Below are 144179 nucleotides of genomic sequence, written 5' to 3' on the forward strand. Positions count from 1 at the left end.
TGTTTCCCAAATGTTTCTTGACTTCCTAATATCCAGAAGGCATAGTTAGTCTCCATCACACCTGTGTGAGCTCTTTAGCCGAATTTGATTTCTCATTTTGCCCATATTGACCACTTGATCCTCCCTACTCTCAAATCTTGTGAAAACTAAAATGGCCTTTGTCTCCTGGAATATCTTGTTCCTACTCTCTTTTCACAGCCCAATTTATGTTCCAAAATTTAAGACAAAATTAAGCCCCTAACTACTTCAAACCACAATGAACCCATCTTACTTTCTAGCGTTTTGCAGAACTGATTTCCTGTAGAACCGATTGTCTGACACTTTGTATATCACATTCAATATTACCAGTTAACATTCTTTATGCTGGCTTTCCCTAAGCTTGTTGAAGTTTTAAGAGGCTTTGTCTTATACTTGCTTTTGTTTGCTCTTTTTTATCATTATTCATTAGGTTTATCGGTACATTTTAGGTATAAAATATGATGACATTCATCATTGGAAATTTGTAGTTTTACATGATTCTTGGTTCTTATTTTTTCCCCTTTCACCTGCCCTCCTTTCAACCCCTCCACCCCTCCCTATTTACAAAGACTTTGTTTGCATTTTTTTCTTTTCTCATATTTATTCCTTTCCCTTCTTACCTTTCCCCTAGCCCTTCCTCTTCTGCTTCCCCTTTGCCCCTTTTCTTCCTATTTCACATTATCTATTATACCTTTAGTCCTTATTTACACTTTCAGTTTCTCACACCAGAGAAACTATTTGCTGTTTACATATGTGTGTCCTATTTATTTCACTTAAGAGTATCACCTCAATGTGTATCCATTTAGCTATGAATGTCTCTAGATTCTCATTCTTTATGGCTGAGTAGTACTTGGCTCTTTCATAGTACAGAACACTTCTTTTAGTAAGCATGGAGAAAAGCAAAGAAATTTTTAAAAAATCACTTTCTTTTCCACTATGTTCTTTTAAAATTTTTAGCGCTTTCTTCTGTAATGGTCAAAGATATCATGACTTCCCCAGAATTTTGTATTTAGCATTGAGATTTATAGAAGTGAAATAAAGCTGAATGTTTATTCTAGGCACACAATTCTGCTTCTGCTTTTTTGGTAATTTGAAAAATAAAATCATATTATAGGACTAACTATCATGTGTAAGCAAGTAGGGGTCCATGCCATTAGCAACTACAACTGAGAAAATAAGGAGAGAGAAAAAGAGGGAAAAGAGGAGGGAGGGGGGAGAAAGAGAAAGGGGGGGGACACAAGAGAAAAACATAATCCCAACCCAAAATTCTCCACATTTTGTGTTTGTTTGATATTTCTTAAATAGATATACCAAGTTCTCACTACATTTCTAAACAGAATGGGCCTTTGCCTGCACTCCACTTCTTGGAGTGTGTATTTTGAAACTGTCTGCTCCATTAGAGAGAGATATGAATGTATATGAAAAGGAAAGGAGCAGTGCGAGAAGAGTGTGCAGTGGTAGACACGTGCAGAAGAGAGGAGTCGGCATAAACAACCATGACAAGGAGGAGCTCAGTCTCCACTGTTTGTCGCACAACACGGAGAGGCGCCCTTCTTTTCCACTCTTTTGGAGTGCACAGCCATTTGAGAACACCCAAGATCAAATCATGCCTATCAAAGCCCCACACTGCATCATTGCTTTACTGATGGCCAGGAGCCAGCACTGTCATCACTTAGTTTTGTGCTGCTTAGGGCAGAAAATCTGATTGTTCAGCAACATGTAATCAGCTTTAAAAAATCTGGAAGATGTTACCCCAAGATGAGATGATATCCAGGCCTTGAAACTCTGAGCAGACAAAGAAAATTAAGGGTTTTCTTTAAGATAAAAAGCTTTATCTATGGCAAGAAATTTGAGACATTGGAGCAAGATTCAAGTCAATAAATTTAATAGTGTTTCAAGAGACTGGAATAAACAGCCCAAAAAGCCAGAAAAGTCCATAGAGCAGTGAGAGAAGCCTGGATCCAGACTTTTAGAACCATAATCTCTGACTTCAGTGTCCAGATATCACTTATGACATGTTCCTTAGAGAAGGCACACTCCTGTGACAAGTAGAATTACATTTGTGAAGCACCAAAATAAAAGTCTTAGGAGTTTCACTGACTCACAGTTTATGTCCAATATGACCTGTGGCCTCGGGCATGTCATCTCTCTTCATTATCCATTTTATATTTAAATGGGAAAGTAGGGATAGTAATATTAGTTCTACTAATATTGGGTGCAAATCTTTTTTCTTCCCTTTCTTTTTCTATTCTCGCTCCCATTACATCTGGTATGCTAATGCAATAGAAGAGAGATTTACAATGGTTGGAATATAAAAAGCTGTAGGAAATATCTTAACAAGATGTTAACCCCCAAAGTGTAAACATTTGCTGTCCTTAAAAAAAAATACACCTCATTTCCTTTCAGTCTGTACCTTTGATATCTTCTTTTTTGACTCACAGGGGCTGGCATATGACTTCTGACTCTAATAATTATCAAAGGCATCAGAATGGGAAAGTGTCATGGTGATCATGGGGAGTTACAATATCTTGCAAAGGTGATGTTGATCCCCAAATCAAAGTCATTCCCAAAGGCTGTCCGGAAGCAATGGCTTTCAGTGAGTCTTGGAAGGTGAGTAAAATGTAGCTAATGTTTATTAAGCACTACTATTCATCAAATACCATGTTAATTACTTTTTCTTTCTTTCTTTTTTTTTTTTTGGCAGTATGTAGAAAGTGGTTTTATTATAGGGATGGCAGTGTTGGTTCAACATTGCAAGATCCACCCCCAAAAGTCATCATTTTAACAGAGGAAAGGAAAAAGCCATATGATCATGTCACTAGTTGGAGAAAAAGTATTGGACTAAATTCCACAGCTGTTCATGGTAAAAGCTATCAGGAGACTAGAAGTAGAACAGAACCTTCTTAACAGATTAAAGACATGTACTCCATACTTCCAGCAAAAATGTCTTATATGAATGGAGAAGATACAATGCTTTCTCCATAAGGTGGGGAACAAGGACAGATATGCCTACTCTTCATCTGTCTATTAAACTTTGAAACATAGCCCCAAACCAAAATAGTCTGGCGATAAAATGACACAATTAGGATAGGATTGGCAAGGTAGAAGTAAAATCTTTATATGTAGATGAAATGATCATCTACAGAGAAAATACTAAGAAATCTCTAGGAGCCCTTAGCACTTGTATTTGAATTTAGCAGGATTAGAAAACACAGGGTATATATAAAAATTCAGGTCTATGTATACTTGCTATAAATGAAGAATTGGATATTGAAATTTAAAAGTTAAGTAGGAGTACAAAGGACCTAGGAAGGTAAAAAGAAAAAAAAAAACAGTGTTGGAATGTTGTCATCCACAAGCCCGCTCCCAGACCTAGGTTCAGGAGCCCGGACCAGGAGGGTAAGGCGCAGAGTTACCAGCCAACTCTGGGGAGGTTTCTGGAATGCTTCCGGTATAGCTTGTTGAGTTATTGGATTAAACACTTGAAGAGGAAGCTTAAGTAGGCTTTAGAGAATTTTATGTTTAGGATAATGATTATCTGTTTGTCCTGTAAAACCTGCCATCGTTATAGCAAACATCTCTTTGCACTCAAGAAGATGAGGAATAATTTCTAATTCTAAAGGTAATATCAGCACCTCAGGTTCTCTTCCCAGCACCTGTAAGGTCCTCTTTCTCAATTTGATTATCATATTACTAAGTATTTCAATAAAATTTGTTATTTTTTTGTGATAATGAGGAAGACCAATGAATCCATTCAATAGGTCCATGATTCTGCCATAAACACACCATAGGTGATCTTGGTTTATGGCATAAGACTAATCCTGTTATAGCCTGAGTGGGATCCAATCAAGAAAGAACCACACCATAGAGCTGTTTATTAATCAAATCTAATGCCTGCTTGGTGGGCAAATTTAAACATCTTTTTGAAGATGGGGACCAATCTCCCTTGAGTAATTGGAAGAGAGGCTCAAATAAACTGGTGGGAATTTTAAGCCATGGGCAGATCCAATTAATTTGTCCTAAGATTTGCTGTAGCTCAGCAAGGGAAAGACAGTCAGGTATAGTTATCTGTGGAGTTTTAGGGGAGGTTTGGGTCAAATCAATGATGACACCCAGGAAGGACATTGGACACCTCCTTTGGATCTTATCAGGCTGTATATTAAACCCAGCCTGTTTAAGGGCCAACATCACTCAACCCAGTAAGGCCTCTAAATCTGATGAAGCCCTACTGGCAATAAGGATGTCCTCCATGTAACTAAGGATCCGTCTTTTTGAATGTGGGCCAGTGTCTGAGCAACTGTAAGCTGGCAGATAGTTGGACTGTTTTTCATCCCTTGTGGTAAAACGCACCATTGATATTGCTGCGCAGGCCTACAGTTATTGACCATTGTCACGGTGAAAGCAAAACGCTTGTGATCCATGGGGTGAAGAGGAATTGAAAAGAAACAGTCTTTAATGTCAATAGAGCATAAGTACATATCAACAGGAATCACTGACAGAAGAGGGAGCCCTGCTTGAGGGGCACCCATGTCAGACATGGTGGCATTTATGGCTCTCAGGTCATGTAGTAGGTGATATTGGCCTGGGGTCTTTTTTGGAATTACAAATATAGGAGTATTCCATGGGCTAGTGGACAGTTCAATGTGTCCAAGTTGTAGCTGTTGTTGTATGAGGTCTTGTAGCGCTGTTAATTTATGTTGGGATAATGGCCACTGCTCTACCCATACTGGTTCCTCATTATGCCACTGTAAGGGTATGGGTAGTTGGAACGACAGAGCAGTGGCCTCTAGGATTGAGGGGAACAGCGCTCATCTAACAATTCATCATAAAAGGCTTTATCATCTTTGGTAATTACAGCATCCATAGCCTCAAGGAGGTCTCTATCCAACAGATTATTAGAAAGATCAGACAATATGATGGGGCAGAATTTGCCTTTATGTCCATCAGGGTGTGACCATGGAATAGGCTGTGCCATGGTGAGTGAGGGTTGAGAGACTCCTACCCCTATTACAGGGGGCCCTGGCACTAAGTCCCAATCCAGGGGGATTTCCTCTTGATGCAAGATTGATCAATCTGGTATCAGTAAGCATGTGGAACCTTTTCCCAGGGCAGAACAGGGTCAATCTAGGCTTGAACATATCAATGGGGGTGGTCCACATGATTTTACAGGGTGAGCTTGAGTCAGCCAATTGATTGGAAACAGGAACTGGGGATCTCCCTTTTAGTGGGGCTGGGAATTGCCCCCTTTGAAGTTTAAAGGCTGGGTGAGGTCGGCAGGCCCTTCCATAGGAGGAAGAGGTGTTCCATCTCTATGGTATTTAGAACAGCAATCTAATTTTCCAATGATAGCCCTTTTGGCATCTTGGACAAGGCATCACTGGGTGCACTTGGCCTCCTGTGGGTTCTCTAGCATTTAGGGGGCATTGTCTTTTTACATGACCTGGTTGATTACAGCCCCAGCAGTTTGGGCCACTATTTTGTTTAGATTATTGAAAGGGAGTGGCTGCCACAAAGGTGCTAGTAATGGCAGCCACTAGTGTTGATTGGCATGGTCTGGGGTTCCTATGTCTTTAGTTTGTAAAATCCAATCATCTAATGTTTTGTCCTTTATCGGAGTTATGAGAGTTTTTATAGCGTTATGGCAGCCTTCATATATTAATTCACGATCTAAGGCCCTCTGGGCATCAGGATGAGTGACCTTAAATTGGACCACCTGAATAACTCTCTGACAGAAGTCAGGGAATGTCTCATTGGGCTTTTGTATGAGCTTTCCAATAGCGGTGGTCCCCTGAGTCACTGGCATATACCTCCATGCAGTCAATGCACAATTACACACTTGATCATAATATACCCGTTTGATGGGCCTGTTGTAACACATCAGAGAACCTGCCTGTTCCCTGCAGCATGGTGGAAGAGATAGGCAACCCAGCTACATTGTTGTGCTGGTCCTGTTGATCACATTGTTCTTTATACATAGCCTTAAACATCAAAAAATCCCAGAGGGGCAAGCAGGCACATGCCATATTGTACCAATCTTTGGGGCAGTTGATATTATAAGCAAAATTAACTAGGAGATGTAATGCATATGGGCTCTGTGGACCATGTTCTTGTACAGCTTGTCTGAATTCCTTCCACACCTTCAGTGAATGGGGCACCCCAGGTGGGGCATTTGGTCCTCCCCCCATTATTACCAGGTAAGCCTTCAGTGAAGATTGGTGAAGTTTGTTTTTCCAGAGGGTTTTCTTAAAGAATGATTTATTGTTAGGAAACTCTTCCTCCCCCGATTCCTCCTCACCAGAGGAGGAATCAGAGGTATCTGCATTTGATCAATAAGATGGTAGCGCGCATACTGGAGGGCACCATGTTAGACAAGAAGTTCTGATGCTGAGGTGTAGGCAGAGATGCATCAACAAGGGGAAGTTCCACCTTAGTGGGAGGGATAGAAGCCCTGAGGGAAGAAGAAGGTGGAAGTGGAGATTTACATTCGCCATTTGTATCCCGAGGCGACTGGCCACCATCCTGAGAACAACAAAAGGGTCCCTTTATCTGTTTGGACTGAGCGGTAAACACCTCTGATGCCTTGATGGCATGTGGATCCAAGCATTGAACAATCTCTGACGTGATCAGCAAAAAGTCTAACAGGAGGGATACTTCTCCTAGTCTCTCTGCGCACTGGGAGTTATGAATAGTGCACTCCCAGATGTTAGGATCCACTACATCAGCACCCTCCATCCATGGGGATGATTTAAGAACAGTCTCCCAGAAGACCTGAAGGCGTTCTTTGGAGACCTTCATTCCCCTAGTCTTTAGCAGAGCCTTCACAAGTGCAGCCTGAACTGGCTTGTCCTGACTTAAGAGATTACCCATGATAGGGATCCTTACTCAGACTTCAATATTTACCCAGTATGCATGGGCCCCACGCTGGGCGCCAGCTGTTGTCCTCCACAAGCCCACTTGCAGACCTAGGTTCCAGAGCCCGGACCAGGAGGGTAAGGCACAGAGTCACCAGCCAACTCCAGGGAGGTTTCTGGAACACTTCCACTTTATTGAGGAACTACACAAGCTTATAGAGTGAAGTAAAAGGTCAATTACATAGGCGGGGTTATAACAGCTTTAGCCATGGTATAATTTAATTGGATGGAAAGGGATATAATTATACACAATGGAGAACATAGTTAAATTTATTTTAAACTGTATGGGATGATGGTCTGGGCAAGGCAAAGGAGTCACGACCCAAAGAGTGAGGAGGTACGGTCAACTTGATCTAGTTTCTACACACTGGAGTGAGCTTGCTCAACTCTGCTTTTTGTCTCTGAGCATGCTCAAGAGAATGGAGTGAGGCTTACTTGACCCAGCCAGACCTGAACTTCTCCTTCATTGGAAGACATTTAGTACCTAACTTTAAGTATTCTTCTAAAGTTACACTAATCAAGTCAGTGTTGGTGTAAGGAAAGACATATAGATCATTGGAATAAAACAGAGAACCTAGAAATAGAACCACACATATATGGTCCACTGAGTTTTGAAAGATTATTTAACATTAGCATTTTATAGAATATAAACTTAATTCAAGAGCCAAGGAAAAGATAGTGTTTTCAGCAAATGGCACTAGAACACCTGATATCCATATATAAAATTTAACCTCAACCCTTTTTTTTCATACATAAAAATAACTTGAAAGTATCTATCAATCTAAATATGAAAGCCTAAAAGTATAAAACTTTAAGAAGAAATTATAAGGGAAAATATTTATGAATTCAGGGTAGGTAAGAACTACCTAGGATACAAAAAACACGATGTATAAAAGAAAACAATTGATAAATGAGATTCCATCAAAATTTAGAACTTTAAATGACATCATTAAAATGAAAAGTAGTCCTTAAACTGACCATATTTACAATGCATATAACCTATGAACAGAATATATAAAGAACTCCTACAGCTCATTACTAGACAACCCAATTAGAAAGTAGACACAAGAAGATCATAAATAGCCAGTACAGTACAAGGAAAGGTGTGCAACACTAGTATTAGAAAAATACTAATCAGTACAATAAGAAGATTGAATTATACACTCATTAGGGAGATGAAGTTAAAAGTTTTAAAAGCCTTGTCATGACTTTTTGTTTTTGTTGGATTCTCCCCCTTTGTGTTTAATTTGTCACATCCAGTGGATTCATTCTGCTGGGTTTCCTGGGGTTGTGATCCTCATTGTCTTTTCCTAGGGTATTGTCTAAAATTTTTTGGAGTGCTGGTTTGGTATTCATGAAGTTCCTAAGGTTACCTTTATCATGAAAGTATCTTATTTCTCCATCAATTTTGAAAGATAGTTTTGCAGGGTACATCAATCTGTGTTGGAGGCTGTTTTCCTTTAGGGCTTGCAATACATCACTCCAAGCTCTTCTTGCCTTGAGGGTTTGCATTGAGAAGTCTGCAGTGATTCTGATGGCTTTCCTTTCTATGTGACTTGTTTTTTTTCTCTCACTGCTTGTAGAATTTTGTTCTTCTGTTGAGTTTCTGGAATCCTAACAACTATATGCCTATGTGTAAATTTTATTTTTTTTGATCAAGGCTAGTTGGAGTCCTATATGCCTCACTTATATGTATATCAAGTTCTTTTCCCCTACTTGGGGAGTTTTCTGCCATCACTTCTGTGAATAGTTTTTTTATGTCATCTGCACTCTCTCTTGTTTCTTCATTGACTCCAATCAGTCTTGTGTTATTCTTCTCTCCATCATCTACCAGCTGCTGGATTGCTTTCTCATGGTCACTTACAATTTTAAAGCAATTTTTCTTTTCCTGGTCATTAATTGCTATCTTATCTTCTATATCTGAAATTCTGTCCTCACGTGCACTCATTCTGCTGCATAGACTTTCAAAGGAGTTTTTAATCTCCTGGAAATCTATTTGCGTCTGTTTTATGGATTCCATTTGTTTCCTATGTTGGGATTTCACCATGTTCCTCAGATACTCTATTTTTTTATCTGTGTCCTCTCTAGATTTATTAATCATGTCTTGTGCTATGAGGACAATCTTTGCTGCTATCTGAGAAATTATTTGTGATTTCATTTTTTCCAGATCCTCTTTTGTTGCCAGTTTAGGGAGTCCAGGTAGTTTAGTATCAGATTGTTCCATCTTTTTTCCCCTTGAGGTTGCTGTAGGTGATCTGGAAGTCTGTTTTTGAGGCTTGTTTATGTGTCTTCTCATTTCCATGGTGGGGGGTGGTGTGCTGCTGGCACCTGCACAGCTCACCTCCTCTGCCCTAGGAGTGAGTGGTGGAATGGTGGCAAGGAGCCTCCTCCTGGGCACTGGGATTACCTCACCTCCTCTGCCCTAGGAGCGAGTGGTGGAATGGAAGTGGGGAGCCTCTTCCTGGGCTGAAGTGAAGTGTTTCAAGCCTCAATCTGTTAAAGCCTTTTATTACAGATTGTCTTAATTACTTTTCTCGTTGCTGAGACAAAATACCTGATGCCCAAAATTAAAGGGAGAAAGATTTATTTTAGCTCACAGTTTATAGAAGTTTCAGTCCATCATTAGTTGGTTATAAGGCAGGGTGGCATAGCAGAGGCAGAGACCTTTTTCTTTTTATGTTACCATTCATAATCTTTTGAAGGAGGTATTCTGATTATTTTCCTTTTTCAGATGATGAACCTGGAGCCAAAGAGAAATTAAAGTATTTGTCAGTGCTTCAAGTATAATAAATTGTGAATCTGAATCTACAAGATCTAAACTCAGAAATCACACTTTTCCAGTTGCTCCACTAGATAAATGTGGAATTCCCCAGGCAAAGAAGGCAGCTGATTGAAATAGAATAAGCCACACAACCACACAACCATAAAAGGATTTGTGTTCAGTGACCTCAGATTTGTGGAAAGAACACAGGAGAAATTATTTAAAAGTTGACTACGACCATGTCCAGAAATAATATGATTTGCTGATTTACAAATGGTTGAAGAAACTTTCAGTATCAGCTGATAAAAATCTCCCTTATAAGAAAAATAACAAATATCCTCTTATCCAGTGATTTCTCTTTCATCTGGGCCATGAGGCATCCGTTGTTTTAAGAAAGGATTAACCAGAAGCAGAAAATGCCTGGAACCTTTTACAAATATCTTAGAAATGTAAAAAAAAAAAAAAAAAAAAAAAAAGCACAAAAACCTCTTCAATTATTGTGTCTCTAAGCACTAAATTACTTGTGGCATAAAATGTTGACCTCAAAGAAAAGACTTGGATTTGTTCCTCATTAGTAAGAGAAAGCCTCTTCAGATAATGCAAAATAATACTACATGTTGAAAGGAAGGGCTGGGAGAAAATCAGAGAAGGGAAAAACATCTAATAGGGTAGAATTTCTCAAAAAAAATGGGAAGATGCCTCAAACTCCAGAAAAAGTCTAGAGAGCAACCAAGATCTGAAATTGTAAGCCAAAGTGTATGGAAATGGCTTCTCAAAACATCTAGATAGATGTTTCCTGAAGAGTCAAAGTCAAAGAAGGTAAAGGCTGTGAGGAGCCAGAGCTGAGCAGGGTGTCTGCTCAGACCAGGGAGAACATGAGATTGCAGTAAGGAAGAAGCAGACAGCAGCAGCACTTCATGACTTCAGGAGCAGAGCTTACATGGTGTGATGTAGGCCTTCACAGCTGGCAGTGTGAGCAGCTGGTGTCAACATGGCTCGACAGATTGATTTCTCTTGTTGCAAATGACCCCAATACACCTTCTGCCCATTTGGTTTCAACACTAGTAACTCTTTTCTTAAACATTGAGTGTAGGCATGAGATACTTTATGAGAATTTAACTTTAACACATGGTGAAGGAATGCTAAAAAGGGAAAATAAGTTCACATACAGAAAAATTAAACTCTTTGTATATTTAAATGTGAGACTTGGCAGTCCATGCCAAGTATACGCTTAGGCATTTGGTTTGATTTTGATTTCTGAAATGTATAAGTGAGTTGGCATGTACTCTGAGATCAACTTTAGGAAAACAATCTACTGGAGGAGGAAGGTGAAGCTAAAGTAGGAAAGAAGCAATCATTAAGACTGGCGTAGGAACACTACTAACTCATAAGAGCACGCATCTTCTGTGAATTGACAACATAGTAGTTTTACACATGTGTATTTACAGATTTTTTTCAATCTTCCAACTGTGTTTGTCTTCTTGTCACTATTTCTGTGTATGATGACCAAAGCACTCTTTTGTTTTCCATTTGCGAACTCCCCATTGAGTGTATGAATTTGGTAGACAATTATTCCAGCCCTTGTTTGGACTGGTCCTAACTGCTCTAAAATCTTGGAATGATTCATATGTCAAGATACTCATTCTTCAACCAACCCTTTTCCATTCATAAACAAGAATTATTTGTTTTTTAAGAACTCCTTAACTCTTTTCAGTCACTATGTACTGTAACCCTTGTTGCTATGATTGACTTTTACAACATATTTCTCTAAGGTTTGCCATTGCGTTTACTTTATTTAAGTTTATTTACCAAACTTGGAAATCTTAACCAGGTAGTTTGATTTGATTCTAAATTTCAAAAAACAGTGTGGTTTGCCAGTGTTGACTATCCAACTTAATTTTAATTGCTATTTCAAATAGCTATAACTTTGTGTAACTCTAAATTTTCTTAACCATATCTTTATGTATGTGAACATACGCTACCATACCATAGTATGATAACATTTTAAGATGACCTTAAAGACTTTGATGTAATCTTTAACTCCTCAGATAAAATTCCATTCTTATTATATCCATACATATTAGCAGGCTTTTGAATAATTATATATTTTCTTTTTCTCTGGTATATATCTTATTTTTGTGTTGCTATACAAGGTCTCTAAGACATATAACTTAACAAGACTCAAATTTCTCATGTCAAAAATGTCAGTTTATATTAATATTTAAAATTTTATTAATTATTTACTGAATACTTATGAGGCACTTGCTATGTTTCAGATTCCAAGTACTTCACAAATGCAGAAGGTTTTTAATATATAATGATTGGATTTATGATTTTTCAACTTTACAATAGTGCAAAAATGATATGAATTCAATAGAAACCATACTTTTGATTTTGAAGTGTTTTCCTTTTCTGGACTGGTGATATGTCCTGCAGTATTTTTGCAGGATGCTGACAGCAACAGGGAGCCAGTCTCCACACAGCCACATAAGCATGACATTAAACAGCCCAGAGTGTGTTGTGGTGATAAGCTCTATTTGGTAGGTGAGGTATATTAAATGTATTTTCAACTTATGATGTCTTTATTACAATGTAACTCTATGTAGCTTCTGGAGAATCTATATTACTTCAGTTCATCCTTACAAGAACTCACTCTAGGTACTTTTAATATCCCCATTTTACAGATAAAGAAAAGATAAAGGTACAACACATTGTGAGGCAAGATTCAAGCTAGCATCACCTTCCTAGTTAAAAATTTGTAGACTACCTACATGTAGAAGTTAGACATAGTTTTACTCTTTTATTAATTCTTATTTTTTAAATTATTAGTACATATTTGTTGTATAAAATGATTCATCTCATCATGGGGAGTTGGTACATATGCATAACACATCTTAATTTTTTTGTTTCTTCTTCCAGTCCCCTTCCTCCTCCTTCCCTCCATCTTCAAATAAAGCACTATCAATTTGAGTAAATTTCTAAAACTGTAGATACTGAAAATTTAGGACAGGGCCTCAAATACTGATGATCAATACTAACCTGCTTCAACTGAGTGGTAATTGATGCCCTGTCTACAAAGGACTGATAACACATTAGCAGACACTGAACCTGATTGTGCATGGGATTATTACAACCACACATTGAGAAGACTGTAATAGTCTTGCCAATCCTCAGTGTAACTAGTCCACAGGATATTTATTATTCCTGTTAGCCAAGAGGTGTCAAAGGGGTCTGGGCCAGGGCAAAACTGAAAAATATGAGTTTGTCTCTGAGAAGTTCTCTATCTTTCAGAATCCCTCTTCAGCACGGACCCTCCTGGATGACACAGAGGAGCACAGAGTTTTACTAAGTTTATTCTACTCTGAGTAAAACGTGTTTTATAGTACCCACTTACATTTACACACCTGCCCTCTTTCCAATCCAGGTTTTATGACTTCCTAGGTGAACATTTGCTAATTGAAACCTGAAACTGGCATAATAAAAAGTGGAAAGTGACAAGCAAGATAGGACAATCTTAAGGAGCTTCACATCTCATAGAGTGACCTGATCTGTATATGTTATACATTTTCCTGCACATGCTATAGCAATACAGAAATTTGAATAGTAATTATAATGGCTGGCACTTTCTGTTCTAGCAAATTTACACTCTTAGTTTTAATAGCAATCCTTGGAGATGGATGATGTCAATACCTCATTTTTAAGGTAAGAAAATTGAGGCTGAGAGGTTAAGTAACTTTCTCAAATTCTTGGTAATGCACAGTGACTGAAAGGGGATTTTATCTTAAAATTCTGGTCTATTTTTACTAGTATTTCATAATAAACATTCACAAAGTTTACTGACTTAAAACAACTGCTTGTTGTACTCATGGATTGATGGGCCAGGAATTCAGGAAGGGTTTGACATGGTGGTCTATCTTTGTTCCACATGGTGTCAGGAGATCAGCAGGGGCTGGAATTCTTTTCCAAAAGGGCTTCTTCCCCTTCATATCTGCTGCCTCCAACCTATGTTCCTCCTAACTCATCTCCACATTGCATCTCCCAATCCATAATCGGATTCTCAGAGCACAGAGAATTTTCAATAGTTTTATTTCTTCCATGAAAGCTAGCCTTTATGAGAAAGTATTCTCAGATAGCAGGGGCAAAACCCGACAGTTCTTTAAAAGCAGATACACTGGATTTCTGCTGGGTCTATTGTAATTTCACCCTTTTCATTCCTAATTGCAGGGATTTGGGCCTTTTCTTTCCTTTTTTTGATAAGGTTGGCTAAGGGTTTGTCAATTTCGTTTATTCTTTCAAAGAACCAACTCTTGGCTTCATTGATTTTTTTTTTGTATCATTCTCTTAGTCTCCATTGCATTGATTTCTGCTCTGATCTTTATAATTTGCTCTCTTGTATGAGCTTTGGGTTTGTCCTGCTCTTCTTTTTCTAGAAGCTTGAGGTTCAGCATCAGGTTGTTTATCTGGGCTCGCTCTGTTTTCCTAATGTGAGTATTCACTGCTATGAATTTCCCTTGTAAGAGTGCTTTCATTTTGTCCCATAGATTCTGATATATTGTATTGACACTGTCATTTAATTGTAAAACTGTCTGATTTCTTCTTTAATTTGCTCTGTGACCCATTAGTTATTCAGAAGTGTGTTGTTCAATTTCCATGTGTTTGTGAAATTCTTGAGGTTTCTGATGCTATTGGTCTCCAATTTTATCACACTATGATCTGATAATGTACTGGGGATAAATTCAATTCCTTTGCACTTACTTAAACATATTCTATGAGCAAGTATGTGTTCGATTTCGGAGTATGACTCTTGCAGCTGAAAAGTGTGTGTATTATGATTTTGTAGGGTGGAACACCCTGTAAACATTTGTTAAGTCTATTTGTTCAAGAGTTTGGTTGAGTTCTAGTATTTCCTTGTTTGTTTTTTGTCTAGATGATCTGTCTATTTGTGACAGTGGGGTATTGTAGTCCCCTACTACTATTGTATTATTGCTTATTTAATTTTTCATGTCCATTATTATTTGTTTTATATAGTTGGGTGCACTAATATTTGGTGCATATATATTTATGATTGTCATCTCTTCCTTTTGGATTGTTCCCTTTATAAAGATGTGGTGACCTTCTTTGCCTCTCTTAATTAGTGTTGCTTTGAAATCCATTTTATCTCCAAATAGGATAGCTACTCCTGCTTTTTTTTAGGTTCCTGTTGCATGAAGTATTGTTTTCCACCCTTTAACTTTCGTTCTATGAGGCTTTTTTTAATTAAGTGTGTTGCTTGTATGGAGCATATTGTTGGATCTTGCTTCTTGACCCATTCTCCAGTCTATCTCTTTTGATTGATGAATTGAGACCATTAACACTAATGGTTATAATTGATAAGTATTGACTTATCCTTGTCATTACCTTTTCCTATTGTTGGATTCTTTGCCTTTGGATTTAATTTCTTATCTTGCCTGATGGCTTCATTCTACTGGGCTTCATGAGGTTGAGATCCTCATTATCGTTTCCTAGGATATTGTTTAAAATTGTTTGGAGTGCTAGTTTCGCATTCATGAAGTTTCTCAGGTGTTCTTTGTCATGAAAGCTAAATGGATGCACATTGAGGCCATACTCTTAAGTGAAATAAATAGGAAACATATGTGTAAATACTGAATAGTTTTCCCTGGTGTGAGAAACTGAAGGTGTAAATAAGGGCCAAAATGTATAATAGATAATGTGAAATAGGAAGAAAAGGTCTAAAGGGGAAGGGGAAGTGGGAGGGGTAGGGGAAAGGAAAGAAAGGAGAGGATAAATATGAGAAAAGGAAAAAATGGAAACAAATCTTTGCCAATAGGGAGGGCTGGAGGGGTTAAAGGAAAGGCAGGGGAATGAGGAAAAAATAAGAACCAAGATATATCATGTAAAGGTACAAATTCCCACAAACGAATGTCATCATATTGTATACCTAAAATATGCTGATAAAATTATTGAATTTTTTAAAAAGCTGATCCGGGACACATATAGCACCATTTCTGTCTATTCTATGATCAAAGCATTCAAAATCTAGCTCAAATTAACAAAGAGGGAACAAAGAACATTTTTTTGCAGCCGTAACTAGTAACCAAGGATTTCCAGTCAGGTGGTGGCTGGAATTGGTGTCTTTTCTAGTCTCTTCTGAGCTGGACATCCCAGTCTCCATCATATGACTGGAAATTGAGGTTTCCACTGGTTTAGAGCTCAGATGAGCTATTAACTTGGATGCTACCCTGCACAAATTTCACCATGTAAATTCTCACAGCATGATGGCTAGGTTCTCAGAGAAAGGATCTGAAGAGCTATCATTACAGGAAATCCAGTCAGATGTTGTAAAGCTCTGCTTCTATCTATTGGTTAAAAAGTTCATTAAAAAGCTGTGCTAAAAATGATGTAATAATGGTCTAGACAGTGAGTTTTGAACTTGAATCCAAAAGCACAAGCAACAAAAGGAAAAATATTTTTAAAGGGATCTCGTCAAGACAAAAATGTTTTTACACAGCAGGGGAAGCAATTAACAGTGCTTAGAGATCTACACATTAGGAGAAATACTTGCAAGTTACACATTCAATAAGGAGCTAAAACCTCTACCAAGAAAACAAAAATCTGTTTAAACAGTGGGCATGGGACCTGAATAGACATTTCTTGGTAGAAGACATGCAGGTCAACAGACATATGAACATGTGTTCAATATCACTTATTATCAGAGAAATTCAAAATCAAAACCACAATGAGAAAAGAACAGAAAATGATATCTTACATGATGGACATAAATGGAGACACTTTTACACTGTTGGTAGGCAGGTAATTTACTGCAATCATTATGGAAAATGATATAGAAGTTTTATTAAAAAAAACTAAAAGTACAACATATAGTCCAGAAATCCATATATTAGCAAAAGATATAAAATCAGTTTGATAAAGATTTATCTGCACTCCCATGCTTATTGCATCATACTTTTAAGTAGCCAAGTTATGGAATCAATGTAAGTTTCTATCAGCAGATGAAAGAATGAAGAAAATGTGGTATATATGCAATTCAGCCTTAAGGAAAAAAGAGAATTCTATCATTTACAACAACATAGACAGAACTAGTGATTATATTATTGAAATAAGTCAGACACAGGAAGGCAAGTGGTACATGTTTGCACTTACAGCTGGAAACTAAAACAATAGAATTCATGGAAGCAGGAAAAAAATCATAGTTACAGAGCATAGATGTGGAGAAAGTGAGGAAATGAGAGTCAAAGACTACAAAATCTAAGTTATACAGGAAGAATTTTTAGTTCTATTGTAAAGTGATGAATAATAATATGATAATAATAATAATAGTGGTGAATAAAAGTAGAAAAAGTATACAGTTCAAAATTGCTAAGAGTAAATTTCAAATGTTCCCCCACCAAAAAATTAATATTTGAAGTGATAGGTATGTTAAAGCCTATAGTTTAAATTAATTACCTCACTTTGTATTCATAAATTATAACATCATATTTACCCAATACATTTATAAAATTATAAATTGTCAATATACAATTTTTATAAAATTAACAGACTCATGGAGAGACAGGTTAGAATTAAGCCCTTGGTGTTAGTATCTCCAAATTTCCATCATAGTTACAAAGTCTTTTCATTTTATGTGATTAGACATGTGTTATATTTTGTTTTTGCCTTAAATTCACCCCAACAATATTGCTTTTCTTTCATGTAAGGAAAGGTATGGTTTGTTGTATTCTAGTATAAGTGCAGCCTCAAATTGAGAAGTCCTTAGCAGAGATAATTTTAACCACGTGAAATATTTAAAAAGCAACCAGCTTTGACATACAAAAATCACAATTTCATATGATTCAACAGTATATTTCAGGTATCCATCAGGATTAAGATGAGCAGTAAAAATATTGTGTATTAATATTCACCAGTTTAATAAAAACATCATTTTTCTCTTAACTTTGAAAGGATATTTCATGCTATGTCAAGATCACCAAACCAACATTTCTACCTTCTTATTTTTTATAATCCTTACTCTACATTCTTGAACCTCCTCCCATCATCAATTCTCTGAGTTCATGTGGCAAATGCTTAAATTTGACAAAGATTTGTAAAGATCTGTTCCCAAACTATATTCCTGAGGGAAAGAATAAGATCGATCCACTTTGTCAATAGCCATGAGCGTGTTCTCCCCCATACCAAATATTTTATTTTTCTTTAAATCTTTCCCAGGGTTGCTCCATACATGAAAGATTCCTCTTAAAGTTTAGTTTTCGCTGGAGTAGATGGTAGATCCCCTGTGAAGCAACCCACAAACTTTGAAATGAGGAAAGTAGCCAAAACTCAGAGCTCAGAGCTGACTACTTGTTGAGTTGGTATACTTTAGGAAGGGATTATTATGTGTCAATAACTCTCTCATACTATGGATTATATCATATAAAGCATTCAACAAATATAAATAGGTAACAGCAATGTGATTATGGTTATGATTCATTCTCCTTTGCCTTTCATTGCTTAAACAGTAGTCACTGAAATAAATAAATTTTCTATCTTTTATAGCTCAGAAATTTTTAATACTTACTCATATATCATTCAGGACTCTGGACACTGAATACTGAAGAACAAGCCTCATTTCTCCTACACAAGATTTTAAATCTAACTAGGGAGTTTGGGATGTTTACTTGCTATTTAAAACAGAACATTCTGGTAATACCACTTTGGACTCCAGAAACTAGAAAAGATAAAAATCTAAGTGGGAATTGTCTCTACCAGTGATGTCCTACAGAGCATTACTACAAGTTGTAAACTCATGATATCTAAGTAGAAGAGAAGGGCTCTGACTAGGCGTTCTATCTTTAAGGAAGTCTGGGTTGTACTTGGTGTTTGGGCTGAGATACAAAACAATTTCTCTATTTTCCCAAATAGTTCACCCCTCCCTAATTATAGCTCTCAGATGAATGTTTAGTTACCACCAAAAAGCAGGCAAAGCAGGAAGGAAATAATCAGGCATTTTCACTTAGAACATTGAATTTTAATACCGTTTTTCCTCTTGCTAACAGACCTTTCAATTTTACTTCTTACATGCTTTAAGTATGATCAATTTTACCTTTCAAGATATTATTCATCATCCATAAAATTACACAAAAATTGTCATAAACATGCTGGCTGAAAAGGAACAATCATATTTTTAAGAAAAAATAACCTTCATGTTTATAGAAATACTAAAGCTCATGCAGTGCTTCTTTTAAAGATCTTGCTCTAAACAAACTGAATTATTCATGCATAGAATTGTACAGCATTAGAACACCTGTTTTCAATCATGCATAATGTAAAATCACTCATTACCTCACAAGAGCCTCTACATCTCCAGCAATCAAATGGCATTGAAACAGCAAAACAGGTGCCTGGCAGGTGGATCCAAGCAGATGTTTTGAGCTTGCATGCCTTTTCTTGTACAGGTGTGATGATCTTGTTTTCAAATGCATAATTGCTATTTAAATAGGTAATATTTAATTCTTATGTACTTTAATATTTATTTTTGCTTCTTCAATTCCTCTCCCTCTGCCATTCCCTGGGTTTGAGGTGGATTTGAAAGCTTTCAGGATCTGTAAGGTAGAGTAATGCCAGTTGAAGGTGCAGTTCCACTGTCTTAGTCATAGAAAAGGAATCCTTTACTTTAAAACTACACAGTTTCTGGGTGAGCATGTAAGTGTTCACCAGAACGGCTAACTACTGAACAAGAAAGTGTTCAAGAAAGTGTTCCCTTGTTAGGTATCATCCAAAAGTCATATTAACTGTTTCTACTGCGCATACTGAGAATTGTAAATTCATTTGATGCAAATCTGTGAGTGCAAATCAGATAGAGAACATCTTTCTTCAGCTGCCAATACATACTTTATTGAACTTCTACAGAGATAGCTCTGTGTGTATCCTCCTTCTGAAGCATCAAAATGCATTTGCTTAAGCATGTTTTAGTAAAACATCCTTAAGTCTCAGCTGGAAATAGGATTTTCACTTCATACTAGATTTATCCAATATAAATTCAATGAAGCGGAATAAAAAAATGCAGCTTTCAACAGGGGGTGTTATAGGCACCTTATTTCTCTGTCTGTTTATATAGTTCGTCCTTTTTCTTTTTAATAATCAACAAATTTAATATCAGCAGAAGGTGTAGTATGTAAAACTGCAAAGACAGGAAACTATTTCTGAGAACAGGTGCAGTATCAATTTTTATGGCATTCCAATCCTATCCTATTCCACAAATCCTTGTGATTCTTTTAGTCCTGGGTAAACAGTGAAATAGGCTGCCAGAGTTGGACAAGAAGTCCATTCTGCTGACATAGTTGAGTATTTGAATATCCCTATATTGAAAAATAAAGTTATCTCCATGCCGGGAAAGTGAGCACTGCATCATGCTAGTAACAAAGATTTTTACGTGCTACATTATACAACTTGTAGAAAATTTTCAACTATAAACAATGTTTTCAGACATCTAAATATGATATTAATCTCATTCAAGTACCTAGATGTTTCTAAGGATCCAGATATGTGACATCATTTCTGGGGAACTCAGACCTGGTCTTTTCCTTGTCCGAGATAGTTTGGGACTGTGCAGACATGGGAATTACTTAAGTTCCAAATGTAACAGTCTTGCAAATGAAAATATTCTATAATGAGTAAACAAATAACTATAGTGCAGCTATTTCACTAAAAGAAATGGTTAGGGCAAGCAGCTAGGCACGCGGGCTGAGGGGTCCCTGGCCATCTGGAGCCCCACTCCGTCTGGCTCACTACACCCACCTGTGACCAGCAAGATGGTGAGGACCCCTTGGCACACCAACTGGTAAGCAACTTAGCCGCCCAGGAGCCTGCCACCCCCACCACCACCCCGCCGCCTCTGGCCTCCTGGTTGTGCCACTACCTGGTTCCACACTACAGAGGCACAGGGGGGCATAAAGGCCATTGTTTTGAGCTGCAGAAGTGAACAACAGAGAGAGGCCCCCTCTCAGGCTGCTTGATGAAAACTGAAGCCCGCTGGAAAAGTGAAGTGAATCTCTGGAATAAAGGGACACCAGACCACAGTACTTGGTAAGTTGAAGGGATGATCACCTGGACTATCTTCAGGGGAAGGGCAGCTGGAACCTGTAGTAGAGCCTCACAGAGTTCCATGCTGCAGGAGAACAGGGAGCTCAACTTCGGACTTGCAGCCAGAAATCTTCCTGAATCTCACAGGTCTGCTACTGGGTTGCTAAGACTCATTGACTTATATCTGCACACTGCTGTCCAAATTGTCTGTTGCGACAGCAGAGGCATACCCTAAAGGTGGCCCTTCATTTTTATTTTTTACTTGTTATTTTCAAAATATGTTTTTTGCTCTTATATTTAATTTTTATTTTTTATTTTTTCTACTCCTTTCAAATTTTATTCCTTCTTTTTTTCTTTCTCTTTTCTTTCTGTCTCTCTCACTCTCCCATTCTCTTGCTGTCCCACATTGTTCTTTGTCTCCCTTTTTGTTCCTGCTCTGGCCCTAATTTGGATTTTCTTCTTTATTTTTCTCTTATTCTCTTTTTCCTTCTTTCACCTGTGTCCTCTGGCCTCACTGTTAACCTTCCCTTATCCTTTTACCTATCTATCCCTCCCTCCCCAACTCCTAACTCCCCACCCCAAAGGGCAAAGTTGCTATATGGAAGAGTTTATTCACTATAAACATATGTTGGGTTGGTCCTCGATTTTGATTTAATTCACACAGTTAAAGGTGATAGATTAATAACTACCACAAATTGTCATTTTCTAAGAGGTACTTGATGCTGTGGTGTTGCTGATTGTATCACTTGGGTTAAGGAGTTGTGATTGATCTAATGAGTTGTCCTTCCTGGTGTAATGAAAATGAGATTGCCTCAAAGTCATTTAACCTAAGGACCAGCTATACCTGGAAGACACCTCTGAGAAGCAATCATTCCATAAGGGTTCTAAATACAAGCAACAAAGATACTTACAATAAGCAACTTCAAAGTATCAACCAAGGATTAAAACAAGGACAATACCAAAAACAAAAATGAACATTTAAGCAAGGCACAAATTCAGACTTCCACCCCACAAAAGGCAAATTCTGGGAGAAATTAGGTGGAAAAGTCTGATAATCAACCACCTGGATACCATGAACTGATAGCACAAGTAGTAAAAAAAGAGATGATTGAGGTTCTAGAAAAATTCAAAGCAGAAATAATCTCTGAGATAACTACAAAGATGGTGAGCAGAGTGAAAGACATGATTAGAGGCTCTAGAATAGAAACAGATAAAAAAAAAATAGATGACCTCAGAAACATGCTGGAAGCCATGACCATCCAACATAAGAAAGAAATGGAAAACCATGATCACCTAGCATAAGAAAGAAATGGCACCATGACACAGATTTAAACAGACATCCTGGAGATTAAAAACTCCATTGAAAATATGCACAGCAGAGTAAGGGAGTGTGAAGGTAGAATATCAGATATAGAAGACAGGATTTCAGTTAATGACCATGAAAACAGAGATTTCTTAAAAGTGGTAAGGGACCACAAGAAATCAATTTAGCATCTGCTAGATGACACAAAGAAGAATGACATAAAAACTGTTCACAGAAGTAACAGTTGAAAATTTCCCATATAGAGCTAGAGAATTGGACATACAAATAAGTGAGGCATATAGAACTCCAACTACCCATGATCAAAAATAAATCTACACCCAGACATATAATACTGAAGATACCAGAAACCCAACAGAAGAACAAAATCCTACAAGCAGTTAGAGAAAAGAAACAAATCACCTACAAAGGAAAACCCATCAGAATCACAGCAGACTTCTCCACACAAACTCTCAAGGCAAGGAGAGCCTGGAGTGAAGTATCACAAGCCCTAAAAGAAAATAACTTCTAACCTAGACTGTTGTATCTGGCAAAATTATCTTTCAAAATTCATGGGGAAATTAGATACTTCCACAACAAAGAACACCTGAGAAATTTCATGAACACCAAATCAACATGCCAAACAATTCTAAAAAATATCCTAGAAAAAGACAATGAAGGTCACAATTCTATGAGGCCCAACAGAGGGAAGCCATTAGGCAAGGTAAGAAACTAAAGGGAAATGGGGAAAAAAAAGAAATAAAAGAGCCAACAAAAGTAAAACATCATGACAAGGATGAGTCAATATCTATCAATTATAGCCATCAATGTTAATGGCTTCAATTCACCAATCAAAAGAAATAGAATAGTTTCTCTGGTGTGAGAAACTGAAAGTGTAAATGGGGGCTAAAATGTATGATAGGTAATGTGAAATAGGATTTAAAGGGGCAAAGTAGAAAGAGGTGGGAGGGGTAGGGGAAAGGAAAGAAGGGAATGCAATTAATATGAGAAAATGGAAACATAGGAACAAAATCTTTGTAAACAGGGAGGAATGGAGGGGTTGAAGGGAGGGCTGGGCAAGGGTGAAAAATAAGAACCAGAGAGACTATGTAAAGGTGCAAATTTCCAATGATGAATGTCATTATATTGTATACCTAAAATGTAACAATGATTAGAAAGAATAATCAATAATGCAAAATAGGAAGAAAAGGTCCAAAGGGGTAGGGGTAGTGGGAGGGGCAGGGGAAAGGAAAGAAGGGAAAGGAAAAATGATGAGAAATGGAAAAAATGGAAATAAAGTCTTTGTAAATAGGGAAGGGTGGAGGGGGTGAAGGGAGGGCTAGAAATGGTGAAAAAATAAGAACCAAGATGCATCATATAAAGGTACATGTTCCCAATGAGAAATGTAATTGTGTTATATACCTAAAATGTACCAATAAAAGAATTAAAAAAAAAATAGACTGGCACAATGGATTAAGAAGCAAAATCCAACAATATGCTGTATACAAGAAACACACCCAACTCAAAAAGAAATTCGTAGACTGAAAGTAAAAGAATGGAAAACAGTTCTCCACATGACTGGAAACCAGAAAAAACCAGGGGTAGCAATCTTATTTGCAGACAAAGTAGATTTCAAACCAAAACTAATTAAGAGAGACAAAGATGGTCACTACATTCTTGTGAAGAGAACAATCCAAGAGGAAGAGATGACAATCATAAATATATATGCACCAAATATGAATACCCCCATCTATACAAAACAAATATTAATGGACATGAAAAACCAAATAAGCACTAATACAATTTTAGCGGGTGACCTCAATACCCCTCTAACACAAATAGATAATCTAGATAAAAAGCTAACAATGAAACTCTAGAACTGAACCAAGCTATTGAACAAATGGACTTAATAGATGTTTACAGAGTGTTCCACCCCACAAAATCAGAATACACATTCTTTTTGGCTGCACACAGGTTATTCTCCAAAATAGATCACATGCTACCTCATAGGACATGTCTAAGTAAAAGTAAAAGATTTGAAATTACCTCCTGTACATTATAAAACCATAGTGCAATAAAATTGAAGATCAATAACATAAACTGCAAAACTTCTACAAACACATGAAAATTGAATAACACCCTTATGAACAACCAATGGGTCACAGAGGAAATTAAAGAAGAAATTAGACAGTTTCTACAAGTAAATGATAATGCCAGTACAACATACAGGAATATATGGGAGACAATGAAAGCAGTTATATGAGGGAAATTCATAGCAGTGGATGCCCATATTAGGAAAACAGAGAGAACTCAAATAAATAACCTAATGCAGAAACTCAAGCTCCTAGAAAAAGAAGAGCATGACAAACCCAAAGCTTGTACAAGAGAGGAAATTGTAAAGGTCAGAGCAGAAATCAATGCAATGGAGACTAAGAGAATGATATAAAAAAATTAATGAATCAAAGAGTTGCTTTTTCAAAAGAATAAATAAAATTGATAAACCTTTAGCCAACCTTATCAAAAAAAGGAAAAAAAGGGGCTCAAATCCATGCAATTAAGAACAAAAGAAGAAACCACAACAGACCCAGCAGAAATCCAGAGGATCACCAATACATACCTCGAGAACTTGTATTCTAATAAAATGGACCACACAGAAGAAATGGACAGATTCCCAGCTACATACAAATTGTCAATGTTAAATGAAGAAGATATAGAAATTATAAACACCCCAATTAAAATGAGTGAAATTGAAAATGTAATAAAAAATTTACCAACAAAGAAAAGCTCAGGTCCTGATGAATTTTACAAGACATTTAAAGAAGAACTATTGTCATTACTCTTTAAACTCATCTAGGAAATTGAAAGGGAAACAATACATCCGAATTCATTCCTGGAAGCAAGTGTTACTTTGATTCCAAAACCAGGGAAGGACCCAAGCCAAAAAGAGAATTATGGTCCAATCTCCCTAATGAACGTAGATGCAAAAATCCTCAACAAGATACTAGCAAACAGAATACAGAAGGTCATGAAGAAGATCATACACCCTGACGGAGTTGGATTTATCCCAGGGATGCAAGGATGGTTCAACATACGTAAATCGATAAATGCAATACACCATATTAACAGAGTCAAGGACAAAAACCATATGATCATCTCAATAGATACAGAAAAGGCATTTGACAAAATCCAGCACCCATTCATGATAAAAACTCTACAGAAAATTGGAATCAAAAGTCTTTATCTCAACCTTATTAAGGCTATCTATGAAAAACCAACAGCCAGAATCATACTAAATGGCCAAAAACTGAAAACTTTCATGCTAAAATCAGGAACAAGACAAGGGCACCCACTATCACCACTCCTGTTCAATATAGTTCTGGAAACATTAGCCACAGCAATTAGAAAAGAGGAAGAAATAAAAGGAATAAATATAGGAAAGGAAGAAGTCAAATTGTCATTATTTGCTGATGACATGATACTTTACATAGAAGACCCAAAAAATTCTGCCAAAAGGCTACTAGACTTAATTAACTGATTCAGTATAGTAGCTGGATACAAGGTCAATACCTAAAAAACAATAGCCTTCTTGTACACAAATAACAGACTCACTGAGAGAGAAATTAGTGAAACAATTTGCTTTACAATAGCATCCCAAAATATGAAATATCTAGGACTCAATCTAACAAAGGAAGCAAAAGACCTCTACACTGAAAACTACAGCACTCTAAAAAGAGATATCAAAGAAGATACAAGAAAATGGAAAAACATCCCTTGCTCCTAGGTAGGAAGAACCAATATAGTGAAAATGGCCATACTTCTGAAACTACTAGATTTAATGCAATGCTGATTGAAATTCCAACAATATACTTCACAGAACTAGAGAAAACAATCCAAAAATTCATTTGGAACCAGAAGAGACCTAGAATAGCAAAAGCTTTTCTAAGCAACAGAGACATGGCTGGGGGTACTACAATCCCTAACTATACTACAAAGCTACTGTGATAAAATCAGCATGATATTGCCAAAGAAACAGACCTGAGTATCAGTGCAATAGATTAGAAGATGCAGGAACAACTCCAGACATACTCAGCCACCTCATCTTTGACAAAGGAGCCAACTACCATCATTGGAGGAAAGATAGCCTATTTAATAAATGGTGTTGGAAAAACTGGATTTCAGCCTGCCAAAGATTAAAAATAGACCCATACCTATCACCATGCACTAAACTAAGATTGAAGTGGATTAACGATCTAAATATTAGAACAGAAACACTAAGATTGCTGGAAGATAAGTTAGGTAGAACTCTTGAAGACTTTGGCATAGGAAAAAACTTTATGAACAAAACCTCAGTAGCACGGGAACTAGCACAAAGAGTCGACAAGTGGGATCTCTTCTTATTAAAAAGATTCTGCACTGCAAGAGAAACCACCAACACAACTAAGAGGCAACCTATGATCTGGGAAAATAATTTTACCATCTGTATCTCAGACAAAGATCTACTATCTAGACTATATAAAGGACTGAAAAAAATCAGACCCCTCAAATTCAAAGACCCAATTCAAAAATGGGCATCTGAAATGAACAGACATTTCTCAAACAAAGAAGTAAAAGCAGCAAATAAACACATGAAAAAACATTCAACATCACTAGTCATTCAAGAGATGCAAATGAAAACAACACTGAGATTTCATCTCACCCCCGAAAGAATGGCTGCTATCAAGAGTTCAACCAATAACAAATGCTCGCAGGAGTGTGTGGAACTCTTTTTCATTTGTGGTGGGATTGCAGACTGATGCAACCACTGTGGAAATCAGTATGGAGATACCTCAAACAACTAGGGCTAGAGTCCCATTTGACCCAGCTATTCCTCTGCTGGGTGTCTTCGCAAAAGAATTAAAAAATCATACCACAGTGATATATGCGCACCCATGTTTATGGTGGCACAGCTTATAATAGCTAAACCTTAGAAACAGTCCCAGAGCCCATCAACTGGAAACTGGATAAAGAAGATGTAGTTTTTTTTTTTATAAAATTGAGTACTACTCAGCCATAAAGAATAAGAAACTAGAGATATTTCTAGCTAAGTGGATGCATATTGAGTCGATACTCTTAAGTGAAATAAATAGGACACACATGTGTAAATACCAAATAGTTTCTCTAGTGTGAGAAACTGAAAATGTAAACAAGGGTTAAAACGAATAATTGATAATTTGAAATGGGAAGAAAAGGTCCATAGGGGTAAGGGAAGTTAGAGGGTTATGGGAAATTAAAGACGGGAAAGGAAATATTATGAGAAAAGTAATGAATGGAAACAGAGTCTATGTAAATAGGGAAGGGGCGGGGGAAGGATGCACAGGTAATTGGAAAAAAATAAGAACCAAGATACATCATGTACAGGTACAAGCACCCAATGATAAATGTAAATGTATTGTAAACCTAAAATGTACCAAGAAAAGAATTTAAGCAAAAGAATAAAAATAGAAAAAGGAAAAAAGAAATGGTTAGGTTACAGTTCTCTAGAAGAACAGAGTTGGATATAGATTTTTAGTTTAAAAAATATTACAGTAAAAGATACATTACCATTAATCTTCACAAAATACTGCCCTTCTTTTGAACAGACTTATCCCATCATTCTTGCCACTCTCTGAAGCAGTTCTGGAAATGCTCTTTCCTTTTTTTAGTTAACAGTGTTGTGGCAGCCTCCAAGTCCTGAATTGATTCAAAATGTTTACTTTCTTGATCATTTTGAATTTGTGGAAGAGACATAACTTGCATAGTGCCAGATCCAGATCCAGTGAATGAGGTGGATGAGGAAACAAGATAAAGTTTTTACAAGTCTGCCTTTCCATTGGCTGCCACTCAGTAGCAACATTCTTTCTATTTTTGATCACACTCTTAAAAACACTAACAAAATAGGACTTCAGGATTAGCTTCAGAAAGGGGAAAGAATTATGGGCTAAGTGTGTTCAAAATGAGAGAGAGTATTTTGAGGGTGATTAGAGTGTATATGTGTCTTCTGTAATATTTTTTAAAATTTAAACGTTCACCATATTTAGTCATAGATACACACACACACACACACACATATATATAGAGAGAGAGAGAGAGAGAGAGAGAGAAGAGGAGAGAAACTCAGAAAGAGATTAAGTAGACTTGCAGAATCAGAGGCAGGAGAGTTCACAATGGCTGTTTGTTTGATAGAAAGCTACAGAATTCAGTAGCTGCTCAGTCCCAAGAGCTGGAAGCCACAGAACAAGAGATATCAAGGATACAGCCTCAATCAATGTCAAAGGCCTGAAAGCTCCCTGAGAAAGTTTGGGTATGATTTTCCACTGAAAGGCTAAAGAAACTGCAGTCTGATGTCCACAGGTGATGGCAGCCTAAGACACACCTTCTGAAGTAGAATGGAGCTTTTGAACACAGGTCAACTCTCTCTGCACTTTTATTCAGCCTACTTATGATGCCACTCACAGGTAGATTGGGTCTTGCCCACCTAATTTGTTGCCACACAAGCTAATCATTTTTGGAAACACCCCACAGACACTCCCAAATGTGTGCTTTGCTAATCTGCTAGAAATTTCTAAATCCTGTCAAATTGGCATATCATGATTAATTAAACACACTAATGTGTTCAAATTATTTAAGTTAATGTCATGGATTTTTAATGTCAGAAAGTTAATCTGCAGGTTATGTATTTTCACAATTTACCGAGCATTTGCCATATCAGTGGTTTTCACTTTCTCTTGAGGTTCACCTCTATCACAAATATGATGAGAAAGAAATGTCAGTCGCAGTATATATTAATAAACTTTGTTTTGTGTTTGTTATGTTTATTCAACTTTGTTATGGATTATATTTAAAATATCCCTCAAAATTTTCATGTGTTTAGACGTGGTAATTTTGCCAAGTAATTTGATAATAGGATCCTATACTCATCAGTGGTTCAGTGAATTGATGAGTTCACAGCTAAATGCACAATTAAGAGGAAGGGCCAAATTGGAAAAGATAGGCTACTGGGGATATGCCTTTGGAAAGCATATCTTTTTTCTAGCTTTTCTTACATTCTTTATTTTGTGACTCCAAATGTATGAGCAGCGCCCTCTGCTATGCTTATCTGCCATGTGTTTTCTGTTGTGGAGCTAGCCAATTATGGACTGAACTCTCTTAGACCAAGAACCAAAATGAAACTCCTACTTTAAATTGTGGATGTCAAGCATTTGGTCCCAGCAACATGAAGTCTGATCAATACAGACCAATACAAATACTTTTTGATATTTCATTGCTATAAATTATTTTAACTATTAATCATGAATTAACACCTGACTCCATTTAATCATCATCATCATCATCATCACCATACTACAATAACCATTTATGGAACACCTATCATGGGCCAAATGTGGTATTAAATAGTTCATGCACATTTTAAAAATATTACACTATAACTGAACATAATGCATATGAACATAATACATGCACTATTGTTATCTTTACCAATTTTATTACTTGAATGTATAAAAACAAATCAGACCTATTAAAGGCCAAGTATATGAAATCCATCATTAAATTTTAAGTTCAAATTTTATCCCAGGATAGTTCACATTGGCTTTTCAAAGTATCAGATAATCAGGAGCTGAGAAATGGAATATGCATTTGATGAAAAAACCCATAATATCATACGTAGTCAATGATAGAGTAAATATTAAATAGTTGTGAAGATGTTTTTATATGCAAATGTTATGATAAATACAGAGCTACTGTGTATATGTGTGTATGTAAATTCTTACCTGTCTACATTTGTCACATCCTTATGACAAATAGTCTTCCATTTTTCAAAGTACATAGTATTTTATTAGCTCAATACAAGAAAGTAAGGATGCATTTTTTTCTGAAACAACTTATTTTTTTAATATAAATACAAATAACATTCTATATCACTCATACTTAGAAAGTAGAGATAACTAAATGTTGAAATTAATTATAAATTTAAAATCTACACAATGATAATATAAGAGACAAAGACATTTTTAACTTGTCTAATATCAAAATTTACATAGGAGAAATTAGAATATGTAAAAGTACAATAGATAAAATGTGTCAAGAAAGGTCCTTGGAATAGGAAACTTTAGTGAAATGGAAACTTACGGCAGTACTAAAAACATCACAAATTAATAACTACATTGTGAATTTTAACAATGGCTCCTTACTATGAATTTTTGGCACCTTCAGAATATTACTCAATTTTTATAATTTCTAAATTTGTCTTGAATTTTTTAACTCTATATTAATTTCATCATTCTGTCATCTACATTATTCCATATAAATGTTAGGACCAGCTAACACGATAAGGAAACAAAGACGTTAATTTTTGGAAATTGATAAATAAAACACCAATAAATTGATTGATTTCCAAATAAATTAGTGCCCTGGAGTGTATCAGGAGACAGGATTATGATTAGCAGCTCTCACGGAATACTTAGACCTCAAGGATTAGAAGATAATTTCCATTCTCTACTGATCCCTTTTTTAAACAAACATTAAAAAATAACTTGCTGTGTTTTCTTTCCTTTTAGCATGTTTTAAGAAGTATCATATACATTCTCCTCCTACTGAGGTAAATAATGACAGGAAGAAGTAGCTAAATTTTACTAAGAGGTGTATATTGGTGTAATTGATGTCAACCACATTTTACAAGGAAACCAAAGGCAATGTTAGCTTGGATGATGAGACATATTTCTTTATCTAGAAAACACTAAACACTTAGGGAAAAGAAATAAATGGCATAGGCATACTCAAAGAAAAAAATTTAAATCTCTTCAAATCAATCACACATTCCAAACTCAAAAGAAAACAGCATAGTACATAAAAAGAGTTTATCCTGAGGTCCATCCACTAAAAAAGAAATTGTTACCAAACAAGCTTTTGGGAGCAGCCAAAGTTATCTTAATTTTTAATGCTTTAAAGATATAGAAATTATACATATTAATGGGATACAATGTGATGTTTTGACATGTATACATTGGATAGCATTCAAATCAGATTAAATTTGTCTATCTCCTCAAACCTTTATCATTTCTTTATAGCAAAAACATTCAGAATCATTTCTTCTAGCCTTTGAAATATACAGGACATAGCTGTTTCTGTAGTCTTCCTAATGTGTGGGGCAGCACATCATAACTTCTTGCTCTTAGTATCCAATGATCAACTTTCCTCATTTTCTTTCCCACCTCTACTCTCTCCAGATGCTGGATACCACCACTTTATTCTGAAATTTTATGAGATCAACTTCTATATTCTCTGCAAATGAGTGCTACTTATTATTCCGTCCCTGGCTTAATTTAAAAAAAAATCTCTGCTAACAAGCAATACGTCCTTACAAACTCCCTGGAAAAGGCATGAAATACTTAAAAGTAAGATTATTATGTATAAGTAAAGAAGATATTAAGACGTAGTATTTTATACTTTAGCAGCTCTGGGAGGAAGTAGCATTGGGGGTAGCTACTGGATAATAAAGGTGACGTTCTTAGTACTTACATAGTTACCCTTCCTTAAGCATCAGAGCTTCTCTTTACCATGGAATCATTTTAATTCATGGCAATTGCTACATAGGGTTGGTTTCTAACTCCTTCCCCTTATAAATCAATGTAGTTCCCCTGAGCTTTTCAAAGTCGAGATCCAACTCTTCCTTTAAGTTTTTAGGATGTGTTTCCACAGTGTGCCTTGTATTATTCTCTTACCTCCTTGTCTTGCACTCCCTGTTGCCTATCCCATGATTCAGTTTCCCCAAATCAGTTCCAGCTCTAGGTGCTTTATCTTCCTTGGCATAGGATGGTTATTTATGAAATTGTGTTGCTAGGAGTATGAATGCAGTGCTGCAGTTCTTAATTTTATCTTTCCGAGATAGGGTCATGGTCTTTTCTATATTAACTGTACAAAAATATCTTGAACCACTGAATGGGATCAACATTTTATGGCCATTTTCAACTACTTGTTATCATAAAAATTATTTTTAGTACCTATTCTCTTAAAACCTGTTTTTAGAATTCTTAAGTTCCAGGGGAATCAATTTTCCAAATCTGGGGCCATGTTTATTTTCTTCAGAGCTAAAGGACTGGCAGAAATCTTAAATGGAAATAAACCCCAGATCATACATTTTCAACATTAACTGGAAACTCAGTGATCTAGGACAACATATTGTGTCAACTCAAATTCTGAATAATGCCTGAAATGAAACACACACTAACTGTAGTACTGTAGCATTCAAGTTTCTAGCTCATTCTCGGAGATTCCCATTCCTGTCCAGTGCACTAAATGTCTCACTCTGCTTCCTCTGCCCCCTTTTCTCTCAGACATGGATACAAGATGCCAGTTAATTGTTTGTAGGTAATTTGAACACTCATAATGGAACTTTTAATAGCAATAAGATTGAATTATTATCAACCCATAAATAAGTGGTAAATATTTTACAGGATAAATGCAACATGACATATCCTTTGTTATTCACATTAGAAGAGATCCTGTCTGAAACATTTTACTTATTCCCACATACAGAGCTAACTTTCAAATGAAAAGAATAAACTAAAATTTACTAAGGTGGTAAAAATAATGTTTAATGAAGTGATTTAAGTGATATTTGCAGATTTTAAATTCTGAATTATCGGTATAAATACAAAATCTTATTCTACTACATATGAGTAGAAATACGTTAAGGTAAAATTTTCATTTAGTAATTTATTATGCCTATATTGTTTTGGTTTTTAAATTTTAGAAAATAATTACATGAGTAGAATTGTTTTCTGTCCTATGACTCCTCAAAGTGTTTATTCAAGTTACTTTATGAAACATATTTCTATACAGTTATCACTCATTTTTAATATAGGTGCATGTGAATATTTATATTGAACCACACATGGCTATATTTAACAGATTTTAGACAATTGAATTAAATTTATACAAAAATAGAGATTTTTATTTAAATTTATTTTACATTGCACTACATTTTTTTTAAATCAATTAAGCCAACATTAGGTTAAAATCTTAGTCTCTGGTGTCAATAAAGGAAAGGTGTTATTCTGCAAAACATTTTTATTACCCAGTGTGCTTTTAAAAGTTTCATTTATTATCAGTCATATATTATTTAGCCAGTATTCATCAATTTTTTTTTATTCCAGGTATCTATAATACTGTCAAAATTCTATAAGTACATAATTAGTTTTCAATAGCCTCATAAGAAAATATTTTGTTATTTAAGCATTTCAAAAAACTCTATCCCCCCATAAATACATTAATTATATATAGCCCCAAACTAATTATTCATTATTAGGCATATTCACATATTTAAAAATTCTAATTTTCCCACTGTTTGTATTGAATACCAACAGATTTCGTCTTGGAAAAGTGAGGGTGGTGCTTAATAATACCATAATCAGTTTACTCAGTAACTGTATATTTTGTGTATAATGAACTCGAGAAAATGTTATTTCAAAACAACAGCTCTAGTCAGGTGCCAGAATTTAAATATTTATATATCTTTTTTACTTATATCAATATATTAATACATTCAACAGTGAACAAATATTTATTGAGTGCAATTGTGTTCAAGGGAAATAGATTGGATTTGGAATATATCACTTGTTGTGGTTTAAATCCAAAATGTCCCCTCAAAACTTATGTTCCAAGATGGAACATAAGTTTTGGATGGAACATAAGTTTGTTTTTTGTTGTTTTGGGGTTTTTTTTTTTATAGTACCAGGGATCGAACTCCAGTTCTTGTGCTTACACAGCAGGCGGCGAAACTGCTGAGCTAAATCCCCAGCCCAGTGGAACATAAGTTTTGAATGGAACGTAAGTTTTGGATTTTAGATTTTTTTGGATAAGTTTTGGACTTTGGATTTTTGGAACTTAAGTTTTAGATTTTTTTGGATGGAACATAAGTTTTGAAGGGAACATAACTTTTGGAAGTTCATTGGATCTTGAGGAACACCAACTTCTTCTGCGGATGAATTCATTGAGATCATAACTTGATGGCATTATTGGAGGGTCATGGAAACAGAAGGTAGGAAGTAATTGAAGGGATTGTATCACAGGAAGATGGCGTTGGGCACTTATCTCTCCCTAGGTCCTTCCTCTATGACAATTTCCCTTTTTTCCCACTTCTGAGCTGCCATGTGGTGAGCAGCTTTCCTTCTTCTGCCAGGTTTCTGTCTTACTACAGGCCTAAAAGTAATGGAGCCTACCAATCGTGACTGAAACCAGGAGCCAAAGTAAGCCTTTCCTCCTTTATGTTGTTTTGCCCCAGGTATTTGGTCACAGCAGTGAAAAGATGACTAACATATCACTGAACTAAGCAGACAAAAATCTTTACCATTGTGCTGTTTATATTCTAGCAGATTTGAAACAGATATCTGAATGCCTTGGGCAAATGCAATTCTCCTTTTCTTATCTGTAGTTCTCCAGAATTACTATATCGAATGTGCTGATATAGTATCCCGAGGTAAAGGCAGCTTGTTTCTGTTCCAATTTGCAGAGGTTGTGTTCTGGTCCTTCGTGTCCTTCAATGTTTTAGCCCAATATAGCCTATTTCCCCAGAGGTATAAAATGAGTGATGCTTTTGGGGTCACTCAGCTGCACTATGGTGTTGGAAACAAGCAGGCAATATTCCATTTACCCTGTAAAGCTTTCACAAGACTTAAAAGACCAGCTTTTCATGAATTCTAGGCCTCTATTACCTTTTGTTACCAGTCCATGAGTAATAGTTCCTCTCCTCAACATGTGTGCATGTTCTATCTCACAGGATTCATGCCAGTTTTAGAAGTTTCAGCTCAAGATGTATTGGGCTGAAGTAGTAAACAGTACAGAGTGAATCTGCTTCACAGCTACAAAAGATAAAATGCATTGGTCAGCTTTCCCACTGGGACCAAACACCTGACATACACAACTTATTTAAGAAGGAAATGGTTTATTTGGCTCATGGTTTCAGAGGTTGGGTTCATGGTCTGTTGACATCAAGGTAGGAACATCAAGGCTGATGAGTGTGGTGGAATAAAACTATTCATTTTATGGTGTCTTGGAAGCAGAGCACAGATGAAAAGAGACAGAAAGGGGCCAGGGATCAAATATTGTCCCCAGGCCTGCACCCCCATGACCCACCAAGACATACCCAGAAGTGTTCTTTACTAATCGATGAATAACTTCAAGACAATCAAGTTGACAACCACCATTAACTATACCATAGAAAATTTTAAAATAAACAATAATTAAACAAATTATGTGATCTGTTAGGTTATGCGAGCTTTGAAAACAAAAGGAAGAAAAGAAGGAGTTAAATGGGAATGAGACTACAAAATGTAAGTTGTATTTTATGGAATTAAATAGGATGCTCCTTATATGTGACCTTATTCAACAGGTGACATTTGAAAAAGGTCAAAATAATTAGCAAAGAAGAAATCTGGGAAGAGGGTCCTCTGGGGAGAAAACCAACTTTTGCAAATGCCCGAAGGAGGAGCAGGAATGCCAGGGCAGCCACAGCAGAGTGAGGACATAGAAGTAAGAGAGACCAAATATTTTGGGTCAAAATTCAGCACACTTTTCTGTAAAGAACACAATATTAAGTACTTAAGGCTTTGTAACCCACAAATTCCCTGCTAGAACTACTCAATTTTGCCTGGAGAGTGTAAAAGTAGCCATAGCTAATGTATAAATATATGTGAACAGCTATATCCCATTAGCTTTATTTATGGACCCTGAAAGTTAAACTCTACATAATTTTCACAAGCCTACATTTATAAATTACTTTTTATAATTTAAAAATGTAATGACCTCTTAGCTCATAAACTATTAAGAAGTAGTAGAGGGCTAATTTAGCATGCAGGACATAGTTTGTTGACTTTTGATGTAAGATTTGTTTGGCCATTGGAAGGTACTTGTTCATAGAGAAACTGTGATTCTGTATGAATTTTTCAGCAGAAAAAATGCGCAATAGTTCTTATCAAAGATTACTTGGGCTCTATGTTGAGAGAAGACTTTGGGGGGCAAGAATTGAAGTAGAATGAATGGCTAACAGGCCAATAGAAAATTCCAGGCAAAAAGTGATGGAGGCTGAGACCAGACTTGCAAAAGTGGAGGGGGAGAAAAGCAGTCAGATTCTGAACCTGTTTTGAAGTGTATACTGTCGACCTTCTTGATCAATCGTAGAAGGAATGTGAAGTAACAAAAGCAGGCCTCAAGGCTGGATTCTGAGCAACTGAGAGAGAAAATATAAAGACATTTGAATCAGATTAATCTTGATTCAAACCCTATCTCACAGCTAAGATGACATTCATTAAATTACTTAACTTTTCTGTGGCTTTTTTTCTTTTAAGTAGGGATGATGATATTTGATGCACAGAAAAAGTCAAGGTTGTAGACCATTTCCATGGCTGCACTGGGCTAGATGTTATGTGTGGCTCTGTGTGCTTTATACACTTGTACTTGAACCTCTCCCTATCAGTCTTCAACATCTGTGCTTGTAACCATTATGATCTTTTACCTTCACTGAAAAAAATTATAATTCATTGTCCTAAAAACCAGATGACCAACCACTAATAACTTATTTAACTATCAGAGCTTATCTTTAAGTCTGTTGGGTCAAGAAATTTAAATTTTAGACAGGAAGGGTGAAAACAATAATTAAGCAGATCATTATATTAGAAAAGAAACTATATATGGAGTAAAAAGAATGTACCAAGGGTGCATGGACAAGAATTTTAGGGAAGGGAAATTTTAAGACAAATAAAGGTTCACATTGGATTTTGATTATCCATGAAGACAACTTCTTCTACACAGGAAAATAGAAAAATATAAATGTAATCAATCATTTCATCAATATTTTACAGTACCAAGAACCATTGATTGAAGGAAAAATACATACAGGCAAATAAGCTAGGGAAGGTGTCTGCTGTCATGTAGAAATCACTGTGGTTGTAATTGACCTAGATTATTTTCAGTGACATTAAGAGAACTTCAATACTCCAGGGAAAAACCTTCAAAATCACAGAATCATAACCCAATCTCTAAGGAGAAAGAGTGTAATTTATTTAACTTGCAATAGGAATTTGCAAGGAAACACTAAATAGTAGGTGATTTCAATTATTGTTATTTACTTCTCACAGTAAAATGACTATCCATAATAGGATCTTACTATTTCCCAAACGACCAGAGCCACAAACATGCACATACATTGAGGAAGGTAAGTAAGCAGAAGAGAAGAGGAAAGAAACTAACAAGCCTGATTATGATGAAGAAATTTTCTCTTACAGGGCAGGTACTACTCAAACTAAATTTGTTTAATAATAGAAAATGTAGCACCAATGTAAAAGAACATATATCAAAAAGTGGTAATGATATGAAAGATACAGAATTTATTTGCACAAGGAATATTACACATTTTTATTTATTCATAATCAGGATATATTGATCTCTGCACAAGTATTGACAGGGAAGATGTAAATATGTTGATGGAGAGAATAACACAGCAGAGGCAAGTCTGTTTTGATGATATACATAGTTCCATCTACGTTCTTTATTTTTTCTTCATCCCTCAAATCCAGAGCCAGGTGCATCTCTCTTGCCGTCACCCTGTGCACCTAGCAATGCTTGCTGGGTAGTGACAGTATCTTTTTGATGAGCAGGCCAGGGCCGGTCCCAGGCAGCTCCCCTTTCAGCATGACAGCTGCATATCCCAGGTGGTCTGACATTTGAGATGGAGGCTGTGGATAAGATTGAAGGTGTTTTAGGGGAGAAGTAGGCTGTGAATAACACCAAGACTCCATCCAGATGGAATCACTCATGAGACAACCTGAGATACTCTATTACGGTCCATATGTCTTCTAGGCCTCCAAAGGCCAGATCCCATTGATTTATAGAAACCCACTATTTATGCTTTTGGCTCATCTCACAGCTGACCACAGTAAAGGATTTATCAGAGATGCTGCTGTTTCTGGCGGTTATTGGAATTTTATAAGTTCTTTAAATAAAACAGCCTCCATAAATATCCTAGTAAACATCAGATAATAAAGTAAATATTTGGGGGCAAGATTCAGTTTATTTCCACTTAATATATATCACCTTTTTACAAGTTTCCTTCTGAGTGCAGCCTCATGGTAAAACCTTTTACAGAAAATACCTATTTTAGGTAAATAAATACATATGTGCCTCCAAAGGAATTCAAATTACCAGACATAACTATGCTAACAGTATTCCTTAAAAATAATTTTTCCCTTGCAGATAAACCTCAGAAGAATTATTTCATTGTTTTACCAGCACAAACACTTGTTATTAGAGTATCTTATTTATAGATGGTTCTTGGAAGCACTATAGTAATATAGCAAAATATCAGTTATTCCATCACACTGGTGAATTTAATGAACCTGAAGGTGTGTGTTATTTTAGCACTTGCTGTAGCTCCTGTGAAAACCCAGTGGTGCTAAAATCTGTAAACCTGTCATTGCTTAAGTAATAACTTTGTTAAAAGCATCTTCATTTAACTTACTTTAGCTTCTGCAGGATGCAGGTTTTATTTTATCAGTGCAGAGAGTAGGTGTTTCAAATCTAAATCACTTATGGTAAATACAATTAATTGTAGTTCATTATTTTATTCTTAGTGTTATTGCTATTATTTTAACTTAATTTAAATTAAATATTGTCTGAAATCTAGTAGCCATATTTAATTTTTTACAAGCTCTTAATTTCTGTGAATTTCTGTGGTTACAGGAGTAAATTTTACTCTGTGGCAACAAAAAAATATTTATTTTAATCTTTATGCCAAATCTAACAGACTCTTTGCCCCACCCCTGCTATACACAATGTGGAAGAAAAAACAGTGCATTTTTGTTAATCTGCTTGAAATTTATTGGAGTTTATTCTTGTCTTTTAAAAATATTGAGAAAATTGGATATTGATGGTAGGTGTTCAGAATTATCAACTGATTTCTACAAGAGCACATCTGCAATTATTGAAATACCAACAGTAAAAACAAAACTTTTTCCCTCTCTTTCCCTCCTATTTCAAACTATTCTTTAAAAAGAAGAGAGATGGAGGGAGGGAGGGAGGGAGGGAGAGAGAGAGAGAGAACAAATGAAAAGTGTAATTTTTCCATTTACAGCCTTAAAGAAAAACAATTTTTTAATTACCTAGAGAGACCAACATCACGGTGTATGATGAAAGCTGTATGTTATCATCCACTTTTAAATCTTTGGATAATTGTAATAATACAGACAATAAATGCTGATTCATGTTCTATAACCATACCTATAAAAATCTTATGAAAAGTGGTGGTGATTACTGTTTTATTGCTGGAATTTTTAAAACTACTAATAGTCTTATCAATAGACTACAATTTATATTGTTTACTTTCCTCAAAAGGTATCAATAAAAACCTAGAATAGAAATAGTATATCAGGCCCATTTGATAATAATTTGAACATATCAGGGTAGCTTTGAATTGGAATGTATTTTTTTAATTGAATTTTTAAAAATAAGATCATAAAATTACTTGTTTAATTTAAATTAAAGTCTTAGTAAGTTGACTAGTCAATATTATTACTACAAAAAACACCTGCAACTTAACTTGAATTCAGTGCTTTGAAATATAATAATGATTGAGTAGATTGTTGTAATTTAAAAAAATTTTTTTTTGGTTTTGTTTTTTGGTTTTTGGTACTGGGGATTGAACTCGGGACCTTGTGGTTACAAGGCAGGCACCAGAACCACTGAGCTAAATCCCCAGCCCAATTAAAGATATTTTTATAAAAATTTAAAAATTATAATCCTGGTATTGATCATTTTTTTCTTTCTAGTCTTCTAACTGTGATGTGGATTTTAAATTTGGAGGTAAAGAATGTGAAGAGAAGACATATCAAGAAATGAAGCAATTTCTTGGGTTATCTTTGATACTATAAATATGCTAACTTTAAATTTGTTCTGTATTTCATTATTTTGCTTTTGATGATGATTATATAGTTAATAATGCTCACATTTCTTACAACGTGGTGTTTTAAATAACAGTATATTTAAATATTTAATGACAAAATTTGTTTTAAAGTTTGCATACATGCAATTTCTGCAGTTACCAAACTTTTTGTAATATATATACTTTCAAAACTTTATTCTTAATTTAGTTTATGCTTATATGTCTTAAAGCAATGACATTTTTCATCAGAATATTAAACAACCATGCTAATTTTTGTTTGGTTTATTAGTATAGTTTTAAATAATAGCTGGACAGAAGATTATACAATCTTATGTATCAATAAAATGTACTTTAAATATACATTAAATTAAGAAGAATGTAATGAAATCTACACTTATATCAAGAATTTTTTAATTAAATGTATTGGTTGTTGGTATCTATGAACTCTTAAGAATAAACACCTGCAGTGTTTTATTATGTAAAAAGGTGGTTTAATTGCATCATATTTATCACAGATAAATCAAGCCCTATTCACAAGATAATAATGACACAGTAATTGGATCAGTAATTGGTTCAGGATGACTCAATATTGTACTAATAATCATAAATACTGCTGTCTTCTTCTTTGATACAGGGTTGACTTACTAATATAGATTGGATTTGGAGCAATAAATACTAGTGAAGTGGATCTAGTATTCATGTCTAGCTCCTTAGTTTGACCATGCCAGGCAGAAACAGGTATAAAGTGCATGCACCACTTGAGAACATCTATATTCTAATTTATAATATAAACTTATGTGATGCATTTTATTGGCTTTCCTTAACTAGGATTCTGAAGCCAGCATCATCAAGATACAGGGACTGAGGGGAGTAGAAATATTTTCTTTGTTTCCCTTGTAGAAGTTATTGTTCTGTGGGAGCAATAGAGTTTTTACATGTGATTGAGCTGAGTTTCCGTGGCTGATGTGACATGATGACCTGGTGGGCAAAATTATTCACGTGCCAGTCATGTAATGATGGCTAAGAAAATCATTCCCGTTACCGCACTGTGCTTGGCAGACACTTGGCGGCTGAACAGGACAAACAACAGGGCCATTTCTTAGCCAGTGCGGTGGCAGCCTTTCACAGACAGCCAAAGGAGGGGAGGCTCATTATAAAGGAAACAATGATCTTTATTCACTCAACATGGAAACTGCCTTACAAGAGCACGTTGGACAGCTCTGGGCTGGAATAAAATGGCATATCCCCTTTATCAATGGAACAGAAACCCAGGATCAACATCCCTTGCTTGGAATGCTGCCTAGTGGTAATAGAAATGGATATTTTCAGGAGTTTGTCTATTTATGATAATTTCTAAGTATGGAGGGAGAGTGCTTACTTTCTCAGCACCTTGTCCCATTGGAATAAGTCTGTTTTGTGGAAGGAGAGAGGGGCAGCTTATATGTGGCAATAAAAAATTTAATTATGTAGTTATAGTGTTAAAGTTGTAAAACCACAGTAGACAGGATATTAGATATGTAGTGCTTAACTGGAAATGGGAGAAAATTTTCCTGTTATCTTTAAAAATACACAGAAGAGTAGTAGTATGTACAAAAGCTATGCACAGGACCAAAAGAATGTCATGAGTGTGGAACTGATGCTGCTTAGCAAAGAACACAAAATATATATACCTATATATCATAAAAGCAATAGAGAGGCGGATAGTACCAGTGAATCTACAGAAGATTGCAATTATTGCATTACCCATCTTTAGCCTTTGGGTTCTTACTATTTACAAATTGGAACTTTGTGTACCCTAAAGTCATTCTGAAGAAAATTAATATAATGTTTATCAAATTTACTAATTTCGCAAATGCTCATGGATGAGACTTGAGTTCATCTCCCATGATTTATCTCAATATTAATTATTAAAAGTATCTTTGAAAGTAAATGTCTTGGTAATATTTGTGTTGCTGCAACAGAATGCCACAGAACAGGTGATTCAGCTCATGGTTCTAGAGGCTGGAAAGTCCAACACTGTAGCACTGACATCTGGTAAGGTTCTTTGGGCTGTGTCGGAGCATGGAAGAATGTGAAAAGCAAACAAGCATACGAAAAGGAGAAAGCACAAGTGACCGACTTGCATTTATAACATCCCCTCATTAGTTAACACAACACTGAAATGATGACATTAATCCATGTATAAGGAAGGGTTCTATCTTTATATTGTTGCACTGTGATCAAGCTTCCAACACTGGGATTGGGGGTATTTATACAAACCACAGAAGCAAGTGAAGAGTCAAGTGATTACTTTCAGCCAAAATCATGCAGCAAGTGCTTGTGGATGAACAATGTGTGTGTGTGGGGGGGGGGTTAGAAACATACTATATCAGTGAGATTTTGAACAGCCCAATGATTCATATTCAGTAGAATGGGCCACAACATATCTAATATTCACAATCCTCCCTCTACATGCAAGGCATGGATGCTACAATTTTCTCAGCATAGGCTCAGTTGAATCTTTCTAATGGCATCTATATTGGCCCCACTTTCTACATAGGCACAGAGGGATCTCTTCATCATTTGCAGGAGGCCGGGGTTGTTGCCAAAAGCAATGATCCCACTCCACAGGCAAGGAAAAGAAGATAATTTCAGTTCCTGAATCAGCATTGCATCCAGTAACACCTGAGCAGTGAAAAATCCTGTGGTGTCTTCATTCAAGAGCCAGGTGATTCCACGTGTTTGCAGTATTCAGTTCTTGCCTAAGTGAAAGGACTGTTTATTGTTAAGTATCTCTGAAAGAAAATCTGCAGTAAAATAGCAGCCAGGCAGTCACATGCTTGTCGTGTGTCTATGCCCTGGTGGCTGCTGTTCTGAATCAACTTCTCAGAAGTTATATGATAACTATTGTACTGGGTCCTATGTCTCTCTGAAATTCTACTTGTAGTTGTGGTTCACTGGTTTAGTGATGTGAATGACGGGAATCCACTGCACTTCAAATCTCTCATTACACCTTAATTAGGACCCCAGCCAGATATATCAATATTTTAACAACTGTAGACAAGGTTTCTCTTCTTTATTTAATCACATGGTGTAAAGCATATTGAAGCTCATCAATGGTTCTTTTGTTTTTCACTGACTGAGAATCAATGGCCAAATAGATAACATCTTCCTTTCAGTCACCTAATCAGGTGACCTAGCAACACCTAGTCAGGGACATGAATGATAACAGCTATCAAAAAGATACATTACTAAGAACTAGCATGTTGATAATGGTTTTGTTGTTGTTGTTGTTTTCTTTTTGTGTTTGTGAGCATCATAACTTTTAACAGAAATTGTGCCACTGAAGCAAATCATATCTTTTTTGTTTGTTACTTCTAAATTTCAGACTAACTTTTTAAAAATTCCACATCCATTTTCACTTTAGAAACCTGTCTTGGGACCACCCTTTACCAGTGTCCTTCATTTGGGGGAAACTGAGTAACCTCCTCTAAAAGTAGAGACTTGTAGAAAACTCATTTTAATGCTTGTAGCACTTATACCATAAACCTTTAAAAAACTAATTTTTAGGTGTTAATATATTAATAGTATTGACAGTAGCTAAGGAGAGCACCTCATTTCACTTATTATACATTTAAACATTTACCTTTCCTCAAAACATGATTACAATAAATTTCTGATCAGCAATAAAATACAATTAAGCTATAACTTCAGAAATCTACTTTCAAATCAAAGAAAGAAAGTGAGTGATACTAAAATTCAATCTGTCTTTTGGGGCATGAGGCAGCATACAGGTCTAGTCAGCCAGCTAAATGACAGTCAGAAAAGATCATGTGACTGGGGTCTAAAAACTAATTAATCTCCATAAAGCTGTAAGTGAAGTAGGTAAGATGACTTGAAATCTGATTACATTATTGCATTTAAGGGGAGAAAATGCAGCATGTATTTTTCATGTTGATTTTAACCACCTGAGCCCTTAATGACATTTTGTACCTTGGAAGAAAACTCATATTTCATCTATATTTATAAAGAACTACAAAGATGTTACTGTCCTTAGTATACGATTTACACATTTGGTGTAAATACTGTGAAAGTGAAGTGTGTAGGATGCCTTTGTAAAGTTTTCCAAGTATAAGTAATTCTTGAAAAAGTAGATTCACTGTAAAAAGGAAATCATAAATCCAAAGATTAAAGGAAATTGACAAACATGTTTAAAGGAAATAGTAGCTTAACTATTCCCAACCTTACTGCCATAAAAAGCAAATGGCTGGATAGTATATTTTGGCTACAGAAAACTTATGGGTTCCATTATTTCCTTAGTTAAAGATTTACTCATAATAATTCCAAAAATTGACTAAAGTATGCTATGTGTCTCACATATATTGTGTTGGTTGGAATGTGCTGAAAATAATACTGATTAGATTGAAATGAGCCCTGTAATCCATGCACATGTGCATGTGAGTGTGTATGGAGATGTGGGTCTATGTGTGTGTAAGAGAAAGAGAAAGGTCGAAACCTGAAATGTAATTAAGAAATACTGTTAATTATATAGAAATCATAGATTATCTACAAAATTTCATTTTTAAAAGTTAAGAGTATTCTATTTGAGTAGAAACACAAGCCAGGAAACTATTGCTGCCAGGTAATCTACTGTATACTGAACACACACAGAATTTATTCTCGATTTTTTAAATAAAATGATAACAATTTTATCATAATATTACTGAAAATGTAAGGGGAATGGATTATAAAAATGTGGTTCTTCTCACTGGCAATCCAAAAGCATCGTATAGACAAAGGAATTTTTAACCGAATTTCACATGAACACTGTTTACATAAGCTAAAGAATACGCATTATTTTAGGTCAAAAGTATCATTCCTTACTTGGGGAAAAAGTCTAAATGCTACTCAGTTTTCCTCAGTGTACAAATGGTAGCAAAATCATGATTGTGGGTTTACTTTACATTCAGAAGACAAGACCTATATTTCGTTCCTTCATTTGTCTTTTCTTTAATCCCCTTATGGTGGTTGTGCATGCATGCAAATAAATGTGTGCCTGGAGAGATGCTCCTGCTCACGTTAAGAAGAGGGGCTACGGGACTCTAGCGGCAGTGGAACTAGGCAGAGTGCTGGAAAACCACAGGATGTCGTGTCAGGAAGAGGGGCCACTCCATCTCCTTTGACCTCTGCCTTTGGACACTTCTAATCTTCTCACTATCCCTTCCTATTATCCTCTATCTCTCCACTTTGCCCTTTAGATATGGAGTATGAAAACATTTCCCTTGTCCTGACTAAGCAGTTGAAAATAGCTATTTCCTGAATTTAGTTAATATTTTTAGACCTTAAAAAGAAAGTACAGTAGTTATAATATTCTGATTATAAATGATTAGATCAGTTAAAAGCTATCATAATTATTTAGGATTAAGTCTCACTGCTGTTTATATCACCCAGTTCTATACTTTCAATTATTGTTGACTTTATGTGTTGTTAAATGAACCTTTACCAACATAACATGGGTAAACATACAGGGTTAAGAATAAAAGGAGGTGGAAAATGAAAACTATGATATTCTAAAACACTCTAAATGTAGCAGAACTTTCTAAAATAATCTATGTCCAAAATAATTAATAAAAAGTTCATTTAAATTATTCTGAAGAATGTTTAATGGAGTGTGGTGTGTGCCTGAGGTATAGGACTTTACTACCAAATTCTAAATTTTAACCAGAATTCTGCTCTATCATATAATGATACACAAATGTCTGACTATTTTGATGAATTATACTACAGAAAAATGTCATGATCCTATCACTGCTCTTACCTAATTGAATAGACAAAGATTGCTGCTCATGATTAAGAGAAAATGGGTGAAAGGAAGATAAACTGGATTACTCAAAGAAAAAGCTGATATAATTATCTACCCCGATACCTTTCTTTTAACTTTGCCTTTACTCATGATATTATAGAATCATCAACAGTTTTAGAAATTCTGATATCCAGAAGCATCAGCAGTAAAGCAGGAATGCTTTAGCTACTTTAAAGGATACCTCAAAGGCTTTTATTAAGCAGCAATTTGGCACAAATTCTCAACCTTTCTGCTACCCCCAGACAAACTTTATTTTATACATTGAATTTAGGTTTCTTATCATTTTTTTCTTTGTTTATTTCACTTCCTTTCTGTCTGACAAGGTATTCCCTAACACATCTGAATTTTGGATGTAAATTGACACCTAGTTTGACAACTGAGGGACAGATTTATGAACCACCAAGATTCCTAATTAGTAGTTTGTGTGTTATTTATTTATTTGCTCATTTCTCATTTACTTATTTCTTCAATTCATTCATCTACTTACTTATAGACAGAACGTTACATAAAAATCCATTTGAAAACACTTTAATGAGAAAGATGGTAGGCAAATTCTCTTTAATATAAAAGCCACATCAACTATTAATCATGATTACAGAAAATCCCCATTGTGACAGAACATCATTTAAGTTCCAAAAACTACAAGCAGTGACAGGACACATTTTACGCTCTTCTGTGTAATAATTTTGTGTAAGACAGACTGTACAACCTAACCTTTGAAAGAGCTTAAATTACCAATCAAATATACATAACCTATTTCATTTGTTAGAGTCTTGATTTTATACATTATTGTGGCTTTGTTTTAACAGATATACTTGGTCATAATGAAAATAAACCTGCTGAAGTCTCAGAGGTCTGAGACAAGCTATAACACATTTCTGCACCATGGGGTGGGCTCATGGGATACCTACTGAGAAAATGCATGCCCACTGAGCATGCCCAGACTATTAAAATGAATTGACATGTTAATGTTGACAGGAAAAGACCATAAGAGAGCTTGCTAAATTACTGCTCAGTGAGGCACTAGGAATTCCTGAGTGGCTAACTCTTGAGCAAAACCCACAGCAAGCACAACAGCAACAAAAAACTTTATTGTCAAATGCACCCAAACAAACAAACAAACACTAACAGCATTGTCATGTTAGTAAACCACCTACCCATAAATCATGGATTTTAATCACACCTGCCACCTTAGCTGCTTACCCCAAGAGAAATTGTTTTCTTTTTGCACTCTCCTTCATTTGCTTTCAATTATCTGGAAGCTGTTTCGCATGTTTACTTATTTATCTAAAGTTCACATATAGTATGCACACACAAATTCTCTCTAGGGCTCTGGGATCAGGCAGATCCTAGGAGGATGCAGTGGCGTGAAGCAGCCAGCAGCTCAGAAGAATGTACTGTTTCAAAAACCTGCTTTGGGCCAGGGTGACAAGGAAAGGGGAGGACAGAAAGTAATTAGTGTGTGTACAATGATTGATTATGGCTTAATATTCAGGCATTTCACCTTCAGACCACTCTAGATAGACTTAAAGACTGACAAAATAGGAAGTCCACATGGTTTTTGAAAGGAAGAGAACATTGCTTTTGTGCTTGTAAATCATTAGTCTTCTATGGAAGTAGAATAAAATGCATTTTAAATATATGTGGAATCAATTTATTCACAGATCTAATAATTGTTCAAAATCTCAAGTATGAGATTGTTCAAGTATGAGATTGTTCAAAATCTCAAGGTGAGCATGAAGAAATGACTTTAGGCACATAGAGAGGCGGTAAAAGGAAGCTATGTATTTCAGATGACATTATCCAGTTTTGCTAATATCTTGTCTTTCTCCCACAAACAACTTAAGAAAATCATATCAATTTGGCTAGTCAAGAACTTTAGGGCATTGCTTGTGACCTTTATGTAGCTTTAGACACAAAAATCATGGTCATGAGATAAAACTGGAAAAAAATAGATATGTTAGGGTAAATGCAACAGGAAAGTTTCACTTTATTTCATGTCAGGTTAAGTGCTTTTGATATCATGATTGTGGTGGTGGTGGAGGCAGCGGTGTGTGTATGCATGTGTGTGTGTGCGTGTGTGTAAGTTGCAATGCATTTTATTCACGTTCTGATCTATACTTGCCATGCTGTGTATTAGCTCCATCTCTAGATATGATGTGTTTAGAACACCCATAGAAATTAAAAGGATCACATGGAGTTTGACATTTTGCAAAATGAAAGAATAATGGATTTATTATATTGTATGTGGGATTTTTTTCCTTTTAATAAAAATGTCTGACCCTTGGGAAGCTTGTCTGGAAGTTTAGAAGTCTGAATCATTTTTCTTCTTTTTTATACTAAAAAAAATGTAAGAATGTCATTTCCTCAGTTTTATATTTGTTTAGATATTTCAAAAAATTCGAGTTATCTTTCATGCTCATAAATCATAAACTAATCTATTTTTATCTTAAAATAAGTTGATATTTTATATTCACTGAGAATCTTATATTCATGTGATCAAATTATCATATCCTCCTATTTTACCTCCCATATCCTCCTTATTTACCTTCTCATTTTTCTCGTAACTGTGACCTAAATCTTGCCAAAAAAACCTAAAGTATCTGGCCTTTGACCTCAAATCTGAACAGAATAAGCAGTCTATATCATAGTGTATGCAAAGTTTCACTTCCAACATGCCAAACTATTGGCACATAGTATGTATTTCAGCAAATATTTTGGGTGAAAAGAAAACTGAGTCATGTTTCATGGACATTTTACCAGTAATATCTGTGTTTTAAACATTGCTACCAATATTTTATACTTGCTCTACTTTTTCCTTAAAGATTACATTCCAACAATCACTTATTGAACAGCTATACATGCCAAATAGGTACTGAATCACAGACTTTGAAGTGAAACATTACTAAATTGGTGCATAGATCTATCTAGCTAGCTATCTAGCTATCTTAGAGTCTAAATTTAAATTAAGCCTGTACATGGTATTGACGTGTTAAAATACCAAAAAATGCACACAACTTTTTATGTACCAAATAAATAATGCTTAATGGAACTTTAATTATCCAAGTCTATACAAACCTGTTTGCATCATGCTGATGAGAAGAGAAGGTAGCCTAGGGAAGCACATAGAAAGCACAGAATTATAAGCAATCCTCACAATGACTGAAAATGAAGAATCATCGAGGTTGAAAGAACTTGGGATAATGTGAAAAAGAAAAGGAGTACTTCAAGAATAAGAATCCAATGCTGTCAAAATATCACATAACGTAAGGATGGAAAAGGTTCCTTTCATTTCAAAAACAATGACCTTGTCTTGTTGATACGGGAGAGTAGAACCCAGAGTGTAGTGGCTTTAAAAACAAATAGCAGAAGATAAGGAAGAAACAATTAATGAGAGAAATTAAAGGGGTAACAGAGAGGGAGAGGACACAGAGCTAAAAGGGTAGCTAGAGCAGGGATCTGAGGGAGAAGGAAGTTTTCAGAGACACTACACCACAACTATACATGGCTCCTCTGAAGTTGTACAAGACACATATAATACAGTGACATAAAGTGGCAGGACTGTTATTTGCTTATTCATTTCTAAAATGGGAAAACTTTTGTTATGTTTCAATGTTCATGGAAATAGGTCAATAATGAAGGACAAGTTGTAGAACCCTACAGGAAAGAATGAGATTCAGAACAAGTGTGACGGGGGCCTGACAGGGACAACATGAGCTGCCTCTTTTTACTGAGACAAGTATGAGTTCAGATTGGTTCTCCATCACTTGCAGATCTTCCAGCCTCCATAAAGCAGCCAGCCCACACTGTGACCAAGTCACTTTTCACCATCATAAATTTCGTCTTTCATAAACCGGTGTATAACATTATTTATTATAATTAGGAAAAAATAAAATCGGTCCTTTCATTGCTGTATTTCTAGCTCCCACAAGCTCCCAAAGTACTGGCCACAGGAAAGGCTTAATAAATATTTATGCTTTTTTTTCAGTCATTTTATAATTGACTGATTTCTAAAGTAGTGCTGTGTTCTTGAAGAAGATACTCTTGTCTGTCTAAACAACAATCAATTAGATTTTTATCACAGGTTAACGGGTGCCTATTTTGCTGATCTGTTCACTTCTTTGCAGATGGCTCAAGGAAAACTGCAGTTGGTTTTAGCAGGTTGTGATTGTTCTATCCATCTTCTTGCCAGGGAAATAGTTTGCTGTGGGCATGTGACCCAGCACTAACCAATGGGATACGAAGAGGCTATTTTGGTGGATTCTTTTCTGGTAATAAAATAAAATTACTCATCTTTCTTAAGGGATTCCTTGCTTGTAATAAAATAGCTTGTCATCTTCTGCTCTACATCATTTTATTTCCATTTTGCACCAGGAAGTAGGTTACCCTTCTTATAAGCATCAAAAAAGACAGTAAAAAGAACAGATTGTAACCTGACATGGTGACACACATCCATAATACCAGAACTCTGGGAAGTGGAGGCAGGAGGTTTAAGAATTTGAGCCCACCATGTTCAACTTAGCAAGACACTCAAAACCTATCTCATAATAAAAAGGGCTAAGGATAAAGCTTATAGTGAAGACCTTGGGTTCAATCTCCAGCACTATAAGGAAAATAAAAGAACAAACTAAGTTGCTCAGTAGAAAAGAAAAATTTGGATTACTAAACAATTTACCTGACTTATTTACTCACTTAGCTCAGTTCCACTATCACCTTTCTGATTGACAAGATACATAGAGGTGGCCACCATAACCTTTAAATTCAAAATTTCATAAATGTAAAGTTTTAAAAATGATATATCTATCTACCTATGGTGAAAAGACATAGAAGAAATTAACATCCTGTCATATATATATATATATATATGTGTGTGTGTGTGTGTGTGTGTGTGTATGTGTGTGTATGTATAATACATAATATTTAATAGAATCTACATATATCCTGTTAATTGGAAGAAAGTTCTAGGTCCCATCCAGAATCTAAAAGATGGAATTATCCAAGAACATAAATGTGGGTATCTTTAGGATGACTTTAGTTTCTGTTGACCACAGCCTATCCTTTAGTCAGTAACTAAGTATACTTCCCACATACAAAACACATTCTCCCTCTTTAAAATTTTCTGAGTTTCATCCCATTATTGAATCAGCTCAAAATTTAAAATCGCATTAAAATCAGGTCTAGGTAAAAATGAGGTAGCTGTCAATCATTTGTTGAGTGTAGGCTAGTTTCTAAGGGACAATTTCTCTCCATCTGTGATCCTTATACTGTGAAATAAACACAGAAGTTATCTGCTCCCAAATGAGTTCAATATAAACAAGTGGGAGAGACCAAAAATAACACTTATAGACAGTTCAAGTAAAACTGGGCTGAGCATATTAGCTTAGTAGTAGAGCACTGATGGGCCACAGGTTCAATTTTCAGAAGTATAACAAAATAAAAATAAAAATTAAAAAGGACAAAATGGAAAATGAAAAGGCTTCACCGGTTCATGACAATTCTGAAATCCAGCTAAGCAAATATTTGGTTTTGTGACTTGGTTTCAAAGCCTGAGAATAATTCTCAGTGGGTCTAGATTTCTCATCTGTATTCTTGGTTCTGCTTTCTTTTTCACCTTTTTTTCTTGGAAGGTCGCAGCTAAGCAGTTGTTTCAGCATTCCTGCTGATAGAATATTGAGGAGTTGACAGCATTTTTTCATGTTGCTCTCTGTGCCTTTCTTAGTCCAAGCTGGTTGTGCTATCATTGAAACAACTCAAGGAAACTCATTGATCTCAAGGACTTTTTCAGTCTCTGGATTTCTCGGGGATCACTCCATTAGGCAAAAGCCAGCACCAAGGGTCTTTTTGAGATAATTCCTTGTATACCTTGGCATCTTGCTTAAATGACTAAAACATACCACAATTCAGTTAGTACAATCCTTATACTTGGGGAGAACCTGTGAGGCACACCATTAATCTCTTGAAAGGCCCTTTTATGACCAAATACTTAAACTTCTCATAATTTCTCATGCTTTAGTAAAAGGTTATAAAGTCTTCAGCTGTTCCTTCAGATAATGCATTCTTAACAGCAGTTATTTTTATTTTAATGTTTTGGGGTGGGTTTTTTGTCTTATTTTTGTTCTTGGGATGTGGAAAGACTCAGAATTTTCAAAAACATCAAGTTCTTGTTAAAAGAAAAACTATAATAAGGAAGAATAAGTAAGGTGGTACCTTCAACACTTTCTTGGAAATCCAACTAGGCAAATGTTTTATTGGTTTGGTTTCAGGCCCTGTCATCCAAGTCAGTCATATACCACTTACAAATACCACTTCTACTTTCCATATAACTAACTGTAGGAGACAATCTTGCTAAGATTTCTGCCTCTTTTTTACAAGGATTCCTTTTCCTCCAATTTCTGACAATATGGTTCTCACCTTGTTTTCAGCCCTTACTGACAGTATTAATAATGCTCAGATTTCTGCTAATCATCTATTCAAAGTTATCCTGGCTTTGTTCACCATGTTCATCAAAATGACCACAACATTTATGGCTTAAAGCCACACACATTTATTACCTCCTGGTTCCTATAGGTCAGGAGGCCAGGCACAACTTAACTCTGCAAAGCTCCAGTCGAGGCATTGGCCAGGACTGGGATTCTCATCTGGAAGCTTGATTGAAGAGGAATTTGCTTCTAAGTTCACTCAGGTTGTTAGTAGAATTTATTTCCTACGGATATAATCTGAGAACAATAGATAGCTTCTTGCTGCTTATTGGACAAAAACCTTGCTCACTCCACTCCACCCCACCCCACACCAGCTTCTTGCTATGTGGCTACTTAACTATTTCAGAGCAAATAGGAGAGAAAATTCCCAGACTTAGCCTTCTGAGTTATTTTTTCATATGGAAAAAACTCTTATCACCTTTGTCATATTCCAAAGGTTAGAAGCAAGTCAAATTTCCCACCTACTCCTTAAAAAAGGGAATTATACATAATTGTGACTATAGAAAGATGAATGGGCTGAATTGTATAGCCTCCCCCACAGACACAAGCTACTGTAGTCTGAATGTTTGTGTCTCCCCAAAATATTTACATTGAAACTTAACCATCAAGGGCTAGGGTTAGGGTTAGGGTTAGGATTAGGGTTAGTATGAGAAAGTAGGGTATGGGAAATGATTACATTTTGAGGGCTTTGTCCTTTTGAATGAGATCAATACCCTTATAAAAGAGACCACTTGCGAAGCAGGCACCGGAACCACTGAGCTAAATCCCCGGCCCCATCATTGCTTGTTTTTTGTCTAGTTGATCTGTCTATCTTTGAAAGTGGGGTATTGAGGTCCCCCACTACTATTGTATTAGTGCTTATTTTTTTCATGTCCGTTAGTATTTGTTTTATATAGTAGGCTGCACTAGATTTTGGTGCATATATGTTTATGATTGTGATATCTTCCTCTTAGATTGTTCCCTTTATAAGGATGCAGTGGGCTTCTTTGTCTGTCTTAATTAGTGTTGGTTTGAAGTCCATTTGATCTGCAAAGAAGATAGCTACTCCTGTATTTTGGGGGGATCTTGTTGCATGGAGTATTGTTTTCCACCCTTTAACTTTCAGTCTATGAGTTTGTTTTTGAATTAAATGTGTTTCTTGTATGGAGCATATTGATGGATCTTGTTTCTTGACTCATTCTGCCAGTCTATCTCTTTTGATTTGTGAATTGAGAGCATTAACATTGATGGTTATAATTGATCCATATTGACTTATCATTGTCATGACTTTTTCTTTTTGTTGGATTCTCCCCCTTTGTGTTTAATTTCTTGTCGTGCCGGATAGATTGATTCTGCTGGGCTTCCTGGGGATGTGATACTCATTGTCTTTTCCTAGCATATTGTCTAAAATTTTTTGGAGTGCTGGTTTGGTATTCATGAAGTTTCTAAGGTGCTCTTTGTCATGAAAGTATCTTATTTCTCCATCAATTTTGAAAGATAATTTTTCAGGATACATCAATCTGGGTTGGAGCTTGAAGTATGTCACTCCAAGCTCTTCTTGACTTGAGCATTTGCATTGAGAAGTCTGCTGGGATTCTGATGGACTTTCCTTTGTATGTAATTTGTTTGTTTTCTCTAACTGCTTGTAGAATTTTGTTCCTCTGTTGGTTTTCTGGAATCTTAACTATTATATGTCTATGTGTAGATTGTTTTTGATCAAGTTCGAGCCTTATATGCCTCACTTATCTGTATGTCAAGTTCTTTTCCCCTCCTTGGGAAGTTTTCTGCCATCACTTCTGTCAACAGTTTTTTTTGTTTTCTGCACTCTCTCCTGTTTCTTCATTGACTCTGATCAGTCTTATGTTATTCTTCTTTGCATTGTCTAGTAGCTGCTGGATTGACTTCTCATGATCCCTTACAAGTTTAAAGAAATTTTTCTGTTCCTGGTCACTAATTGCAATCCTATCTTCTATACCTGAAATTCTATCCTCACATTGGCTCATTCTGCTGTGTAAACCTTCAGTGGAGTTTTTAATGTCCTGGAAATCTGTTTGCATGTTTTATGGATTCCATTTGTTTCCTATGTTGGGCTTCCATCATGTTCCTTAGCTCCTCTATTTTTTTTATCTGTGTCCTCTCTTGATTTTTTAATAATGTCTTGCACTACGGGCACAATCTCTGCTGATATGTGAGAAATTATTTCTAATTTGTTTTTTTCCAGATCCTCTTTTGTTGCCAGTTCAGGGAGTCCAGGTGGTTTAGTATCAGGGTGTTCCGTCTTGTTTCCCTTTGGGGTTGCTTTAGGTGATCTAGAAGTTAGTTTTTGATACTCGTTTATGTGTCTTCTCATTTCAACAGGGGTGGGGGGTATGTGCTGCTGGCACCCATTTGGCTTACCTCCTTGGCTCTGGGGGGAGTGGTATGACGGCCCGGAAGGTTCACCTCCTCTGCACCTATCTTTCTCTTCTTATAAGCATCTTTATTCTCTCTAGTGGTCTGCATGCCATGACTACAGTAGTTTCAGGATTATCTTCTGCCAAAATGTTCTCAGGACTACTTTCTTAACCAGAGTGGTTTACGGAGCCTGACAGCTTCTACTTGGTTATTCTTCTTGGCAGAGATTGAGTTAGGCAACAGACCTCTCTTGTGGGCTGGAGATTTAGCTCAGTGGTGCTGCCGCCGGCCTTGCAAGCACAAGGTCTGCAGTTTGATCCCTGCTGAGGAAAGAGACGAAGCAGTGCTCTGTGGTGACCCCTTTAAAAGGCTCTCTGCTGGATGTAAAGCCTGGATGACTGCAGAGGTTTGGTCAGGAGGTGAGAAGGGTCCAGAGCGGAGGGTGTGCAGCTGGTAAGGTTGTGGGAGGGCGTGTAGCCTGGCTACAGGATCTTTACACATTTTTTTAACATACAAAATTAGTTTGGACAAAATTATCCTACACTATTTTCCATCTCTTAGTGAAAAAATACATTAGCAATGCATATTTTCTTATTAATCATGTGCTTTATATATTATATTTTATAAGGGATACATAAGATAATTCAATATTATTCAATTTGTCTTACTTGGTCAATGATAAAAATGATTTCTGATCATTAAAAACCAAACTTATATTTAGTCTTAAAAGAAACTTTGACACTATTTTCTCCAGCATTAGAAAGATATATGAGAGGCATATTTTGTCCATTGACTGAAGTTCTCATTCTTAATCACATATTTTTGAAAAAGAAAATGGAATTAGATATACAGTAATTAATTTACTTTTCAGAAATTTTGTGAGGGCACAAGAGTCTGTCTGGATAATTTTAATATTGTTTTTAAAATTTTAAACCACAATGCTGGCATTAACCTTTGTTTTCAGAGATGAATTTAATATTTCTGCACTGCCTCTTTGGTGTCTATATAAACCAAGTTCCAAATTATAAAGTGAAAACAAACTTTTTTTGTTCAAATTCTGGTAACCTCATGTGTATTTTTTTCTTTGAGCCTTTTTACTCACCAGTGTGGGATTTTGAACCAATGCATAATTCTGTATCCTCACACCTGTAGTCTTAAATTGCTGCCATAATTAAAAATTTATAATTCTGCCTTATACTGTCAAAATTCACTCCAAAATAAAATACAGCTCAGCTTCACCCACCATAAATAATTATTCATTTCCTGTAGGCTGTGGTTCAATAGGGCTTTAAAAATTTTTATGTTCTTTTAATTCTCAGTTGTTATCTATCCTGGTTCTTCTGCCTTAAGCTCCACATTGAAGGTCCCAGAGCAAAACTCATACAAATACTTAAAAGGCCCAGTTACTAAGCTATACCCACCCAGCAAGTGATGTTACCGGCACATAACTTCTCTGAATTGGGAGTGACAGGCAACAACTAAATTGGTAGTGTTGTCTGAATTATGCAAGCCCATAGGGGGCAGGATTCCACCTGGTTGGGATCTGTCACTGGAGTAAACTCAGAGACTAGCCTTCGCGAAATGAAATGGTCTGCAAGGGAACAGCCAAAGTGATGGCAGATTTTTGTGTTCAATGACTGTGTGGTTTTCATTATCTTGTTCTCAGTGAAGAATTTATCTAAAGAACAACCAAATGAAAGCAAGGAGTAATCCATGTCAACCCATCCTTGAATGAATGTGCCACATCTGCTCCATTATCTAGTGGCGATTGTATAAAGGTGGGAAAATGGGAGAGGATGGAGTGGGGAAAAGTGAAGGTAGTACAAAAAGAAGGTACAGTAGGAGAAAGAGGAAAGCAATGTGTCAGCCACTCAACTGTCTCATTATGTAGCTTCCCACATTCACCAGAGATGTAATTCATCCTGCAGGTGCAAACATTATTGGCTTTCTCATGCACTCCTGACAGATGGACCGGATGCATGTTTCCTTACCCCAGATGCGCTTTCGGAACTTCAGCAATGAGATAGGGGATTGTGTGCACCTGAATCAGCACATTTACTGAGTCTTTTTGTCTAATTTTTTCTGTTAAGAAATAGTGCTGTGCATAGAGCAACAAAAACTATGCAGAGAGCTCTTATTTTCTTTCAATATAGAAAAACAGCCAATCTAAACACCTTTTTGAATTACTTCTTCATAATTACCTCTGAAGTAAATACGCCATTGCTGACCTGGTTATAGATTTTTTCAGACATTTTAGTAGACAATTAACAAATGGCACGACAATATTGTGTCCTGTAATAAAATTTATCCTTGTGATTTCTACAAGACTTTTAAGAACTTAAAATGGATTTTCTGCTACAAACTCAGAAATAAAGGAAGATTTTTTCAAGTCATTTCAGTATATTACACATTATAAATGGGAATATTGTTGCTGTCTTAACCAGCATTCTCCCCTCTCCCTGCTTACTAGCTCCCATCAACTTCCACAATTCCATGAGCCCAAACCAAATGACTCTTTTTGGGGTTGAAGATCCATTGACACTTGGCAAAACGCAACTTCCTGGTTAAAAGAAAAAAAAAACGTATGAAAAGCTCACAAGGCTTCTTAGATATCAAATGAGTCTTACAAAACCACATTTTGATGAGCTAAGTGTAAATGAATCAGAAACACATGGATTAAATTTCCCTTGAAATACACATGGGTTTGAAAATTAAGGAAAAAGTGTTTAGCCAAATGTGTTTTGGGTTTCCTTGAACTGAAAAATTTGAAAAAATTTAGACATTTGCTAAACTCTAATACACTGTTGTGTTTGCTCAACCCTCCTCCAAATCAATTAAATTTCTAGGAGGCTCCCTCCATTCCCTTGTGGTTTGTCTTGTCACCTCTGCCTTGACACTTTATAGACCAAACTAAATTCCCATTAAAAAAAATAGGCTGTTGCTCATCTACTTAAAAATGAGGTAGCTATTAAAGCATCCACCCAGCGAATCAGAGGTATTAAGGGGTGGAAGCTCCCATTAGGTTATGCATTCTGTCCTGAGGGTTGGAGCTCATGTACTCACAGTGCTCTAGTGCTTCATCCAGTGTAGTTTTAAATATCTCAAGTGACAAGACTCCTATCACCTCCCTTGGGAGAATATTGTGGATTCTAATAGATTTTGCCATTAGGAATGGTGCCTAAGTGTATTACAGAAGCACGGTGGGACTTTTGGCGTGGGGCAGGCTTTATGGATAATTAACTCTTTCACTACTCTGTAACAAGCACCTGTAGCACGTTCTGAAACTGTCTTTTAGTAATAAAGAAGAAGCTTCATGCTTGTTACTTTTAATTTTTAAAAAAAACCCTTGGTTAATGGTGTATATTTATGCCTGCTTCAAAGCAAAACAAGCCTTCACAATAAATAAATTCATGAAAATAAAAGTATCCTAATTCATAAATTTACTATGTTATCTGATGATTTTCTTTCATTATTCTTTAAAAGTACATAACCTTGAAAGTCTTCTGATTTTCATTCATTATGAAATGATATCTGAATGGCATAAACCAAAATTTAAGGGCACACAGTGTGAATATATACATATAATATTTATGTATATATTTCATTACACACTGTCTCCCAATCCAGCTTCCTTCCACTTCCAGTATCTTTTCTTCAAACATCAACACAGCAAATGAATTTCTGCTGCTCCTCAGGAATGTAATGCATTTGTGAAGAAATATCTATTTGTCTTTCTAGATACAGAGTAAATCCTAGTGTTCAATATAACTAACATGTTTTCAAAGGTCTTATGGCAGAGTTTACATTAATTTGCTCTATTTCTCATTCTACTTACAAATGAGTTATAAGGCACATAATGACTTACATGGCCTGTCATACTGCTTCTACGCTGACCTTTTCAAGATTCTGCACCATGAACAGCTGTCAGGCGCACCTCTTCATGCCAGTTATTGCAACCTATAAAACTTAACCAGTGAAGTGGTTGGAAGAATCAGGTGAGGGGAAATGGAAATCAGCACCATGCTCTTGATTTCTCTTTTTAATATCTCTTCATGTTTCTCCCAACATTTTCATTTCTTTTAAAATGACCATTTTCCTCTCCCCCACCTGTGTCATCTTACCTCTCTGTCCTATTCATTTTACTGTCACACACACAAAGCAAATCCCCCTTGGGTATGGATTTGAAACTTTGACATCTATTCCCCCTCACTTCCAGTTTTAAGATTTTTGAGGAGAAAGTGGGAATTCAATTGAATAAGTATTCTACATCTATTTGATTATTGCCACAGTTACCCACTTTACATAGCCTACTTTGAAGATATTTTAAAGAATATTTGAAGCTGAGAATTCTCCTTTTGATTACTATATACTTCACCTGATGATACTTATTGTTAGCAAATAGATCAGGATCACTTTTCCTTCCTCAATTACATCAAAATATGAAGTTTCTTTGCCCATATTGTTTACTTCACTGTTGCTTTACTATTACAGCTTCAGTCTCATTCAGAAACATATCTCGCATTATTTTTTCTTTAATCTTTACTTATAAAGCAGTCCTTGTGACCCATAGAATAAGCAGGTTACTCTTCACTGAATTTCTTCTAATGGTTCTGTTTCCTCCCTTGCTTAATGAGATTATTGTTATTATTTAACAGTGAATAATTTGTTTTTTAAAAATAAATATGGTACTGTTTAATATTTAGGCTGTTTTAAATTTACATCATTTTACACAGAAAAGATTTAAAAACACACATAATGTTGCCTTTTTATAGCAACCAGGTCCAGAAAAAAAAATAAAATAAAAAACAAAAAACCTTTGGGAGGGAGGGGTTCTGCTTTCTTTTTAAAAATTTATTTGATATTGTTATGATTCCAAGCACAGTGTTAAGGCAATATTCTGAATCAAATTATTGAGATCTGTATTCATCCCTGGATTTGTTAAGTTTATGAGTAAAGGGATATTTATTTAACCAGCTATAAAATGCTTTGATTGGGTCTCATGTTCAAAAAGAAATAATAGGCACAGTTATCCATGCAGGGTTAACTTTTGAGATTATGGTAAGCATATGATACATATAGCCATATTACTAGCTTGTTTTCTTCATTGTTGGCAAAAGTGAAACCAGATTCAGTATTGCAAACAACAAGATGCCTTCGGCTTTTAGTCAAGTCAAAAAATCTGCCAGATGGTACTGATGGCAAGGCCGTGCTCAACTAAGTTCAAGTGTGCATATTTACTTTTCTACTTCTTATATAATAGTTCTTTAAATAAAACTCATTGTGTAGTTCTGATTAAGCACATCAGATAAGTTATTGCCTGAGAGGAAATTCAGACTCAAGATTTGTTTCTTTAAAGTGCTTTTATTCTATTTTACAAATAAAAGTTATTTCAAAAAGATATTAATAAATCCTTGAAAGCCAACATTTTCTATGCTATGATCATTCCATAGACATTGGAAAGAAAGAAAAAATATTTATAAAGCATTTAGTGATGAGTAATTCACAAGGAAATAATTATAAATACAAGTTGAACAAATTGGCAATTGTTTGCATTTCAAATTAGAAATCACATGGAATGAAATGTTTTTCTGATCTGCCTTATGATCGTTTTAAAGAAAGCTGTTCCTACCTACATGAGACTCACATGGAGGTCGAGCTGATAGACTGACCAGCAGTCTGGATTTCATAGAATCTCTCCTGGCTCTATCAACTCACTGTGTGGGTTGGTAGAATGTGCTCTAGATTTTCTGTATTTCAGTTTCCTCATTAATACAACTGGGAATAAAAAGAAAGAAAAATTTTTCAAGGTATGAATGATCAAGTATGCTAACAATTAATTAGGACCAAACTATATTTTTCACAACAAACATGTTTTCTCTAAAGCCACCAATTCCCTAATGTATTTGGATTTGTGAAGACCTACTCAATTTTATATGGAATTTTTAGACAATCATGAGGTTTATGTATATCTACTTAAGAGAAAAGGAAATTCAGTAAAGGAGATGACAAGACTGACCCAGAGCCTCCATGGGTATCAGAACACCTAGGTGACACCGTGTTTATAGAAGTGCTCAATAAATATTACTTAATATGGTCCTATGATATTTATCCCAGATTAGCCACATTAAAACTTTCCTTGCTTGCTATCTCCTTAATTGACACTGTCAGCACCATCTGCTTGTCCTGTGTTATGTGTAGCATCAGAGAGGAAGGAGGTAAAGGTTTTTTATGTCTCCTCTCAATATCCATGCTCTAAAGCCACAAAATACTCAAATTTAATCCTTATTGGTATTCTCAGCTAATGAAATGAAGAACAAGTAGCTAGGAAGGAAGACGAGTTGGACTATGTGGAGTCATGCCAATCCTAAAATAAATGAAATTTGATATTTCCCCCTGCACACAAACTAATATTAAAGTATGTTATATGGAAACATAGGTGTTATCAATGTAATTAATGATCATCCTTTTGACACATACATTATTTTTAGTTGATCTCTGCACAAGCAGTAATAGCAATGACTTCCAGGCAGGAGACTCCTATTCTCATGTCTACAGACTCAAACTCACACTTTTTGTCTCCATTTCCTAAAAATATTGGCCTAGGTCTTTCATTTTTAAGCAATGCATTATTATTAATGGTTGTATAAGTGAGAATGTTTTGGTCAGACTCTACCTTTTAGTCTTTTAGCCATTTAGCCACAGAGATTATGGAGTATTACAAGTGTTCATTTATGGGAGTTTTATTTCTTGTTCCATTTTATAAATATACAAATAAATACTTATTTTATTGTTTAGTGGCCTTTTCCATTTGCAATAAATAAAATTATCTTAAAATACTTTAATAAAAATCACTGAATTTTTGCTTCACAAAAAAGATGAACTTTTGCACAAATTGTTAGCTGACATCTACTGCCCTGTATAGTAACTGCATTAATAGCGCTAATAACACATGAAAAACCAACAGACAATACTTTGAAGTATCAACTATTATTTCAGAAGTTAGTAGTTGTTTCTAGATAACTGTTACAAAGACAACATTTAACAAATGCAACTAAAGAAGGTAAGCTTACATTCACTCTGAAGAGAAGATTTTCTTTCAGGTCAAATTAATGTTCTTCATTTTCTTCATGTTTAAATCTAATATTCTTATCTTATAGAAAAATGAAAGTGATAGCTGTTAATCTACTACGTTTATTAAACAGAAGGACTTTGTGGTATATTGTTAAGCAGTATGAGTGTCATGTCATCGTTATTAGGTGCTTCCAATGCACAAGCTCATTTTATATTTTCATATTACTTATAAAAGTACAGTTTAATATAGTTCAAAATGCTGAATTGAAACAACATTCACAGTTAAAATTAAAAACAAAATAAGTTGTTTTATGATCACAATATAAATATCAGTGGAGTAAACTATCATTTAAAAATAATCTTTGTAAGTAAAGAAACCTATGGGATGGACTGGAATTGACAGTAGTGTACACCTAGTTTATGCTTTTGTTTCCAAACTATGACTATCTTCAGTTGAAATAGAAGTTTTTATTGTTACAATTTGAAATTGTTTTATTTTTACACAATAGAGCTGACTAAAGTACAGAATTTTTGTGACTAAACTGATGACGAATAAGAATTTTTTTAAACCATTATGGAAGTAAAAACTTTATTTTTCATTGTCCCTCAACAAACTGATTTGAGAAACATTTGAGCCTTTGAAGAATTGCTTTATAAAAAACCTACACAGCATATTCTAAAATGGTATTAACACTCTTTTATAATTTTTGTATCATACTTTCAGAAACCACCAGAAAATCTTTAATAAAGTATTGAAAAATGAAGCACCAAAATTTATCAGTTTTTGAAGCTTTTCATAAAAATAACATAATGGAAGACAAATTTTGCAAAAAAGAAAAAAATTAAAATGTATCTTTGCAATAGCAATGGGAAAATTGAGAAAGTTAAACAAGGAGTAATCAAGAAGTATGCAATATTTAATTTCTAAATTCTAAAATTGCCCTGTAGCAAACCTTGATTTGTGGAGGAAAAATTTTGGAATTCCTTGTTTGTATTGAAAAATATATACAGTGTACCTTAATTTAAAATAATAGAAAACTGTAATTTTATAGTTTAAATAGGGCAAATCATTTATAATAATCATGAATAATATCTTAAAAATTGATGTTACATAAAAATATGTTATGTAATTGTAAAAGTAATAGTAATAAATCAAGAAGAGAGTACCAATGAAAATATTTAGATGAAATCACGTACATTTCTTTATTTTTAAACTTTTCACTTCTCTAATTTTAACTTTTAATGTGGCTAGTAGAAAATTTAAAATTAGATAGTTATATTTTTATAGAATGATGTTGGATTAGAACATTGGCTGGTATGTGTCACCTAATTATTAAGCTAATAATATCTTTAGCACTATTTTCTGCCCATCCCTTGGAATTCCCAACTTATTTGGCCCTGATTTTCTGTACATGTTTTTATGTGCATTAAATAAAATATGAATGGAGGGTATTTTTTCTTTCTTAAAAATTGTCACAAGTTTAGCAGGTACTCCAGCAGCCATTAAACGATCGTTTTCTCATTTAAAATATTATCACTCAGGGCTTGGAATGTAGCTCAGTGGTAGAGTGCATGCCTAGAATTCACAAGACCCTGACTTTGATTCCCAGCACTCAAAAAAATAAAAAGGTCCTAATAAAGGAGTCCATTGAAGACATCAATATTTTCAAATTAACCGTAAACAAAGAACTTGACAGGTAACTCTATGAAGTAAAAAGCAGAAAGTCTATGTTGTGATGTTTGCAGAACTCTATAAATCTAAAAAAAAGAACTCTATAAATCAGTTTTAAAACATTGTACACCTAAAATGAGTGAATTTTGTGACATGTAAATTAAATCTTGATAAATTTGTTTTAAAAAGTAAAAAAATATATATTGGAAAAATATTTAACTTAGGGTCCACAACCATTAACACAATAAAAGAAACAAATTAAGAAAACTGATTAAGATTCATGAAAATATACTAAAATATTTTTCTTCTTGTGTTGCTCTATAAGGTTCAAAAGGCAACAAATATTTTATTTTATTTTAATATGTATGAATATATATAATTTTATCTTTCAGGAAGAGATATATTTTTTGAAAGTGATCTTTGTGTTAACAGGTTTATAAGGAAACTTTTTGCAGTCAATAAATAAACATTTCAACATATCATATAAACTTTAGAGCTTCTATCACCCTCTCACTCCTAAAAGTGTCCTGTTTTGTGTGATAAGTTGCTTGCTTACACTGTTTACATGGCACCTATTGCTGAGTACTGTTCTGAAATTTTCACAGGCAACTTTAAAGAAAGGTTGTGATGGGAAATTTGGGAGTAGAGAAGAGAAACGAATTTCCCAAGGTCACACAGGTAACTGGTGATGGCCCCAAGATCTCTACCCAGGCAGTTTGGCAGCCAAGCTATGTTGATAACCAGACAAATTGTCCTCTCAAGCTCTGTGTTAGGGGCATATGCCTGTGGTCTCTATTGCTGCACTCAGCTCATGAGGCCCTATTTTTCTCTACTGGTGGATATTTTCCTCTTAGGGATTTGTTTTCCCATAGTTTCTACATGCTACTTTGGCTTAAAATGTCCCAGAAAGCCTCATAATTACACCCACATTACTCTTCTGACCCCCTCCCTGCCTGCACATAAACATTTGGAGAAAGCTAAGACCCTATACAATGAAGCAAATGTATGTAAAAAAAGGAACCTGAACTGTTACAGTTGCTTCTGAGAACCAGGTGTTACATGTGCAATAATAGAGTATGTGCACATAAACATAAACATTCTTACTTTAAAATCACACCCCTACCTCAAGTTCATTACCAAACACTCTCGTGTGAAATCTCATAAAGGAAAGTTGATACCTCAACAAGAAGCACTTTTAAATGTGCTTGTGGTTCTTCCTGGAAAGAAAATCTTGCTTTTCATTCCTCTAGTAAATAAAAGGAAAAACAGAGTAGAATTTACTCCTATCTCTTCAGATTTAAAGGCTGGAGTATATGCGAGGTATTTCCCATCATCCCACATTCACTCCTCAATCTCTCTAGCATGAAGTTCTCTCTTGTTCTCTCTGCCGACAAGCTCCTTTGTAATCTTGCCCAGGTCTGTGTTCACCCTTTTCAACTGGTATATGGCTGTATTTTCTACCGTATCATTGGTCTCTTGAGAGTAATGGCCCTTATCTTTCTCTTCCTTTTTCTCCTATTCATATTAACTCCTCCTCAAAGATTTGATTATGATACTACCTTCTTAATAGATCTATTTAAATGTGTATAATTCAATGTTGACTTCTAATAACATATTTTGTCTATGTTCTACAGTATTCATTTTATGTATGTACATTATTTTTAAAATATTTAAAAATATTTTTAAAATATATATTTAACCATTTTAACTTCATGTTTTTATTATTTTCACCCTAGTAAATTGTAAATTTCTGTGGAAAGGAATAATGTCTTAGATGAATCTACTTTTCCAACTATGTTCTTCATGTGGTTGATAGACACTTGTATACAATTAAGTGTACATTTATGTCTTACTTTGTCTCTGGGACAAATACCTGACACACACAATCTAAAGGAGGAGAGGTTTAATTTGACAAACAACTACAGTCCATAGACTGTTGGCTCTTATGCAGAAACTGCATGGCAGAGAGGCATAGCAGAGGAAAAGCTGCTTTAAATCACAGCAGCCAAGAAGCAGAGAGAGAAGGAGCCCTCCAGGTTACGCCCCTAATGACTCACTTCTTCTGACCAGTCCCCAACTTCCACAGGCCCACTCACCCCTGCAGTTCATGAAGAGAGGATCCCAGCAATGAGTATGGTGCCCCCATTATCCAATTCCACAAAACTTGCCTGTGAGTGCAGAAGGTGGTGAGACATTCTCCATCTAAACCATAATAACTTATATATACTTAAAGGGGCCTTTTTTCTTTTGATTTGTTTGTAAGGTACTCCTTTATAAAGCAAATGGCTCAGTACTGAGATACCCTTGATTCCCAGTTATTTGCATTATGGAATATGGAATTGATTCTTCTCATATTGCAAATTTTGTTATAAGCCTATTAAAAGCACTATCCCGTGAGTCCTGACTTTCACCAGCCCTAACATCCGTTCATTCTCTGCTGCAATTCCATTGATATGTACTTAGCTGATGACACTCCTCTTCCTTGAAGACGCAGCAGTCATTGTCCAATATGGTGATTTAAAAGGCAGAAAGCTAGATCAGATTTCTCTAAAGAACATCAAAACAACAGACACGCTGCAACATCTACAGCATATCTAAACCTGTCATATACCCATTTAAAACTTCTTAAATTTTGTTTAACTTGATATCATATTGGTAGCACGTTGCAGTGTTGAGTGAGTGTATAATAAAAGCATAGGGAAGAACAACAAAAAAATTCACAAATTTCCCTATCCTTCATCTTATATTGTCTTTTATTTTGGCTTTTCCTCTTTCTTCTCCTTCCTCAAAATCAAATTTAGGGACCCGGGAGATTTAGCTCAGCTCAGTGGTTCTGCTGCCTGCCTCCCAAGCGCAAGGTTCTGAGTTTGATCCTTGGTACAAAAAAAAAAAATCAAATTTAGGGAAAACTTGCATGATTACATAAAATCTACTTTGGCTGTTAACAAATGCCTTTAAAAAATAAATATATAAATTCTGCTCAAAGAAAAAGATTCATGAATTAATAATGGTAGTAATATATGTATGCATTACTTTGTTTAGAGAAGCTCAGCCAGTCCCAGAACCTGGAAGGAAGCTCCCCCACTGCCATCCCAAGCTCCTAGGGCAGAGAAAGTGAGCTGCGTAGGTGCCAGAAGCACCCCCCCCACCGTGGAAATGAAAAGACACTTAAACAAGTCTCAAAAACAGACTTCTGGATCACCTACAGCAACCCCAAAGGGAAACGAGATGGAACACTCTGATACCCAACCACCTGAACTCTCTGAACTGGCAACAAAAGAGGATCTGGGAAAAATGAAATCAGAAATAATTACTCAGATAACAGCAAAGATTTTGCTCATGGTGCAAGACATGATTAATAAATCTAGAGAGGACACAGATAAAAAAATAGAGGATCTGAGGAACATGATGGAATCCCAACATAGGAAACAAATGGAATCCATAAAACAGATATAAACAGATTTCCAAGAGATTAAAAACTCCATTGAAAGTCTGCGCAGAAGAATGAACTAATGTGAGGATAGAATTTCACATATAGAAGATAAGATTGCAATTAGTGAGGAGGAAAAGAAAAAATGCTTTAAAATTGTAAGGGAACACGAGAAATCAATCCAGCAGCTGCTAGACGATGCAAAGAAGAATAGCATAAGACTGATTGGAGTCAATGAAGAAAGGGGAGAGAGTGCAGATGACATAAAAAAACTGTCCCCAGAAGTGATGGCAGAAAACTTCCCAAGGAGGGAAAAAGAACTCGACATACAGATAAGTGAGGCATATAGGATTCCAGCTAGCCTTTATCATTACTTTGCTTAAATCAGGATATGTCAGTTTAAGTACCTTAATAATTATTACTATTCAGTTGTTTTATTATAAGATAAAATATTTTGATCCAATAGGATCATAACATGTATATTGAAAGGGAAATAAAATTCTCATTTTTTTCATCACAAAGCCTAATTTGTAGAAATTAGAACTTATCATGAAGATGTGATCTTTTGAAATTTCTATTAATTCTTTACTCTAATAGTTATGTTTAAAGATTCACAATTTCATTTAAAAACCAAAAAAGCGTTAAAATATGTTGCAATTTTATTCTAATAATACTTGTATTGATTTCAATAACTCCCATCATTTGTTATATACACATCATATTAAATGATTGTACAAATATCTTTGCCATACTCATTACTTTACATAAACTACACATTGACTTATGTGATACTTAAGTGAAACAAACATGTGAATCATCTTGGCTGAATTAAGTTTCTACTCTTTTGTTTTCACCACTGTTTCAGTGTATGTTATATTGATTGCATGTAGGAATTTATTTAAGAGAACAAAGATGGAAAGATTTTATTTTGTAGTAAGTTTATGTGTGGATTTTTGTTCTTCTGTTTGCAGTCTTAAGTCAAACCTTTTTTTTGTGGGGGAAGCCAATTTTATTTGAATAGAAAAAGAACAGCACGGAAGTTTAGCTTATTTCAATTTGATTAATAGTACATTAAGGCAAGTAATACTTTAGGAAGTATGCACTGAATATGTTTTATGAGTGTCTTTATGATAGTATTTCCAGTATAATCATTCTTTGATTTTTTTATTTCTAACATAAACAGCACTTGGGCTCTTTCAGGAGTGAATACCCTGGAAAAACGACCACCTCTAGACTTCTCTGGACAATATATACACTCTCCAGAGGAGGTGGAGTTTAAGCTGGTTTACTTAGAATGATCAGGAAATGAAAGAATTTACTTCAGGTTGGGCCAGGGATTTAGCTCAGTGGTTTCACTGCCTGCTGTGCAAGCACAACGACCCGAGTTCAATCCCCTGTACCAAAAAAAAAAAAAAAGAATTTACTTCAGGTTATTCAGTGTGGCACAGAACGTTTACACATTAATCTGGAAAGCCATGAATGTTTAGCTTGGCATCTGATTATAGAACAAAGCAGTTGTGAAAGTATTTATAACTTCATTAATATAAATTAATTAGCAAGTTTTTTAGTGGAAAACCAAAATAGTAATATGATGCTAGGCATATTCAGTACAAGGGATATGAAGACCAAGAAAAAGAAGTGTCAAGTTTTCATAGTGCCATACTCTTGTGGGATCCCAAAGGGCATTTTAATTGGTTTGTACCAAGATAAATCTAGAATATTTCTGACCTATTCTACGTTACCCGTACTGGGCTTGCCACTGAGACTGAAACTTGGTAAAATTCGGGAGGCTTATGCAGAACCAAGGAAGGAAATGGGAATCAATACACATAGTGAAGAAAGAATTAAACAATTCAGTGTTCCAATATGATTGATCACCCCTACTGCTTCTTGCATTTACAAAACATGAAAGCTGTGATCAACGCTACAGAAATCACCCAGACAGACCATTCCCCAAAATCAACCCTGCTGCTACCATTAGCCTAAATTCCTGATAGTTGCTCTGTGGGCAAGGAGAGAAGGAATGACCAAAAAGCCACATTTCTAAAACTCGATTGCAGAGATTCTGGCTCTGTAAGTATTACAGGAGTAGGACAGGGGTAACTGATGTATGTTATTTTGACTTTTTGTTGTTGTTGTAAGGCATATTACAAGAGAGAGCTGTTACCAGGTAAGGCCTTCTCAGATTAGTTGTTCTCAATCTTTACAGTTGTGTTAAAATCACCTAGAGGGACTTAAGCCTCACATTACTTGAGAATTAATATTGTTAACAAGTTAGCGAGCGATACTGATATTTCTAGACCAGAAACTATAGTTTAAAAACTTCTTGTAGGCTTAAATGCCTATAAAATTTAAGAAATACATTTGAACAAATGTGACTGAAGAGAAGGAAGAGGAATGAGAGGTCTATGGATTAGTGAGAGGAAGGATGCCCAACCTAAAGGAATTTATAATATAATTTCTTTTAAAATATTCTACCTACTAGTTAGAAATTCTCTTAGGGAAAATTCAGACCTAATTCATTAGATGTGTGATTTTTTTTGCTTTGTGATCTCAAATTAAGCATGACTTTCCGTCCATGGTGGAGAGACCATGCATTCATTCAATAAATACTTGTTGAGAAAACCACTAATGCCAGATATGCTTCTTGGTATATGGAACATATGAGTAGAAATTTTAAAATTAAAAAATAACCTTTGCCCTCAGAAACCAACCAACCCTCATCTACATATTTAATTCCCTTAAAATTAAAATAAGAATGATCATGAAGTCTGCCTTACATATTAGTTAAAACTCTGAAGATTGGGCTGGGAATTTAGCTCAGTGGTGAATGCAGGGGAATTTAGCTTAGCCTGCCTCAAAAAAGCAAGTTCCTAAGTTCAATCCCCAGTACCGGAAAAAAACCAAACAAACAAACTCTGAAGATTGAAATTATTGAGTATCAAACAAAAGAAATAATAGTTTTTAAATAGAATATTTATATCTTTTCGTTCATCTAACTGCTAGGAAAAATTGCTTGTCTGAAAATTCTCAAGTACAAATATAAAAGCTGTGATCTTTGGAATACTGAAACTATGCACTCCTCATGTAGGGTATGCAAAAGTCTGTTAGGGTTTGTATCTAGAAGTCCCCTCAAAGCCTCATGTGGTCATAGGTGAAACTTTTCAGAATAGGTTGGATCTAGAGTATGTGATATGGGATTAAGGATATGGTGCTGAGATTGATTCATTGTGCGATGCTAGAATTAAGAGTATCCCACCCTGGGTAAGAGTTCTAAGGGAGCCTGGATAGAATATAAGAGATAGACTATAAGGGCTTGTCCTTGCTGCTTTTGCTGCCTTCTTCCTGCCATGGATTGTCTCTCCTCTGCAATGTCCATGTCATATGCCACCCTGCCTTGGAGCCAGCTGATTACGAACTAAAACCTCTACAAACTGTGAGTTGAAATAAACCTTTCCTCCTTCACTTTCAGTGCAGGGTATTTTGTCTCAGTATTGAGAAAAGTAACAAAGACAGGGTCTATTATACTGAGGAAGAGGAGAGATTTCAGAAAAATAAATGTGATTATTTACTACAACTATTTGCAATCCTATCTTCACATAAAAATTGCCTGAGGAGCTTTTGAACAATACGATGCCTAGCTACATTCATAGACTTTCTGTTTTTCAATTTTCTGGTGAGAGAGGGCTTGCACAATGCTAGCTTCAGGCTTCCCTAAACATTATAATGCAAAACGATGAGAATCAGTGTTAGAGCAAGCACCATTCGTTTGTTCAATTTTAAACAAATTTTTAATGCACCATATTATGAACATGTGCCAGAATATACTCACAAAAAAAAGACATATGGAATATGTCATCATGAGGATACATTTCTTTAGTTTTTAAAGTAACTATTTAAAAATGGAAAGCACTGTCTTCATTAAAGATTGGTATGAGTTTTTTGGTTCCTACCAAATGACCTACCTTCAACATTCAGGAAGACCACTAGTATATGTTCCTGAGCAACTGTGAGCTTTGCTGGGAGTTTGCTTTGATATAACATCAGAATTTCTACATGTGGACTGAAAAAGATGAAATTTTTAATATTTCAAGTAGTTTTTGGAGATAACGTAAAGGATTGTATTTGAAGTATTCTTTATCCCTGACACAATTTCAAGTTCTCAGTTATAGAGAAAGGTTGTGAACACTGTTGATACTGGTCACCTGCTACAAGCTTGTGTGAAAGAAAGCATTTTGAATATAACTTGAAAAACTGTGTCCTCGGAGTAGAAAACAAAGGGGGGTTCTAGCAGGGTGACAAAAGTTGATTTTGAACTATGGAATAAATTAGAATAAATTGCTTAGGTGAAAAATATAAAGAAAAAATTTTATAAAATTCACATAATTTTAACCCTCTATATACTCTTCCTACTCAGTGATGATACTAGTGGCTTCTAAAGTGGACTTTTAATGAGGTTTTTTGGTTTTTTTAAAGGAAAATGTCTTCTTTCTAGATACTTACAGAATGTTTAAGACAAAAAAGTCTGGATAATTTCTTGAAAGAAGAAACAAGTATTCTTTGTTTTAGTTTTGTATTTAATGTGTTCTTTTTCTATGTGTACAGCCAGCATATAAGATATTTATCATAATTCCCAGCATCCAAAGCAAACCTCAATGACATTTGATGAATCACTACTCCATTTCTGGCTTTCTACATTTTCTTTGATCCATCAGTCTCTCCAAAATTTTCAGTTACCATAATTTCTTTCATTTCTTCTCATTATACTCTAAATATCTTTGAGTCTATTCTAGCTTTTGTGGATTCTGAGTACATATCCCGAAAAGCAATATGTTAGGTACTATGAGTGCATTATTTCTAATTCTCACAGAAAATCACTAAGGTAGAAAATTCTGTCATATTTTGAATATAGAAAAAGTGGGGAAGAAGAGGAAAATAAACTTTTTTAGCTTACAGAGTAACCCTAAAGCGAGAATTTTATACTAGATTGGTCCAACTTCAATGCCTATATTATTTTTCCAGTTTACCCTTATCAAGGCTTCTGAAGCATGTTTCTTTTATTTCTTGATCATGTAAATAAGTCTAATCCCTTGTGGATAAGTCTGTTTATTCAAAGTACCAGGCTTTCTTAAGACTTTTCAAAAGTATGCATTCTCATTTTTCACAGCTATTCCTTGACTGCTACAGTTCATACTGTTTTTATTTGTCACCATTCTTTACAAATGGATCCAGGTGGGGCCCAAGGGGTTGACTACACCCTTCAAATGTTATGTGTAGCACCAAGTGGAGTGATACTGTTGCTTCCCTTATTCAAGCACAACATGATTAACACAGCCTCAGGGCCATCAGCCTTTTTGGCAGCCACATTACTGTTGGCTTCTACTGAGCTTATTGTCAACTAAATGCCTAAGTCTCTTTTGACACATGCTTCTGCCAAGTCATTTCACCTCAAGTCTTATCTTTGTGCATTTTGTTTCTGAATCTAGGTGTAGAACCTCATAGTCATTCTTATTCCATGTAAGAGTTGGGCAATTATTTCAGTCTTTCAGAGTTTTTTGTCTCTCTGCATATGAGTAAAATAGGGATTCTGTGTACTGTGATTCTGTCATTTGCTTTATTCTTTCTCATTTACATCCTGGAGTTTGTGTTTTTATCTAAATCTAGCCACATCTCTTTTAGTCCGTATTTAATTTTTTGACAAATCTCTTTAACAGGATATGACTTGTAGCAGACCATAGGAAATTTCTGTGCAGGACGAAGAAGAAACTGGCTTCATGTAAGATGGAGTTGTTAGGCTATAGACCAAGCTGTGCTTCTCAGTATCCTGTACTAGTAAATTTTCAACAACTATACTGACCTTGTTGTGTTCATGCATAGGATTAGACTAATTACAGAGTATTTAAGACTTGATGCTCAGGTAAACAAAAAGTTATGAGTAGCTTAAAGCAATCAAACTATTGCTGGGCTGTTTCCTTAAAATAAATTGTCCATACACATTAAGTCACAAGGAAAAATAGAAAAATAAAAGACTATGAAATCATGACAGAATAAGGGGGAGTAAACACTCTAAAATAATTTTCTCACCAAAAAGATCACTACCTGCTTGAAATTGTGCAAATACTATGTCCGGATGCACTGTAAAGTTTTATATGAGGTCAGAAATAAAAAACATATTTGACAAGAAACCAAACCTTCTTCCTTTCTTTATCCCTTTTTCTTATTCTCTTCTTTTTTGCCAAACCTTAGACAAATACTGTGACCTAAAAAAAATTAAAGAAAGGCAAAAATGTTCCATGCCAAATAGTTTTTATCTTCCTCCTCTAACATCATCCAAGAAACTAAAAAGGGAAAAGTGGAGAGAGGAGGCAGATAATCAGAGTTGATTGTGAATCTGGAAAAGTCTCAACTATGTATTGAGATTCACAAAAATGAAAGATGAGAGATCACGAGAGGAAATGAATAACCATTTTGCCCATTGCCAGTGTTCTGCTCCCTGTTCTTCCAGCTGTGGCCGATGCTTCAGCTTTACCCTTCAGATCTGAGTTAGAGCCACATGCAAACACCTCAGCTGCTTGCTTTCTGGTGCTTTAGTTTGTCTTTCTTTAGAACGCCCTAAAGATAGGATTCTTAGTAAACATACTGACAGGCTAAGAAAAATTTATTGGGGGGATGGAACTGTCTCTCTGGTAGGAAAGACTATTCCACCTGCAAAATATAAGCTAACAGAAATTTTAAAAAGGAGTTTTGGTAGCATCAGTAGGTAAAGATAAGTCCCTGATTCAGATGTTGAGATTTTCTTTTTAACTCTGTCATAGTGGTCTCATAGCTGCCTTCTTCAGAGTGTTCTTTTTGCCCAGCACAGTGCATGACAACATATGAGGCACACCATAAATACTTGCTGACTGAATCTGTTGACTTTTTGTAAACGATTTATCCTCTGAGCTGTCTAGGATGAACTGGTTCTTTTGAAATATGTAAGAGTCAGCAAACATCAATTTGCAAACTTGTTTCTTAATGAGCTCTGGACAATACCAGGTAAGGAATGTTGTTCACTTTTATAGTTGTTTTGTTGTTCTCATCATGCTTTTCAGGTGTCCACTGAATTATGCAATCCTTTCCATTGTGGTAGAACTTGCCATATCTGAGCATATGGAAGATCAATACATACTTGATCTGTGAGCTCTTCTCAGTTGATTGGTATTAGGATCTGAGAGTTTGCATTTTAACAATTTCTCAGGTGCTGTTGGTATTGTTGAACTAGAGACCACATTTATAAAACCAGTGTGATAATCCAATGCCTTTAAATGAGAAATGAGAAGAATAAATTGAAAACCACAGTGATATATGGTACAATATAGGCATTAGGTGTGCTAGGCCAGCACCCACGGACTCCAATCTAAGCCATGGTTCTATTCTCTTTTCCAAGCAAGGACTGCATAAGGTAGAACAAAGGGGACAATTTAGTACAGGCAGCCAGTAAATGAGCATGGACCAGTAAATGAGGATGAATTTTGAGTGAAATTGTGGATTAAATAAAAAGTTGTACTTAGTTTAAAGTTCTCCAGGGGGAAACAAGAGTTTCTATAATCTCCCTTGCTAACTTCTTCCACATCTAAAAACATTATTCAGAACATTCCTGCCACGATGTTAAGCCCATTTTCCATTGCTAATGAGCCATTCTATATTATACTACTAAGGAGCTGATGTTGGAAAATAAATGTGTCTATGAAGTAACCATATTTTTTTAAAAATTTGAAATAAAAATAATTAAATGCAGCCAACTGCTTTAAGCAACCATTTCATCACATGGTAAGAAAAGTATTCAAAAGCCATCCAAAATCTGTTCCCCTCTGTTACTTCTCGCCTTATTGTTTCTCCACAGTGAGCCCGATCAGTTACTGAATCCATTGTTTCACTGTATTTCCTTGTTCTCCGGCCAGTCCTGAGCCTTTTCTATGAACTGAACCATTCTCCTTTATTTCTTTGTACTTATCTGGCTTTGTCCTGTTCGTATCACATTATAGACACAAACAAAGCCAAATCTTGGCTACAAACAAAGATACATTTCTCTTCTCACTAGTCACATCGAAGATTCCATGTCAGAAATGGGAACAAGTAGGCCATGTGCAGATTCTCAGTAAGTATGTTAAGTATTACATTGTCCCTAAAGAGTTAAAAATGTCACTTTTCCCCAACCTTTGAAACCATTAATACATGATCCATTTTATTCATGGGTATTAATTCTTTAAAAGAAGGGGTGGAGTGCAGCAAAAGAAACACATGCAACTTTCTGTGAGAATGAAGCTCGGCTGTGCTATCCAGACATCCAGCCACACTTCACACTGCATCCATTAGGAGACCCATCCATTAACGAACTCTCAGAATTATGGACTAGGTAGTTCTCTGATTCATTTCAGAAGTGACCTTACTTTTTGTTGTCTAACTTCTTTTTTCCTCTATATTTTGTTCAAATGGTTAATAGTTGTTCTTATAATCTATGAAGTGTATGATGCTGGAATGATAAATAACAAAGTATTGTCCTATATCCCCAAACACTAATCTGATAACATAGTAAACCAAGAGTAAATGTAGTTATGCTGAATTTTCTCCTCCATTTTTTAGCATGTAAAAAAGTTTGTTCTGGAATAAATAACAAAGAAAAGGTTTTAGTAAAATACATACATACACTTATTGTTAAAAGAGCAACAATGGCTAATACTAAATATTATAGGTAGCTGCCATATTCTGGGCACATTTCTGGAAATTATTTTTAAAAACTAAGTCTTGAAATGTGTTAACATTATTATTGTGTATATATGTGATTATATGTGCTAGACATATTTCTAAGAAGATAAATAGGAATAGTAAGAATTTTTTGTAACACAAATATAATTTAAGTATCCTGAGCCAATGTTTCTCACACCATTCTTAAACACGTTAAAAAGCATTACAGAGCATACAACACACACACACAAACACAGAATAAAAATTCCAACAGCAATTAAGTTAATTGTGAATATGAGACATATTCTGATAGTTTCTAGTATATTGTATTTTGTTCTTTAACCAGTTTTGGTCAAGCCACACTAAATTAGTTTCAGACTCACTAAATTTCACCAAACTCTTATCTTTTGGCAAACACTGTATCTAATGAACTTGATGTTCTTTGTAAACTCCATAGTGATGATCAAATAGTCTCTTAATATATTCATTACCTTCTGATTTGCCTCTGTTTCACTTTAAGATTTGGACATACAATGGATCTTTTAAAGCTATGTTCACCTCAGATCAATGCCTGGCTATAGACAACTACGAAATACATGTCATATCCTTAAGACAATGTAATACTAGATAATGTCATGATTGCTTGGGATTTTTTTTTTTTTGGTACTGGGGATCAAACTCGGGACCTTGCACTTGCAAGGCAAGAGGCAAGGATGAAATTTTAAATTAATGCTTTGTAGCTGTAATCTCAATGTGGTGGGCAAGGTCGAGTGTGGCCAGTCCTATTACCTTTGTGCTTTAATTCCCTTGGGCTCATCTATATTTTCTATACTTTAGATCACTCCTAGTAGAAATCTAAAAAAAAAAAAAAAAAAAAAAAGGAATCCCTAGCAATTAATTCATATGATTAAAAATTTTTTAAAAACCTTTGTAGTAGCTGTTAAATTATGTCTGTAAACAGTAATTTAAAGTTCAAACCCCAGAAAATTGAAGGTTGGGTTACCAGAATCATTCAGTGGAACTGCGTTAATCCATGGTAACTGAAACAGTAGGTGGACTCTTTCATACACGTTCATTTGCAGGAGACAAACTAAGGATGAGCAAACTTGTTTCACTGGAAATCTTGCTATATAATTTGATTTTTTTCACCTACTTTCTGCATTATGGTCTAAAAAAGAAAGCACATAAAGTAGATTTTGTTTTATATATACAAAGTTTCTTTTAAAAAAAGAAAATAAATATAGAATGTTACATTGAATGTTAATTGTAAATTAAAAATTAATTTATGTTTACAGATCTTAACTTTTTGAAATAAATCTAAAGTTTCAGAGACAAGTATTTTTGCTGTTCCAAACTGAAATGTGTTAACATATTCATTTGTGAAAACATTATAAATTAAAATAAGACTTTAATGATAATATGAATACTCCTAAATGTCTTGGGCGTAATAGTGAAAAGTTATCATTATAATATCAGGCTTTTGCACTTCTAAGTTTGTGCATAAAATGCTGTGGGGCCATATATCCTTGTAGCTGATTGGAGACTGGGGAAAAAAAGAATTGCTTTATTAGAAAATATTTTTCTTCCTTTCTCTCCAAAATTGCTTACTGCATTGGAAAAGTTGAATAAGAGAGCTACAGAAGAGAATGAAGAAAATGTTGCAAATTAATAATCTAGGCTTAAAGTTAATAAAATAAAATCAGTTGAGAGAAATTTAAGCCAGTGAATGCTTCTGCCTCATAGTGCAGTTGTCATGGACAAAGAAAGGATTAAAAACTTATAAAAGGTGAATGTTAGCTTCAGGAGAAAGGGAAATGCATCACAAAAATAGCTCATACTTTTGGCAAAAAGGCACAGGAGTAGATTGTCCCTATGAAAACTCACACTGTTGTTTTGAATGAATTTCAAATAAGCATCCAAACTAGCAATAACATTTTAAAGATAATTTCCATTAGTAAACATGAGATGTTACTGTAAAGAGTATCTTGAGAAAATTGGTATGTCTGCACACTGTTACAGGTCAGACATGTTTCGAATAATTAATTACTGTGAATTATTAATTGGCTTTCTCAATAACAATATCTCATTGTCATCATTCTGTTCATTTATAATGAAATCTTCTCTGCATCCATGAAAATGTTTTTGTGAAGTGCTCTGTTTTTTTGTTTTTTTGTGGGTTTTTTTGACACACTCTCACTATGTAATTCAGACTGGCCTTGAACTCACTAGGTAGCCCAGGCTGGCCTCAACTTCCCAGCAATCCTCCTGACTCAGCCCCCTGAGAGCTGGGAATACAGGAGTGCATCACCATGGCAGCTTTATGTGAAGTACTCTGAAAGCATAAATATTAAATTATGATACCTTGGATACAAACATATTTTATTGAAAAGCTTTTTTGTTCATTTATTAGGCTCAGAGATTACTGTTCATTTTTAGCTTTTCATAGCCACATAATAGATACTGATTTATCAAGTCAAGGTAATCAATCAATATGAAGAGATACTGAGTCAGAAAACCCTATGTTCTAACTTCATATCATTCTATTTATTGTGTGAAACATGGTGAGTCACTACACTTCTCTGACCTCCAGTTTTCAAATCACTAAAAAGGAGGAGCCATCCACTCATGGTATTATTGTGAGTTTGAATGAAGTAATACATATAATGGTTGCCACATTGGAGTTACTCAATATGTTATTTATTAGGTTATTTTTTCTAATACAGATCTAACAGTAATACTTTCCCAGAAAGAAAAGGAACTTTCCAAAGTATAGATTAAATAACAATTCTTTATTTTATACCATTCTCTGTTTCCCAATGGAGAGGAATTTTAAAGAATATAGAACTTATATCCAAGGTCCTTTAAATATTAAGAAGTATTAGGCAATCCTAATAGAAAGGATGATTTATATTAATGTTGGAAGAACATATTTCAGAAGAGAGAACATTAACTTTACTGATGCACTTCATATTGTGAGATTCTGAGCACTCTTTTAGTAAACATCTAAGCAGAACACAAATGACATCAGCATTTGTGGAGCTATATCCTAATGGGTGGGAAGGGATACATACTAAATAACATTTCTAAATGATAGAATGTGTTATAAGACATCAATGGTATGAAAAAGAAGTAGAGCAGAGTCATGATGGCCATAATGTGACAGAGAAAGATGAATTTTAAGCAAAATTTTCAAGAAGGTAAATACATTCACCGTGTCCCTACATGTCCTAGCAAGAGTACAATGTCCTAACAAAGAAAATAGGCAGAACTTTATGGACCAAGTTGGGAGTGTGAAACCATGTTTCCTGAATAACAAAGGACTCAGTGAGCCTGCAATGACAGTCAAGAGAGAAGTAACTAAAACAATGAGAGGAAAGGTAGCAGGTGGGATCACAGCATGCCTAGAACACAGTAGGCTTTTAGTCTGGATTAAATGATAGGGAAGGGCAGGCCTGCAGGGATTTTAATATAAGTAAGATAATATAACCTAAACAAGATCAAACTGGCTCCTGTTTGTGAAGACATTTTTCAAGTTCTTAAGAGGAAGCTGTGAGACACATCTGGAGGCTACCAAAATAATACAGGAAGGATAACAGAACGGTAACAATAGAGAAGCTGAACTCTTATGCTCAGCATACTTGGAAATCCGAGATGGTAGATATGATGATGAAATAAATGTCAGGATTGAGAGAGAGAATAATCAAAGAGGACACTACAATTTGGAGGTTGAGTGGTTGGTGGGATAGTTACCTCTCGCTGAGTTGGGAAAAAACAATGGTAAAATAAATTTCAAAAGGAAATATAAAAATTGAGTTTTATCCATGTTACCTATGAGATATTCACTAAAAATCCAAGGCACTGTGTTCAAATGTAGGGATGAATTTCACAGAAGATAGCTTACTTGGGAACCTAAATTTGGGGTTTTTCCATCTACACTTTCATTTGTCAATGAATCGATACTATTAAGGCCGTGCTAACAAGGTACAATCACATAAATAAGTAAAGATGAATAGGAAAAGGAAGAGTCCAAAGGCTGATGTGTGGGACTCCCCTTTACAAAGAGATGAACCCATGTGCTTTGTCTCAGGAACTTAATACTCAAGTGTTCCAAGGACTCCAGGTCCATTTAGAACTCTCTGATTTGGTTTGTATCAATACCACTCCTAACCTGAACTCTATCATCACTTATTAAGAGCTTTCTGTCTTCCATGAACCACCTAGCTGTGCCACATCTCAAAGAATCTTCCTCTATGCAAAGCCATACTTTTTGATCACTGAACACTTGTCCTTTTTTGTCCTGAATTTCAGGTTTGTATCTATCTGCAGCCTTTAGCAAATTGCAAAGACTTTGATGGCAGCAATCATACCATTGCTGTCAACACCATTGTAAAAATAGTATGTAATACTGCTTAATAAGTCCCAGATACACTGTTACCTGTTTTTAATGCACAAGCTCATTAAATCCTTTAATTCTTCTACTTTTACTTCCAGATCAAGAGATTGAAATTTGGAGAACTAAGGTAACTTACTAGAAGTTTCCTTGCTATAAAGCGGTAGAGTTCAATTTCAGTATCATTCTCAACAACTCCAAAGGTGTCGACTATTAATCTGAGCCAACTTCATAGGTATATGTTATATCCTAAATAATGCATACTTTTTTTGCTTAAATTATTACTAGAAGTAATCTCTGTGTTTTCCTTCTGGAAGCCATAATAAAACCCTGATGAACAGAAATTAACTTAGCATACCCTTCAATTAATTGAGATTTTGTTCAGTTTTTCCTATAGTTTGTTTTTAATGGAATGTGGCATATCACATGAAACAAATCTTGTTTCTGATTTCCAATCTGAATTGTGTAGACTGCTGAAAAGTTTATTTGAGGTCAGTGCCTAATTGTCTTTGTTAACTACAACTTGGACTTTTGTAGATAGATAGTCTTCCTTGAGAAAGTAGGACCTAAAAGGTCCTGAGACTTTGAACATTTAGAGGAGAATATGTATCATGTTCCCCAGGGAATTCACTTGGGAACATTTTAAAAATAATACTTTAGAATGAATTTAACACCATGAATCAAAATTCCCCTTTTGTTTAAATCTTTGGAAACCCCAAATCCCACAATATCTTATTTCTCAATATCTTATTTATCAGATGCTGTGGAATGACCCTTCCTCAATCTACATACTTAGTTGTGTGACTTGACAGATAGCTGTCTCCCTCTATTTGCATCTATGTTCCAGAAAACTTTGTTTCTGTACCGAGGAGAGCTGCTTTTACGCGACCATGACAATCCAGGCATGCCAGGAGTTAACACACCAACACCACCGTGTAATAACCTACATCCAATAACTCTGAGAGAGTAGTACAGAAATATCTCAGTCCCCTCACCTCTCGGGTGGAATCCTTCTGAGATGCATATTTTGGACATATTCCAAGGGGTTTCCCTGCAGGTTAATCTCCAGTCACGCACTGTGATAGGTGGCTCAATAAAGTGCTCTTTAAGGGTTGACTTAATTTCCCTGAGCCTCTCCTTTCCTACCTTTGACTAGTGTTTCTGCACATCCCTAATAAGCTGCTTGCCTTCAAGTCCTTATCCCAAGTACATCTTCTAGGGAAACCCAAACCAAGACACACAAAATTCTATTAGTTGAGTTTCTGCTGTATTGGTGAATCATGCTAGACAGAAAAAAAGCAAAGGAATGGTATTCATTTCTTTTCCCTGAAAGCTCTTCCCTTCAGCCACAAATGTGTCATATTTATATGTGCTCTTACCAGAGAAATAAAGTGATAATTTGATTTTGTATAAATCTTATGTTTGAGAATATTGAAGCTTAGTCATTTTATGGGTTGGCTTTATTCTATACATTGATCCACAGAGCAATAAACCATTTGAGAGCATAGGGTTAATTGTTACAAAAATAGCACTGTGTGCACATCTATGAAGAACAAATCATGTGCATGAAGATATTTCACACTCTAAGGTATGGCAAAAATATGACACTTAAAGCTGTCCAAAGCTATTAGAACATGAGTTAATTTTGAAAATAATTTCTAGAGTATGAACTATTAGATAAATACAGGGACAGTGTTATTAATACTATATATGTAGCATTATTATAGTTATTATATTATATGTAGTATATATAGTATAGTATTATATATAGTATTAATATATATATATATATCTCCCATGAAACAAATCTTGCTTCTGATTTTCAATCGAAATTGAACAGACCACTGAAAATATTATTTGAGGTTAGTGACTACTTATCTTTGTTAATTACAACTTGGAAATTTTATGATGATATTCTATCTATGATAGAATGCTATGTATAGTCTGTCTATGATAGATACAATAGTATATATCATATATAGAGTATATAGTATATATAGTATTGCTAATATAGTAATAACACTGTGGTACACTTGTGTAATATTTTCATATTTCATATTAATATATATTCATGTGAAATTATCTAAAATCTATTGATTTAAAAAATTTTCAAAATATTTTGTTATCATAAACTATTTTCTCAATAATCAAATATTTTCATGGCCATCATGACTACTTACATCTATGGAATTTACAACAAATTGAGAATGATTTAATTTATCTCAAAAATGATTTATAAAAAATAGCTGCACACCTCATCCTTGACAAAGGAGCCAACCACCCTCATTGGAGGAAAGATAGCCTATTTAATAAATGGTATTGGAAAAACTGGAGTTTAACCTGGCAGAGATTAAAACTAGACCCATATGTATCACCATGCACTAAACTAAGATTGAAGTGGATTAAAGATATAAATATTAAGACAGAAACACTAAACTTGCTGGAAGAAAAGTTAGGTAGAACTCTTGAAGGCATTGGCATAGGAAAAGACTTTATGAACAAAACCTCAATAGCATGGGAACTAGCAGAAAGAATCAACAACTGGGTTTTCATCTTAGTAAAAAGCTTCTGCACTGCAAGAGAAACCACCAACAGAGCTAACAGACAACCTACAATGTGGGAAAAAATTTTAGCAGCTGTACCTCAGACAAAGGACTACTATCTAAAATATATAAAGGACTGAAAAAAATCAGACCCACCAAATTCAAAGACCCAATTCAAAAATGGGCATCTGAAATGAACACACATTCTCAGACAAATAAGTAAAAGCAGCAAATAAATACATGAAAAAAATGTCAACATCACTGGTCGTTCAAGAGATGCAGATGAAAACAACACTGAGATTCCACCTCACCCCAGAAAGAATGGCTGCTATCAAGAAATCAACCAATAACAAATGGTGGCGGAGTTGTGGGGAGAAAGGAACTCTTCTCCATTGTTGGTGGGAGTGGAGACTGGTGTGACCACTATGGAAATCAGTGTGATGATACCTCAAAGAACTAGGGCTAGAGGTCCCATTTGACCCAGCTATTCTCCTGCTGGGGATCTTCCCCAAAGAACTAAAAGAATCATACCACAGAGATATATGTGTACCCATGTTTATAGTGGCACAGTTTGTAATAGCTAAAGCTTGAAAATAGCCCAAGTGCCCATCAACTGGAAACTAGAGAAAGAAGATGTGTGGGTTTTTTTTTATAAAATGGAGTACTGCTCAGCCATAAAGAACGAGAAACTAGAGTCATTTATAGCTAAATGGATGCATATTGAGGCCATACTCGTAAGTGAAATAAATAGGACACACGTGGAAATACCGAATAGTTTCTCTAGTGTGAGAAACTGAAAGTATAAATAAGGATTAAAAGGATTAATAATGAATAATTGATAATTTGAAACAGGAAAATGTCCAAAGTGGTAGGAGTGGTGGGAGGGGCTGGGGAAAGGAAAGAAGGGAAAGGAAAAGTTATGAGAAAATTTTAAAAAATGGAAACAAAAGCTATGTAAATAGGGAATGGTGGAAGGGGTGAAGGACACACAGGTAATGCGGGAAAAAAATGAAAACCAAGATACATCATGTATAGGTACAAGCACCCAATGATAAATGTAAATGTATTGTATACCTAAAATGTTCCAATAAAAGAATTTAAGGAAAAAAAATGGCTTCATTTTTATTTTCCACTTATATTTAACTGTCACTTATAAAACTAATCTAAAGTTCTTTTTGTCTGTTTGTTTGGTACCAGGAATCGAACTCAGGACCTTGCACTTCCGAGGTGGGCAGCATAACCACTGAACTAAATCCCTGGCCCTTAATCTAAAGTTCTCAATAAAAACTTTAGTGTGAGGCTATGTCATACCCTGATGTTAAATGCCTAAAAAACAATCTTTCTACTAGAAAACCTACTATTTCCTTTGCAACACAAACCTTAAATTCTAAGAACCCTGTGATTTCTATGTAAGTTCTCAAGGAAAAGTAGTAGTTTAGATTTATCACTATCTGAAAAATCAAATCCATTTACACCTGATGTAATTCACTTTCAAAATTAATTTTAGGAAAAGAAATTCCCCACTGCTAATTAGTGAGTTGAATATAAAATGTGTTTTTAGACACAGAGTAAACAATTTACTTTTGTATCGAGGAAACATTGGTTAAGATTTTATTAGAATTCTAAAAATGAATAATAAGCCTATCCCAAGCTTATTGTAATCGCTAAAATAAACTTGCTGCTCACATTATGGTGACTTAGCTAAGCTCTCCTTTCATTCCATCAAACTGCATGGGGCAGCAGCTGGCCTTTTTTTCAACACCCTTGGTATGTTTACTGCAGCGGCTTAACTTTGTCTCAGAGGGCTGGGCTGTTGCTAGGGATTGGACCACACCTTCCTCGGGTTTACCTAAAGCCCATTTGTCATGATTTCATAGTCAGGCAGTTTGCACCATGTCAACATGGAAGCATTGGCAAAAAATAGCATCTCTGTTTCTACAGGTGCTACTTATTTACTCCCCCGATGACTACTAATCATTCAATTGGATAAAATGATATATTTTTAAAAACAATGTCCTGGCATTGCTAGGAACATGCATATAAGGCCATGAAGGTCTACACAGCAAAGATTGCACAATAACCCATTAAAATAAACATTTGCAACCACAGATAGCTGGACTGAAATCCTGCTCTGATACAAATAACATCTGGACAACTTTTGTTTGCATCTTCCAACATAAAACACCCTTGAGAAAAAAATAGAAGGCAAACTAAAAGACAAAAGACCACTAAAGGTTTTATTATGCTATGGGTGTGGTGCCATAAATTTGAGGGGGTTCAGTCTGGAATTGCCAAACCTGAATTTAAACAATATGTTGTTTTTAAACGTTGTAACACTAGTGAGGAACAATTCAGTTTTCTAACATAATTAATCCAGTGTGAAATAGAGTGAGTGGAAAACTTCCAGTGTTTTAAAAATAACTCAATTATTTATAAGTTCCACAGTGTTATAGGATTCCACAGTACATGGAAGAAAGTGAAGCATCTTGGTACCAAGCATGTCCTTCTTATTCAGCAAGGGCTTGAGGAAGTCTACTTAAACAATCAAACAGTAAAAGTCTGTGTCAAGGGCCAAAGACACTAAAGTTTCCTTGGACTATGAATCAGACTGATGAGAAGAAAAAGTGGGATATAAAAATATATATTTTCTGGGTATTAATATGCAGTAGTAATACTGAAAGGCCTGAACAATATGAAGTGGGATAGAAGGGTGCAGGGAATAGAGGGAGGAGAGGAGATCTGAGAAGAAAAGACAAATAAGCGGCTTTTAAAGGATCCTTAACATAGGCCATGAATCACACACAACAGTGAATGGACTTTAATTTCTAATGTTATTCTTTGATGTGAAGCAAAATAATTACAAGCTGAAAGATACTAGCAAGTATTATATTCAATATAAAGATAAAGAAATTAGCCATAAATAAACCTTTGTATAAAAGCTGATGCTTAGGGCGGGCTCAAAGCTAGCAGCTACATATTCGTATCAACTGCAGCTGGCCACTGAACAAAGAGGATGAAAGTTTGCTTTAGTAATATTAAAATCTTGCAAAATATTTCACAGCTATCTCAAGCATATTTTGCCCCTTTCTCTACTAAAAGAAGACATATGAGAGGTGGCAATAGTCTCAAAGGGCCAAGTCAGAATTTAGAAGGATTGAGTTCCAAGGCCTATCTTTAAAGTGCTGGGTAGACTTTACTAAATCATTTGATTCTTTAAATTCATCCTTTGTTCTAGCTAAAACGCAAAGATGACATAAAGATGAAAGCAGGGCTTGGTTTACTCATCTACTCTACAAGCATCTACTGGGTTTAGCATGTTTTAGAAAAATATTTATTTATTTGGAAATAAAATTTGAAATGCAATTATATCATTTGTTTACTAGGCTGAACAAACACCACTGATGTGCTAATGACAATAACAAAGAAATATATGTCAGTTATTTAAACAAACTATTCAGCCGAGGCTAAGAATGTATTTTTAAATCAAATGTTGCTTAATTATAGACATAACCTGATAATCAAATTTCTGTAATCTCATGATAAAAGCGTTTTACTTTTTTTAAAGAGCTGTAAGTGACAGTGTAAACATGGAGGAAGGATAATGAGAGGATTACAGTTCCAGGCGGGTTATTTTGTTTGTTTGTTTGTTTCCAGTACCGGGACTTGAACTCAGGACCTTGTACTTGCCAGGCAGGTGCGGAGCCACTGAGCTAAACCCCCAGCTCAGCTCCAGGTGTTTGTAGTCATAAAGTCTAATAGCTATTACGTGAAGTATTTATTGTAGTAACTGTATTAATAATAGGAGAAGACTTCTAAAATGATTTTATAAATTTTTGACTAAGGGTCAAGCTAAAAAATAGGGTCATGACTCCCTTGTTCCCTGACATCAGGTTTCCATTGCTTTGCTACTTTTTTTTCTCCTGTGTGTAGTAACAGATTATTGGCCATTATCTAACTCTAAGCATTCTCTGCTTCTGTTATTGTTCTTTTGTTTTTCTCTCCCTATCCAACCCGTTAAGGAAAAAGTATGTCAAAGCTTCTCTGTGGACTGACTATGCAATGCAGCAAAATCCTTCTGAAAATAAATAGAGAAAATTCCTACTGATGAGGTCAGATCAAAGAGAAGAGAATACACTATGAGCTCTGACTGGTATCTCTGTGCACACACAAAAAAATCAATTTGCCCACCCATTTAAAATAATGTTGCATATAGGACTCATTCATTTAAGGCCTTCCTTCTGCTGATTATGTTATTTATCAGAATGTAGAGGCAATTCATTGTTTTTGAGTTGGTGATCAATGGTAGGTGTTATATGAATAGGAGCACCTCTGACTCTGACTGAGGGATTTGAGAATAGCTTTAAGTTAAGGATAGACCATTTGATGTGGGTCTTTAAAAGGAGTAAATTGTACTTGATGACAGAGAGAAGAGCCATAAAATTGCATAACATTTGGAAAGAAATGTCACTGTTGGTCAGGACTATAGAATAAAGTACAAGGAGGGATGTGATAGGAGATGCAAATGCAGAGAGGTTGGGGTGAAATTGCAAAAGAAGCCAGACAAGCAAGTATATTCCTAAAGCAGTGACAAAAATGGAAGATTTAGATAGAGTGTGACAGATTGTCTATAAAGAGCTGAGCAAAAGTCGGTCATTGGTCTTGAAGAAAAGAACAGGTTTTAATTTTTTTTTTTTTGGTGGGATTTGCCACATTTTTTATAGAGTGACTTATAAAGTCCACCTTGACGGATGAGGAAGGAGGGCGGCTCTTAGGGGACAGACTTATTGTAGGTGACCCATCATTCCTAACCCCACACCCTCACCTTCTCTCTTGATTTTGGGACTAGCATAGATTCCCTTCTCTATCAAAGAAGCAAAGACTTTAATCTCTCCCCCTCAACAACAAGACAAAGAAAAAAGAAAGAAAGCTTGAATTAAACTGAAGTCTCAACCTGTAGATGCATAAGCTATATCTGCATGTGGAAAATGAAATGGTAAATGAGGCCTTGTCCCAGCTAATTAAAGCATTCTATATTCACTGTCACCTCAAAAATTCTCTTAACCTATTTATCTCTATATTTTGTACAAAAGGAATATTCTTCCAATAGATCACTCCTTCATAATTCATTTTGCTTTGTGTAGCTAGCTACAGACTTAAAAAAATTGTGAATAAACTTCCTAGCCTTTTACAGGAAAAGAAATAGTTCGCTTATTAAAACTGGAAATAATTAAGATTATTTCAAGATGAAATACTAGCATTATGACCCACGCAGACCACCTGGAATTCTTTAAACCATTATAATCAGTAACAATTTTTCTCAGGCAATGTAGTTTGTATTTCCTAATTTCTCAAGAGATATTCACTTGGACACTAGCTTTTTGTTTTCAACAGTTTTCCTGCCCTTGCAAATTAATCCCCACCTGTAGACAAAAGCTTCCATTTATGAAATCACAACAGTTGTTTAAATCACTGGATTCAGAATGGAAAACTTTATGTAATTTCGGGATATGGGAAGAGGAAAAGGATACTTTAAATGAGCCAAACAATCATTTTATTTATCTCTAAAAATGAAATAATAAAAAAATTAATTAAATGTTCCTGGGGCTAGAAGAATAAACTGTAACTGTGTTTAGTGTTTGAATTTTCTTTTCTTTAAAGTCAATGGGAAAAGGACTGTTGCAGACATTCAATGGCCTTTATAATCATTTGAATAATTTGCTCATTCCATAGAGGTAAACAGTATCATCACCAAAGAGAAGGCTAAAATGACTAAGCTAATTACTAGGCTCCACTTTACTAAGATACTGTGGGATAATTAGTATGCAAAGTTACTCAGTTACACAAAGGAAAAAAGTCACAAGAACTCTCTCATGGAATTCATACTAGAATTTATTTCATTCAATTAAATTATTTTAAACCCTGACTCATTCTGCAGAAACTGATGCCTTTGATCCACATTTAGTCCTCATCATAACTGCTATTTCTTCTTGTTCTTCATGTTGTGAAAATTGTTAGCTCACCATGTAAGACAACTATGACTTACTCTTTCCTATGCCCTGAGTTACAAATGATGCTATCATGAGACTGAAAATAATGACTAAGTGGTTCAATAAGACTTCCACTTCTGACCAAGTAAAAGTAACTACCCTTATTTTTACAGCTGAAACAAAGAGTGAACTAAATATATGAAGCAATAGTTTTCAGTACCCTGGGATTGGGTGATCAAGCACGGTAATCTCTGAAAGGTAGGGGGAAATGAAATGAGCTCCACAGCTGCGCTGGATAGTTGACTGGAGAGTGTTTCCACAGAATTGTCCTGGGAGAGGCCACCAAGATGACTAGAATGTGAAGAACAGAGTATCAAACAAGAGTGAAGTACCAAGAGGGAAAAAGGCCAGAAGTCTGAACATTTCTCTTGTAATATTAAGCTAAGTATTGTTCATTGAAAAAACTGTCCAAGACAAGGACAGGCGGATCAAAAGTGTTAGAGGTAACCATCCTGAGTGAGCACTCAGAGACAGCACTAGTAGTGGCTATCCCCACCAGCAAGATCAGCTTTCTAGCCCTTTGACCACACTCTCGATTAACACTCAGTAACGTACTGAGCTCAGGATTTTGTCTGAGTAGTGGAAAATAATGAGTTCTAGACTAACACTGCTCCAGTCCTAACTGACTAATCTGAAAAGGAAGATCCAAAAGAAGCAAATTATATTCATATGATTTCACTATGGTCTAGAATTAAGGTCTAAAATATTTGTAGAAACACTAGAAAAGTTTACATCCAATAAAATGAAATCCATAATGCCTGGCATCTAAATATTCTCAGGCTTGCCAAGAAGCAGGAAAATACGCCCTATGATGAGAGCTGAAGTAAAAATAATGAACCTAGACCTTCCACGTATATCAAAATCAACAGATAAGGACATTAATAGAGTGTATATAATTGTACTATAAAATATAAATAAAGTGATACAAAATTTTAAAATTTAAAGTCAAACTTATAAGTTAAAATCTATGATGTCCTGGGAAAATTCAATTGACTAGAGTAAAAGGCAAATAAGATGTTTCAAAAGAAAAAAAAAAACCTAGTAAACTTGAAGATATAAGAGTCAAAAAGGAATAAAATATAGAGAAAAATATTTTTAGAAAATGAAAATCAAATTGGGGAGCTGTGGACCCAGGTCGAATAGCCTAATATAATTGTAATTAGAGTATCTGAAGGAAATGAAAGAGAATGGATATACAGAAAAATAATTCAAACAAATGATACCTATAAAGTTTCCAAATTTGATGAAAACTGTAATTACAATCTGCAGATCCTACAGACAAAACTGGAATCTACAGATAGGAGACCAACTTCAAGCACAAGAAACTTTAAAGCAAACCACCCCAGGTGACATTGTAACCACCCACACTACTGAGATAAAGAGAAACTGTCCCTTTCGGCTTTCGGCTAGGAGGAGGCTATGGTGCAACTTCCTTCGGTCATCCCAATCCGGGCTCATCCCACACCAGCCGCCTCCACCATGCCGCCCAAATTCGACCCCGACTAGATCAAAGTCTTGTATCTGAGGTGCACCGGTGGCGAAGTCGGCGCTACGTCTGCCCTACGTCTGCCCTGGCCCCAAAGATCGGCCCACTGGGTCTGTCTCCGAAAAAGGTGGGCGATGATATCACCAAGGCAGCTGGCGACTGGAAGGGTCTGAGGATTACCGTGAAGCTGACGATTCAGAGCAGACAGCCCCAGATTGAGGTGGTGCCTTCTGCCTCTGCCCTGATCATCAAAGCCCTCCAGGAGCCACCAAGAGACAGAAAGAAGCAGGAAAACATTCAGTACAGTGGAAATATCACTTTTGATGAGATTGTCAACATTGCCCGACAGATGCGGCACCAGTCATTAGCCAGAGAACTTTCTGCAACCATTAAAGAGATCCTGGGGACCCCCCAGTGTGTGGTCTGCAGTGTCGATGGTCGGCACCCTCATGGTATCATAGACGACATCAACACCGGTACTGGGGAGTGCCCAGCTAGCTGAGAGTAAGAAGCCTAAGAAAGAAAATATTTAAATAAAAAGACGATCTGACAAAGAGAAACTGTCAAAAACACCCAGATTGTTTTCTTTTTTCCTAAAAACTGTTACTATATAGAGAGTGAAGGATGATAAAGGATGTACCAGATTTCTTGTCAAACCAACGAAAGCAGGAAAACAAAAAGGTGTCATTTTCAACATACTAAATGAATAAATCTCTCAAATTAGAATTCTACAACCAAAGAAAGCATCTTCCAAAAATAAAAGTAAACTAAAAACTTTTATGCAATGCAAAGGTTGACAGAATTTCTTCCCAGCAAGCTTATAATATGAGAAATGTTAGGAAATATTTCAGGATTAATATTAACAGATAAAAATATTGATCCAGGTAAATAAATGAAGATCACAGGAAAACACAAATGTAGGGGCAAACAAAATTTTAGTATTAAATCTTAAAATGTAATGAACTGTTTAAATAAAAAAACACTTTGAAGGGTTCATAGCATATGTTTAGATAAAATTTAAAACACCAATAGCTTATGTCTAGGAGGAGAATGGTAGAAGTATACTATAGTCATACTCATACTCTTATATAGTGATGTAATAAGTTGAAGATATATATTGTAAACCATAACATAACCATTAAAATAATAAGACAAAGTCATTTTTAATAAGCCAAAAGTCAAAACATTTCATGAAATGGTATCACTGAATGAATATATGCAATCCAAAATAAGACAGAAAATGAAAGAAAAAGAAAATAAAAAACAGCAAATAGCAGATAATAGGATTAAACCTAATAATACCTATAATCACAAAATAATCTAAAAGACCCAATTAAATGATAGAGATTATGATTGCATCAAAAAGCAAGATTTAAGTATAAACTGGCTATAGAAATATACACTAAATATAAAGAGAACAATATGGTAAAGTAAAATGGACAAATGTTCACCATACTAACATAGTCTCAGGAAGGATGGAGTTACTGTATTAATTTGGTAGTAAGTTATTTTAGAGTAAATAATGAAACAGGGAAATCTGGTCATTTTGTACTGACCATATATGACATCAATTCAATAGGGAAATGTGATAATCTTAAGCTTCAGTGATATTAATAACAAAATTTCAAAATACATGAAACAGAAACTGATAGAGTCACAAGCAAAAATACATTCATCATTACAGTCAGAGATTTCAAATAAATTACTCATTATAATCAGAGGTTTCTGGAATTTTTTGGTTGGTTGCTTTGTGTGCATGTGTGTGTGTGTGTGTGTGTGTGTATTTATTTCTGTGCTATTCAATATTGAACTGTAGTCACAGACTTCAATGTCACTCAATAATTATAGAACAGATTGATAATCAACGAGGACATAGAAAAACTGAAAAATATCATCAAACATTTGATGTAAATAACATTTCTTCTTTGAACATTCCATTCAACAATAGTAGATTATAAATTGCTTTAAAAATTCCAGAGAATAAACAAGATTTCATCATTTTAGTCAATAAAATAAGACTCAATATATTTAAAATTCAAAATAAGTGTGTTTTTTGCTCACTTTGGCAGCACCTATAGAAGCATGTTTCCTAACTAAAATGAAATTACATTTGAAATAAACGGCATAAGAAAAGCAAATCAGTAGGGAAATTTCAAAACCATTTGAAATAAATGAAAATAAAAACAACATATCAAAAATTGTGGGATGCCCCTTAGGCAGGACAAATCACAACCAGTAGGAAAATGTGTAACATTGAACTACTGTTTTAAAAACTAAAAAGATCTTCTGTTCCATTCATTTTCTCAGTCCATGAACTCTGTATGTGCCTCATTACCATACCTTCAACAATTTGGGCCATCCTTGAATTTCTCCTCACAGCTAGGCAAAGGGATGCCAAATCTGTGAAGATCAAAATAATAACAATAATAAAAATAATGAAGGTAGTGAGAAATTAAAGTTCAATGAAACAGATCCCTTCATACCTTGGTCATCATGAACAAAGACGAGGCAGAGAAGCAGAAGCAGCCCTTGCTCTGGGTTTGGCTGTGGAGCAGCATGGCCAGACACACTAATTTCAATTGCAATAAAATTTTAAAAATTAATAAGGAAAGATCTCAAGTCAATACTTCGGTTTTACTGTAAAATACTAGGAGAAGGAGAACAAATTGAATCAAAAGTAATTATAAAAGCAAAATAATAAATATTACAGTAGAAACTAATGAAAAAGCAGGAAAACTATATAAAAAACTCAATAAAACCAAAAGCTTTTTCTTTAAGAAAAATCAACAAAATTGATAAACAGTTATCTAAATTTATTGGTAAAAAAAGAGCAAAAAAACTCCTATCACCAATAGGAAGAGTGAGAGAAGTAGTCAACAACTTGGTGCCAGTAAATTCAACAAAGTAAAATGAAATCAAGAAATTCTTTGAAAGACAAAAAACATCAAAATCTCTCAAGAGATCACTTAAGTGAGATCATATGAATAGCATTTTTTCTATCAAATAAATTGAACTTTTTATTTTAAAACATTTCCCCAAACCCCTTCCCTTCCAGATAACTTCACTAGTGTAACTGTACCAAATATTATCTTAATAGACACACACGCAAAAAAGCATCTGGCAAAATTTCACATTAATTCCTGATTTTAAGAAAATCTTAGCAAACTCGAATCGCAGTTTCCAAAGCCTTAAAAAAAAAGTGCATCAAGAGAAAAAGTACAGCTAATATTATATTTAGGTGAAAGAATGAAGATGTTTAACCTTAGGTCAGGAAAAAGACAAAAAAAATTTTTCCCCACTTCTATAATGCAGTGGAATTTGTAAGCAACTCAATAAACCAAGGGATGGGAGTCATTCAAATTAGAAACAAAGGACTAAAATTCTCATTAGTTTCACATGACATAATCATTTGTGCAGAAGCTATAAAATATTACTGAAAAAAATTAAATAAGAAAAAAGAAATTAAATAAGACTTAAATAGAGAATAATAACATATTCAATAGTTTAAAGAAGTCAATATTTTTAAGATACCTATTTTCTCCAGAATTACATATACATTTAATGTATTTCAAGTAAAGTCACAGGAAATTTTCTGTGGAAATTTACAAGTTGACCCTAATAATCATATAGAAATTTAAAGGACCTAGAATAACCAAAAGAGCATTATAAAAGGATGACAAAATTGACAGCAAACATGACCTAATTTCAAGCTCAGAGTAGTGTCACAGTAAGCAGATAGAATCCTATTGTCATAAAGATAGACCAGGAGATCAATGCAACAGACTAGTGAGGCCAAAAGGAAATCCACATATATGAATGATTTATTTTTTACAAAAATGCAAAGATAATTCAAGGGGAAAGATTATTCAATAAATGTTGCTAGAAATTTGAGTATTAGTATTAAAAATCTATCCTTATCTTGAATTATACAAAAATTATCTAAATATAAAGTATAAAATTTCTAGAAGAAAATCTATGTGACATTTGATTAGATAATAACTTTAAATATACCAATAATAGCATGATTCTGAATATATAAATTAGAAAACAATCGGCTGTCATCAAAAATAAAAAGTCTTTCTCATTAACAGACAGTGTTTAAATATTAAGGGAATCTTCAGACTGACAAAAAATATGTGCCAAACTTATATTTGATGGACTATTATTCAGAATATGTTGGTAAGTTTCAAAGTTCAGCACTAAGAAAACAAGCTACCCAATTAAAAATGGAAAAAGTTTTGGACACTTCATCAAAGTTGATCAATAAATGATAAATAGGCTCTTTGTAACTTTTTTCAACATAGTAATTAAAGAAATGCAAAATAAAGCAGCAATAGTTATTGCTACTCACCTATGAGCATGACTAAAATTAGAAAGCCTGACCATATCAAGTGTTGATAAGAATTTGGAGGAACTAGAACTCTCATACACTACCAATAGGAATATAAATGTAAGCTGGCACCTCACTTTTAAAACTATCTCACAGTTATTTTAAAAGTTAAACATGTTTGGACATTTTATCGAACTATTCTACTCATTTCCTGAAGTGGAAAAATAAAGATATATCCATGTAAGCATTGGTATTCAAATGTTCATAGCAGCTTTACTTATAATAGCTTCAAACTGGAAACAAGCCAAATGGCTACCAATAGAGGAATATGTAAACAAATTATTATATATTCTTAGAATGGACTGCTACTGAACAATAAAGCATGAACTATTGATACATGCAACAGCACAGGTAAATCTCAAGATATTTTTGATGAGTGAAAAAAAGTCAGACATGCAAGAGTAGACTCTTTTTATTTAAAAGTATAGAAAATTCAAATTAACTTGTAACAACAGAAAACAGATTAGTGCTTGCCTGAAAAAAGATGTAAGTCTAGAGTCTAAAAAGAAGGGTAAGAAAGTGATGTGAAGAAACTTTTTGAGGTGAAAGATATGGATATGTTCAGTAACTTAAGTGGAATGAAGGAATATAGTTTCTTTATATATATATATATATACATATATATATGTATATATATATATATCAAAGCTCATCAAATTGTGCATTTTAAATACGTGGTTTATTGGATTTCAGTTTTACTTCCAAAAACTGTTAAAAGACAAAAATGGGAACATAATTCTCTTCAGAATGCTTAATGAATACTCAAATGTGAACTGTCAATTTCCCTAGACTTGCCTTCTGCAGAACTGCTGACAATCTTGAATATTGTGAATACCTATGATGGATGTAAAAATTATACAAGAAGTTTCTTCTGCCTAAAGAAATTATACCTAATTAATTTGGAGCATGAGAAATATGACACTTCCTGGGTGTAACACAGTTATTCATATATCCAATGTTTATACTTGGATGTTAACATACTGTGTTCATTTTTATCTGTCCCTTGAAGACAGAGGAGATTTCTTCACTCTGAGCAGAGATAATCCAAATTTGATCAGGTGCCAAATGGTATTGTCTGACCTCATTAGGTGTTGAGTGTTTCATGAGTTTAGTCTTTCACATCTGGCTGTTATTAGATGGCTGCACTTGGCTACCTCACAAAGTAGCATTTCATCTAAGGGCCAACTCTGCCCCACAATTTCCTAATACCTCTCACACTGACTAATACCCAGAGAGGAGCTCGACCCAAAAATTCAGGCTACAAAGTAGGAGATAGAACTACAGAGGAACTATTTCTTTCTCTGTTTGGATTTTAAGTGCATTTTGCCTTGACTAACTCCAAATATTGATTGTTAGAAAATGGACCGGCACTGTAATGATTGACTGATCGCAATGTATTACATACAATGAATTTTGAATACCACAGAACTAATTGAATAAATGAACGGAAATATTAATATTGAATTAATAAGAATGATCAGAGTGAATTAAACACAGCAGGCCAAATTCTACCCCTGGATATGCATACACAATTTCTATTGACTTCAATGGGAGTTTTGTTGAGTGTATCCAAGGGCAGAATCCAGCTTAATGAATTTTTTAATTGTTTTTAAATGGTGAATGAATTGGTTAAAGTGCAAAGCATCAGAGACGACTTTCCATATTGCATATATTCCTGTGATTTCTAAATATGCCTGAGATGCATGCTTATAATCTTATATCTATGAGCCACCACAAATGTCACATTTTAGTTTGCAGAAAATAATATAATAAAATCATTACTGTTACATTTTCTTTGTAAAATGTTAGTGCATACACATTTCTGTAAACTTCTATTTCCTTATATTAATATGACAAAATTTTCATTTAATAATAAGACCCTAAAATAAATCTGAAACTTTGGTGACCAGGAGTCTATCCATGTTCTCACAAGTAGCCTTGGAGTGAATTCCAACAGTTCCAGGTGCCCCCTCCACCTTAGTATGTACTCATCACTTTCTTATTGTAGTTACAAAATATTTTACCAAATATGTATTATCAATGCTCATGCTCATTACTTGATCTTAAGCAACTATCACATCAATTTAATTTTAGAATTTAAATAAAAATTTCACCACTAAAACTTTCTGGATTATGAATCCATAATGAAATCTAAAATATGTTTGACCCTCTAATTAATTCAGTTATTAAACTAGCTGAATGCTACTATAGATCAACATATCTATTGTTATGGTGCATGGAAGTAAATTCCAGAGACCTGAAATTAAGGATATTTTTGAATAAGATATTGTTTCTTAATATTATCTGTCAAATAAAGAAAAATAATCTTTTCTGGGATAAGCATTCAACATACGCAAAGGGGTGCTGGTGTAGGAATGGATGCATATGTGTGTGTTTGTTTTGGGAATGAGGTTAGAAGAACAATTCTGTAAAAGAACAATAAAACAAAGCCAAACAAAAAATCCAGTCTATTATACGTTCCTTGAGATAATGTATAGTGCTAAATTGACTTTTATTTTTTTAATTAATAGATTTTTTTAGAGCAGTTTTAGCTTCAAAACAAAATTGAGCATAGAGTACAAAGAGGTCCCATATACTCTCCTATACACACTCCCTCTGATGCCTCTACTATAAGCATCCCTCATCTGTGTGGCATGTTAGTTACAACTGGTGAACTAATATTGACATACTATTATCAACCAAAGTCCTTGTTGATATTAAGCTGCATTGTTTATGTCATTCATCTTATAAGCATTAATGAATGTGTAAAGCCATCTATCCACAATTATAGTACCATGCAGGATATTTCTCCTACCCTAAAAATTGCATTGCTCTATCTTTTCACCTTTTACATCTAAAAACCCTACCAAACACTAATCTTTTTACTATTTCCATAGTTTTACCTTTTCTAGAGAGGCACATAGTTTGAATCATATAGTATGAAGGCTTTCACATTGGGTTTATCACTCAATAATATTTGTTTCAAGTTCTTTTATGTCTTCTCATGTTTTTATTTTACCATTAAATAATATCCCACTATCTAGATGCACCACAACTTACTTATATATTCACCTACATCTTAATTGCTTCCAATTTTTGACAAGTATAAAGCTGGCATAAACATTTGTGTGAAGGTTATTTTCTGGATGTATTTGCAAATCTTTTGGGTAAATACCAAGTAGCAGAATTGAAGGACTGAATGGTAAAAGCATATTTAGTTGTATAAGAAACTGTCAAACTGCCTTCCAAAGACACTGTACCATTTTGCTCTGCCATTAATAATAAGAGTTCCTATTGCTCCACATTTTTGTCAGCATTTGATGTTGTCAGTGTTTTAAATCATACTCACTTAAATAGCTGTATAGTGGCATTTCATTGTTATTTTAATTTACATTTCCCTAATGGCTGTGATGTCAAGCATCTTTTCATATGCTTATTTGCCATCTGTATATCATCTTTGGTCTGTTCAGATCTTTTGTTCATTCTTTTAAATTGAGTCACTCATTTCTTGTTGTTAAGATTATGAGATCTTTTTATACTTTTAATAACAGTTCTTTATCAGACTCATCTTTTGAAAATATTTTTTCTAACCTATGCCTTCTTTCATTCTCTTCACAGTATTATGCACAGTGCAGATGTTTTCAGTTTAAATGAAATCCTACTTATCATTCTTTCTTTTCATGGATTGTGTCTTTGGTACCGAATCTAAAATATCAGCATCAAATCCAAGATTTCATCTGTATTTCCTGTTACGTTATTTTCTAGACATTTTATAATTTTGCATTTTATACTTATGACTAAGATCCATTTTGAGTAGATTTTTGCAAAGGGTATAAATTCAAGGATATAAATTCAAAGTATCAATGCCTATTTTTTTTCTTTCATTGCATGTTGTTCTCCATTTGTTTATGAGACTCACTGTCCTCCATTGAATTGCACTTGCTCCTTTGTCCAGTAACTGTTGACCAAATTTGCTTAGATATATTTCTGAGATCTCTGTTCTATATTCTGTTGCTCTACTTGTCTATTATTTTTCTAATACCACACTATGTTGATTGGTATAGGTTTATAGTAAATTTTGAGGTCAGATAATGTGACTCCTTCATCGTTAATTCTTCTCTTTCAATATTCTGTATACTCTTCTGGGTCTTTTTTCCATTCCTAATAAGTTTTAATGCTGCTTTTACAGTTTGTTTCCTTTTTTTTTCTAACAGATCTCTTTTTCCATTGGCCAAAAGATAAAGCAATATATGAAAATTCTGTAATTTCCCCGTGTTAAAACCATTGTATATTTGGTAATAACTACCTAAAAAATTAAATGCCTACAACTTAATCAATTGGCAAGGGTCATTATTAGGTTTTTCCACAATAAAATATTTGTTTTATGTAAATTATCTGTATAAATTATTATAATTTATATAATATGAATATTTAGGGTCAAAAATACTCATAGTATGTTCTATAACAAGCAATATACTTTAAGGAAGAACTTTAAAATAAACAAAGTACATACTTAAAATGGCTATCATTTTAATGATCAAGTTTTAGGACACCAATTTTTCAAGGTAACAAGGCTCTCTACTCTCCCAGCCTAGTGCCACATGTCTGTTATACTTGATGGTGAAGACCTGCCCTTCCTCTTGAATGACGTGTGCTGAGGGTAGTAATTGAAGAAAGTAATGTAAGTGAAATTAGACTAAATGCTATGAAGTATATAGGAGAAGAAATCCTTTTAGCTCAGTCTCTATATCATTAAAAGTGTCCCAATAAAACTTTATTGGTGATAGCAAATTGAATTTGGGAGTATCCAGTTTTGTTTTATTGCTTTGTATTTATTCATTCCATATTTTGTGTTTTGTTTTATAAGAAACATAACCTTGTGGTACTAAATTGAAATTCCCACAGGCAGGAGATATTTATTGGGGGGTTACCTGTAAAGCGACAAAAATATCACTAGCTGCTTGACTGTACAGGAACTATGGGAGCACAGTATAGACAGTAGAGAAATTATATCAGCCTAGCATTGTGATCCCATTTGATTTTGAAAATATATCACTAATGCTCCATAAATTACATTTGCAATTAGCCATCCCAAAAAATCTGTTATATTCTTAAAAGCACAGATTGTGATGAGGGCCAATTTCTTAAATCATAATTTAGAATTCCTCAAATACCAAGTAATGTAACAAAACAAAAAATGCTGCAAATTATTGTCTGTGAATAACTTAATAAAAGGCACATCAGTAATCCCACAACTTAATAGTAAAGGCACTACATCCCTGCACCACAGAGTGTAATCCATAAAGCCATAGCATTATTCTCACATATTTAACATTTGTTAGAAATGTGACATCTCACGCCTATCCTAGACCATCTGTTTCATAGTTGCATTAAAAAGTAAATAAAAATCATGTGATCACTGCAATCAGTAAATTTTGAAATCTTAATAATGTACTTGAAAATAAATGGACTTTGGAGTTAGAGCCATCCGACTACTAATTGTTAGAATAATTTTGGACTCTTTCCAATTAGTCTATTCAATATGTCCCCATCTGTCACATGGGGGTAACAACAGTTATCTCCCAAAGTTCTTGTGCACATAGAAGAAGTAGTGTTTGTGAAGTCCATCTATCTTTCCATTCAGGCAATTATTCATAAAACTACTTCAAGTAATATATTTGTAGAACATTGCTACAACTTTAACGTTTGCCATGAAGTTATACAAAAATGAAAAGATAACAGAAAATATGCACTAGTTGCTAAATAAAGACACTTGTTTTACCTTGGGAAATTCTTGAGTTTCTCAATCTGCAAGACATTCTCGAACCTATATTTCTGTGCTCAAATTTTTGTTCTCAACTGTGAAAGAACTAAGTTAGGGTACAATTACATTTGGGCTCACCCTTCTATTTTCCCATCATCTCCAACTATCACTTTTTGGAAGTGGCCAAAATTCTTTCTTAGGTCTGCCACCAATGGTTGTCTCTCTTCTCCCTCTGGACACTAATCCTTGATGCTTTCTGAGACATTATCCTTTCAATCTTCAAAGGCAATGTGAGCTTTCCACTACAACTATCGCCTAAAATACAGATTTGGCTGAACCATCCATGGTCCTGATAGAGGCAAAGAATTATGTCTTACCAGTACCTATCACATTTATCTTCCCCCCATTTCTTTGTTTATCTCCAGAAATTAATTTGTCATTACCATGATCTTCCATGAGGTCAGCTGATCACTCTGACCTCTATACTCCCAGTGCATAATTAGGATGCCAGTCTCAATGCCTGACATACCATTGACCTTCCCTATGTGCTATCTTCCTTTTTCAATCCAGGTTGCTTTTTTGAGGTTACACACCATAATACTATCACTAAAATAGAACTGATAAATAACATTATGTATAATACTAGTACTATATATTCCTAGGTATTATTTTATATATGTTTATCAGAATCTTGTAGCTAAGATCAAGTTGACATTTTTAAGGGGCAAATTCTAGTATCTGATTCCTATGCTTTGGGGTAGAAAAGTCTGCATTTATTTTCTTTTTTTGAAATTATATTTTTTGAAATTTCTAGCATTTGAAGAAAAGACACTTTGCACAATAGCTCGATGTTTGTACATTTGCTCTTGTTGGGAATATAGGTACGTTCATACAAATAATTTACATATGGTTTTTGCCCTAAATGGCAAACCTCTCCCTCAATTGTCATGAGTTTATCCCCCCTCAACTTGTCTTTAAAAATGACTCTTTTCTTTGGGAAATAAATATAATGTGTTAAAAAGTAATGACATAAACTTCTTTTCACAGTGATGCTACATATTTTACAGATGGCCCTGGAAGGTTTCTTTGTATTCCTGAGTGTGGGAAAGAACTGGAGCTGGGCAGATAGATAAATAGGATGACTGAGCTGGGAGCACCTTTCTCCAAGGCACTGCATTTTTCTCAGGCCTGCAAAGCCCCTGAGTGCATTTAAATGTAGGTGAGAAACATTTGTAAGTTTAAGGTTTTGTAAGGAAGGAAGAGAGAATTTATTTTGTCTCTTTAAAAGTGCAAATTCTAGCATTTTGGGGCATCAAGGGTGAAAAAAGGCAAATTTAATTGTTTTGTAAATTTAGCTCTTGGGTTTGTCATTCAAACCTAAGCATTTCAAGTAGATCAGAAATTTCAACAATGTGGCTTCTCTATGGCTTTCTCTGTGAAATCTAATGCTCTGTCTTCCAGACATAATATAAAACACTCTGAAGGTCTGTATTATGTAACTTCCAACCATATAATTCCATACTTGGCTCAAAATCTGAAATTTTCCTTGGGGAAAAAATATAAAGAAATAATAGTATTAAATTTGAAGTCACTCATATAAAAATATATAAGAACTTTACCTTAAAAGCTGAATATTTTTGACTATCTGCTTTAAATAATAACTAATCTGGACCAGCTTAATACAGTTTTTGATAATGTTTCACTTCATATTCAATTTTGGAAGTCTCTGGCTTTGCATATTCTTTGAATTTTGTTCTTTTGATACTAAATAAACTTTGAGAAATGAATTTACTCAACTTAGCAAGGCAAATATTGATTTTGTTATAAAGTCAAGGCCATTTGTCAGGCGTCTTCACTTTAAATATATTCGAGTACACATGATTTTATTAAGCTACCATTAAAATCATACTTTATATAATCAAACCCTTTTCTGACCTTTGAATTCTCTCAAGGATTCAGAGAAATGTTTGTTATAAAGAATTAATAAAAGAATCCATAATTTTGAGATTTAGCTTCCCCTTGGAATAGCGTATCAGTTGTGCTATCTATATGTATATCGTAACTTAGTAACTATCTAAAGACATGGATTTCTCAGGAAACAATGACTGCTGTTCCCATTTCAATCACAGAGCAAAGATATCCTTCTGAGAGTTTATGACCTCTAAAAACCTTGGCTGTTTTTTGATTCTAAAAGGAAATAAATTTAAGTATGTTATAATATTAATGAGAATTATTTTATTCAAACTGATTGGCTCATAAAAGCTGTGTATTCAGTCTGATGTTGTCATTAGAGACAATTATTAAGTTATTTTCTGTGAGTAATGTTAGTCTCAGGTTAGTAAAAATAACATATTAGATCAGAGGTCTTAAGAAACTTCCAAATATTTCAGCTAGTCTAATCTGACTTCTCCAGCAAGAGAAGTGTTCTATGTTTCTCACAAAAACATTAACTATTTGTAAAGAAGTGAAAATCTAGGATCTTATACTAAACAAAAGAGAACAACATCAACAACTACTGCTCCATCTTGGGTAAGTTTATTCTTCAAAGTGTCTCAAAGTTTCATCTCCAGACTTTTTTCTCTGTTCTTGATGAACTTTAAAAATTCCTATAAAAGTTTACATTATGAAGTTAATATATATAAATATTTATATTTTGAAGATAATAGATATTTCAACAAAAGGATAACTCAATTATACATGCTTTTAAAAAATATATTTTTGTAGTAGGTATTTTGGTCAAAACTCCTTCAGTAAGTCAGGCACAGAAAGACAGATGCTGCATGATCTCATATATGTGGAAACTTAAACAGTTAATCTCCTAGAAGTAGAGAGAAGAATTGAGAGAAAAGGTTGGGAAACTTATAGTTGGAAGGTAGAGAGGTTGGCTAGGGAAATAGGGTTCAGCTGGACTGGGAGAATAACTGCTGATGTTTTATAGTCCAGTAGGGTAAATATGGTAAAAAAAAAAATTTAATTATATATTTCAAAATCACTAGCAGAGAGGATTTTAAATATTTCCAACACAAAAAGTTGAAAAATGTTTGAGACTTGAAGGTACTAGTTGCCATTATCTGGTCATTACATGTTGCATATAGATATTAAAATAACACACTATACCCTATTAAATATGTACCACTATATTATGTCTATTAAAACCAAGAAAACATTTTCTAAATCCTTTAACAATTTCAAATATATATAAAATGCTTTAATTTATTAATATTCTAAAGGCAAATACAATAATTTTAATAGTTGACTAATTAAGCTTAGAAACTATTCTAGAATTATTTGAAAGCAAAAGTATTATGCAGATAATGCTGTACTGTGAGCATGCTAATTCTCTGGTTTAAGTTCACTGACTTTGCAGATAGATGGACTTAGCTTAAAACTTCAGCTTTATCACGTATTATATCTGAGACATGAATATGAACCATCAATCTGAAGGGACAATCAGGAAACAATGCCAAGAAGATAAAGACCTGGAGGACTTGACAGGAAAATTTAAGAGGGATGCTGACAGCTGTTATCACAAGTAATTAATAAGAGGAATGTTACTGTTTTATTTAAAATATGTGAGTACTTGGGAAAGTTACTTATTCTAAGTCTCATTGGTAATACCAAACTCACAGAGGGAATATACAGTTCTAAATCCAGCACTTAAAATTGAAGCGTTTAAAAAAAAAAGCAATTTTCATCAACACCAACATCCTTTCTATATATATGTGTGTATATAATTTTTTTAGAACTAATATTTTTCTCAGGTGTTCTTTGTCGTGAAAGCATCTAATTTCCCTATCGATTTTGAACGATAACTTTTCAGGATACAACAATCTAGGTTGAAAATTACTTTCTTATTTATTTATTTATTAAATTTTTTATTTTTTTGGAAGTTACTTTCTTTTAGCGCTTGAAATACTTGACTCCACGCTCTCCTTGACTTGAGGGTTTGTGTTGAAAAATCTGCCATGGGCTGTGGATTTAGCTCAGTGGTTCCACAGCCTGCTCTCCAAGCACAAGGACCCGAGTTCGATCCCAGGCACCAAAAGAAGAAAAAAAAAAAAAAGGAAAGAAAAGAAAAGTCTATCGTGATTCTGATAGGCTTTCCTTTATAGGTGATTTGTTTCTTTTCTCTAACTGCCTGTAGGATTTTGTTCTTCTGTTGGGTTTTTAGGATCCTAATTATTATGTGTCTAGGCATAGATTTTTTTTGATCATGGATAATTGGAGTTCTATATGCCTCACTTGTCTAAATGTCCAATTCTCCACCTCTGACTGGGAAGTTTTCTACTATTACTTCTGTGAACACTTTTTATGTTAATTGTATTTTTCTCCTGTTTTTTCGTTGACTCCTATCAGTCTTATGTTATTCTTCTTTGAATCGTCTAGCAGCTGCTGGATTGATTTCTCGTAGTCCCTTACTATTTTTTGTTTGTTTTTTGTTTTTGGTACCGGGGATCAAACTCGGGTCCTTGCACTTGCTCAGCAGGTGATGAAACCACCGAGCTAAATCCCCGGCCCCATCCCTTACTATTTTTAAGAAATCTTTGTTTTCATGGTTTCTAACCGCAATCCTGTCTTCTGTATCTGATTTTCTATCTTCAGATTCCCTCAATCTGCTATGCATGCTTACAATGGAGTTTTTAATCTCCTGAATATCTGTTTGAATCTGTTTCATTGATTCCATTTTTTTCTTATATTGGGTGATCATGGTTTCTATTTCTTTCTTATGCTGGGCATTCATGGCTTCCAGCATATTTCTGAGCTCATCTATTTTTTTTATCTGTTTCTGTTCTAGAGCCTCCAATTATGTCTTTCAGTCTGCTCACCATCTCTGTAGTTATCTGGGAGATTATTTCTGCTTTGAATTTTTCTAGAGACTCATTCATCTGTTTTGTTACTTCCTGTGCTATCAGTTCAGGGTGTCCAGTGGTTAATTATCAGACTTTTCCACCTTGTTTTCCCCAGAAATTGCCTTTTGTGGGGTGGAAGCCCGGGTTTGTGACTTGCTCAAATGTCTTTTCATTTTGTTTTTGGTACTGTCAGTTATAAGTCAATGAGTCCCAGTAAGCCAGTCACAGACCCGTGAGATTCAGACAGCCTTCCGGCTGCAAGTCCCAAATTGAGCTCCCCGCCCTCCCGCAGGGCCGAACTCAGAAAGGCTCTACTACAGGTTCCAGCTGTCTTTCCCCTTAAAATAGTCCAGGATCAAATGGGAGGTGATGATCCCTCCAACTTACCAAGTACGGTGGTCTGGTGTGCCTATATTGCAGAGAGTATCTTCACTTTTCCAGTGGGCTTCAGCTTTCATCAGGGACCCTGAAGGAAGCCCTGTCTCTGCTATTGACCTCTGCAACTCAGGACAATGGTCTTTATGTCCCCCTGTGCCTCTGTAGTGTGGAACCGGGTAGCTGCACAGCCAAGAGGCCAGAGGCGGGGGAGGGTGGGGGGTGGTTGTTGTTGTTACATGCGCCCTGTGGCCTGTAACACAAGCCAGAGGCCTATGGGGCCTGCGTGGGGGGGGGGGGGTCGTCACGGTCTCCTGGATTCAAGTGGGCGGGCCAAGCTGGACGGAGCAGGGCACAGCTACCCGCGTCTGACCACAAGGCCAAACTGGCAGACGGTGTGCCTGCCTGGGGTGTTCAGAATTAATATTTTTAATAGTTAATGTATTATAACTAACCTTAAAATTATTATGCTGTTCCAAATTTTGAATATGTTCATATAGAATATTTTCTCATATTATTAACAATATGTAGTTTTTAAATGAATACAGCTTTCTTCAATAGGACTACCTTGTCCAAAATCAAACATTTCTCTAGAGCCATCAGACCAACTTCATTATCATCCTACACAAGTATAGCACATAACCACAGGGATCATAGTAAGGGCATTAAGTCTAAATTTTAGAAACTACCAGTAATACTAATAAGATCAAGATCACAGATTTTCCCATTGTATCTAACATAGGCAACAGTGGTTCTTGGGATGGCAAACTTAATCTTCAGGTGAACACCATAAATGTTTCATAGGCATGACTAAATAGTTCATATAGTTTGCATACATTTGTCACTCTCTGACAGAGCAATTACAAGAGCTTATCCTTAAGAGTAATTATGAATCTAGCCCTTAAGCATCAACATGTATCTTCAGGCCAAGTAAAATATCCTCCATTTATCTCCAGTGTTTTCTTTTAATTTATATGCATTTTGGGGGAGTAAGGTTTCAGATTGACAGAAAAATTGCAAAGTTCCCATATATCTCACACCAGTTTATAATTAACATCTCCTTTGCACATTGTATATTTGTCAGAATGGCCCAATGATTGGTGTATTACTATTAACTAAACTCCACACTCTATTTGGGCTTCATGTCCTTTTTTTTTTTTTTTAAACTTGAAGGTCCCTTTCAAAACACTACATGTCATTTAGTCTTTGTGTCTTCACACTCTCTTCTGGCTTATAAATGTTCTAAAAGTTTCTTGGTTTTGAGGACCATGACAAGTTTGAGGAATACTCCTCAGAGATTTTGTATCATGCTCTTTCATTTCAGTTTGGCTAATGTTTTCTCTCATAATAAGACTTAGATTATCATTTTGGGGGAGGTATTTTGTTTACTTTTATGTGCTGATTTTGTCTAATGAGAGTTCAAAACAGTTGATTCGTATGGACAACATTTGGGATCATCCTGCATTATTTAGCTTTCCTTGTTGACTTTTACTAAGTGATTGAAATGAAAGCTTTCAGATACTAACAAAGAAAATGGGATGATACTATCAAATAATCATACCAAACAGGAAAAAATATTTGGATATTTCTCTGAATAGGTAAAATCTTTCCCCCAGTACACTTTCCTAAATCTTCTTTCACAATTGAGACAATTGATCACCGTGTTTCAGTCCTCAGTATGTTTCTTTGGCTCTGTATACAAAAAAGGTCAACCTGAAAATATATATCAAACCTGACTGTAAACATCCTCTTTCCTACGCAACATACCAGTGCTTGAAGTTTGCTCTTCCAGCATTATTTGTTTAATAGAAATATTTTCCGTACCACCTGGTTCTGGCAGAAAGTCAAAATTTGCATTTATATGAGGTAGTTTATCAAATATAACATGCAGAAGTCTGTTAAGTACACATTGCATTTTGTTTGTGAGAAAATCTGTTTGTATTTAATGTAGTTTTTAAATTAACCTTAATGAAAGCTTCTGAAAATTGTTGTTCTAAGCATTTGAAATATGCAACAAGAACTGGTGAGAGACCTTAACATGTTTTCCATTATATGTTATCAGATAGCCCAAAATTACTACAAAGAAGAATGTGGGACTATGTTAAATTAGAAAGATAAGTAAGCATTTAGTGAAAAGCAAAGGTCTTTAGAAGAAGAAAGCATCTAACACAGTTAACCCTAGACATCTTATAACAAACTTCAGTCAAAGGTATTTTGTATTTTTAAGTTAGAATATTGCTTACTGTGTATGGAAACTAAGGTTATTTGCACCAAATCCTCATATTTTATTTCTTAATCTTAGACTTGCAAAATACGAACAACTCAAGGTATTCTGAAATGGTGACAAAGGAAATTGGGAATATGAATGAATATGTCTTGTTTTTTAAGATAAAAGTTATTCCCCCTTCATTGTTCCATTTTCATTCTTTATGATGCAATCCTTAATAACTTTTAGCATTTCAACACATCCCAGTGATTTTCATAGAAGATGGCTCCCTGGTCTTTGAGGTAAGATGAACATTTATTTCTTGTGGACTATGTGTTTAACAGTTGTGGCAAACACAAGTGTCTTCAGGGCTTCAGCAAATTAATCTAAGTGAATATAGGTGGATCAGTGCTAGGGTGAACAGGAGAGCACAGCACACAGTTCTCACAGAGGAGATTTCAACTGGGCTCTGGGTCATCATTGCTATGCAGGACATGCCCTACATTTTCATAAAGTAGATATTTTTAATGACACCTACAAATTCAGTTACTTATATAAAATCACAGGACTTTCGATATTAGAAACTAACTTTAAAATGTTTAAAATATTGTTTAAACAGAAAATGGCTAGAGGTCCAGTTTGCAGCCTGCATTATACAGTATGGTAAATAAAGAAAACTAATAATTGCCTAATTCTACCAAAATCTTGGAAAATTAATATTTTTTAGGAAATAGCTTTCTCTTGTTGGGAAACTTTACTTATTTAAAAATACTGTAAATCAGATATTTTTCGGGGTTATTGTTCTTCAACATTGATAGCATTTGACAAAATCCATGATATAGTTGTCAATTATAGAATATACTACTATCTTTGATCACAAACCTTTTTGTAGCTACTGCAGTTATTGTTCTGAGAGCTTAAAAATGTCTTAAGACAGTTTTACATTATAAATTACATCTGTGATTAATTTAACCATTTTTGCTTTCTAAACTCTTCATTTCCAAACCTTAGATCTATTTAGTCAGAATATTTAACATATGGATGCTTGAATTAAAATTTTCTTTTAATTTTTCAGTGTTACTAGGGAGTGAACTGAGGGTCTTGAGCATCCTAGGAATATGTTCTACCTCTGCGATATATCCCCATCCCCCCAAATTTTTAATTCACTAAATCTATACATAGAAGGTTTGATACTTCATCTATTTCGAATATGATTTTCCCTTTGTAAAAACAACATTTTCCTCTAAATCATCGTATTTAGTGATTTCTTAGATTGTTGACCACCACCTTTGCTTGTGATAAAGGGAGGTTTGTGAACCTGTATATTTTTTGTTTGTTTTGTTGTTGTTTTGTCCTTCTGAGACAGGGTCTCGCTATGTAGTTCAGAATGGCTTTGAACTCACTATGTAGTCCAGGCTGGCCTCAAACTCATAGCTATCCTCCTGCTTCAGCCTCCCAAGTACTGGGATTGGAGGCATGCACCACCATTCCTGGGTAATGAGCCTGTACATTTCTATAATAATATCTATCAAGAAAATCTACATCCCCTTCTTTCCTTACAGTCAAAAAAGTGGAAAAAGAGAAGACTACAGTCCATCTACTTTCTACAAATTTTATTTCTCCCTTATGCTGACGTCAGGACCATCTGACAAGTTGGAAAGAAAAGGTAAAACTGGATTTGAGGGCCGGGGATTTAGCTCAGTGGTTTCACCGCCTGCCTTGTATGCAGAAGGACCCGAGTTTGATCCCCGGTACCCCCCCCCAAAAAAAAAACTGGATTCAAATTGTAATCCTCTTCACTTTTCAACTCCAGTGTATTAAAATTTCAAGGGATAAGCTTGGAGTTCTTTGCCACTTTTACTATGTCCTCTAATACTTTTTAAGCAATTGAAATTCAACAACTTCAATAAAAGAATAATTACATAGAATTATTATTTTAATTATGTTTGGAGTGTGATTTAATGTGTTGGAGGGGGATTTTAAGGATAAAAGAAATGTTTAGTGGTAATTTCAGAGCTAGATAATTTTAGCGTTAATCATTTTTATAAGTCTTTTCACCATAAATTACATTAACTAGAAATTAATTTCAATGTGCAATATGGACATGCTCAAATCACAACAACAATCTTGCCTTTCTAGGGTAGGGGGAACCATACCTTTACACATATGCAAATACATGGCTCTCTTAAAACTTGAAGATAACACATGCATTTCATGTCATATATTATAATAGAATTTAAAGCATTGTAAATCCTTCATATAAGTAACCACCGAAACTCCAACATAGTTTTTAGGATAAACTCATTGGTAGGAAACACTTCCATAGTTACAATATTTTTAAATAGCTATGCCTAGTGAATAAAGTAGATAAATTAAATGACACCAAACACTGGGTTACATTATGAAGGACTAAAACTCAATTATTGTTTTGTTTAACAAATACTCAGTAGGTGCTAATTCTATGGACAATAAAGAATTAAAAATGTCAACCTTACCATAAAAAAGGTATAGCATCAAGCTTTGAAGAGGAAAGCGCTGTACTAATTGAAAGGTATTTTTAGAATAATGTAATGCAACTAATCAGTTTTATTGTTTTAATCATCCTAATATAAGACATCAAAGGCTATAACATTTTATTAGATTTCCAGTGTTATATGATCTAAAACCTTTCTGATCACAAAGAGAAATACAAATAATTGACTAACCTATAAAGTCTGAGATCCAATAACCATCTGCATTACCACAGTCTACTAAGCGCTATGATTGCAGCTCAGTGGAATAGTCCTTTCCTAGCATGTGTATGAGACCCTAGGTTCAAGTGCCAGCCCCTCTCCCCTCTGAAAAAATTACATAGCTTTCTTTACTTGTTAAAAACATAAACTCTTGGGCACCATAGTGGAATCCACATGCCATCCACTGTCAAGTTATTATCTTGTACATGAAAAATTGACAGCTATCAAAGTATATCAATAAATCATTATGTTAGCCCAATTAGTGCAACTATTCCTAGCAAAAAGAAATTTCACCATTAATTAGTCTGATAAATTAAGATGTTTGTATATGATAAAATGTATATTTGACCCATCTGATTCTCTCTAAAAACTAGTTGATATGTTTCCATTTCTTGTCAAGCATTTATTTACATCATTTAGTGAATTCCAGTTTGATTTTATTAATGTATATTTACCTAAAATATATCTTTGATACCCTGTATCTTTCCAAAAAGATTGTCAGGTAAGTTGATACATTTTAAATGATTACAAAATTACAGCCTTGGCAGTTGATCCCATCTTTGAATGTTTAAAGAAAAATGTATCATTTGATACTAATGTTTTAAGCTTTGCGCAGTGGCAGTATCATAGCCAATGAGGTTTATCCAAGGTGCGATTATTGCTAATTGATACTATTGTTTTGATTCTTACATTTCTTCGTACCAAATTTGAGAGTAGCTTTAAAGAAAGCTTCTAACCTGAACATCACCTAGGTTATAACAGATACAGCTAGCAATTATCTTCACGATATGCTGTTAAAGTATATTTTATCTTCTCGGAAAAAAATCTTTTATAAAATGGATTGATTTACACATTTAACCTTTTCAGATCATGAAGAGAAATGTAAATAACTGAATAACATTATTTGCTTATACTTCAAAGTTCAAATAACTGGTTGTATATAGGAAAAATGGAGTCGTATGTGCTTCAGAAGAAACACTGTTACTATATAATAGCCAATATCAGACTACTAATAGATTTAACCTTGTAAATTCATAGATATTTAAAAGCATTATAGTTTGAAGGTCAGCCTCTCTGTCTTACTGTAAAAGAAAAGTGAAGAAATGAATAAAAATTAGAAAGAATTAATTCTTCAAAAAGTTTTTACAAATCAAAACCCTGCAGTTTCACACTGAGAACAAAAGAAGCATATTAAACACCAAAGTTTATCAAGACAAATTAGGTCCCAGTTTCAAATTTTCTTTAATCTTTAGCATCTGAACGGTTTTTTTGCCTCATGCTGTTTTCCCTAGTTAAATGTTAAAGTGAATTCTAGCCAATACCATTGACTTCCTCCCTTAAAAATATTGAGACACATAATAAAAAATTAATTACTTCCCCTAATTTCAGTGTGATTCTTTAAAAAGATGTAAAATTCATTTAAAGTAAGTGGTGACTTTGTCTTTGAAGATCACGACAATTAACATGGATCAAAGCTTAGGTTCTGTAACGATGATAGCTTATTAGCATAATGAAATTAACTTAGAGACAAGAATCTTTAATAGGTACAACAAAAAACGCTTTAATAATACTTGAAGAAAATTATGTATTTGCTAGAAGTACAACAGTTTCAGATTTTCTATCCAATTAATAAGTTGTTAATTAACTCCTTTTCCAAACAATGCACACTTTAAGCTAACATCTGCCCACTGGAATATTCTATCTATTGTGCTTCACATTTTGGAAGGATTTTGTGGTTTTGCCAATTATATTTTGTATTTTTATCATTAAGAAAATTCAAGCTTACTTTTTCTTACTCTCAATCCAATATTTCACCATTTAAAAAAGAAGAGTTAATTTCATATCTTGGGAAGGGAATAAAGATTTCAAATGATAATTATATTATGATGACATTTCAGGTCCTTGCCCTTTCACAGACAAATATTGTTTTTACATAGCTTTGAGCTTCTATAAATTTGATTAATTTAAACCTAAGAAAAAATACTTTATTAAAAATAATACTAAAAATTTTGATTTAGTTGTATATATTGGAATATATTTGGATTTGAAGACAAATAAAAGAATGTTTTGTTTTATTTCCAGTTTTAATATTTAGGCTTGTATCTGAGACTCATGAAAGAAATGTATCTGCCATTTTTAATCATTCATCCAATACGCCAATAGTTGAACACTAATATTTATGGAATGTACCAGGCACTGTGAGACTCTTAACAATACAAAGGGGGAATACATTGTTCTGTTTTCATTTTATCTGGTGTTCTTATTTCAGTTAAATGGTTGGTTTGCTTTTTGTCCATATAGGAAAAATAAGCATTCCATCCAGATCTTCTTTCTCTTTCATGTTAGGTTATCATAGTAAGTTTTTGACTAATACAATTAAATATAATCAAAAAAGTAGAAAGAAATATATAATAATTCCCTAGGTACTCAAAAGATTTTTTTTTCTTTTTGTTTATAAGGAATTGTACCCAAGTTCTTCAGACTGAACTACATTCCTGTCCCTTTTAAAAAAATTTTTAGAGAAAGGTCTTCTTACGTCATTCATTTTGCAGAACTGGGCTGAAATTTGTGATATCTCTGCCTCTGCCTCCCATCATTTTAGAATGACTGGGATGTGCCATCACACCTGCCTGGCCTTTTTAAAGAAAAAGAAAAAGAAAAAGAATTCAACAGGGGGTGGAAGTGTAGCTTAGTAGTGGAGTGCTTGCTGACCACCACAAAATAAATAAATAAATAATCAAAAATTAAAAATCTTAAAAAGTAGCAAAGAATTTCCATTACACATCCTTCCCCCAATTCTACCTTTATAAGTCCCCTCCTTTCCATATGGATATGAGGAATAATGTGATTTTCCAATTCCCATACATTGTTAATAAGTTTTCTAAATGTTTTATTTTCTGGATCTAGAAATTAGTGAATAACTCCTTATCCAAACTTTATTATGTTGCCCTTAATCTACAACATCATTTTTTGGTCCCGTGGGCAAACATCAAGTCCCTTGGCTACTCTTTTTCTACTTCATACCTGAAGTTTCTACCCAGAGACTATACTATTAGATCTTTTTCTTTCAGATAAGAACCAAAACAAAAAGCACAAAAATCAGGAACAAAGAAGACACATAGAACTAAGAAAAGACTAGGATTCTTATGAGAGCTACTGATGCAATAATGATATAAATACGAGCTCCTTTCAGCTATTGGCTCTAGAATAGACTAGATTACGGTTTGACAGAGTTCCAGGACAATACATGAAATCTTTTTTTTTCAGTTTAGCTTGTAGCTCACTCCTTGAGCCTGAAGAAGAATTTATGCTTTTATTTTGAAACTATAAATTCTACCATGTACATATTAATATTTTTGGAAGTATTTCTCACGCTACTCAACTATTCTTGGGAACCCATTTGATGATTTTCTTTACAAAGTATGTTGGCTCCTAAACTTTTTTAGGAGCCTCTAAAACCTCCTAATTTTAGGTTTGAAGGCTTGAAGGTGTGGAGAACTATAGTGACTGCTCCTCTTTTCCTGTCAGCCAGTCTCCTACCAGTTCTCCAATCAGTCAACTCTTGCTGAAAGTCCAGTGGAAAAGGAGCCTGAGAAGGGTAGTTTTCAGGGGATATCCACTTTGACTATAGAGGAGATCAGGAGAACGGCACAAAATGGATACAAGAATGACTAGGTAAAGGAAATGTGATATAAACACATGATGGAATACTATTCAGCCATAAAGAATGCAATCATGTCATTTGCATAAGAATGGATGGAACTTCAGGCCATAATGTTAAGTAAAACTACATACTGCCAGATCTGACTTTTAATGTATGATTTGTTAAACAAATTATTATTTATGTTGTGTTACTTTTCTCTTCTATTATCTTCATCTAGTTTTAGTATTAGCACAATGTTGAGTTCCTAAAATGAGGGGAGAAATGTTCTTTCTTTTCTCTGCTTCAAATATTTAATATAATTTATCAGTTAAAATGTATATGAGCCTGTTCTTGTCATATAGGTAGGTTTTCAAGCTAGGAATATACTTTCTTTAATAGGTGCTATTCAAATTTTATATTCCAGAGTCAGTTTCATTAATTTGTCTTCCAAGGTACTTCATAGAGGTGGTCAAATTTATTTCAAAAAAGATTTTTGTAATATGCTTTCTATATCCTTTAAATTCTATAAAATCTGTGGTAATGTCCTCTAAATCTTAATATTGTAATTTTTTAAAATATGTATAATTGATATCGTGTAATAGGAAGAAAAGGTCTAAAGGAGTAGGGGAAGAGGGAGGGGTAGGGGAAAGGAAAGAAGGGAAAAGAAAAAAATATGAGAAAGGGGAAAAAAATGGAAACAAAGTCTTTGTAAATAGGGAAGGGTGGAGGGGGTGAAGGGAGGGCAGGGGAAGGGGAAAAAATAAGAACCAAGATACTCATGTAAAGGTACAAGTTCCCAATGATGAATGTAACTGTATTTTATACCTAAAAGATACCAATAAACTTAATGGGAAAAGAACTCCAAGTTGGACACACAATGTGAAATATTGCATGTTTTTTCTTTTGTGAGATACCTAAAATATAAGTAAAGAGTAAAATAGAGATTATAGGAAACAAAAAAGGCACATTTTGTAGAGATTAGGTAGTGATCAGGAGGAGGAAAGAAAAGAGGTAAAGAGATAAAAAAGGAACAATATATACATGAAAGAATTCTCCAAAATGAATGTAACTATTATGTATCACAAGCATATTTGAATTAAAAAAGACTGTCAGAATTTCATAAATGATTTTTATTAATCACAGATTTTTAATACTTTAGAACACTATTGAAATAGCAACTTTAGTGATTTTCTTACCATGTGTTTGGGACTTTAAATCTCACCCATCACTCTTTGTCAATCAAGGGATATTAGTCTGTTTTGGGGGTTTTTTTGGTACCACTAATCAAACTAGGGACCTTGCACTTGCGAGGCAGGCAGCAGAGCCATTGAGCTAAATCCCTGGCCCAAGGGATATTAGTCTGACTGCCAATTAGATCACTTTACTCCTCCTATCTTCTTCTTCTTCTTCTTCTTCTTCTTCTTCTTCTTCTTCTTCTTCTTCTTCTTCTTCTTCTTCTTCTTCTTCTTCGGCACCAGGGATTGAACTTGGGACCTTGTGCTTGTGTGGCAGGTGCTGGAACCACTGGACTAAATCCCCGGCCTTTACTCCTCCTATCTTAACATTCTTCCATTTGTTCTCATGTTTCTTAATGCAATCCAGTTTTTCACGGAGGACTGTCTCTAGCCCTTCCTTCTGGCCATCAAAATATACCTATTAGCCCACCCTTAACTAACCATTTATGGTTTTAGAATACTTCAAGCCATTGTATACCACTGAGTCTCACATGGTCCCCCTGCTTGTAATGCCAGAAACTACTTCTCTCCCACCCTAACCGTAACTATTCAGAATTTTTTCCTCTTTAGAATAACTGCTATTGTCTTTCAAAAACTTATTTTAGTCTCTATGTTCCTCACAATTTAGGTGCTTCTTTGTGCCCCCTTAGTCTTTAGATATAAATTCATCAATACATTTCACTGTATTCATTATTTCTATTTGGTATCTACTATCCACTCCAAGACTTTAAGTACATAAAAATACTCTTAGTGTTTCTTAATTCTGAACTACTAATACTGATTCATAACAGGGGAGCAATAAAAATTATTGAATTAGTAAACAAGTGAATGAGTAATATCTTCTTTGATTACATTAGATGACATTATATTCAGTTTATAGATCTTATACCTATAAAAGTAACTCAACAGAATTGAAGAAAATTTTGATTATGTTATTAATATAAGTGGAAATGTTCCTTAAATGTATTTTGAAAAGTATCTTCTAATGGTATTCTCTAAGTAAGTGCAGACTTAGTCCATCTCTTTTTACACTGACCATTCTCTTTACATGTAATTCTTCTTTTCTTTACGCAGATGTTATCCTTTTTTTTTTTTTTAAAGCTGGGCCTATGTTTCCTATGTTGCACTAGGTTTTTATCCTCCTGCCTCAGCCTCTTGAGTAGCTAAGACAATTGGCACATACAATCTCATTTAATTTTCGCTTTACTTTCTAAGGTTTTACATAGCTGTGTCCTAGATTTGAATTTCCCTTGATGGCCTTGTTATTTTTAAATTGTTAGGGCTTTTTTCCAAAAAATATTTGTTTCATACTAAATTTTCAGTATTTTTTCTAACTTCAGGAATTTGAATAACATTTTCAGTCTTATATGAAAATTTAGCAGGATAATGTACTTAAAAAATCAGTTTTGTTTCATTTTCTCTCAAGTATAAAAGATATTTGCCCTGGGTTACTATCTTTTTAAAAAATTATATTAATCTCAACTAATAGAAGAAGATTTCAAAAGGAAAAGTTTACAAAAGAAAGGAGGGAGAAAGAGAAGAAAGCAAAAATGAATGGATGGACATACAAGCAAATATATGAAGAAAAAAAGGTTAAAATGGAGAAAGAAAGTCCCAGAAAATAGAGCTTCTTTTCCCTTGCTTTTACTTATCCTTTTCTGTCTTTGAAAATCTTCTATAGGAGCAACTTTAACTGTTCTATCACTAAAATGCAGAAATTAAATTTAAGTCAGGATCCTCCAGTGGATACATGTATAGTAGAATGCTCAAGGATTTACAAAGTGAGAAAAGCAAGGAGTACAATAAATTCTTAGCCAAAGAATGAGCAACGTAGTTTGGTTTCAAAGACAACTAGAACAGATAGAATTTCTGTTCATTTCACTTAAATTTGAGCCAGAATCTAAGTGATGCAATAATATAGGGATAGTTTTTTTTAGATTTTTTACAATACTGTAGGAAAAGCTGACAATCATTTTCTGATACTACTTGTTTTTACACAAACATTTGATTTTTCCTTTTTAGCCTATTAATATGGTGAGTTATATTAAGGGCTTTTGAATATTAAAGCAAACTTGCATCATTAATAAATCCCATTTGGCCATGACATATGATTCTTTCTACATTAAATTTGCTGAATTTAATTAGTTAACTTTACATTAAACTTTTTTGTTTATATTGGTGAGGGATATTAGGTTGTATGGTTTTTCCTTGGACTGTCTTTAGTCAGTTTTGGTATTAATGAAATACTAACTTCTTTAAATGACTTGAAATGTGCTTCTTTTCTTTCCTCTTTTTTTATGTATGTTTTGTGTTAACATTTTTTTTAACGTTCAGTAAAATTCCCAGGTGAAATGATTTAGTTTTGGTATTTTCTCTTTCATGACTTTAAAATTATGGATTCTTTTTTTGGGGGGGTGGGTACCAGGGATCAAATTTGGGACCTTTTGCTTGTGAGGCAGGCAGCGGCACCACTGAGCTAAATCTCCGGCCTGTGAATTCATTTTTAATGGTCTTAAAATAATTTACAATTCTTATTTCTATTCAGAATATTTTGATAGTTTGTGCTTGAAAGAAATGAAAGGAATAAATATGAGAAAAGAAAAAATGAAAATCTATTTCATCTATGTTGTCAGTCTTTTTCTGGCTGAAGTTTATTTTAAAACGGATATAAAAACATATTTTGTACATATTAATAGGATAGCATGTGATATTTCAGTATATGGATACATGAAATAACTTTCAAACAGGGTAAACATATCTATCTCCTCAAACATTTGTCATTTCCTCATGGTGAAACATTCTTATTTCTAGCTTTCTTTTCAATTTTTTTATTAGCACGTTGTAGCACACGATTGCATATCTCAGGGGAAGTTGGTACACGTACACAACACATCTTTTTTCTTCCCCTTCCCCTCACTTCCCTCCCTGGTCCCTCCATCTGTTGGTTCCCTTCCCTTTTGAAAAAGATCTATCTCTTTATGTCTTATTATTTGTCATTTATTTTCCTCTTTACTTATATTTTAGGTTTTTCATATGAGAGAACCCATGTGATACTTTAACTTGTATCTCTGATTTATCTGAGTAGAATGGTTTACAATATTTTCTTAATTTCCTTTGATGTCTGTAAGGTCTATAGTAATATCTCATTTATTCCTGATATCAGAAACCTATCCCTTCTTTTTTTTGTCACTTTGTAAATTTTATTAATCTTTTCAATGAACCAGGTTATTGTTTGTTTTTCTCTTTTCAATTTTATTGATTTCTGTTTTCATCTTTATTTTTCCTTCTGCCTGCTTATTTTATGTTTCTTTTGCCATTCTATTTTTAGATTTTTAAGACTAGAGTTGAAATCATTGATTTGAGACTAATTAGTAATTAGTGCTTTAAGGTTCCCTCCCAGTGTTGCTTTATCTGTGTTACATAAATCTAAAGTGTTGTATTTTTCTTTTCATTCAATTGACAGTTTTGATTTTCCTTGAGTCAAACATTTAATTAAGAACCACACATTCCTTTCATCCACACATTGTTTTTTAGTTCTAAGTATGTGGATTTTTTTTTGTATATTCTTAATTTTAAATTTAATCAGAGCATTTTATTATTTCAATTCTTAACTTTATTGAGATTTCTTATATGGCCCAAGACATGGTGTGCCTTTCAGTTTTGATCTATTTTCCACTTCTTCAGGATTCCAGTGACATACATGATAGTCCTGCAGAGCCTACTGTTCATTAGTTTTTATTTCCTTTTTTCTTTTTTTCTTTTCATTCTATTTATCTACAGAAATTTTCTATTTCTTCACTGAGATCTTCTTTGTTTCATGCATGCTGGTAAACGCTCATTGAAACATTTTGATGATAGGTACTCTAAAATCTTTGTCAAATATTTCCAACATCTGTCTCTCTTTTTTTTTTTTTTTTTTTTTTTGGTACTGGGGATCAAACTCAGGACCTTGCGCTTGCGAGGCAGGTGGCAGAACCACTGAGCTAAATCCCCGGCCTCGATCTCTGTCTTCTTAGTGTTGATATCTACTAACTGTCCTTTCCTATTTAAATTCAGACTTGCCTGATTCTTTAAATGAACAAGATTTTCACTGAAACTCTATTTTTGGGCATCATAATATGGAACTCAGGATCAATTTAGAAATCTTTCTTTTTTATTGGTTCCCTTTCAGTGCAATCCCATAAAGGAATGCAGGACAACAGCAAATTGCTACCAGTGTGGGAAAGCAATCTAGATTTCCCACCTAGCCTCTGTCTATAGTCAAGGGTTTTTGAAATGGCATAATGCCCAGGTGGTATCATTACATTCCCAGTGGGTACCTAGAACTCCTACCCTTTACCAAGAGTACTTGGGAGCACTACTATAACTTTTTATATTATATCTATACCTTAAACTGTACAACCAAGTCTCAAGTAAAGATTTTGATAATGGTATCATCAAACATTTAATAGCTATCATTTGTGAAAAATAGCAAGAAGTGACACAAATCTAAAACCAGCTTTTCCAATAATTCACAATTAAAAGATATTTTAATTTAATAGTTAATTAATTTCAAAGCCCCTCCATTAATTTATACATGGAATATTATTGTTTAGAAATAATTTCAAATCAGTTGGAATTTTCCCCACTAATGTTCAATTTAAGAAACACATACATAATTAGAGCAATTTCCCTGAAGTTATCATGAACATCATTAAAAAGACTAAGTTATCCAGATGAAATATACATGAATTTAATACCTTAAAAGAAATGGTACAGGGACAACCTCACATAGCTGTCTACCAAGAGTTTCCACCTTGCTGCCACTCAGCCCACCCAATTATCTTGACATAATAAAGACTATATACACCAAGCCAACTCTTAATATCATACTGAATGTGGAAAAAGAGAAAGCTTTTAAAACTTTATAAAGTATGGATCAACACAAGGATGCCTTCTTCTCTCATTACTTTTATTCAACATTTTACCATAAGTTCTAGCCAGAGAAATCAGTCAAAAGAAAAAAAAAAAAAGGTATCGATTGAAAAAAGGAAGTCAAATTTTCAGTGACTTCAGATGACAAAATCTTATCTATAGACTCCACTAAAATTATTGGAAATAAGAAATAATGCAGAAAAATTGTAGCATAATTAATCAACATACAAAAATCAGTAGCATTACTAATTACAAATAACAAATTATTTGGAAAAAATATTCACAATACATACTAAAAATATGAAGGAATAAATTTAGCTAAAAAGTTAATACTAGTCACTTTTCTATTGCTAGATCAAAATATCCAACACCTGCAACTTGAAAAATGGGAGGTTCATTTTGGCTCATGGTTTCAGAGGGTTCATTCCATGGGTCCAAAGCAGAAATGGCATGGTGGAAGGATGTGGCAGTGGAAAGCTGCTCGGTCCATGTCACCAAGGAAGCAGAAAAAGAGAAAAAAAAGAAAAGAATACACCTTTCAAGATCCTGACCCAGTGACCCATTTCCTTTAACAAGATCCCACCCACTAACAGCATATTCAGGCACTGATGACTATGACAACTCCATGATCCAAGCATCTTCCAAAATTCCCATCTCTGAATGCATGAGGCTTTTGGGAAACATTTTAGACATAAAACATAACAAGGTGAAAGATTTCTACAATGAATACTGTAAAACAATGATGAGAGAAATGGAGGAGGAAGAAAAAGAAAAAAAAAATAAGAAATACATCATGCGTTCACAGAGTAGAATAATCAGTATTGTTAAAATGTCCTTCTTGTCCCAAACTATCTACAAATTCTATGCAATCTCTATCAAACTACTAATGACCTTCTCAAAACAAGAAAAAACAAATATTTGTGTGGAAGCCCAGGGACAAAAAAAATAGTTTAGCAATGAAAACCAATTACACGTCCACCAACTTAAGAATGGACTGAAGAAAGAAAAGTAGAACAAGTATATGTTTTGGAACAAGTACAACAAGCTATGGTTTATATTTAAATGTTCCCCTAGCACTTCATGTGCTCATAGGTAGGACTTTTGGAAGGTGATTGCATATGGGGCTTATAGCTGACTTGCTGTTAGGAAGTGGGGTCTGGTCTGAAGAAGCAAGTCACTGAGGACATAACATGGAGAGGTTTATTTTCCTCCCTAGCTCCTCCCTACACTCTCTCTGATCACTGTCTATGATGAAAAGCTTTTATCTGTCATCTCCCTCTACCATGGTATGGTGCCTTGGAGCCAGCTGGCAATGGACTGAAATGAGAGCCAAAATAAACCTTTCCTCCTTTAAGTTGTGGGTATCAAGTATTGTGTGCAAAGACAAGAAGGTCACTGAGACTGTACACAATAGAGTACTATTTGGCCATAACAAAGAATAAAAATCTGTTATTTGTGACAATGTGAATAGATGTGGAGACCATACATTGAGTAAAGTAAAACAGCCACAGAAAAACTGGTACCTCAGAATCCTACTCATGCATAAAATCTAAAAATAAAGAAGTTTATCTTATAAAAGTTGGGATTTATAATGGTGGTTACTGCAGGCTGAGGAGAGATGGGAGGACAAAGGGGTATGGAAATGTGGATCAGTGTGCACTGTCATAGTGAGATAAAAGTAAGAATTGCATAGTAAGGGAATCAGCCCGCTGCAGACAGGCAGGTCTGCCCATGCCCTACCTAGGTCCTGAGTTGCAGAGAACAGGCTGAATCAGCCCGCTGCAGACAGGCAGGTCTGTGCACAACCTACCGAGGTCCTGAGTTGCACAGAACACGCCGAATCAGCCCGCTGCACATAGGAAGGTCTGTGCATGCCCTACCGAGGTCCTGAGTCCCACGGAAGACACCGAATCACCCCACTGCAGACAGGCAGCCACCTGGTTCCACACTACAAAGACGCAGAGGACACCAGACCACCAGACCAAGGTACTGAGTCCCACTGTTCCTGGTCCAGAGGATGGGGCTTCCCAGTCACCAACCCTCCCGCTGCTCCCAGCCCAGAGGAAAGGGCTTTTGGGCCACCTTCTGTCCTGCTGCTCCTGGCTCAGAGGAAGGGTCTTCCAGGCCACCATCCCTCCCACTGCTCCCAGCCCAGAGGTAGGGGCTTCTGAGCCACCATCCCACTGCTCCTGGTCCAGAGGAAGGGGCTTCCCGGCCGCCATCCCTCCCGCTGCTCCCAGCCCACAGGAAAGGGCTTTTGGGTCACCATCCCTCCAGCTGCTCCCGGCCCCTGGCCCACCTCACCCAGCTCAGAAGAGGTAATCCATGCAGGTGCTAACAGCCGCCCCATCCCAGTTGAAATGAGAAAACACATAAATAAGTCTCAAATCCAGACTTCCAGATCAACTACAGCAACCCCAAAGGGAAATGAGATGAACACTCTGATACTCAAACACCTGGAACCACTGAACTGGCAACAAAAGGGGATCTGAAAAAAATGAAATCAGAAATAATTTCTCAGATAACAGGAGAAATTGTGCCCCTAGTGCAAGACATGATTAATAAATCTAGAGAGGAGCTGAGGAACATGATGGAATCCCAACATAAGAAATAAATGGAATCCATAAAACAGATGCAAATAGATTTGTTGCAGGACATGAAAACTCCATTGAAAGTCTACACAGCAGAATGAGCCAATGTGAGGACAGAATTTCAGATATAGAAGATAAGATTGCAATTAGTGACCAGGAAAAGAAAAATTGCTTCAAAATTATTAGGGAACATGAGAAATCAATCCAGCAGCTGCTAGATGATGCAAAGAAGAATAACATAAGACTGACTGGGCTCAATGAAGAAACAGGAGAGAGTGGAGATGACATAAAAAATCCCTTAATAGAAATAATGGCAGAAAACTTCCCAACCAGGGGAAAAGGGCTTGACATACAGATAAGTGAGGTATATAGGACTCCAAATAGCCTTGATCAAAAAAAATCTACACATAGGCATATAATTGTTAGATTCCAGAAACACAACAGAAGAACAAAGTTCTCCAAGCAGTCAGAGAAAAGAAACAAATCACATACAAAGGAAAGCCTATCAATCACAGCAGACTTCTCAACACAAACGATCAAGGCAAGAAGAGCTTGGAGTGACATATTCCAAGCCCTAAAAAAAAACAGCCTCCAACCCAGATTGATGTACCCTGAAAAACTATCTTTCAAAATTGATGGAGAAATAAGATACTTTCATGACAAAGAGCACCTTAGGAACTTTGTGAATACCAAACCAGCACTCCAAAGAATTTTACACAATATCCTAGGAACAGAAACTGAGGAGCACAACCCCAGGAAGCAAAGCAGAATGAACCCATCTGGCATGACAAGAAATTAAATGTAAAGGGGGAGAACCCAACAAAAAGACAAAGTCATGGCAATGACAAGTCAATATGTTTCAGTTATAACCATCAATGTTAATGGTCTCAATTTACCAATCAAAAGAAACAGACTGGCAGAATGGGTCAAGAAGCAAAATCCAACAATATTCTGCATACAAGAAACACACTTAATTCAAAAGGAAACTCATAGAATGAAAGTTAAAGGGTGGAAAACAACACTCCATGAGAAAGGAACCCAAAAAAAGCAGGAGTAGCTATTCTCTTTGCAGATCAAGTAGATTTCAAACCAACGCTGATTAAGAGAGATGAAGAAGGACACTACATCCTTGTAAAGGGAACAATACAACAGGAAGAGATGACAATCATAAATATCTATGCACCAAACACTAGTACACTGAACTATATAAAACAAATACTAACGGATATGAAAAGTCATATATGCACTAATGCAATTGTAGTGGGGGAACTCAACACCCCACTGTCACAAATAGATAGATCAACTAGACTAAAAATAAGTAAGGAAATACTAGAACTCAATCAAACTGTTGAACAAATGAACTTAACAGATGTTTACAGAGTCTTCCACCCCATAAAATCAGAATACACATTCTTCTCAGCTGCATATGGGTCATTCTCCAAAGAGGACCACATACTCAAACATAGAACATGTTTAAGTAAGTGCAAAGGAATTGAAGTTATCCCCTGTATATCATCAGATCATAGTGCGATGAAATTGGAGATCCATAGCAAAAGAAACTCAAAAAATTTCATAAACACATGGAAAGTGAACAACACACTTCTGAATAACCAATGGGTCACAGAGGAAATCAAAGAAGAAATCAGACAGTTCCTTCAATTAAATGACAATGACAATACAACATATCGGAATCTATGGGACACAATGAAAGCTGTCTTATGAGGGAAATTCATAGCAGTGAATACACATATTAGGAAAACAGAACGAGACCAAATAAACAACCTGATGCTGAACCTCAAGCTTCTAGAAAAAGAAGAGCAGGACAACCCCAAAGCTCATACAAGGGAGGTAATTAAAAAGATCAGAGGAGAAATCAATGCAATGGAGACTAAGAGAATGATACAAAAAAAACAATGAAGCCAAGAGTTGGTTCTTCGAAAGAATCAGCAAAATTGACAAACTTTTAGCCAACCTTGTCAGAAAAAGGAAAGAAAAGGCCCAAATCCATGCAATTAGGAATGAAAAGGGTGAAATTACAACAGACCCAGCAGAAATCCAGAGGATCATTAATACCTAATTCCAGAACCTATACGCCAATAAAATGGACAACACAGAAAAAATGGACAGATTCCTAGATCCATAAGAATTACCAAAGTTGAACGAAGAAGACCTAAAAATTCTGAACAACCCAATATCAACCAATGAAATTGAAAATGTAATTAAAAACTTATCAACTAAGGAAAGCCCGGGCCCTCATGGCTTCACTGCTGAATTCTACAAGACATTTAGAGAGGAACTGCTGCCACTACTGTTTAACCTCTTCAATGAAATTGAAAGGGAAGCAATACTCCCAAACTCATTCCTGGAAGCAAGCATCACCTTGATCCCCAAAGCAGAGAAAGACCCAACCGAAAAAGAGAAATATAGGCCAATCTCACTAATGAACATAAATGCAAAAATCCTTAATGAGATAATGGCAAACAGAATGCAGAAGATCATCGAGAAGATCATACACCCTGATCAAGTGGGATTCATCCCAGCGATGCAGGGATGGTTCAATATACGAAAATCAATCAATGTAATACACTATATCAATAGAGCCAAGGACAAAAACCATATGATTATCTCCATAGATGCAGAAAAAGCATTTGACAAAATCCAACATGCATTTATGATAAAAACCCTACAAAAATTTGGAATAGATGGTCTCTACCTCCAACTGATAGAAGCCATCTATGAAAAACCAACAGCCAATATCATACTAAATGGTCAAAAACTGAAACTCTTCACACTCAAATCAAGAACAAGACAAGGATGTCCACTATCACCACTCTTGTTCAATATAGTTCTGGAAACATTAGCCAGGGAAATTAGACAAGAGAAAGAAATAAAAGGAATAAAGATAGGTAATGAAGAAGTCAAATTGTCATTATTTGAAGATGACATGATACTCTATATAGAAGACCCCAAGAACTCCACCAAAAGTCTTCTAGACTTTATAGCCAAATTCAGTCAAGTAGCTGGTTACAAGATCAACACACAAAAATCAATAGCTTTCCTCTACACCAATGACAGACTCACTGAGAGAGAGATAGGGCAAATAATTCCTTTCACAATAGCATCCAAAAAACTGAAATACCTAGGAATCATCCTAACAAAAGAAATCAAAGACCTCTTCTCTGAAAACTATGGCACTCTGAAAAGAGAGATTGAATATGATATCAGAAAATGGACAGATATCCCCTGCTCCTGGGTAGGAACGATTAATATAGTGAAAATGGCCATACTTCCAAAACTGCTATATAGATTTAATGTAATTCCAATTGAGATCCCAGCAGTATATTTCATGGAGCTTGAGAAAAAAATCCAAAAATTCATTTGGAACAAGAAGAGACCCAAAATAGCAAAAGCAAGTCTAGGTAACAGAGACATGGCAGGGGTATCACAATCCCCAACCTGCAACTCTACTACAAAGCTACTGTGATAAAAACAGCATGGTACTGGTAAAGAAACAGACTTGAGGACCAGTGGAACAGATTAGAAGATGCAGAAACAACGCCAGACACACTCAGCCATCTCATCTTCAATAAAGGAGCCAAACACCCTCACTGGAGGAAAGATAGCCTCTTTAATAAATGGTGCTGGAAAAATTGGGCTTCAACTTGCCAAAGATTAAAACTGCACCTGTATCTCTCATCATGCACTAAACTAAAATCAAAATGGATTAAAGATCTAAATATTAAAATAGAAATTCTGAACCAGTTGGAACAGAGGTTAGGTAGAACCCTTGAAGACATCGGTGTAGGAAAAGATTTTATGAACAAAACCTCAGTTGCCTGTGAACTAGCACAAACAATCAACAAGTGGGATCTCATCTTATTAAAAGGCTTCTGCACAGCAATAGAAACCACCAGCAGGGTGAAGAGACACCCCACAATGTGGGAAAAAATCTTCACTTGTTCTTCCTCAGACAAAGGTCTACTATCTTAAATCTATAAAGAATTTAAAAAGATCAGACCTCCCAAATTTAAAGACCCAATCGAAAAATGGGCAGCTGAAATGAACAGACATTTCTCAGATAAAGAAGTAGAAATAGCAAATAAATACATGAAAAAATGTTCAACATTACTGGTCATTTGAGAGATGCAAATGAAAACAACACTGAGATCCCACCTCTCTGCAGAAAGAATGGCTGCTCTCATGAAATCAACCAACAAAAAATGCTGGCAGGGCTGTGGGGAAAGAGGAACCCTGCTCCACTGCTTGTGGAAGGGTAGACTGGTGCAATCACTGTGGAAATCAGTATGGAGATACCTCAAAGAACTAGGACTAGAAGTCCTATTTGACCCTGCTATTCCACTGCTGGGGATCTTCCCCAAAGAAGTAAAAGAATCATACCACAGTGATGTATGTGCACCCATGTTCATAGCAGCACAGTTTGTAATAGCTAAAAACATGGAAACAGTCCAAATGCCAATCAACTGGAGATTGGATAAAGAAAATGTGGGGTTTTTTGATAAAATGGAGTACTACTCAGCCATAAAAAATGAGAAATTAGAGACATTTATAGCTAAGTGGATGCACACTGAGGAGATACTCTTAAGTGAAATAAATAGGACACACATGTATAAATACTGAATAGTTTCTCTGGTGTGAGAAATTGAAAGTATAAATAAGGACTAAATGTATAATAGGTAATGTGAAATAAGAAGAAAAGGGGCAAAGGGGAAGGAAGTGGGAGGGCTAGGGGAAAGGAAAGAAGGGAATGGGATTAATATGAGAAGATGGAAAAATAGGAACAAAATCTTTGTAAATAGGGAGGACTGGAGGGGTGGAAGGGAGGGCTGGACAAGGGTGAAAAATAAGAACCAAGAGAGAGTATGTAAAGGTGCAAATTTCCAAAGATGAATGTCATTATATTGTATACCTAAAATGTACCAATGATTAGAATGAATAATTGATAATGTAAAATAGGAAGAAAAGGTCCAAAGGGGTAGGGGTAGTGGGAGGGGGAGGGGAAAGGAAAGAAGGGAAAGGAAAAATGCTGAGAGATGAAAAAAATGGAAATAAAGTCTTTGTAAATAGGGAAGGGTGGAGGGCATGAAGGGAGGGCTAGGAATGGGGAAAAAATAAGAACCAAGATGCATTATGTAAAGGTACAATTCCCAATGAGAAATGTAATTGTGCTGTATATCTACAATGTACCAATAAAAGAATTTAATACAAAAAAAAAGAATTGCATAGTAAGGTGAATGGGTAACTATAATGTACTGTATAATTCAAAAGCTAGAAGAAACACTTTTTAACATTTTAACTATAAAGAAATGCTTCACATTTGAAGAGATAGAAAAGTTTACCCTGATTTAAAAATTTCACAATGTATTTATCAAAATAGAACAGTCCTAGGACAGAGAAGCTCAGCCGGTCCCAGCACCAGAAGGAAGCTCCCTGGGTCCATTCCAGGCTCCTAGGGCAGAGAAGGTGAGCCGCGTGGTTGCCAGAAGCACCCCCTCCCATGGAAATGAGAAGACATGTAAACAAGTCTCAAAAACAGTCTTCTGGATCATGTAGAGTAACCCCAAAGTGAAATGAGATGGAACAATCTGATACTTAAGCACCTGGACTCTCTGAACTGGCAACAAAAGAGGATCTGGGAAAAATGAAATCAGATATAATTACTCAGATAACAGCAAAGATTGTGTTCATGGTGCAAGACATGATTAATAAATCTAGATATGACACAGATTAAAAAGTAGAGGATCTGAGGAATATGATGGAATCCCAACATAGGAAACAAATGGAATCCATAAAACAGATACAAACAGATTTCCAAGAGATTAAAAAACTCCATTGAAAGTGTGTGAAGCAGAATGAACCAATATGAGGTTAGAATTTTATATATAGAAGATAAGATTGCAATTAGTGAGGAGGAAAAGAAAAATTGCTTTAAAATTGTAAGGGAACAAGAGAAATCAATCCAGCAGCTGCTAGATGATGCAAAGAAGAACAACATAAGACTGATCAGAGTCAAAGAAGAAAGAGGAGAGAGTGCAGGTCACAAAAAAAAATTGTTCACAGAAGTGATGGCAGAAAACTTCCCAAGGAGGGGAAAATAACTTGACTTACAGATAAGTGAGGCATATAGGACTCCAGCTAGGCTTAATCAAAAAAAATCTACACATAGGCATATAATAGTTAGGATTCCAGAAATCCAACAGAAGAACAAAATTCTACAAGCAGTGAAAGAAAAGATACAAATCACATACAAAGGAAAGCCCATCAGAATCACAGCAGACTTCTCAATGCAAACCCTCAAGGCAAGAAGAGCTTGGAGTGATGTATTGCAAGCCCTAAAGGAAAACAGCCTCCAACCCAGATTGATGGACCCTGCAAAACTATCTTTCAAAATTGATGGAGAAATAAGATACTTTCATGACAAAGAGCACCTCAGGAACTTCATGAACACCAAACCGGCACTCCAAAAACTTTTAGACAGTACCCTAGGAAAAGACAATGAGGATCACAACCCCAGGAAACCCAGCAGAATGAATCCACTGGGTGTGACAAATTAAACACAAAGGGGGAGAATCCAACAAAAACAAAAAGTCATGACAAGGCTTTTAAAACTTTTGACTTCATCTCCCTAATGAGTGTATAATTCAATCTTGTTATTGTACTGATTAGTATTTTTCTGATTCTAGAGTTGCACACCATTCCTTGTGCTATACTGGCTATTTATCATCTTCTTATGTCTACATTTTAATTGGGTTGTGTATTAATGAGCTCTAAGAATTCTTTACATACTCTGGTCATAGGTTATATGTATTGTAAACATGGTCTGTTTAAGGACTACTTTTCATTTCAATGATGTCATTTAAAGTTCTAAATTTTGATGGAATCTCATTTATCAATTGTTTTCTTTTATACATCATGTTTTTTGTATCCTAGGTAGTTCTTGCCTACCCTGAATTCATAAATATTTTCCCTTATGATTTCTTCTTAAAGTTTTATACTTTTAGGCTTTCTTATTTAGGTTCATAGATCCCTTCAAGTTATTTATGTGTATGGAAAAAAAGGGTTGAGGTTAATTTTTTATATATAGATACCAGGTGTTCTAGTGCTGTTTGCTGCAAACACTACCTCTTCCTCGGCTCTTGAATTGAGTTTATATTCTATAAAATGCTAATGTTAAATAATCTTTCAAAACTCAGTGGACCATATATGTGTGGTTCTATTTCTAGATTCTCTGTTTTATTCAAATGATCTATATGTCTTTCCTTACGCCAACACTGCCTTGATTACTGTAGCTTTAGAAGAAGGCTTAAAATTAGGTACTAAACGTCTTCCAACACTGTTTTTGTTTTTGTTTTTGGCTTTTCTGGGTCCTTTGTACTCCTACATAACTTTTAAATTTTGATATCCAGTTTGTCATTTATAGCAAGTATACACAGACCTGAATTTTTCTATATACCTTGTGTTTTCTAATCCTGTTTTCCTAAATTCATGTACAAGTTTTAGGGGCTCCTAGAGATTTCTTAGTATTTTCTCTGTAGATGATCATTTCATCTACATATAAAGATTTTGCTTCTGCCATGCCAATCCTATTCTAGTTGTGTCATTTTATTGCCAGACTATTTTGGTGGAGACTAGGTTTCAAAGTTTAATGGACAGATAAAGAGTAAGCATATCTGCCCTTGTTCCCCACCTTAAGGAGAAAGCATTGTATCTTCTCCATTTATGTAAGGCATTCTCGCTGGAAGTATGGAGTACATGTCTTTAATCTGTTGAGAAGTTTCTGTTCTACTTCTAGGCTCCTGATAGCTTTTACCATGAACAGCTGTGGAATTTAGTCCAATACTTTTTCTCCAACTAGTGACAGGATCATATGGCTTTTTCCTTTCCTCTGTTAAAATGATGACTTTTGGGGGTGGATCTTCCAATGCTGAACCAACACTGCCATCCTTATAAAAACCACTTTCTACATCCTGCCAGATCTGACTTCCAATAGTTTGTTTTGTTAAACAAATTTCTATCTATGTTCATACTTTTTTCTTCTATTATCTTTATCCAGTTTTAGGATTAGCAAAATGTTGAGTTCCTAAAATGAGGGGAGAAGTGTTCCTTCTTTTTTCTGCTTTAAATGTTTGATATAATTTATCAGTTAAAATGTATACGAGCCTGTTGTTGTTATATAGGTAGGTTTTCAAGCTAGGAATATACTTTCTTTAATAGGTGCTATTCAAATTTTATATTTCCTCCAGAGTTAGTTTCATTAATTTGTCTTCCAAGTTACTTCTTAGAAGTTGTCAAATTTATTTCAAAACAGATTTTTATAATATGCTTTCTATATCCTTTTAAATTCTGTAAAATCTGTGGTAATGTCTCCTAGATCTTAATATTATAATTTAAAAAATGTATAACTGATATTGTGTAACAGGAAGAAAAGGTCTAAAAGAGCAGGGGAATTGGTAGGGGTAGGGGAAGGGACAAAAGGGAAAGGAAAAACTATGAGAAGAGGAAAAAAATAGAAACAAAGTCTTTGCAAATAGGGAAGGGTAGAGGGGGTGAAGGGAGGGCAGGGGAAGGGGTAAAAATAAGAACCAAGATACTCATGTAAAGGTACAAGGTCCCAATGATGAATGTAACTGTATTTTATATCAAAAATGTACCAATAAACTTAATGGGAAAAAATAAAAAAATAAAAATTAAAATAAAATTAAAATAAAAATAAAAAATGGAACATGATACTCACATAAATATATACAATGTTGTTTTATTTATCAGTTAATTTAATTAAAAATGATAAAATACTAGTCAGAGAGCCATTTTACAAAAATGCGTAGTTTTATTTACTTAACTTTGTACAGCCTTTAGAGACATATTTCTAAACTCATTTGCCAAACTCAAAATTAAAATGAATGAACTTATAGATTCAATAGTTTTAAAAAATGATGCCAAATAATATCATTTGCATTTTTTTATTATTTAGAAAGAAAGAAATTGTAGTTTAAATATGTCTATGAAAATACACCTGAAACAAAAAATAAAAAAAAAGATATCATGGGTCCCAACCTATCAAATGGCCTAAAATCTCATTACATGCTAAATGGTTGGTATTTATTGAAGATGAGTAACCAGATATAATCCCTGTTAGCACTGTACAGCCACTGGATTTATATACCAACATTCCCTTGGAGAAGTCCCCATTGACAGCTATAGAAACAAATTAATTCTCACTTTGTTTTTAATTTTAGTTGTCACTAACAATGCCTCCACCTTCTGGCTTAGCATCTCAATATTAACTTACAGGCATGAAACAAGAACTTAATCAGTGAATGTTTGGGGATTTACTTTCCAGCAGCTGAGATACTGAAGGTGAGGGAAGAGCAAACATTTGGTGGTGTGGGACAGTAATTAGGTTCAGACAGAAGGTACGGAACTGCAATGTTAGCAAAATCTGTTCATTGCTGGTGTCTCATCTCAAATAATGAAAAAAAAAATTACACCAGGAAAGTGTGTAAGGGTTGAGCTTTCTCATAGAACAGTGCAGACTGTGCCTGCCTTGTTAGCACTATTGGTACCCTCACAGATACAACTGGCTTTGTCCAGAAAGTACTATTTTTTGTGTGTTTTGTTTCTTCTTTTATGTTTTTCTTTCATGTTTAAACTATGTCTAGCCTCTGCTTCAAAGCCATGTTTAAGGGATATGTGTGACCCAAAAAAAGAGACTCATTGTAATGTGCTCCTAAATACCATGAGTGATTACAGCCAGAAAAGGGGTCATTGTTCACTTATAAAAAGCTGTGAAATATGAAGTAAATAACATAAAACAGGATTCTGAGTTAAGACAAGATTCATCCTAACTCTTCTTATTCATCTGGATGATTTTAAACATGCATCTGGCACTTGTATTTCTATACCTGCAAAATGGTGCCATTACTAATGTATTACATTAGTATACATGCCTCATACTGTGCTTGTGACTCAGTTTATCTTCTATTAATTTTTAAAGTTAGAACCTCTGAACAGAAATTTATTCCCTTTTAAGCAATGAAAATTGTTGTCACTTTTCACATTTTGGGACTATAATTCTTTGATGTAATAGGTTCTTTGTGTTGTAAAGAAGAGAATATCTGAGTTCTAGACCAATGATTTTTCAAAGATCAGCATATCAGACTTACTAAGTATGCAAATGCAAGTACCCAACTGCTGACCCACTGAATCAAAATCTCTGGGCCAAGCTTCTCCCAGGAATATGTATTTTAAAAGTGGTCTACTAATGATTCCTATAGTCAGTCCAGTCTAAAAAGTACTGGATTAGACAATCTATGGTCAGAGAACAAAATAATATGTACCTGACCAGAATATTTTAAGGAGAACTTTAAAATTACAAATAAATTGTAAAATGGAAATAAAATGTTATATAAATACTACATCATTCTAAGCATTAATAATTTAATTACCTTTGCTAGAGCAAAACATTAATGTATTACATAACTCAGTAATTTACAATACATAAAGCAATAGAGGAATAAGGAAATAGGAAAGAGTAAAACCACATAAGGCAATGACAGATGAGCACTTTGTTTTCTTTGTTTTCTTTTTTATTTTTGAGACAGGATCTTGCTATGTGATTCATGCTGGTCCTGAGCTCGCTATTTATCCTAGGTTACGTGAGCATTTTCAATCAATTTAATTGTTCACTTTTTCTGTTGAACCAAATTACACTTGTGTATCTGGTATGTAAAAAATAAAATGATCTGAAGTTTAGAGTACATGGAATCAGATATGATGGCTCTGAAAAGGCCATGAGGAAATTGATTATGTTAGCAAAGCTTGAAAGAAACTTTCATGAAAGATATGAAGAGAATATCTGCTTCAGGTCAGTGGTGTGTGGCGTTGCCTGCTAATGCCCCAGGAGGCCAGCTGGGCCACCAATCTTCTCTCAGCTCTTGGTGACCGCAGATTTTCCAGTGCCTTCACACCACTATTCTCCTTTGACATTCATGTGTGCACCAGAATATTAGGGTTGCACGTGACTGAAACCAACTCAAATGGGCTAAAGTCAGAAGAAACAACAGTGGTCTGGAAGACAGGGGAATCAAAAAACAAAATGTGTAGTCAGAGTTAGTTTTAAGTATGACTGGTTTCAAGACCTTCATGAATTTGTAGTCCTTTTTGCTCTGTCCCCTACCTTAGCTCTGCTTTCCACTGGGTTGACTATTCCTCACAGGTTTTTTGAATGTTCTGCTGACAAGATGACTTTCGGGAACTCTAGGCTTTTGTTGGGACCTCTCAATAATCCTAGCATAAACACTTATTCTCATGAGGGCTCCTGGCATCTAACTGACTCCCTCTGAGTCTCACACTCAACCAATCTCTGAGGCCATGGGATGCATGATTTTATTGAACAGATTCACATCACAAGATTCCTAGAACTGGAGCTGAGAACTGCAACTGAGTGGATGAAGAATTAGGGGAGAGTTGGTTTTATTAGGAAAAGCAGCATGATGTTTATAGAATAAAAGCCTTTGATTCTGAACAGTGGCCCACAGCCCAAACTTTTTTTTTGCCTCCCATTCCCTAGCAAAAAAGTTATATTTCCCTCTTCAAAATGCTTCTGAGTAAACTTTCTCAAGCATACACTCTACTTGTTATAGCTTCAGTACCACAGTCTGAGAAATTTAAGAATAATGGCCAGGAGTCCTTTGGTCTTGCTTACTATAAACTCTGCTGAAGATCACTAACAGACTAGTCATTACTATTTTTGAGTGAATATTGTGAACATTTTCTATCTTATCTTGAGTTTGTATCTGCCCCTCTATGTTTTCCCCATTGGTTCTAATTCTTTCTGTGATGGCATTCAAATCATATCTATGACAGACTCTTCTACATAATAGATCTTCCTATGTATTTCCAGAAATTTGACACCCAGATATTTTTAAATTTATGCTAATTTTTTTCTTGCTATGTTACTCTTTTCTCTTGGATTACATTTGGTGGTGGTGGTTGTTACTTTCCTTCTTTTCTCTTTGTGTTTATACTCAGAAAGTCAAAGAAATAAAAGTTCAACCAATATTATGCACAGAATTATTATTTCTTTGTATCATTATCTATCATTTGTTGGCCTTATATATTACACAGCAAAATAAATATAATACTTTCAGCTGTGGAACAAATATTCTGAATTCCTGTATATTTTCTTCTTTATTTACTGGGTTGTTTTACCAGAAAACAAACCAATAAGAATTTGGATCTTATAGAAAGTATATAGTTTATGATCTTGGAGTATACAAAAAATGTATGTATTGCTGCAAATGGTTGGATTCCTGCATGTGTGCCATGGGAACTGAATTTCTGCCCTAATGCTTTGGCACATCTTCAGTATACTTACCTCTGTAGGAGTGGTGGATATCTACAATTATGTTATTTGAAAAGAATCTTTGTGCTGCAAAATCCCATTGAGATGTAGCATCGCATTTCTAAGGGTGCCTTGGGACAAGAAAGAATGGGGTAGTGACATACAACCACTTGGTTACATCACTGATACCAGAGAAATTATCATCCTGCTGCTGATGGGGAACACTTGTACTTCTCTATTATCAAAGATTTTGCAGAATTGCTTGGCCCCCTCTATTCATTTCATTCCAGCTGTTCTAATACAAGGAATGAAACAGATTGTTTCATTCTCTAAGCATACACTGAAAAGGACAATGCCATCATTTGGGGGGCTTTTGAAGGGTTTTTTTTTTTGTCAATTTGGACTGTGTGTGGAGCAAGCTCACTGCCTTATAACAAAAGCATAAAACTCTGCCATGACAGGAGAGTCAAAGACTAAAGAATTTGTTAAAAGGAAGAAGCCCTCAATGTTCAGCATAAACAAGAGACATGAGAAAAGAAGCAGGGAAAAGGTAAAGGAGACCGTGAGAAGGAATGTACTCTGGCTCAGCACTACAGCCTTTTATAATCCTTTGGGAAATCTCACTCAGAGGGCTCCCAACGGCTATTCCCTGAATTTGTCCTACTTCAAGAACTACAGCTTCTTCTTGCTTGAGCTTGTATTTACTGACTTTTAAGCACATATAGACTTGGGAATTTTTGAATGCCAAAATATAAGAATTGTTCTTCACCAATGTCTGAATCTTTTTTATCAAATGTTATCTCGAAGCAGAAGCCTCGTCCACTCCTGGAGAATTTTTCTATTTCTTTGTGTAGTCTTCCTCACTCACCCCTTTTTGTATCCACACCACAATTATCTATCACTTTCATTTTCCTTTCTTTTCATCTTCTATTTCTATTCCTCTTGAATCTCAAATATATGAATTTTTCTACACTCTTGGCAGACATTGCAAACTCATCCTAGAAATATTATAATAGATGAATAATTTTCAGTGTCTTCTGGGAAGTCATAACCAAGGGGGAAGAATTGAAAAGTGAGATGAAAAGCATTTATACATTCTGCTTAAAGAATGTGAAAGCTTTGGAATCTAGATGTTTCCCAAAGTATTTCTTCAATATCAATTTTGGGAAGAATACATCTTTATACTAGGCCCACTAGTGGTAGTAAAATTCTCAATATAAAACATTGTATAAGGCAGTATTTAATCTTCAATTTGGCTCATCTTTAAGTCCTCAAATACATATTCATATAGTGCTTAAGAGTTCCTACTGATTTTAAATTATAATATTTGGAGTAATTTTTTTAAGTGTATTGCATTCTATGATGAAACTATAGAAAGAAATATACTCCCTCCATTTGCCTTTTCTTGTCTGTTCATATTCCATCTTCAGTATCTGCAATAGTGTTATCTGAAGGTTTCATTTCATCATTTGGAGAGGTGAGACATTTTTAGAAGTTTTTATTTATTGTGAAAAGATTTTTATTTTTCAGGGACTGGGGTAGCCTGTCTATTGAAACACGCCTCTTCTTACTTTTCCTTCCCACAAATCTAGTGGGATCTGGGCCTACATCTATCTAATTTAATACAGTCATAAGATAATCCTTGAGCTTCCTATATAAACCAGTTATTAACAGACTACACAGGACATTGGTTGTCCTCTGAAATTACTGCTAAGGGTATGCATATTTACCTAGCAATTCTCTTTTCTTCATAAACTCTGAAATAATACAGTCAAGACTGGTAACTAAATGCAAAGATTTAGTAGTTCTTCACTTGGTCACATATTCACAACAAATATGACAGTGTTTATCAAATTAACATGAGCATATGTAAAGTTATATGTGGGAAGGAATGGCATAGAATGAATTGGACATCTTGACCCTACCATAAAATAAAATAAGTAACTAACAGGCAGTAAACTGAGAAAATTCATTCTTCAAAGAGGTCATTCAGCCTGAAAGTAAACACCTAGGTGTGTCAGTATAACAAACTACTTGATATGATTAACTTATAAGAGAAAAAGTTTATTTTTTCTCACAGTTTTGAAAATTTCCGTGCAAGATCAGGTGAACCCATTGTTTTTGGCTCAGTGAACAATGAGAGAGGGATAACGGGAAATTTGTATCAGAGCAGAATGCTCACATTATGGCCAGGAAACAAAAAAAGATACATAAAAACAGCAGCAAGGGTTCCATAAGGCTTCTCCTTCTAGAGATCTACAGCACCTCCTAGTTGCACCGCTCTGAATCCCAAGCCTTTAACACATGGATCTTTGTGGGACACTTACCAAACCACAGTGCTAGGAGGCACTATGGATTGGCTCACATGTGTTTGTGTTTCATGATTATAAATATAATGCTTTTATGCTGTACTCTCTCCCTGGTAGGTTAATGCCCAACCCGAAAGAACCAAAGAGCTTAGTCTGTTGCTAGACTCTTCCTCCAAGATCTAGCTGAGTTAATATTTCCCCTACTGTTTACTCTCCAACAAAACCATCTCCTCAAAGTCTCTGGACCATGCTGTAAACATACACAATGAAAACATCATTTAACAGAAACAAAAGTTAATCCAAAAACTTATCCAAAATTTCTTCAAATGATTGTTATTTGTGCCTCCAATGTCCGGCATCTCCCAAATTCTTGCTCATCAAATTTGAATGACTGTTTAAAATCTCTACCTTTAAACCTGTCTTGAGCTCTTCAAAGCCCTTTCTACTTAACCTTAATCCCTTCTCAAAGAACCCACAAACACATTGTTAATTTTTTGTTTTGTTTTGTTTAAAGAACTGTGGGTTTATGAGTCATAGGGAAAGGAATATTGTGTGCAGCCAAATAAGTTTAAATTGTTCTTTGGACATTCCTCTCTTTATATGCCCAGGCCACCCTGCTCTAGAAGTTTGCTGGGTTCTGAAGGAAGCTAATGAGAAAGTGTCAAGATAGATTTTGTAGGGGAAGGGTCTCATGTTATTACGTAGTAGATGGTTCAGCAGATTGAAATATATATTAACTACGAAACACTTCAGTCCTTAAATGTCTATCTGGATCACTGAGACTTGAGAACTTAATGAGTACATCAATATTTTCTTTTCCACCATGACCTCTGAGGCCTTTTCATTTTAATCTTAATTAGTGATTTCTGAAGTGAGTAAGCAAGCCAGAGCAATGCACTGTTGTATGAAAAAATTTGAAATTATGCCTTTTATTGTATGTTCATAAAAGTTATAAAAGATACATAAATAGATATATTTTGTGAGGATTTGATGCAAGTTAATTTATGGTTTCAAAACAATGGGAAGTCTGTCACTGAAAAGCTTTCTGATACTGTGCGTCCATCCAGGAATGTGCTCAGGGGTGACTGCTCCCCTGCCAGGTCATGGGCCCATCTCCGTAGTGATTCCACCGGCCAGGGAGCCACGGAGGCCCCCACCCATCTAATTTGGACATAGTACCAGTCCTGCTCTTTTCCTTTCTCCTCCCTTTCTTTCTCCATTTCTCTGCAAACTTGTCTTTGTTCAGGTAGTTGAGCCAAAACAAAGGTACTTTTCCCTTTCAAGAAAGATCTTATGAATAAGGAGTCTGTTTCCTGCTCCTCCTCCTCCTCCTCCTCCTCCTCCTCCTCCTCCTCCTCCTCCTCTTTTTTCCTTTGTCTTTTTTCTGCCTCCTCCTTTTTCTCCTCCCCCTTCTTCTTTGTCTTCTTTCTCTGTCTTTTTTTCCTCTGAGAAATCTGTGTTTTATATATTTCTATTTTATCAGGGTAGCAGGAAAGATAAACACATCCTGTTAAGACCATGTTCATGACTATATGACATATGATTCTGATATCATATAACAGAGAGATCTTTGTAACCTGAATTTAATTACTTGCCATTTCTAACTGAGATGAGTCAGATTTTAGGCTTATTGCTTTTAAAACTGGACACAACCCTTTCTCCTTTCCTATTTCCCTTTTAAATGCTATGGAAGTTCAAAAGTAGGAATCAAGAAATCTGCTGTTTCTTTATTATTTTCTACTCAGTATGTGTAATATCTAACATTTGATAGTTCTCCGATGTCTATTTGTGAAGTTGAAGGATTTAATTAAAGAGAGAGCTTTATGCTCCAATGTTAGAGTCAGAATCACCTCAAGTGCTTGTCAAAACAGATTGCTGGACCTCACTGCCGCCCCACCCCAAGTTTCTAATTTAGTAAGTTTAGAGGACTCTAAAATTTGCATTTCCATCAAATAACCAAGTTGATGCTCATATTGCTGGTTGGGGAAATCACATTTTAAGAACCACTGATAAAAATGTGCTGTGTACTCTCTGCAAACACACAAATGAATGCAGGAGCTAGGCATGGAGAGGTAAGATTAATTTTAAGATATGTATTTTCCTTATGATAATGTGCCCATGTTATACCTTTAACTACTAAAAATAGACAATATTAAAATTAAAAGAAATAGTGAGTAAATTTGAGATTAAATTATTTGTGCTACTGCTATGAGATAATAATATAAATAACTAGAGATTTGACTCTTAATAACATGGCTATAATATATATGCTACATAGCTTTATAACTGTTTTTTAAAAGACAAACTCATTTTCTTTTGGACAACAATTTTGCAAATTATGTGTAGTCATCCACATTTCATAAGTGAAAAAATTTCAGAGAGTATGAGTCACGGGAGAAGGGCACATAAGTTCTCACAGCTCTTCAGATCTTTCTCTGGCACCTTCTCTGATATGTCTGATGTTCAGTTTGTGATGTCCCTAGAACCACTGAAAATCTCAGGCAGAATATTCGACAGGCCATCAAAGGAGAGCTTGAACTGAGACTTGAGCACACAGGTTGTGGGCTCATGTTCTCACTAATCCACTGAGGGAACTGTGGTAGGAATGTTAACCTCTCTGACTCAGATTCATTGTACCTAAATGAGAATAATGAAATCTTTTCTATCATCTTTGGAAAACTTTGAAAATCGAAGTTCAAAATGTATTTGCGATTTATTATTTATTCATGGCAACCTTTTTGCATAAAACATTGAGAGGTTTGGGTAGTTAGAAAACAGCTTAGAAATTTCTGAGCAGTAGTAGATAGCTGTGTGTGATTATGACCTCAAATAGTTTCACAGTCTCTGGCTGAATAAAAAGATAGTTTTGATTATTGATATATATATATAAGGCACTTAAAACAAATTACAAAACAAAGAATATGAAAGTATGTAGTCAAGGATACTATCTACTCATTGGAACTAGTAGTGTGAAGAAAAACAATACTACATGTGGCTCTGTATTCTGAAATCAGGACACAAGTCTGTTACAAGGAAAGGAACAACAGCATGCAGCTGTTTCCCCAAAGGGGGAAAAACTTTGATTCAACCTTTCTCCTACCGACTTCTCTTCTTTTTTCCCTTCAAATGTTTTCCAAAAAGTTTTGAAATATCTGTCCTCTGAATTTCACATTTGTTCATATTCTCATGCAATTTGTTTGCATCTACTTAATGCAGTGCAAATTTTACACATTTCTTCTAATGACCTTAGTAACCCTTACTTGCTTGGGATTATTTATATATATTTCTAGAACTCAGACCTAGATATGTTTCCTTTCATTTAATTCAAATGAAACACAGAAGGTCTGAGCCAAAATCTACCTCAAGAAAACACTGAATCCTCACCCCCTCATTTCATGGATGAGAAAAAAGGAAACCCAGAAGTATCTAAAAGCAGATCACTCCTGAGTGACAAAGTGTTCTGGGTCTGAACCATCCATCACTCCCATAACCCTCCCTCTTCACCACACCATTGTGTTCCCATTGGAGTCCCCACCTTTTCCTAGGAAACTAAGGAACATGTCAGGGTCAAATCAAAGGTCCACACAGAGAGGCAGATGATATGGAAAGCATTTATGGGAAGCCAGGCAACACGCACTGGAACCTTGGATCTGTTTATAGTCAACACTGACCTGAGATATGTGGCTTTGCCTTTGCCAGTTCTAATTTCTTCTTTTTAGGAAATGTGGAACAAATACATCTATATGAAAAAATTTGTTGATGTGATAAATCATGACAAACTCTGCCCAGAATATGTAAATTAAATAATAAAATAAGTCTTCACTCTGTTCCTCACTTCTCAAGTGTTTCATCATTCTGCAAGTCATGTCTTCTTGTTCTGTACCCTGTACCCATAGAGTTAAATTTATCTCTATCATGATCACTCTGTTACCTTTTCTGGTAGTTTTCTCTTACTCTTTATTCCTTATTCTTTTTCTATGTGTAACTCTGTGGTCTGCCTTCTACATGTTCTTTTACAAGTATCTTTTGAGCACACACTATGAATAGGGGTTGTTCACAATGAAAAAATGGTCACTGTGTTACCCTTTTGTGTCATTTCCTGCCCTGTTGTTTGAAGATCCCTTCAATCATGTTCCATGTATGCTTTCAGAAACTAATATCAATTAACTTGGCATTTGGAAAATGGATAATGACATATCCCTATCCCGGTTAAGAAATGTCCCATCAGTGTCACTATTAAACTTCAGAGTTTTCATTCAATTCTTCGTTCACCATTGTATTTTTGCTTGAAAAAATAAACCTTGTTATATACCTGTTGCCTTAGCAAAATATGTGACACTTGTCTGAGTTCCACTTTGACCTCCCTCTAGTGTTGAAATACCAAGTTGTAAAGAACAAGTAGGCATAAAGGATATTCTTGAGATAGCCAGAGAATCATTTACTTGAAAATTACTCCATTATTTTGCAACTCTGTTATGTAGCCAACAACATTGCAAGATTTGGCTTGTGTACACCTGGAAAATGTGAGACTTGCATATTTCATGTTGACACTGACTTCACTTCCCCTGAGGATGGGGGAGGGAGGCTAAATTTCATGTGTTAAATCTGTCCTTAAGCAGTAACACAGCATGTCCTAGAGGGGACTTCCTGGTGACATCTCAGCCTTCCAATATTAACTCCTTATCCTTTCATCCAAAATGAATTTTTCTTAGCTGTTCATTTAATGAAAAAAAGTGTTATGCAGGATCAGTTTTAGCCCCAGGTAGAGGAGGAAAATGCTTATGGGATATGGTTTAAAGAAAGTTCAGAAGCCTCCTACAGAAAATACTTTTCCTAATAGCCTTACTGAAATTCCCATATTAGTCACTTCCTTGGAATGAAGCAGGGAGAAAAAAAAAATCTCTGATAATACATACAAGCTATCTAAAAGTTGCAGCACATAAAGCCCCTTTGACTTACTGATCAAATTAGATAAACAGGCATTTAGAAGGACTTAAAATAAAATAGTGGTGATGGGAAAGGGAAGAAAACAAGGCATGGAGCATTTCAAAACTTGGACTGGCCATAGAGTCTAAAGAGCAGAAGGAATTGATCAAAGAAAGATGCTGTTAGAGATATCATTCACAGTCTTGAAATATTTCTTCAGGAAAAACCTCAACGCTGTATCACCAACCATCCTTCCATCCATCCATCCATCCACCCATCTATGCATCCATCTACCTTTGCCTCCACCCACTCATTTGCCCATTTCAGAGAAGTTTATTGAGTAACTTTGTCACTGCAATGACACAAGTATTTATTAATAAAGAGCTTTGAAGGAATAGAAGCAAATGAATAAAAAGTGCCAATCTGCAGATGATGAAATAATGTTAGGGAGTATGGAACTTTCCCAAAATCTAAAAGATACAAATAGGGTTATAATGGGAATGCAATTTATCTACCTCCAAAATCCATTTTCTGTGGGAAAGAACTCACAGGAGTTATAGCTATCATATGAGAAATAAGACAAAAATTCTACTAGTCATCTCTATTTAAATGTTCAGCTAGACAGGACAGAAATACAGCTTTTTGGTTGAAATGCCATTGCTTCATTTTCTAGAGCCTTGGTATAAGCAACATGATTGGTTAAGAGCTTAAACATCAAAGAGTTACTGGTGAACTATGTCCTTAAGAACTAAAGAAGATTAATAGGATCATTGCACATTGTATGTGTGTGTTTAAAAAGTCATACTATAGCCAATGACTATGTCCAATTATTATACGTGAATTAAATACATATATTAAAGCAGTTTGTTCTGTACCTTTGAAGTGTTTTGATTTGGTCATTTTCTTTTTGAGGAGAGACAGGCATTGGCCTTTCTCAAGCTCACAAAGCAGACAGGTGATAAAAGACTGTGGGAAGAGCAGTGGGCATTTGGAAGCAAGACATATTTTGCCTGGGTGTATGCAGTAGATCTAGGAGACAGCAGTATCTCATATGATACACTTACAAGCCACAAACATGTCGGAATGACCAAGAGCCAGCCACAACCACAAAAGAACCGAAGAGGACCAGAGTCAGCAGGGAAGGCCTAGGAAGAAGGCCAGGCCCATAATGAAAGGGGGCATTAAGGTACACATTAAACTCTCCAAAGAGGGAAAAATAAGCAAAATTTCCAAGGCATCTCTAACAAAAAGTTGAAGTATTAACATTTTTGCTGAAGTAGCAAAAATGGCAAATTTGCTGGTTTCACTAAGTACATTATATTCTTTTTTTTTCTCCCTTGGAGTGAAGTGGTAAAGCTTCACTGAGCAGTAGTAAGTGAGGATGTAAGAGACTTTTCAAAAGTGGTACATCAACCAATTACGTGGAGTTCAGAGGGAGCACTGGGAAATCAGCATATTTGGAGCCTTTGGAGCCAGCATCCAGTGTTAGCCCAGTCAGTCCCTGAGCGAGGTGAGGTTTCAGATGGGAGAGAAGCTGTCTTATTTTGTAGAGTGAAGCTGCCGCTGGAACCCAGGGTGCTTGATTGAAATTTCAGACATCTGATTTTGTCAGAGTTCAGATACCTTTCCTTTGAAATGCCCTGCCTTAATAACCACTTTAACCCCTTGCCAGTCTTTCTAGCAACATGTCTCCCTATGATCGAGAAAATTAATGAACAGGCACTAGCTAATATAATTAAGCCCAAAACACTCCTGATTTCACTATTAAGAAAAGCCACTGCCCTGATTTTCTCTTGACAACACAAAAGTCCTG

The 144179-nt window shown here is 35.0% G+C and overlaps 1 protein-coding gene and 2 pseudogenes across 1 annotated transcript; 2 read left to right on the top strand and 1 right to left on the bottom strand.

Annotated features, from left to right (window-relative positions):
• Positions 1–33043: 33043 nt before the first annotated feature.
• Positions 33044–105721, bottom strand: LOC106010295 (uncharacterized). The gene is made up of 4 exons (XM_087197499.1): positions 105462–105721; positions 92554–92639; positions 92411–92470; positions 33044–37812 (listed from the first exon to the last, which is right to left on the bottom strand). Exons 1-4 carry the CDS (start codon positions 105530–105532, stop codon positions 37637–37639), a joined length of 393 nt encoding a protein of 130 aa, XP_087053625.1. The 5' UTR covers positions 105533–105721; the 3' UTR covers positions 33044–37636.
• LOC101711453 (large ribosomal subunit protein uL11 pseudogene) lies at positions 90064–90572 on the top strand (annotated as a pseudogene).
• A 5270-nt stretch (positions 105722–110991) lies between the features above and the next one.
• On the top strand, positions 110992–111117 carry LOC147829833 (U4 spliceosomal RNA; annotated as a pseudogene).
• Positions 111118–144179: the final 33062 nt, after the last annotated feature.

This window comes from Heterocephalus glaber, unplaced genomic scaffold (genome assembly GCF_053883595.1).
Source record: "Heterocephalus glaber isolate CG9 unplaced genomic scaffold, H.glaber_assembly_v1.0 deba00000347, whole genome shotgun sequence".
NCBI lineage: Eukaryota > Metazoa > Chordata > Mammalia > Rodentia > Bathyergidae > Heterocephalus > Heterocephalus glaber.

Excerpts from the sequence above, each read along its gene's own strand:
- LOC106010295 (XM_087197499.1), bottom strand. The coding sequence starts at position 105,532 with ATGAAAGCTGAAGCCCACTGGAAAAGTGAAGATACTCTCTGCAATATA. Across the intron at positions 92,640-105,461 it reads ACACCAGACCACCGTACTTG|TGTGTCTGGCCATGCTGCTC; the intron begins GTAAGTTGGAGG and ends AATTGAAATTAG. Across the intron at positions 92,471-92,553 it reads CTTTGTTCATGATGACCAAG|ATTTGGCATCCCTTTGCCTA; the intron begins GTATGAAGGGAT and ends TGATCTTCACAG.